Here is a 144,179-nt window from a genome sequence, read left to right as displayed (position 1 = left end):
TGCAGCCACCCTTTCTTTTAATACAAAAAACCCCAGGAGTTACAAACTAGAATCCAGTCACCTCTGCTTGTAAAGCACCAATGGAGAGAAACCAAAACCCCAAATAATGTCTTTTGGTGACACAGAGTACTAGAGCTGCCACTGATTCCCTGGAGATCATTAAGGGATAGAAAGTCCTTCATATTACCATGGGGATTTGATGAGAAATAAGGAGAGCAAGAGACCTCTGAGAAAGCATACACATGTTCAACATGTCAAACAGCTCAAATGCCAGCTTTTCCAGGTGTCACACCTCTGTATGTACCCTTTATCTGACACAGGCTGCATCATTCAGAGAGACTTCAGTACATCCCAAGCAATTCACAGGAGCTAAATCTGCATTAAGCCACTGAATACACATGCAAAACAATGTCCCAAGTTTTTCTTATTGGTAAGCAGGCAGACTATGTGGCTTTAAAGCAGTCACCAGGGAGCTAACACTGTCCTGTGGTATTGCAGAAAAAACTCAGCTGGGGGTTCTAGGCACAGCATGACCCAAAAAAGAGACATTAATTGCTTTAACATGTCAGATGAACCAGAAACTACAGTGTTTCAACAGGAACTACAAAAAAAAAAAAAAAAAAAAAAAAGAAAGTACCAGGTAAGAATTTCACTTAAGCACTTAAGTGTTAGTAAGAACTTCATATTTCACCCCAGAACAGGGATGAATATTCCACTCAGGTAGAATAACTCCACAATACAACAGTAAAAGCAACAGTTAAACTGGTTGGACATGGATCTACTTGAATTCAAAAGAACCTGTAGTTGAAAACAAAGATATTTAGCATCCATATGCTGATACAAGGGAGTCACAGGAGGTTAGGATTTGAAATCAGGGCTCTGCTCTCATCTCTGCTATCAATGTGCAGTCTTGAACAAGTCTGTATCCTTCAGGTGTTTGTGTTCCTGCTACCTTACACTGTCCACACAGCCCTTGGCTTCCCTAAAGCCTCTTCATTTTATTTATTAAATTTTTTTTAGCAGGGAGCACCGTTGATAAGCACCAATCAGAAGTGATTCCAGAAGCTCTCAACCATGAAAAGGGAAGCACTGTGTTCAAGTCATCACCCATCTCAGTGGCTCTAGGTTTTGGTGTGATTTTTAGGTATAACTGTGCTTTCTCACAAGATTTAAAACAGAACACAAGAAAAACATATCAGCTCTGTGAAGGAGAAATTAAAAGAGCCACAACCCCCCTATTTTACAGAATTTTAAGGTCCTTGGAACCATTTTTTATAAAACTGTGGGAACAGAAGAACTTATGCTGGTGATCTAAACTAAATTGGCTAAACTAAATGAACTAAATCCATGGTGATTTAGTTTATCTGGCAGCTGCTTGCAAAAGTTAGAATTGTAAGAAACCCAGTAAAAAATAAACAACTGCTCCGTAAAGGAATATGTCAGGGCATACAGGTGAGAGGAGAAGTTTGGAACAGCCAAACCTGTCATTCACAGCCAACAAAAGGGCAGTACTTGGGGACACCAAAACTAGCCTGAGCCAGTAAAAAGGTCATAGAAATTACCGAACAGAGAGTTATATATTTTGTGTGATAGGCTGATACTTGAGAGAAAAAAAAAAAAAAAATACAACCAGAAAAAAACAAAACAACCCAAACAGATTTGAGTCTGATGTGCAAAAGACTAAAAAAAAAATCAAGTCAAAGGTATAATATCAGTGTACATGGATATGAAGAAAAGTTGGCAGACAAAAGGCAGGATGCAGCCAAGAACTTGGAAGAGAAGCAGAGTTAAGGCAAAGGTGAATTAGAAGTTCCATGAACGTTAAGTCAGTCAGCAGCTGTTATTCTGTGAAGACCAAGGGGTGTGTTGATGCTCTAATAACACAGACTGAAAAACAGGGCATATTTCTTCTCTAGACAACGTTCTTTGCTTCTTTGTATGTTTAAATTATTGAGAAAGATAGCTAGAGAGAAATTGGCAATTTTTTGTCCCTATAGACTTCTAAATAAAGAACAAAACAAATCCAGAATCTCCAGTTCAATTTCCAGATTTTAAGTATCAGCAGCGACCTCCAAGTTGTAATTATTCTCTTGCTTGCTGCTTTGCTTCCTTCTCCCTGCCTGGGCCTGGATCTGTGTGACAGATGGTGAGGAGTTTTTTAGTGCATCCCAGAAAGGTGGAGTTTTTAGCTAATTTGCCCTTAGTGGGTGGCATTTTCCTTCTCCCAAAAAGCCAGCCAAAAACATAGAAACTAATTCATGTTGTGGGACAGACAGCCAGTGTCTCAGTATTGCACAATAGAGTCAAGGCAAGGAAGGCTAGAAAAAGAAAATAATACACCTGGGAAAGATGAAGTAGAATTGCCTGCTCCACTGCAGCAAGAAAAGTAGTGTTTAAATATGAGAGCTAAATTAAGAGTCATGCAGGAAAGCAAACAACTCCTTATTACAGCTAGAGGTGATCTGTGTGACAGAATCAGCTCTAACATGGCCAAGGGACAGATCCAAGCCCTCATGGCTCAGTTAATCCCAGTACTTGAATTCTCAAGAGTTCTCCTTCAGTACTCAGAGGTATGTGTGCACAGAATCATTCAAGCACATCTTTTTTTTTCCTGCCAAAGCCACAAGTGAAATATTTGGTTTTCCATTTGAGGCAACTAGATTAAATTAAATTGATTTGAAAAATGGGTTTTTGCTTTTGGATGTGCCAGTAGAACAGCGTGGTGATTCTGCAAGCATGGACCTGAAGTTAAACAGACCTGAAGTTAAACAGCAAGAGAGGCAAGGATGAAAAATTGGAGTTACAGCAAGGAAAAATGAGATGAGAAATCTGGTAGTTTCTGTATTAGTGACTTTAGAGGGAAACAGGTGGAATTGTTGTGGTCCAAAGTAAACTGGAGTGCCACTGAGGAGGTCAGGAAGGGTTGAGAGAGAGCAGCAACACACAGAGAACATTCCTGTGTTCTCAGCCTGACAGGCAGCTATGCCAAAGCTCAACTGAAAAAGACTGACATTTCTGGATCATCTGGTTTTCCTTCTCTCTGTGAGCCCATCACACTCCTAAAGAGGTATCCAAGACAGAGAAACAAATGCCAAAACAATCACCTTGAGAAAGGAACAGTTTTTTCTTGAGGATACTTCATGGGCCATCTAAGTACAGAAAAAGCATACAATACAAGAATATCTTTCCACTTGCCTTAAATCAAAGCCTAGCACCTTCACATAATCACAGTTTTTCATTCACAGTGAAACAAGTCCTAAAAATCACTATGCCTAGGAAAAGAAAGCAAGGAAATTTAGCAAGTTCTTTATTTTCATGGCATCAGAATGACATGAGAAGTAGAAGTACATGAGTAAAATTCCATGAGAAAAAGGAATGCATCTTCCCACTTCCTTTACACATAAGAGAGTGTGTCCACATGACTTCTGCTTTCCTCAGCTGTGCTCATTACCACACATCTACTCAGAGTTTTTCTGCTCCCTTGTAAATATCTAGTATTAGCCAGGGACATACATCTGCATCAGTAGGGACCTTTCCAATAAAAGTAATCCAATTATTTCAAGTGCATTTATTTAGCATTCCACCAACTTCTGCTTCCCCACTTCAAAACCAATCCTGCATCACCCTGAGGATGATAAAAAAAGGAAAACAGAAAATATGACTGTGTGAAAAAATAATGTAAACATACAAGGAATGACCAGCTATGAGCCTGGTCTGAACTACTTCACTCATGAAAGCCACAGCATTGCAAGAGAGATTCTTTGCTCATTAAATAGCCAGGTTATTCTAACCTGCATTTAGAGAAAGTTCATCACCATTTTTTTGGCAGTTGACTGACCACATCCTTTCCCATCATTTTTTGGAATGGATTTTGCTCAGATTTTATTCTATCATGTTTATAACAAAATTTAAACCTCTCTTGATGCTTGTTTTAATGCTGTTGTTAAAGCAGCTTATGTCTCTAGAGATCCTGGGCATGAAAATTGCACCCTTAAATTTTTGACTCAGGTGAAAATAAGAGGAGGCATGGAGAAGCCTCCTCAGGAATTTAACTGCAGCTTTTGCCTCCCCTTTTCCTCCCACAATTGTGCTTCTACCTCATCCAGCAGGCCAGCTGAGATGCCATGGAAGGCACTGCTGCCTGCAGAGCTGCAGACCATCTCCCATCAAGCCCACTTGCTCACCACTGAAATGAAAAATTAGGAAGATGTAAAGAGGCAGATGAATAGAAAAAGAAAAGGAGTAATACAAGTGCTACTGCCATAATTTGTATTTTTCAAGCAATCTCATTTCTAAGATAATTCTAATAAAAGAGAGGAGCATATTCCATCTCAAGGGGGAAAAAGAGGAGAAAATACTGTTTTCCTAGAGTGCCATTTTCCCTGGTTTTTGCTTTTCTTTAATTAACATCATTCAAAGATCTTTACTTTTGCAGAACAAATAAGGTTAATCCTATGTGAAACACTCCTAGCAAGCTCTGTGTGTTTTCTTTTCTCTACAAGTGCAAACTATGCAGGTAATTAGAGTGTGGTGTTACAACTGGTGGGAGAACCATAAAGGAGGGCTTTAAAAGCCATCCAAGGATGGTTTAAAAGGGTTTAGGTCCCACTCTGTGGCAAAATCTTAGGATTCTGCAGAATTTTTATGCTCTAGTTTTACATGGTGGAGAATGAGGATATCTAAAATGTAGTGTCCATTTGTTTTACTGTAATACCTCTGTGCTGGAAGCTGCAAAAAGGATCATTTCCAGGATCTCTGTCAGCAGCACATGCAACTGTAGGTGCAAGGACAAACGTTGTGGCCATCAACCCAACAGGGAATAAGATTCACATTTTAACACAGCATTCTGGTGTGTATTAGCTGCAGAGATAGGAAATGTCCCCTACATTTATTAAATTGAAACTTTTATATCTATTGGAAAGTCATCTAACAGCTCAGCTGGTTCTTAACCCTCACTTGGCTATGAAAAGTCTTTTGAGACTAAAAGGACACTGCCATCCATAAATCACAGTTACACCAACAGAAATTATTCACTTGCTTCTCAAACACAGCCTTTAAAAGGGACCCTTCGTTTGTTCTTATTATGGCCATCATGTCCCATCTTTTCACAGTCCCCCTTAAAAGATTCAAAAGTAAATTTTATTTCCATGAACTGAGTGCCACCCCAAATTCACCTTGGAAATGCTGTGTTGCACAGCTCTGTACCTAATGCCATCCTAAGAGCACACAGTGACCCCCATCCCTCTGACACCTTCTTCTTCTGTCACTTGCAACAAAAGATCATCTAAGAGCAGTGAAAATTAACGTGAAAAATAACATGAACAGAAAAAAAAATCACATCAAATTGAAGTGTCTTATATAATAGCAAGTGTTCTGTGTTTCAAGCAGTGGGCTGGAGTATGTTGGAACTCTGAACATTATCCTGGGGGTGGAAAAAGAAGGAGACATTACTCCTGTAAAGGCTGTGCTTTGTATCCTGAGAAATTCAATGCAAGGAGGTCAATCTATTTCATATAGTCTGCATATTAAATGCTTCAAGTATCACATAATTTATCAGTTCAGAGGAATCAGAGTATAGCACTTCAAAAAGCACCAGATGGTAAACAGGAGTATACAGATTAAGATAAAATATTCTAATTCTGTCATCTTCTGTTCATCAAATGAGAATGCTAATTTTGCTCTTATTTCTATATTTATGGCCCAAGCTGATAATTTCTGATCAGTTTTTCTGTTCCTGAAATGTGGTCAATTAACACCCTTCTTACTGAGAAGGCTTTGCTAAACACACAAGACAAAGGAATATCCTTAGTCACTTCATTAGTGACTTAATATTTTAAACAGTCAGTGGAAGTAAAGGGCTTTGTCTCACCATCTCCTTTCAGAAAACTTGTTGGATTTTCCCCCTTATTCCAGTTAATGGCAGGCAGATTGCTAGCAGCAGAGGCACATGATGTGAACCCGTTTTTTCAGCTCCCAAATAACCCAGCCCTGCTTTCAAATGAAGCTGAACACTACCAGGACTTTGGGAAAATATGTGGAAAACAGCATAAACAGACTGAACTGTTTAGGCTGAAAATAAGAAACAATCTGTGGATTCTTTCCACAACTCTAGGTGAGATTTTCTGTGTCTTTTGGATCTATTCTGTAGTTTGGGAGTGGGTTTTTTTGCTTCCTAAGTGCCCAATTGTTTCATGTATATTCACAGACACTTTCAGCTACTGGTGACTGAAACAGATATAAGGAGCCTCTCTCTACATAGTTGGTAATTTTCATGTTTCGTGTTAGTTTATCATTGGCATAATCATGGAATCCTAGGACAATTCAAGCTGGAGAGGACCTTGAGAGTCCAAATCAGGCTGAAATCAGGGTAAAATAAGAGATTAAACCAGATTATTTAGGGCTTGACCCACTCAGCTCTTGAAAACCTCTAAGGACAGAGACTACACAGACTGAAATAATACAGCTAATGATGTGCACTACATGCTATTTTCTTTCCTCACTGCTTGACGCCTAAATGGACAGAGGAAAATGTAAAAATCTCCAGTGGGAATCCACAGGTATACATGAGCTCACACATGCACACACAGAGCAAAATATGCTTTCATAAATGGATTAACAATGCTTTCTGTTCCCACAATATATTTTTTGGTTTCTATAAGTATACTACTGTATGAGGTGAATAAGTGGACAAAGGAAAATGTCATATCTCTATGAATGAATATTAATTGATATCTTGACAATTACCATAGAGAAAAATTCCTTAGTGTATGTGTTAGCCCTGGGTCAGTGTGACAGGAAAAAAATCATTTCTGCTCAAAGGCTGGGAAAAGATATTTTGCTGTTTCCATTTTGACAGGTACCTCAGCCTCCTTAGCTACACACTGGCAAGCATGAACACCTGCTGTCCCCCAGCCATAAATTCATCTGAGATTTCATATAAAAAATCCAAGCAATTTTAGGTTAAATGAGTGTAATAGAAAAGACTAAAACTGACTCTTAGTAGCTCTCAAGGGAAACATTCTAGTCAAGCGAGAATGTCATAGGTCAAGTGTGTTTGTACTCAAAAGGGTAGAGAAGCTTTAAGCTGATTTCTTAAGTAGCTTTCTTTACTGTAAAGAATCCTCAGCACAGCCTTCATTATTCATTATTTCATTTATTTCCTGCACATCTTGCATCACATCTCTCAGTGAATTGTCTCAATCCCCACTAAGAGACACAAGTAACCCTCTGGGGTTTCTCCTTGCTCTGTTCCTCTTTCCAGGAGCACTGCCACAAACTCAACCTGGCTAAGAAGAGAGAGGAGAAAAGGAGTCCAAGCACATGTGGTGCTGTTGGTTTTGGCTAGAGAAGAAGCATTTCTGGCTTTTTGAGCAAAAGGTAAGGCAAGCTGCTAACATCCTTTCCTCCCAAGACAGCCTGCTGCACAGATATTGTGCCAATATAAATTTTAGCAGTATTAATCCAGTATTGCTATAATCCTGGAATTATATGGTCATCTATGCTGCTTGCAAAACAACATGCACAGATTTCTAAACTATCGTTTATAAACTTTATTATAATCTATTTGTTTGAATTAAATGAAATCTGCCTCAATATCTTTCAGGGATATAGCTATTTAAGGCCACTAAGCATAATACTCAATTTATACTTTTGTGGTCTCCTTTAGTTAATGTTCTAGGGGTCTTCATTTGTATTACATTGCTATTGCTAGGAGAGGATATGATAGGTCATTAATATGAATAATTATCAGTTATGTACTATTAAATCTTGCATGGGATTATACTTGGATTTTAAGAGTAACCAGCAGTATTCTACTAACATTCTATTGTCTCCTACAGTAAATTTATCCTCTGTATATATTCAAAGAGGACTGATTAACAAAGATAAATTGTTCAACTCACAGTCCTCCCAGATAGTGAAAAACGACTACAACTCTTAAAACCACTTGCAAAACAGTTTTTCAAAGAGATAAAATCAGGTGAACTTACTAAGTCTTTATGGTCATGAAGCTCACCAAACGATAATGCTTCAGGAGCAAAAAATATGAAGGCCTTCCCAAAATAAAAACAAAAGCTATCTGGTCCTAGAAAATTATATTCTTCTTTAAGTCTAAGTAGCAAAGGCAGTAAGATACAAGTTTCAATATATAAATATTTATATTAACATTATTTCTAGTGTTTATATTATTTATATTTATTTTACAGTTACATTATTTATATATTTATATTAATATGTTATTTACAAAAAAACAGACTGGAAGAGACCTTCTGCAAGCCCTTCTTCCACTTGGCAGTACTTAGAGAGTTCCTCAGATTTTCTGACATTTTTAACTCAGCACAATATAACACATGCTTGAAGTGTTTCCTCTTCTTCTATGATTCCATGGTATTTCCAGCTCACTTGCCCAGAAGAGATCTTATTGTCTGTTCTAAGAAGAATTTAGGGAAAATCTTTACATAAGGACCAACTGCTTAAAAATATTTCACCTGCCTCAAAAATAAGCAATAATAGTTAGGAGCAAAAGAACATTTTTAAGAGCAACTGTTTCCAAAAATTTGCACTTGACATTTTGATTTTAAAAATCAAGTAGAGTAATATTAACAGCTGTCATCCTTGAAAAGCAAATCTAATAATTCCTCTGTGAGCAAAAAATTGGGGGCACAACAGATTTTAACTCATATAAACGTATAGAAATTAATATGAAATTAGCTCTGCCTTTTAGGAGCACAAAAATGACTTCTCAAAACTAATTAGCAGAGCCTGAGTTAAAATGGCTCATTAGCTTGAGCACCTGACTAAAATCATGAATTCCTACTGGCAGACATAAAGGAACAATTTCATTTGTTAAAGGAAGCTTCTAGCATGTTTTAGCTAGGGTGGAAACTCCTCCAGCTATCCATGCTTTCCTTGAATGCCCAAGGCATTTAGCAAATTTCTAAGCACAAGCTTTCCATGACAACTGCCAGACAAATTAAAATGCAACATCTGAAAATGGGTCCCTCAATGCTGTCATTGATCAACTCAAAATAGAATGTCATTATCTCCTGTTAGGTTATTCTCCTGTTTATTTGACTCATCACCAACTCAAAACCAAGGCCCAACAGACAAGAAAACAACCTATGTATCCTTGGATAATTTTGGGGGAGGGATGCTAGGCCCTACCAAACCTTCCCAAATGCCAGTTCTTCCCCCAGCTGTGCTTCCAGGAGCAGCCGGCAGAGCTGCTGAAGAGCAGCTGCAGAACAGAACAACCTGCACAGCCTGAGACCTGACAGGAAATGCAGAGTGGTGCACGGGACACAGGGGGCCTGGACTGTGCTTCCCAGCCAAGGCAGATTTCAGGAAAAGAGTTGTAAAGGCAACTCTGTGACCAGCAAAGACAGAGCTCTTTAGCACAGAGATCACTGGACTGATACAACTGGGAAATCTTCATTTGTTTGCTTCCATCCTGTCAAGGGAAGCAGAATTTTGTACCTTTTTCTGGGAATTGACTAAGATTATAGCTCAACTTTTTCATTTGTGTAAACCAACAGAATGTATCATCAAACTTTATCTACTTGAACAAAAATAAAAGTATTATGGTCTCTCCAGATGATCAGAGAAAATAGACAAAAGAGTTACTTATGTGTTCATCCATGAAATTCATGAGCCCATTGCACACATTGATCCCTCAGTTACTAAAGCAAATACCATTTGGTGCTGAAGACCTCAATGTAAAGCCCAGGGAGGAATGGGAAATGGCTGCTAACAGGAGGAGCCAGGCAGAAGGGACAGCTGGAACACACTCACATCTGGGGGCACTGAGTGGCTGCACTGCATGGCAGGGGATATGCAGGCCTCTAAGGAAAAGGAAATCAAACTGATATTTCAGTATTAAGCCAGTTACACAAAGTGATGCCTCCAGTTTAGCTTTTCTATTTTTCAGATTCTGTGCTGCTTTAGTGTGTGGGTCTGGGCTTCACATGAGGGCATGGTGAGCTCTGTGCACAGAGCAGGGAGACAAAACAATTCCTGCTCCAGCTGGGCACCAAGGACAAATGATCCCAATCTCAGCCCAAGAGCACAAACCCCGTGGGCTGCAGAGAGAAAAACAAGCAGGATGGGACTGCAGGGGCTGCAGCTGGAACTGGACACTGAACTGCAATGTGCACATGGAGCAGAGCTGAGCCCAGGGAGAGACCCCGGCAGCGCTCGTGCATTTTGGGACCATTTGGGTTCATCTTGGGTGCAGCCCTGGCTGGGCTCTGGTGCTGCCCAAGGTGCATCCATGGAGGAGATCCTTGGAATGAATCCCCGCTTTATTCTGTAGCTCTGCCCAGCCTCTGCTCTAGGGCAGCCTGCACAAGGCATCAAGAGTTGTGAATAAACAAAATAATGAAAAGAAAATTGATTCAGCTCTTCATCTGGAGAAAAATATCAATTTCTGGCCTAAGCATCCAGCCCTAGTGTTCACTGTTTAACATGGATCTGATATGAAATAAGGGATAGGCAATCACAAGTGAGGCCAAGAACAATTATGCTCCAATAACTCCAATGCACAAAGCTACAGAAAAATGCCAGGGGCCAAATTATCTGATAATGATTTCGTAGTGATGGTCCCCAGCTCTACAGCAGCAGAACACAACCACAACCTTGTCTGCAGTTCCAGACTAAACTGCAGTCTGTGCTCACAAGTAAACTGCTGCCACCTGTCCTGCAGGTTTACTTCTGCTGGAAAAGCCTGCAGGGATCTTCCACACTGGCAGTCAAAGCAAGGGTTTTTACTAGGGACCTGTGAATAATTATTCCTACAGTAAATTGACCAAACTGCAATGTTAAAAAGAAATTCAATCTACCCCAGAATTTTTTTTATATTTGCTGATTAAATTAAACAGGAGGGAATAAAATTTATTTTGAAGTATAGCACCCTCATTCAATATAAAGTTATATTTAAGAGATTCTCATCATTTTCATTATCCTTTTTCCCTCCTGAAAATTATCAGTCTGAGGTGCCCCTCTCCTTTTTCTCCTAGTTTATGGTCTCCACTCTGAAAGGAGTAACTTTTAAACTTACAAAGCCAAACTTGAGTATTCTCCTCCTAAATATTTTCTTCTTTAAAGACTTCTTCACAGGATTGACTTTCCCTCTGAAACTTTTACAAAAAGAAAGCAGCAGAAATTAGCTCTATTAATGTCAGAGAAACTACCCTGCAAGCACATCATGTAAAGCTTATGGAGTATTTAGCTCATCATTATTAAAACCCTGCACTTGTCACAGTTATAGAAGCAAAAAGGCTCCTATTCCAAACGAGTATCCCTATGTGATGTTGTATCCACAAGAATACAAATTAAACTGAGAATGAAACTAGACCATACTTACTGCAGAAACTGCAAGGGTGCCAAATGTGTAAAGGATTCTTCAGAGGTACAATGCTGCAGCTTGTCATGGCAACTCCTCTCACTCCTTCCCACTGGTTTTTGGCAAGCATTTCTATTTTTTTTTAAGCATTCTTACTCTTTCCCTCCTAGCCTTCTTTACTTCTTCACACAGTATGAATGATATGACCAAAAAGTGAAGAGTCTGCCAAAACATCAGCCTGCAGCCACTTCAGACAGAAGACACACCTAGCCCACAAACACTGTAGGGCTGATGTTTTCACAGGCACAGCAGTCCAGCTAGCAATGAAAGCTTATTTTTTCCTGTAGAAGACATGACATGTTGCTGAGCTTTTGATGTTTACTGAAAAGCTTTAGACAAGACCCTGTTTAAAAGGCCTGAGTGTCTATCATCTCCATTACTCCTGCAGGAAAATTTTATGCCAACAGTCTCCAATTATCCTTGCTTTCTCAAGTCCCAGCTTGCTGCCCCTCCACCTTTCTACAGCCAAAGCACACAGGTGCTCTATTAGCAGCAGGAGGATTCCTAAGATTAGGCTCTTCAGTAAAAGGATTTAGGAAAAAGGTAGTCTTCTCCACTTGCACTGCAGCCACAATTTGTTCCACTCATCCTATTTGTTGTTCCTCCACACTCTGCCACACATGGCATGAATGTCCCAGAGTGCCTGACTGCTCACCAGTTCAAGTTCTGAGTCTACAGCCCCTCTGCCTCAGTGTCAGAAATGTCTCTGGGACAAACTATGATGCATTAAATAATGGTACAATCTGCTGGCAGGACTCTAAGTCCCCTTTCTCCCTGCACCTTTGAACCATCTGTGGGTTTGCTGCCCAAGAGCAATTGTCTTGAGTGTTTGACCAAGCAGCTAAAGGCAGCACCAACGTGCCATTTCTCTGGGATCCAAAACAGGGAGTGGGAAAATGGAGGAGTGGAGTTTTCACAGGATCAGCACCTGCCTCTGGCTACTTTGTGAAGCCCGTGAAACACTCCTGTGCATGTAGTGCAAATGGTTGTGGATCTGCCACAGCTGCCCATTCCCACAGGAGGTGGGATTGCTTGCCAGGGATGGCTCTGCTCCTCAGGTCACATGGCAAAGGTACAAGATCTGCAATTCTGACTCAAGCACTCCCAAACATTAAAGGACACACCTGACTACCGCAGAACCAAAAAGGGGAAATTGCACAAGGTCTGTGATCAGAATTTCCTCAGACTAAATATCCTACCAACACCTCTCTACCCTGTACTGTGCACCTTTAGTAGGAGTAACACAGCTGCTGCCTTTGAACAGAGTCAGAGCTCAGACCTTTCCTTTTGTTCCTCCTTTTGTTCTGTTCTGTTTGAAACAGAAGAAAAACCTTAGATGAGCATTTCAGACTGTACAGATCAAAAGCAACACATGGGTGAAAATCCATTCCCGGAGTGCTGGTACAAGGTGCTGCATATGAAGAATTCCTTAGTGAGTCCATGGCTGCCATTCCAAATATTTCCTTACTTCTTCTTATGGAGAAAATGTTACAGAAATCTAAAACCAATAAAAGGGCCAAAAAATATACTGGAGCCTAGGTATGAAGCATAAATTTTCCTCTTTTGTACACTTGCAGTGAATAAAAGACTGTGTGGTCAGGCACAATAGTTGTATATCTTAAGGAGCTGGGGAACACAACCTGCAGTTCCTCAGTAAACACGCAGCAATTGAAAACAGAGAACTGGATGGAGATGAAATTAGACAGAAGTGACCAGAACTGAGTGAAACAAATGCCAGGTGATTACCAATGGCTGGAAAAAAACAGTGAAGACTTCACTTGTTTGTTAGTTCAGGTTTATCAGCATATTTGTCAAAGAACACAGAGTACATTGCCTAAGCTGGCTGCTCTTCACAGCCTCTTCCTGCTGTGAATTAACAGCATCTTTAGAGGTATTAACATTTTCTTTAGAGGTAAATATGGTGCTGGGGAGGAGACTACCAGAGGGATCAGTAAATACTCAATACAAGCAACTCTCATATATATTTGCAGGGAGAAATCTCACTCCTGCTGTTGGGAATTCAAGTTCCTAGTAGCTACAGAGAAAAATTAGGACCTGTGAAACGTTTATTGTTGTAAATTACGGCTTTGTTATTGACCACACGAAAATGGTAAGCATGGGAAAAGTTAAAGTGCTGCACACACAAGGAAAACATAAAGACTAGGCAAGTATGGTTATTTCTATGTCTATAGATGAGAAAGGCAGAGCAAAAATTGGAAAGGGGGTGAATATACTGGCACATAAACAGCATTATTTCAAGGGCCAATGCAGGACCTAAAAGCCATGGAAAACAGATGAAAACCTATTTTATGAAAATCTATTACGGGCTCCAACACCAAACACACTCTCTAAATAAGAGATTGTGTCAAGATTCTGATCATTTTATCCCAAAGGCATTGACTGGACTTGATCAACACTAAAATATGCCATAGACAGAATGGGACATGGAATAGAATTGGAGCTGAAAACTGCATTGCTATCCATCAGCTGCTGAAAGCAGTGCTCAAAACATTGCCTGCAGCTGCCTTGTGCCAGACAGAACCCACAGCCAGCACCAGGAGAGGAGAGGAGAGGAATGCACCAGAGCAGGCACCTTGGGAGAGCTGCTGCATCTACACAAATAAATAAATCAAATCAGCTGGGGATTTTTCTCCACCTCACATCTCTCTGTTGGCAGTAAATCTGGAGGTGCTATTGCACTGGGGAGTTAAAGAGCTGTCATGCTGGGCTGCTTCACTTTTTCACAGACTGTTTAACATAGCAGAGGACAGCACATCGTTGTGTTAACACCAGTGGGGGGGAAAAAACCTCTCCTGCAGATTCAGCACACCTGGGAAATGTGACATCTATATAATGGACAAGGCACTGGCTGTATTTACAGCCCTACCTGTGGTCACATCCAGCCACAAGGAAATTCGGAACACTGCCAGCACAACCCAAAATTTGCAAGGTCCCAGTCTATTTTAGTACAGACTTAATAATCAAATTTGCTATAAAGCGTATTCCTCTGTTGTTTATCTTTTTAACATTGGGAAATAATTTCAGACAGTCACAAAAGATGTAAAAGTGAACTTAAAAAACCATGAAAATAGAAACGGTACATGGAAATAATGTTTTTAGAGAGCAGTACTGTATAACTACTCAGACGTTGGAGCTCTAGATGCTAAAAATTTTACATTTTCTCTACTAAGAAACTCTAACTCCCAAGAAAACACTACATTTAACCTAAAGTTAATTAGAAGTTTACAATATCACTAATTAAAAAACTGAGTTTAGAGTTTTAGAATATAATTTATATAAAACAAAATAAAAGTTTTAAAACAAAGACAAGTTATTCTTCTTTACCTTTTTCTTCCTTCTTCATAGGATTAAGTAGTATTTCATAATTAAACAAAATAATTGGCACTCTTGGTTAATGAAATGATGAGGTCCTGATATTGGAGAGTAAACATGGCATTTTATTGAAAGATGATACAAAAGAATAGTATTGATAAGATATGGCAAAATGAATAAGTACATGATAAAATCTGTAAAAAGATACACTTCCAGACTCCTGCAGTCAATAAAATTGCTGTTGATTCATCATCTGCTGTAAGATAAGTGAACTGATTTCAGTAATTCTTTATTGGAACCTGCTTGTGCTTTCTCAGGCTATTTATAGGAAAGACATGAGTTTCTGCAATTATACTTTGTCATCTGAATAAGACTAGTGAATTTGAACCCTACTTTTTTTTATATATAACTTGAGAAGCCTAACTTGAAAACCATCTAAGTTATTTTCTTGATTACACCTATCATTCAAACTCTAAGGAAAAAAAAAATATAATTTGTCATGATACAAAGATTATTTTAAGGAAAATATTATATTCTTTTACTCAAATGAGGTCTGGTTTTATCTGAGGAGGAAAGACATAATGAAAACCTCACAACCACTTCATGCCTTCATAGTAAAAAAGCACCACCGGATCAAAAAAATGTTAAAGGTTACAAGGAAATGCATCACATGAGTTAACTTGAATTTCCAGGCTACCTACCCTTGAGAAAATACAAATCCTCACCCTTTTGCCTTTAAGGACTGCTAATTGTTAAGTAAACACAGAATATTCTGAGTCCAGCTCTTAAGTGAACCCAGAACCTTGGCAGTATTGGTTCCATGCTTTAAGCTACTGAGCAAATCAGTGGCATAAAACAGCAGTGCCTGGGAGTGTCTCAGTGTCTCTCCTTCAAGAAAAACGGGGAAAATTCTGCTTTTATATCAGTGTTCACATGTCACACATGTACCTGCGGAGCATTTATGCCGTTATCAGCTGAGCACCACAACCACAGCCTGTGTTAATAATTCAGTGTAACATTACATACAATTTCCTGGCACAAACGAGCCCTGATTGTAACTGTTCACATTTAGATTCCCATCTGCTCCTTGGGATTTCTGCTCTGCTCATAATGTTCTTCTTCAGGTACGGTGCTGCATTGTGGCAGCAGATCTGTAATCATCTCCCTTCACAGCAGGCTTTTACCCCCCTCAGGAATCATTTAGTCACATACATTAATAGTGAATTTATGTGCCTACTTACCACCTTGCAAAAATGTAAAACAATGAACATGGAATTGCATGGGTAAAATTGCATCTTCAGGAAAAATAAATCAACAATAACAAAAATGTATTCTAAAGGGAAGGCAGGGAGGTTTTTTGAGAGCATGAAGCTGTCACGACAGGTGACTCATGTTGGGCTGCATTAGTCATATCATGGCACATTATATAACCAGAGGCAATTGACACAACACAAACTGACACATCACAACAGAGCTTGTCAGCAGAGAGATTCAGAAAGCCAGGCTTTTTAAAGAAAACACAGGGAACAAAGTTTTGTGGGTTTTCCAAACACCACTCAGAAGGACCAAAAAAATTGTGTGAAGCGTTCTGTTTGCGAGTTACATTTTTTCGGGAACACTCTCTGCCGCCCTTAGTATTTTGGAGGATTTGAATTGAGCAGACTTTATTGGTCTTGATGGAATTAAGTCAGCTGAAATCCCAAGTAGCTTAATGCTTTTGTTGAGCAGCAAAAAACAGGGGAGCTGCAGGTTCCAGAATCCCATGTGGGGTCTCTCACAGGACTAATAGGGGGGAGAATCTCCTCCCACAGCCCGGCCACGCTCCTTGTGGATAACCCTGCCAGCCCAGGAGCTGCTGGTTTCCCTCTTCTGTGAGCCACAGGTCAACATTTTCTTATTTTCATATGGGGCCGCATTTCAGAAGGTGCAGGCTCAGATGGATGTGGAAATGAGTCTGCAAAACCCCACAAACAGCTCTATGGGCTCTAGGAGAGAAAGGCCACATTTCAGCTGCACCAGGGAGTGACAGAGCCTCTCCTCAGAGTCTCTCTTACAGTTCACTGGGCTCATCTGGGTGCTCAATAAAAAATGTACTGTGACAGCTCCCAAATCCCTGCTCTTAGCGTGATGGACTTGAAATAGTTTATCATTCTACTATTTCTGGCATCACCTCTGAGCTTCATGGACACTTAATTAGCAGGCAGACGTGGGGAGGCCAGATTGCATCACATGCTCACACTCAGAACTTACAAAGGGGTTTTTTGTCTTTCATTAAAAATCTGCCTTCTTACATAGATTATAGTTCAATGCTGCGATACAATTACATAGGAAATAGTTTTGAAATGCAGCTGTTCACATTGCAAACCACAGCACACACACCCCTTAGAGATCCAGCACAAGTCCAGCACCATTTCCCAAACCCAGGAAACCTCAAGCCTCCACATTAACACATCGAGTCACAAGGTACATCTGCCATAAAAAGGGAAAGTGCCAAGCTCAGGATCAGCTGAATGACTTTCCTAACATGCACACAGCCCCACTGTTCAGGCCCTGGCTCTGCAGAAATGTCAGGGAGCACTGGTGGGACAGGGCAGGGAAGCAACACGTGATACGTGAGGCTGAACCTCAGTGCATTTTCCCAATGTCCCACACAGAAATCCATCCACCTGCCCCTGTGGGAACACAAATGCCTCACCACAATCCCAGTCTGGGCGAAGTTTGGAGACAATGTGAAACGAGCCTGGAAGCTGCAGCTGACATTGCTGTTTGCAGTGAGAAATTCTAGTGCAACCACTTCAGAACAGACACCTCCCCACAATCTGCCTGTCCAGGGGGATTTACTAATTTATTTAACTAATAAATTTACTTGTTTATTTACTAATCACGGCACATCCTTCCTGGCACAGGCAAGCATTTGGAAGCCAGGAAAGGCTTAAACCATGGGGTGCTACTGGGAACACAGTTTTAATATGATAAGCAGTGGCAGCCTCTAAGATAGGCAAGATGAACTTTCTGATTTACAGTGCTTGCCACAGGTCCACCTGTGGCTGGTTTTATATGGCCCAGCTCCTCCCTCCTTGCTTGGAACTTTATAAAATTGGTAGCACTCCTATAATGAAAATAAAACTTCTATAATGTAAAGAAAACAATTAATGTGAAAATATATTCATGTGTCTTTACAAATAACATATCTTCTATTTTTCCACTTATACCATATTCAGCGTTAAAAAACCTAGAGATCTTTTCTCTAACTACATAGATTTCTTGTTATTTTTTCACAGAATATTCTGAATTGGAAGGGACCCACATGGACCATCAAGTCCAACTCCTAGCAAATGGTCCTTTATAAAACCTCTTTCAAAATTAAGATAAGAGCACGCCGTGTCTTGAAAATTCTCCAACCCCCAACATGCTGAGAGTGCTGCTCTGCTGTCTTTTGTGGAGTGAATTGCATGGTTAGAAATACCCTTTCTTAAACCATTCCCTTAGAGCCAATCTATCTGAGATGCAGTACACTCATTTCTGTGCACTCCTCCTCCCCTCACCAGGTACACAGCAAACACAGGGCCACTGTAAATAAGTGCATTTGATCATCAGCACAGCACTGAAGTGTGCTCTGTGCACTTCCCATCCAATCACACTGCCAAAGTTGAGCACCAAACTGAGCAAAAATAACCCAAAATAAAACTGTGTCACCCTCACATCAGGATTCATCGTTATTCACGAGAGAAGCCCTCAGAGAAAAAGCCTTGCTTTTATTTGTGTTTTTGTTGTTTGGTTTTTTGGGTTTTTTTTGGTTTTTGGGGTTTTTTAAATTTTATTTTTGGTACTTGAAATGGTAATAGAGAAGAGGAAAAAAGCTGTGGCAATGTGATCAGCCCATCCTAAGGGCAATGTCTTTTCAGTCATCACGCTATATTTAGAACCCTAACTTGCTGAAAACACTGTCACCTAAAATGAATTTACAGAAGAGGCCTTGCATTATACACATGGCCTGAAGCATTTATAATGTAACACCACATCAAGGAAAATCAAAGCGTGCTTGTACAATCTCACATCAGCTAATTTGTACCAGTTTCATACAGATTTCAGCATTTGGCATTCATTTGTTCTTTTGCTCTGGAGCTCCTCCTCCATTTAGTTCTTAAATAATGTGCCTGCTCTTGCTCAAAGGAGCAGCTGTACTTTTGCAGTCGGAAGGATACTCATTTCAAGATATCAACAAATCAAGAATCTCTACAATAAAAACAGTGTAAATAGGAACACTAGGCTTATTCTTTAAGTTCTTGTTTGGGAATTTTTTCCTACAGCCAAAAGTTCAAACCAAAGAAGAAAAAAGAATATTTTTCACTTTCACCTCTTCACATCAGCCTCACATGAACACATATAGAAGACTTTATTTTCAAGGGCAGGGCTCTCCCCCTGTCCCAGAATCATCTATTTTCCTGCATGAACCCTCTGGGTACCTTTCTGCACATCCAAAACTCACTGAGATACAAAGCAATGAAGCTGTATTAGCCACGTGTAATCTCTGATCTTAATAATTTTATAAGTTGCATCTTCTAATCATAAAAGGAAATACAACCTGAAATATTTGCTGTATCCAGTTTTGTCCCCATGTCTCAACATCCTGAGTGCATGGTGCACATTTTGGTTGCTGAAGGCCTTTGAGAGGCCATAAAACAAAAATAGCAAAGTCTGTCATGTATTTTAATTGGGAACAAAAAATATATTTCACGTGGAAAAAAGATATTGCTAGGGAGAAAAGCCAATAGAAACAGGAAAATTAGCTCCCTCAATTTAGTTTAATAGCTTAAATTCACAGAGGGGTTTCCATTTCTTTCTCCAGGCAGCCCTCTCACTGGGATGGAGGGTCTATGGATTTGTTTGGGTTAAAAGAGCAAAGACAGGTACTGTTGTTTCACTTGATGAGGACAGGATAATTGAATGTAACCATGTTTATTATTTGCCAATAGATGTGTTGTTAGGCCTGAGAATCTAACCCTTGTAAAAAAAACCAAAACCTATGAACTACTGAGCTCATTCACCATTTGAAAGCATTGCACTTATCCTCATCTTTGTGCCAAAAAACTAAAGTTCTTATTTTCTGCAGGCACTGTTTATGCAGTATTTCACTTCCAAACTGAAATAATTCACTCGAGATACTGCTCTTCAAGAAGAAATGATGTCATTTGTACCCACTTCTGCATGTCTTTGAAACTACACGGAACAAAGTCAAGAGTTTCACCAGGCCTTAGTCCTATTCCTGATAATATTAGTGGTCAGTATATGAAATCCAAAAGCAATACTTTTTCCTACAGTGACTGCACAAATTTACTTCAACACATACAATACTGCTTAGGCAAGAAGTAGGGCAGACAACTGAAATAGCAAAGTCTGGAGCATATTGAACCAGAAATGGAAGGCTCCTCACTCTTTAAGCCCTTTGCAACTGTGACATAGACCATGGCAGAATTATCCTGGGCATAAGAGCTTGTCATTTATGCAAAGACAGTAAATGCTTCATGGCACAAGTCCAATGTCCTGCAGAAATATCCAAATGAGTGAATTTGATTCAGCTGAAGGGTGGGCAGTTGGAGAGGAAGATCCCCTTCAGTTTGTGTGACCCCAGGAACAAAGCTCTGCCACTTCCCGTGCCCAGCTGAGCTCTTTGAGATCCAGCTGAGATAAGTCAGCATATTGACTTCATTAAAGAAATTAAATTACATAAATTAAAACATAACAATGTCCCAGAATAGCACTTCTGTGTCAGCCACAGCAAGTATATTCCAGATTTTCTCCACGTGCTGCAGCATTTCAGGCCTCAGAATAATGGCCTTTCAGCAAGAGTACATCACAGGGACAGGCACAGGCTCCTGTCACCACCCTTTATGTAACCCAAACACAACTACTCATCCCTTGTTTACAATGAAAATGCTTAATGAAGGAGCACAACTTACAGTCCACAAGTGAGACAGGCTAGGATCACTAAGAGACTGATGATTGTTTCACAATTAATTCTGTATCTCCAGTACCCAACACCTCTATAGAGGTCAGCATCCCCTTTCTCTCTCAAACACAGTAGGACACACAAGGGTCAGCTCAATTCTGGGTCCTGTATTTTCCATACCATACATCAGTCCTGCCTTGAGCCGTGCTGCAAAAACCCCAAAAATAGCTTTCTAAGGGATTTCTCTGCTCTGTTGCAATGAGGACCCTTCCCCTGTGTTTTATTTAGACCCCTCACACGTGCTGACCGTGCTGGAAGCCTGGATTAGAACAACTGTCCCATGACTGCACAGAGAAGTTACAAAGCCTTCCACTTGTTCCAGAAAACACTTTTTTTTTTCTTAGAGCAAACTAAATCAGAATGTGAGGCTCTCCAAAGTGCCAGGGTTTATTTTTTGTCCCAGACTTGTATATCTGGGTCATATAGTCATGTAACATCCTTGGCTGTGATCACAGCTATTGATTGCAGGGCTGAAAGTGGCAGAATAAATGCTATATAATAACAGCAAGAAGGGTAGACCAGGTCAGCCTTTAATTGGGAAGCATGTGCTTGCTGTGAGCAACAACCAGAGCACTGCCCTAAAAAATGAAGAATTTTTTTAATGACAAAGAGGTTAACAACTTCAAAAAAGTGATCTCCTGACTGAAAAGAATTAATAAAAAATAATTAATAAATGTTAATTTTATATGTTATGTCAATATTGTAATTGAAAATATTTTTGTCTTTCATGCACAACCAAGAAAGTTGGTCTAAATTATTTTGTGAAATAGATTATTTAAGCAGTATTAAATTCCTGGCCATCAGATAACTGCCAGTCTGCATTTGACTTTTTAATTTTGTTTTTCAGAAATGAAAAAAATTCTTCATCATTCCATCACAAAATAAATGTTTGACCAGTGTTGGTGATGGAAGAAATGGTCCAGCTTCCAGCTGCCACATGTTTTGTGCTGGTCTCTCCCCCAGAGGTCCCTAGATACTGTGGTGCTTCCCAAACTGATGTTTGCCTCCTTTACATTTGAGATTTGAATTATTGATCACTCTGAAAATGAGGCCCAAGGATCAGAAATAGTATTTTGGGCTAAATGAGATCAAATAATTCAGGATGATGACTTTACAGGCTCAGTGGCCCCTGTCACAAGGGCAGTTTTGTGCAACTGCCATGCATTGGATGATGGCAACAGGGCTGGAAATATTGATAACAGATAGAATCTAATGATAGATATGATGTATATGCTATGATATATAATGGAATACAATTATAGATATTATATTTTATGACAGACTATAATGATTTAAGGATTACAGTAATCTATGGTTTTGAGTAAAGAGTCAAAGTCTACTAGTAACCAGGAAAAATTTGGCATTATCATTTATACAAGCACTTTCAGTTCAGCTGTAATACACCACACAACATGAGCAATTAAAAAAACTACTTTGCCAATTACAAAGTCCTTCAGTTATGCATAATATATTGGACTAGAACTCCCTACTTGTAATATAATGTTGATTCCTTCAGAGATTTATTAACTGAAATATACTTTCCATCAAAATTTTAGTGTCAAGAGTTGTATTATGGAACGGACTACAGCCAGAACTAATATACTGGAATAGATCTCTCTACTTTTAATGTAATGTTGATTTCTTCAGAGCTTTCTTATCAAAAATATAATTTCTGTCAAAATGTTAGTATCAAGGTTGTACAGAATGGACCATAGTCAGAACTAGTATATTGAACAACAACTTCTAATATCATGTTAATTTCTTCAGAGATTTATTATCTAAAATAGAATTTCTGACTATTTTAGTATCAAGGGTTGTACTATGGAATGGACTACAGCCATAGAACTATTATATTGGAATAGAACTCACTACCTGGAATGTAATGTTGGTTTCTTCACAGTTTTATGATCTAAAATATAATTTCTGTCAAAACATTAGCATCAAGGATTGTACTATGGAATGGACTATAGCCAGAAGTATTGTGGTTTAGGGGCATATTTTTATTATATAATAAAATAATCACAAGTGAAAATCGAAGTGTGACTTTAAAATGTAAGATCAACAAATATTCATTAAACTCTGTAATTAAAGTAGCCATCCTTACAGCAAAGGAGCAGAACATGAAAGACAGGCAGCAGCTCAGGCACCTGTTAAATTTGGTTTGCTCAGGACAGTGCTCCCATGTTTCTATTAATTATGCTGCATAAACACAAGCAGCACTGATTAGAGACAATCTGCTGAACAGGCTGCAACAATGGCACAATGGCATCTAAATGCTTTCTTTTATCTTTACTACCTCAGGGTAATGAATTGTAATGTAAAGAGCTGATGAGTAATTAAACTCATCAACTGTGGATTCAGAGGTATTTTTAGTGTCACATGATGGAAAATCCTCTCAAGAGCACCGAGGATGGAGTTTCACAGCATATATTGTATTCCTTAACAGGTCCCATGAGGAACCACTTCATGCTGGCTCTAAATGATGAAATTAGCAATGAGCACTGTATCCACTTTCATTTTTTATTTCTTCCCTGCACAGGTTCAAGAACATGAGAGAACCTCGTGATGAGCTGAAGCCATTTCCTGCTCACTGAGTGCCAACTGGGATACAGCAGCTCTTTTGCCCACAAAAAAAACCCACACATATGTCAGCAGATGATGTTATTAAAATAGCCCGGGTCCATCCTAAACTCTTTTCACTGCTATAATTTCCACTATTCCTTCTAATTTCTACTCCAAATTAATCCAAGACTAGGTTATACATCTCTGTTTCTATACCAGCCCTTAATGCAACAGCAAATTTCCTTCCTTGTTCTGAACTCCTCCAAGCAATCACACAATGCAATCACAGGCCCTTGGGGCTTCCCATCTGCTGAAATAAAAACGTCAAACACTTCTGGATTTCACTTAAATGAAATGCTCTGCGAAATGAAATGCTCCTTGACCCCAGATGGAATTCTCACTACATACTCCCCCTCCTACCTATCGAACAGCACTCCTAATAAAACCTTTCAAATTCTTTACCACAATGAAATTTTAACCACAATTAAATTTTATTCATCTCAGATGAAAATACCTGCTGTTAGGCATTCTTGGATTTTTATAATTTTTTTAAGCTAAAGAAGGTTACAGAGGGCAACTTAACAAGCAATTATTACACTTCAGTCTTTTTCCTAATGAGGAAGCTGGAGCTTTCAAAGAAAAATGCTTGTGATTAGTTCCCAAAAGCTTCTCTATACACCATCTGCTGTACTTTGTCCAAGTTCTCCCAAAAGAATTTCTTAGAGCACCCATATCTGATATTCCAGCCCTCTGCTGTACTGACATTGTTCCACATTTGGGCACTACAGACACAGTTTGGTCAAGGACCCTGAAATGAGTATTTATTACAAACTATAAACACAGGAAATGGAAACAGGAGACTGCAAGGAGACAACAGGAAATTGGGCAAGGTAGACTGACACTACAAAAGGAGATGCATCTACTGTAAGCAGTGATTTATCATAATGGCAAACAAAAGCCAACAATAACCTGCCTCTTTTGGCACCCTCACAGCACGCAGCAATAAATAGAAATAAAAAATAAATAAATGCCAATTAAAAAAATTACATAGAAACCACTTCCTACTTTCTTAAGCAGGAATGTCAGTGCATGTTTGGCTGTATATCCTGACCCTCCTGCTCACTGGAGGTGAGCCAGTTTCAGGTTCACAGGTGAGCCAGGCTCATCCCTGCTGAGCAGCACTGGCAGACAAAACCTGAGAACCAGCAGAGCTGCCCCTGCCAGCCCCTCACCTCCTGCACACACTGAGAGCCACTGCAGAGCACGTGGGGCAGGAGAGTGACAAGCACAGAGCCCAGAGAGGGAGGCTGAAGGGCAGAACCCATCAGTCATACGGGAGCTGGCAGTTCTGTTCACTGCTTCCTCTACCTCATCACTGAATACTTGAGATTCTTCATCCAGCCTGATGCTCCTTCATACTGCTTTGGGGATTTGCCCTTCTCTCAGTTTTATTCAGCCAAATGTCTGCCAGAAGAACTAACAGTGAGAGCTGATGCTCTTTGCTTTCTACACCTGAAAGATTAATTATTTCAGACATTATCCACCTCAGGCTTGGGAATCCTCCTGGAGTTCCAAACATCCCACTAAGCATTCACTTCTTTCATGTTATGTCTGTGCTGCAGATTGCAGCTCAGAGCAGAAATATGCCTGCTTGGTGATTCAGCAGTTTCATTCCATCCTTGAGCTCTGCAGGAATCTGCACTGCCCAACTTTGGTCCATCCCTCACAGCTGTGTCAGCATCCAGGGAAAAACAACCTCTGTCTCAGTGGGGTGGGCACTTTGAGGAGCAGGGGACACCCCCAGGTCAGTGGGTAAGACTGACCAAAGGGCATCTTCCCACTGCAGAGAGCTCTGCATTGTCCTAAACAACTCCCAGGCTGCAGCCAGGTACATCCATCTGCTAACACACAATGTACCTTGCTGCATTTTTGTTACACCTTCATCATTACATCTGCATTCATCTCTCACTGATGGTCTAGATATTGTCCTGTTCCTAACACTGTTCCATTTATCTTGTCTTTTTTTTTGTGTGTGTGTACATTTTTTGGGGTTTCCTGTGGGTTTTTGGGGCAAAGGGGGTGTCTTACTCCAGCTTATTTTGGAGCTGAAAAATGAAATAAAACATGGATCACTCCACAGAAAATCACTAGAAATGTTCTACTGCTGATTGATCCTGGCCAATACATTCAGTCTGTGTTTTGAAATCACCTAACCTGGGAACAGGACCAATATTTCATAGCATAGCTGAGTTCTTAACTGTGTGAGAATAACACCATTTAAAATCAATGCACGATTATTCATTCCTGAGACATTTTTGTGATATTCTATTTAGAGAACTCTCACCAGTGAGATAGTATTTCCATCTGTAATACCTTCACCACGACAGAAGAATAAAACTGACTTTCTGACACTGGGTCTTCCCTGATCAAAGCACTTTTTCCAGTCAGAAAACACATATTTTTTCAGTTCTTCAAGCAGACAGGACTTCACATCACATCTTTGCATGAGACTGAAATAATAACATGCTTTGTTACACTGCAGTATTGGAATAATTACACTTGTGTTACACTGCAGGATTGAGAGATTAAGAGTTAAAAACAAAAGTATGTTTTAGTGCATTTATCAAGAACTATATTGTGGTTCTCCTTCTGCTACATAGAAGAAAAATGTGCTAAACAATGCACATGGGTCACTGCATCCAGTAGATGAAGCATGAGAATAGGAGCTGTGCTCCTCTGCATTCTAGCCCTAGCTTTGACAATCATCATCTTGCTTCAGGCAAATCACTTGGAACTCTTTGGCTGCAGCCTCTCTATCTACAAAATAATTAAAAATATTTTACTGTGCAAAGCTTTCACCATAAATTAAAGGCTAGGGGAACTATTATGTTGGAATTAAAAGGGACTGAAAATAATTTTTAGCTGCAGACTCTGAGCCAAGCTCAGTCCAGTGGTAACCAAATGTAATCCAGATGAAAAACACCAGGATTTCATTAAAAACCTCACAAAGGCTTTTTTTTTTTTTTTTAACTGCATAAATTGACAGAGCAACACCAGGCCCCAAATTCTCAGCTAATTAAGCAGCTTTATAGGGAAATAAGATTATGAATTGATGTGCTGGGTTACAGACTTACAGCTGAAATGACCATCCCTGTGTGTGTGTGAGAGATAAGAGTGGAACATCTCTGCCATTTCACCACAATAGCTGTGCCTCCCCATTGTGCCACAGGGCTCTTCCCTGCTCTGCAATCCCCCCAGCTCCTCACACGTTCACAGACTCCTCATGCCCCCTTTCAAAAGGCAGTGCTGTGCATTCATGACTCGTGGAAAAGCAGAATATTGAGATTTGAGTGGCCAGCTGGTCACACACAACACTGCACCTCAGTCAGACACGGCACCAAAGAGCACACGAGCATGAAAGCGCTTCCAGACTGCACCAGTCTGGGCTTCTACACCCACAGTGCCACTGATTTCTGCTCCATTTTATTTCAGAGAGCTTCCTTCATGCCAGCTAGAATAAGATCTATTTACCTACTTTGGTTTTTAAAAGGTCACCTTTTCCCTGGGATAGAAATCTGAAGTTTCATTCTGTTAGAAAAGCTTCAAAATGGAAGAGTGGCACTGTGCCTCTGCTTGAGTTTTGCCACTACCTATTTTTTTACTTAAAAATGCCTGAACAAAAAAAAAAAAAAATCTAGGAATTCATGTATAAATTGTATTTTTTATATAAATTAGATTTACAGTAAAGGATAATCCCTTTATTGTAAATGTAATTTATATTAAAAATGTGTGATTTACATAAAATCAAGAGGAAGAGCAACATGGACTAGATTTCCCTAAAGAATTCTAATACCTGAAATTCAGCCTTTATCTCCTCTGACACAGCTTAAGTTGGAAAAAAACCTGCGCAAGCTATTACATAAATCCAAGAGATAACTGCATGATAAAAATCTCCAACTGCAACCCACAACTATCTAAACTGCTATGAAAAACATATGTTTGACATAAAAATAACTGGCATTATGTTACCATGCAATGAAATCTCCGCATAAGTCATAGTTAATTATACATTCAGGGGAAAAAAGTGAATAATTTAACCCACATCTCAGAAAAAAACTCAAAAGAGCGAAGCAAAAAACATCCATCAACCCATTGTATCACCACAGCATATTTCTACACAATGTAAAGAGAACGAGCAACAAAAAGTCTTATTCTTTACTAATTGAAGGATACATCAAGACCCTAATTAGGAATGTTCTGAAGTAAAGTGATTACTCACCAAGTTCAGCACTTGGTTACGGCTCTGATGGCGTGCCCTAAGAGCACTCCAGGGCCCAGCAGAGCTGGCACAGTAAGATTGGGGTGCAGCTTTGGGAGCAGGGTGGTGCAGAATGAGCCAACTGCAAGGAAAATGGTCCAGCCATGGACATTTGTGCTGTGGGCAGGGAGAGCAGAACTGCCCTGTCCTTCCTTTCATCACATTTCTGCAGCATCTCACTCATCACTGAAAGTCTAAGTCGGTTTTAGTAAGTTGTTTTTTTTTTGTCTGCGAGGGCAATTCAGACATGCATTGCTACATGAATACCATGACTATCAAGCCACTAAAATTACTTTTTGAGACACAAGGCAGTAATTTTGTTCATCCATCAATTCAGACATGCATTTCTACATGAATACCATAACTATCAAACCACTGAATTTATTTTTTGATATACAAGGCAGTAATTTTGTTCATCCATCCACTCTCTGATTAGGGATTGTATATTAATGGAGTCTGCACATCTGGATTCCTTTTGGTCAATGGTGAAATGGGATCCTGCCAAGGGCTGTTTAGCCATTCCCACAAAGAATTTGGTTTTCTATTTTGTATAACTTTATTAGCAAGCTTCTCATTATTTATGTGATTATAAGTTAGAGGATTTCATGGTTCTTTTGTTTATGTATAGCACAGTGGCTAATTGCTTTTTGTGGCCCTGAGCAAAGTAATTTTATTATCTACATTCATGACAATTTGATCAACTCATGTGTAGGAAAGAAAGGCTTGACTGTCAACTCATGTGGAATGTCTGGGATATTAAATATGAATTTGACCTCAACTAAATTCCAAATTAAAGTATTGTTTCCAGATTGTGGAAACCAGAGGACACAGCCTACTTCAGAGGAAAGTGTAGCTCTTTGCTGCTCAGGAGATCCAATTTAACATTCCTGATGGTTTCCTCTGGCACAAAAATCTACTATTTGCTTAATGTGATTATAGGATTATGGCATTGTTTGTTATATCTGAGAATTTTCTTGGGTTTACAACTTTTAATCTCTGACCTAATTGAACAGAAAGCCATTTCCTCTTCACCAAATTTCCCTCACACTGTCTGCACCACTCATTCTCATTAGTACCATGTTCTAAAACCAGTACTTGTGCTGATCTTACCTATGTAGAAGATTTTAGAAAGGTTTATTTCCTGACCTTTTGCAGCCTGCAGCAATGACAAGTACAAATCACAAACTACAGGGTTGAATTGTGCTAACAACAGGGATTCCCAAGAACACAAGAGAGACAGGTATTATTAACCAGAGACATTATTATTAACCAGGTATTAAAATGTTGAGATAAAATAGTGATTTGAGACAATGAACAGCCAAATATTTTGGTTGACCCTTTAATGTAAAAAAGGTTGCAAAAAAACCTTTTCCTTTCCTTGTTCATCTTTTCTAACATCAGATATCATCCCTTATTATTCTCTCATACCTTGATGAAGTCTAGCTATAATTAATGAATATCATCTGGCATGATATCTAAACAAGATAACTCCCAACTCTTTCTGCTCATTTGAAATATTTTAGTTTAAGCAATTCAGATTAAAAAGAAGTTTAAAAAAATTATCCAATGAACAAGAAGGGTGAAAAAAGAGTCACCACTAAAGTGGATGAAAATCAGGAATGCTTTTAGAAAAAACACCAAAAAAAATGAAAATGTGTGATGAAAAGACACAATCTAGTTCAGGGAAAAAAATGCAGAACAGTGCATGTAGGTCAGCAGCTCCCAGGGTTTATGTGCACCTCTATTCCTTTTGGTGGGTCCTTTTTACATATTGTTTCCATAATTTTGTTCATAATCACTTTGGAAAGGGAATAAATTAAAACATGGATAAGGTTTTGCAAACCAGAACTATTTTTGCAGCTCCTCCAAAGATAGAAGTCAATTCTGAGACGCCACATAGTCACAGGATCTGCTCACCCTTAATGCAGGCACCGAGACCGCAGTGGCTGCTCCATCTTCTGAAAATGCAGCAATTGTTTTTGGTCATTCTGCAATGCCAGCCCAGACAACTTCCAACCCACCTGGATGAGGTACCTGTACTCACACTGGCTTCAAAGATTTGATCAGAGCTCACTGGAATTTGCCAGAGAGTTCCATTTGCATCGTTGGGCTCTCGAGTATCATTGCAATTCTGGATGGATTTTAATGGGACACTACCTGCTGCAGGAACCCAGATTAGGTGGAGATTAAAAACCTACGTGTTTAAAACTTGCCCTCCAAGTGGGGCCTGTTTCATCTTTACTGAGTTTGAATTAACATATAAATAGAGAAAATATGAAACAAAGTATAAAATAATGGGCAGCACAACTGTAAAGAAAAATAGAAGAGCAACAGAGCAATGGCAGCATACTAATAAAAACACATGCAGTATATAATAAAACCACAAACGTGACTCATTTGCAGTGCAGCCCCAGCCCTGGTTTGCCGCACAGAACAGCGAGCAAGCAGCAGTTCTGCTGCCTTGCAAAAATTCTCAGCATAAACACGGTTAATCAAAATACTCTGTAATAATTCTGGAGTTGAACATTCTCCAATAATGTATCAGTCATGGGTGGGAAATCAATTTATGCATCCAAATGCTGACCATCAGCATAGGTTCTCAAAGATTAATAGGGTACTCATGTTTGACAAGAATTTACTTAATCAATTTATGGATTAAAAGTAAGCATCTTGACAGTCCCATAAATCTGCATTTTAGTTTAGAAGTAAGGATCTCAAAAAAACCAGAATAGCTATTTAGGGAAAGATTTTTTTTTAAATAGCAACATTTAGAGATAGGGCAAACACATTTAACATTCGCTTTTCCATTCCACCAAATGGTGATGAGAATATATAACTGACTGTGCTAATGCACTTTGAGATCTCTTAACAAAAGGCACCAATAGAGTTTTTCACTTGAAATGGAGGGCTTGCTTACAGAAACACCTTTCTTCATTTGTCTGTGTTATGTGCACCTCTGAGAGCAGCATCTCAGTGCCCTCTTGGGCATTATGGCAGTGAAAACATTGACATGAAACCCTGGGCTGATCTGGGTCCACATTTACCAGGACATTTGTGCAGTGCCTACAGAAGCCAACAGAAGTGGGCTTACAAAGTGCCTGCTCTGCTTGCAGGACAAGATCACATCCCTCCTGCAAATGAGTAAGTGGTGCCTGGATCTGCCATCCCAAGCGTGCATCACTCAGGAGAGAGAAACAGGATTATTCTGATTTCAGTCACATTTAGGGAAATCCAGACTTGAGGGCAGTTGAAATACAAGAGGGAATGCTGTGAAGGAACAATCTGAACAGTGCAGCATGGAGAGAATTTTCTAGAAGAAAAAGCTAACAAGGGGGAAAGTATTTATAAAGCATAAAATGGGTGAGTAACTTGGGACATCAGTATGGAGGAGAGAAGGGTGCTGTACTTTGGAAAAAGAAGCTTATTTTTCTGATTCTTCCCTACCAAGTCCTCTTGTGGCAGCCCAATGTGAGCGCAAATACAAAACACAAAATAGCCATAGAAATTATTACATTAAATAAATATAGTATATGAGTGCAAACACAAAACACACAATAGCCATAAAAATTACTCAATTATTAAATTCATGTGGAGGGTGAGGGGACATGGTTACAGCTCTATGTACTTCATGATCCCTATTTCAGGCTTCACTGTGCTTTTCTTAGAAGTCCTATGCACCCCCAAATGTGGCTGTTGTTACAGGTGATGCTGACATTCAAGCTCTAAAAGATTCTCCATCTCCTCTCTGCTCACCTGAAGACTCTCAGGAATCTGCTCCTCTAAGTTCATCACTGAATTTCTTCATGAATATGATTTTCATTTAAATGATTTCACTGTTTTTCTTCTACCTATTCATGCACAGCTCTAAAATTATAATTGAAAAAAAAAGTCTGAGCTCGGTACATTTTTTTCCCTGCTGTCTACTTATAGTTATTCTTTTTACTTTCCCTTTGCAGAAGGAAAGTGAATAAAAGTACATGCCACTGTGCCAGGGAGACACACTGGGAATTATGACAAATCTAGGCTATCTGTAGTACAGGAGATTTTCTTGTCACTTCACTCTAACTATGTGCAACAAAGAAAATCAAGCTTTTCAGTGTTCTGCAAGAAAATTACAATGATAGCACCCTGCATTTCAGTTCAAACCACTGTTCTGCATTTTATTCCATTGACTTGCAGAAGAAAATAGAAGCCTTTGCTGAAGACTCTTTGTACCATCTTTCTGAGTTTAAGAATGATGCTCTTTTTAGAATTATAGGGAACAGCTCCAGGAGGGGAAAACTATAACTGGAAAATGTTGTGAACTGCATCCTCCAAAAAGAGTCATTTTTGAAGAACTCTGCTGGTGGATACCATAAAATAAGATGGTACATGAATAATTCCAACAGAACTATGAGAGTGAAGGCATGATTATACTGCTTTTTTTTTTTTTCACCTGAGCAAATTTAATTGTCATTTAGATTCCTCGGATCAAAAAAGATGCAATTAAGCTGCCTTTCCTCTCCCCTCTGTTAACATATATATTGTGGAGAAAATGAGGCATATAGATAGTAACACCAGAGCATTAACACTTGTGGAAAACGTTATACTGACAGAACAGAAGCAAAATTACCTGCAGAGCTGAGAACAGGGATGGTCCCCAATGTCACCTGAGACACGACATCCTGTACTGGGCACATTCCAGTTCAGGATGTTTCGAAGTGTTTATTTGCCCTTTCAGTCCAGTTCTTCAATTCTCCAGGTAAAAATGGCATCTTTTCCTGAGGGAGCCAGAAGCCAAGCCATGTGTCAGGTGCCCAGAAGGACTGACACTGTTAACAGTGATGACATCTCATTATTCCCTCCCAAAGATGCGGTCTCACCATTGTATTCAGTTTTACCATACTCAGATTTCTCATTTAATCACTGAAGGATAACTGAAATAACATGCATTTACTGTACCTTTTGCTTTCATCTTCTGCCTGGCATTTTAACACTGTTATTTTATTATTGTGGTATCTTATTTTTTGAAGTCTTCAGTTTAACTTCTTTCTACCTCTTCAACATCATTTAAAACAGGGCTGCTGAAGTTTAACTGAGAAGCCCATATGAGAAAAATAGGCCTTAATAACTCATTAAATACATTTCTACAGCTGAAAAATTCTCAAGGAAAGCAGAAGCTTCAAATCCAGTTACTTAACATATTGAAAGTCAGCCATAATGGAAGATTTAAAAAGAAGGGTTAATCAAATAAAATTGAGGTGTTTTTTAATTAGCTTGGGCTTAATTGTTGCATTTGCTGCAAGTTATGAGAAACATGACCAGATCCAACCAGCTGCAACCCAGAGCACCCAGTTCCTACCTCATGCTCTGCTTATGACCTTGAGGACATCACCCAATTTTTCCATTCCCCTCTTTCCACTTTCTCTCTTGTTGTGATGGATTTGCAGCTGCCTTGAAATAATCTATTAATGCTTCGTGTCGACCTGCTACAGGGAAGATGAATGCTCTGAATAAATTCAGTGAGCTCCTGTCTGGAGGAGCAGACAGGAAGAAAATGCCTGTTCCAAGACAGGCATCTCCATTCTTAAGGAACACACTGAGGACTCTCATTTAGAGTCTTCCTTTTGTAAAAAGAGCCTCAAGAAAGAAAGAAGCTTCCCAAAGGCCTGAAGCACAGCTTCAAAGTTGGCCACTCTCCAGCCAAGAGAAGCAGCAGCTCTTTCTGGGAATAGGATTCCCATATAGAACCCTAATGAGACCATTAAAAAGCCCCACCTGCCAAAGCCATCATCTGTGCACGGTGAGATTTATGGCTTGCTAGGCCTGCTAGCAAAAAGAGCTTTTTCTAAGTCTCTTTTCCTCACTGAACACTTTGTTTCCAGTGTTAAAAGAAATATTACTTTGATGAAGAAAGGCCCTTGCCACACATTCCACCAACACCAGCATTTAAAGTGCTCCAGCAGTCTAGTCAAGAGAAAATAAAGAGATGTACTTTTATGGACAAAGAAGTCTACAGATTTAAAATGTGGCTATTGAATTGTTTTGGTAGATTGCCTGAATGCATCAGAGCTTTGCAGTAAACAAATTTAAAATAACCAATATATTCTATATTTTTTTTAATTAAGAGGAGGGTGGAGGTGCAGAACAAATTCAGGGACTATCAACCAGCTACTAAAACTTCAGTTGCTGTAAAAATACTGCAGTTTATCAAGCAAACTACCACAAGCAACTGAAAGAAAAGGAAGTAAAGGGAAGCACCTCTGCACAGGTGTGAAAGCCCACTCAGAAAATGGATACCCTGGTAATGGGAAAAAAAAACATTTGCAAGTCATCATGTACAGGAAGAAGTAAAAAAAATCCCTTTCTACCATGTTATCTATCTCAGCTTTAAAACATGACAATGAAATTCTTGGAGCAAGTAAATCTTTTCCTCCACTACTTTTTGAAAGCTGCCTTTTGCAAAGAAGACCCCACCTCATTCTAAGGCAATTCTGTAATCTGCAATTACATAAAGCACAGACTATGCCAACATGCTTGCTTGCTAAATTCATTGTAGTTATATATCTCAAAATTAAAATTAGCTGTGCAATTTAAAGCATTATTTTATTTCTGTACAGAATTTCATTCATGTTTTCTTTTACTTAAATGCCCTGATGTTAACTTGTTATGTTCTCCTTCTCCTCAAGCTACAATACATCTAAACCTTTTTTTTTTTTTTGCAAGGGAAAGCTTAAGGATTAAGGCAAAGATTTTTAAACTGCTGCTATGAAAGAAAAAAAACAGACCTTTAAAATCTTCTTAGCCAAGAAAGGAAATCAGGAACTGAGAGTACTGTGGTAATGATTGCCTGACTGAACCATGGCACAGGATTGCACAAAGTGATGCAGGGCAGCATTTAGACAAAGCAGACTAATCCTACAGCCCCAAAGGTGGGGTTTTTTAAAATGTTTATTTTTAGGGATCTAGCTTCCAGATATCAGAGACTTTGCCAAAACTCAAGTCCTGCAGAGAGAGGAAGAGAGGCTTAGCAGTACCACTACTGCCCACCAATATTCCCTGGTGTGGTGCTCACATCACAGCTCAGGAGAAAGGCTTTAGAGCCACTCATTATCATTTTGCTACTCATTATCATTCTGTCATTATCATTATCACATTCACTGACCTGTACCTTCATTTTCTGAGCCTCTCCGTTTCCAACATAAGAGCTAATTGTTGTGGAAGTGTTAAGGATGACCATAAAAATGATTTTATTACAGCTGTGCCTCTTATACACATTAGCTACCTCATCTTCATAAAAAGAAATTAAAAACCAACAGTAAAAAAATTTTAAAAATTACAACTACTCTATTAAAATGGCAAGTCTGAAAGTAAACTTAGAATTGAAAATAATTCACAGAAAACAAAACAGAAGAAAAAGAACAAGAATGAGAACTTGCAATGCCATTTGAGGATATATAGGCCATAATTAACCAGCTCCACTGTAATATGAAACCAGTATGAGGTGGTTATTTGGAAAATTGTGTTACTTTGGGATATAGCTGCCAATATTCAGGGGGTTTTTTCAGTTTGTATCAACTCCAAATAAAACCCAGAAGACGTAAGTCTTTATTGTACTTAAACACAAACAAATGAATTATAAGTGCACAAAGTACCAGTAAGTACATTAAAAAAGTCATTCATAATTCTGACCTAAAGTGAAGTCTACCCTCTGCCCACACACAAAAGCTTCAGAGATGTTAAATTTTATTGCTCCAAAGAGAAACTAAACCCGCATTTCACATGCTCAGAGTGCAACATTTTTATTCAGTTACCAGCTGAAGAATCCGCTACGCTAAAATGAAATTAAAGGAGCAGTTTCATTAACTGCCACGGGGTGTTTGTAGTGTGGATGCAGGGTAGAACAGAGCCTTCCCCTCTCACTGGCAGATAAAACAGGATCAAGCATTTGAAAGAAACTCAACTAGCTACACTGGTGTAATATCTGCATTTGTCGACACCCAGCATCACTCACCTCAGCATCATTGAGGCCATCTCTGTTGGCCTCAATGTCATTTCTGTACAAATTATGTCGATTTGCACCTTAACTACTTTCTGTAGCTTTGTGTCCACAGCAGAGCAAGTCCAGCCTATCTGCTCCAGCTTCTGTTCCTTTCCTCATTTCATCTCTGAACACTTCTTCCCATCTCCTGTGTTCATCTTTCTCCATCACAAAAGCTTCCTCCTTCCTTTTTTAACTTTTCTTGGACTTGAAACAATCTGCTTCTATTCTCTCTACCTTACAAAACCTCATGTAACTTTTGCAGATTGACATACTTTATCTGGTTTCTATCCAAATTTTTAAGATCTTTATAGCAGAGCAAGTATAGTTTTCATGGTATGTTCAAGTCCTCTGTGAATGTATAAGTGTTACTCGTAATGTATTATTGCAGCTACAGTTCATGTAGAATCCACTCTTCCTCCAGGTCATGTTTCAAATCTTTTATTGTTCCATTTATTTTCAAGATTTTCCTCTCACTGGATATTAATGTGAAGATTTGATTATAAAAATAGAGAACATGAAAGTTTGCTACTGTAATTCTTCTGTGCCAAGCAGCTGCTGCAGTCCTTGGCTCTAAACACTCAATCCTTCAGACACTCAGGTTTTGAAATCCCTGATGTACCAGCTATGACAAAACTATCTTAAGAGCACTATTTATGTCTGCCCTGCTCTTCATACAAACCTTGTGATCAACTTCCTGCACAAACCAAAAAAAACCCGATCACACTCTAACCTGTTCCAGAAAATCCTGTCCTTATTCCAGCATATTATGTTCTTGCAAGTCCTCCAATATTTTTGCAAGATCAAAACAGACATCTTTTCCATGCCACTTTGTTCTATATGCTTCACAACTTCTGCAGCCCCAAATGCCAAGAAATCTTTTTCCATCCATTCTACAAAGACCCTTCTTCTGTAAATTCTGGTGGATATAACTCTTGCCATGAATATTTTCATTCTGCTTATACGGTGATTTCTACAAGAATCTACCCTACACTAGCAACACAACCAAATTTGCAGTGATTTGACTGGATACTCATGGCACAAGCACAATAACTCAATCTAGAGGAGGAGCCCATGCATTCCATGTGTGCACCCACCCACCCTTACACCCTCACTTGGCAGGCTGGAAAATCCTCTGAAAAATCAATATTTTGGCTGCCAAATGTTTCTTCAGCATAAGTAGTACACACAGAGCCCCTGTCAAAACCCTTCAATATTATTCACTATTACCAAAGCTTTTTCATGTAGGATCAAGTAAATTTCAGTCATTCAAGAACTGCAATGACAATCTGCAGAAGGAGGATTGAATTACACAGTCTGAAATTGCAGATTAACAACTTAGAAGATAATGATGACGATAAAAATATAAGGAAAACTGAGACTAAAAAATAAATAAACAAAGCTTGAGATGTTGGATGATAAAGTACTTTAAGTTGACAAAGATGATCAGAGTCAACAAGGTTGCATTTTAACTTTGCACCTGGGGAAACTTTAAAATAAATCATTCGGTAAACACAGGGATGAAGAATTAAGTAAATTAATTCTTAGGAGCTAGGAATCTTGCCAGAAATGCCCTGTGTTTAAGCATGAGCTCAACAACTTACCTGAAAACACAACTGGAATGTGTTCTAAGTACAGAGCCTTCAGCCAGCTTGCATTTATTCCTCCCAAAAACAGGACAGCAGAATACACTGAGAAACAGCAGAAACACTGAGAAAGTGTTTCAACAGGCTCAGTTATTATTATTACCTCTGCCAACATCATCACTAAAAAACTACTGTCTTCCAAAGAAAAATAAAGGGCAAGTTGAATCAAGAAATACAGGTCTTGAGCCAAATCTTACAGAAGTGAAGTCACCAGTCTCACTGACACCAACAACTTCAGTTTTGCTCCATTAACTTCAGTAAAAAGTAACACAACTTATTCATTTGTATCAGTACAGCTATGAAGCTATGTACTTGTTTATTACCATTTAATACATGCTTTGAGATTGACGTAAATTTTTAATGGATATTATTGCAAAAATGAGAAAAACTAAAATTTATTACAGCACAGAAAAGCATGATTAACTAAGAAAGAGTAAAAACTTAGATTTTACACATCTATTATTCCATGTCGTAATACACTTCAAGTATTGTAATTTCTATACTAATACAAGAGATTTAATAACTGTGAGCAGTTTTACAGTGGTAAAAAAGTGGTAAAAAGTTACTCTGAACCAGCCAAAGGGCCAGAGAAAGGCATATATAGACATATGCAGATGGCATATATTAGCTCAATGACTTCTGAATAATTCAAAGAGCATCTTCTAAGACTGAAAGCTCAGTATAGTGGTTTGCTTTAAAAATGATGCCAATAAGATGGAGCTTAAAACACACCAACAAAGCACTGCACTGCGAGCCTCGGAGCAGTAATATTGTCATTGGGATCATCTAGGGATAGAATACATTTCCAGCCAGGTGGAAAAGGTCACTATCCATTCAGGACATGCAGGAAGGTGTCCATTTGTAAGAGAAGATGTAACTATCCACTGCAGTTTGTTAAGAGCTCTGGCAGCTTTTCAGTCTTTGCAGTGGATAAACTTATACCATGCTTTCCTTTAATATAACAAGGTTCCATCTGAGGTGCAAGTCTTGTGGTTTAAAACCCAGCCAGGAATCAAGTACACAGAGCAGCTGAATGCCCCTTGGGTGGGATGGGGAGAAGAAACCTCATTTCTGTTTGGGATACGCAAAGACAGGGTGGACTGAGGAGGTGTTTAAAACATGGTTTATTGCAAAATCAGTCTCATGGAAGGGTGGGACTGGAAGGCTGCTACATACAAAACCATCACATTGGAAGCCTTGCATCAGAAAACCATTATAATTCCAGTTACAATGTCTTCTAGAAATTCTTATCCAATCAGCACCTTCCACAAAGCTCATTAGGATCTTCATAACAAATTGCTACTTGTTACATTTTACACAATTTACCACAGTGCCTCTTTTTCTATCCAATCACATAATTACAGAAACTTATTACTTGATCTTCTAGTTTTTATCAACTCTATAACAAGTTTTAGTGTTCAACTCTAAAATCTTCTATCTTGTTTAACATATTTTTATAATCTACTTGCTTAAAACATATTTCTGCTTAAATAACAAATCTTTATTCATATTTTGTGTCTGTGTCGCTATTCTATTCTAAAGCTCCAAGCCTTCCCCAAGGTCTTGGGTCAAACACTGTATTCATCTCTACCTCTGAGCTTGTATGCTTGAGTCTTTGGGAGCCAGGGCACAGAATATTCTGGGCTGGAAGGGACCCATAAGGATCACCAAGTCCAGCCCTCAAGTGAATGGCCCATGCAGGGATTGAACCCACCACGCTGGTGTTATCAGCATCATGCTCTGACCAGCTCAGCTATTTTCATCAATCAGCTGAGATAAGAACAGTTTCATAATTGAAATACCAAAAAACAGAACAAAAATTGCAAAGAAAATGGAGGCTACAAAAAGAGGAGTAAAAACAAAGCCAAAGGGGGACAGGAAACAAAAAAAAAATTATGCACAGTTCCACTGCTCATCACCAGCTGGCCAGTGCCCAGGCTGTCATCAGCCCCTCCTGGCCCCCAGTTCATGCACTGGGGATGACCTGCCATGGATGGAAATCCCTTTGGCCACCCTGGGTCACCCTGCTCCCTCCCAGCCCCTGGAGCACCTGCCCACGGGCAGGGCTTGGGACACTGACAAGTCCTGGATTTAGGGAAAGCCCTGCTTAGCAACAACCAAATATCAGTGTGGAACCAAGGTGCTATCAGTTATTCCCATAGAGAACCCAAACCACAGCTCTGTACTGCACTTTTACTGTACATAGTTTCTCCTATATTCAATACTACGGGTATTATCTGGTTTTGAGAGAACCTTTATTCACTGTCTCCTAACATAATGAAGAAATTTAATGCCACATAACACAGACATTTCTCATGACAGGCAGATGGTGTTATGCATAATCTGTAAAATGTCCTTGAGAAAATGTGCATGATTTCATATAAACTCAAAAAAACCAATAATGTATAATGGCACTGGTGTTGTTGCAACTGTGTCTTTACAACTCTGCTTTCTGTCGAAGTAAAAGGAGAACCAAATATATTAGTATAATCTTCCTCTTCAGTGTTACAAAATCTGTAACACTGTCTCAGCTATCACAGCAGGAGGATAGGAGTGGAAAAAATGCAAAACATCCTGGGCTAAACCACGTAAGGCTTTGAGGCACTCATTGGTGCTCTGAGTTGCACAAAAAAACCAAACAAGCTGGTGCTGTGTTTTGATACCAATATAAAACCTATCAAAGTTGCTGCTTATGAAAGCCAGTACTTCAAAATCCTTATTGCAGCTGAAGATTTTCTGTAGGCTCACTCTGCGAGGGGAGCAAACATAAGGTTTACTTTCACATACCTCTTCGTGTTGACTCCTCCTCATAATTTGAAACAGTAGGAGTATGTGTCATTATCTGCTCAAAAAAAAAAAAAAAAAACTGATCTGTACAAGTACAATAACACATTCTCCTTTCATTGTCATCACCAGGCACTGTAGGTGTGCACAGAGGTGCGTTGGATAGCAACAGTTGTTTCTCTGAGCAGGGCTGGCATTTGGTGTGGGATGCTCTGAAGGGTAATCTCACAGGAGGAGGCTTTTCTGCTTCAAGTGCTCAGATTTTATATTAAGATAATATTAAGTTATATTAAGTAGGATATTCGTATATAATTAAGATATATTAAGTAGGATATTGGTATCAATACATGTAAGTTAAGCCATTATATTTCCATGGTGGTCCTGTGAAGCTTCACTGTTGTGGAAGAGGTTTTACGGGGATTTCTGTGAGCCAGAGAGAAGTTTGATAAGAGGATCCATGATTACCCCTGAAAGAATTTCCTACCAAGGTCGTTGACATAGAAACCAAGAAAGAAAGAAGGATAAATAAGAGAAATCTGCCACTGCCTATTCCAATAGCACTTTGCTTGTCTCTTGTGACCAATGAGTAAAGTGTAAACTTATGAGTTTTGTAAGAAAGTATAGAAAGCATGCATGCTAGAATAAAAACAGATTTGAAGCCTTCTAAAAATGAAGTGCTGTTTTGTATTCTCTGTCCCAACTACAACACACTGCCTTCTTGAGCTCTAAGAAACTCTTGCAGACGTGTTAGAGGCTTAATGCTTTAATGATTCTAAAGATCACCCTAAATGCCACATATTACTTCTTGTCACTTATTGCATGCATGCAACAGTGACAGGTTTCACTGAAATGCCAACCCTTTTCCTTCATCAGATGCTACTCTAGGTATTAGCTTAACTCACCTTCTACCCAAGCAGGGAAAAATCTCTGCATTAGCTGAAGAGCAAAAGTGAAACCTGATTTTTTTATCTCATGAACAGCAAAACTCAAACCTGAACATTCCTCCTTGACATGGTACAGTGTCTAATGAAGTTCAAAATCCTTCCTAATAGGAAAAATCCTTCCTAAAGAAAGAATACCTTACAATGGAAGCAGCACACACAAATTTGACATAACATGGTCTATGAAAAAGAACTGACAGAAGCACAAAGAGCACACTACTCAAACCCATATCAAGCTCCAAGCCATCACTGGAACCAGTTAGGCATCTGCTGTTTCTGGCATTCAAAACCAGTGAACAGGACACCACAGTGGTTGTTGTGTGCTGTATAATTTTCTAAGTATCTATATACTTGTTATGTTTGATTTAGGATATCTCCATGGCACTAAAATACTTTGTCTGACCTGACTTTTCAGAAAAATGTTTGAAATATTTCACAAATTGGTACCTAACATCACTTTTTACTAAAATAGTTGTATTGTAAATTAATGGTCAATCCATTTCGCTTTTTGCTAAATTATGCAAAATTATGCAAATTATGCACCAAGCTGATTTTGTTGGATTCTTATTGCAGCCTCCAGTGATGTGATGGGGAATTTTGTTAAGCCAAGCTTGAACCTGTGTCCTGTATGTTTACAGAGGCAATCTTCCACACCCAAAACAGACAGAGAGGGACTGAGAATTAATCCTGTTGGTATGGTTCCTGCAGACCCCCACACATCAGCTCATCCCTAATGCAGTGAGGTCTGCCACATGCAACAACAGGGTATATCCCCCTGTGGTCCTAAAATCTCAAAGATTTCTGCCTGACTGACTCCCCTGCTGCTGGACTCCCTCCTGTGCCTCCAGAGCTGAATATCACATCACCTCCAGCCCTGGTGAAGATCTAGTGGGGCACTGACACCAACCTACACACACCGACCTCCTTCTGCTTCTTCCATTCTTCCTCACTCAACATCACCCTTGCACAGCAAGAGCTTTATCTGCTGTCTATAAAAAAAATCTGGTAAAAAAATAATAAAAAAAGCTTCACAATTACAATTTTCCCCAAACAACTACTACACCTAAAAAAAACCACAAGAGAACTAAGTTTTTTTCCTTGTAAAGAAGTCCCTATAAGATTAACAAAAAGAACTTCACTCCCTAGGTAATCTAAGAAAAGACTATCCTAGAAATAGTAAACTAACTAATAAAATTTTATGTTGCTCTTTACATTGTCAGTAAGCAAAAAAAACTGCAAGGACAAGAAAAGTATTCTGAAAGTTTTGTTCCAATTCTTATTACTCTTTCTTTAATTACTATTGATAAACTTTTCTTTATACCCTTTTAAAATTTTAAACCTACTTTACCTTTCTCCTAATCCTACCTCACAACAAAAAGCAAACACAGTAATAATTAACCAACACTAAACCCACCACACTTCCAATTGAGCAACTTATATTTTCCCACCACACTGCCATAAGCCAAGACTTTCTTTAAAAAATGAAACCTTTCATGTAATAAAACTGAAGCTGCTCTTTTTGTTTGGTTTGGGACATTCTCCAAAACACTCACGTATACAGAAAATAATCATAACATTCAAAACAACACTGTAAATATTCAGCTGTTCTCCTAAGGGTACAAGGCACTAAAAAAAAAAAAATAAAATTCAGTTGTATAAATTATTCATCCATTCTGAAGTAAATACTGTAGAGCACATTAAGCTGGGTTGTGCTCAATAGCTGTAGGATTTACAGGCACCAGCGAGAGAGCAGCTTGAAAACCTGCTCTAGGTGCCTACAGCAACCATCAATAATCCAAACCTCCCCAAACCTCCAACACTCCTGCAATCCTTTAGGTATACATGAAATTGGCTTTTAACAAAAGGAGCTGGTGTACTTGGGGGAAAGCCCTACAGCAGAGAGAAAAATACTGAAGAAAAGGAGCTGGAAACAGTCTAAGGCAAAAATACTCAGTGGTAAAAGCATACATATTCCTGGAACAGAATTATTGACATGGATTCCTGGCAGATTATTAACATCAAGTGGTGACAGCGTGATGCCATGTGAGTCAAATTGCCTGTTATTGTTGAGAATGCAATTAATTCTGTAAAATGTTGTGCTAGGCTGACAGACAATTATCAGAAAAGTTTAAGAACTCAGTCAAGTGCCAGAAAATGGCAGTGATTGGAATAGAAAGCGTTGAGCTGCCTGATTTCAGATAGAAAGATTGGCAGGAGAAAAACAAAAACAAGAGAAAAATGGGGAAAAGAGATGCAGGATGAGACTTGCCTTTTTGTGTGACATTTTCTGCAATGCATCTGCCTCTCAATTACTTTTTAGAAGTGAAGCCCGCTCCCAAGGTTGAGTTCCAAACAAATAAATGTGTCTGCTGACACATCTCACTTATTCTGTCTTGCTCAGAAATGGATTGTACAACACTAGCTCTTCTGAGACTTAAACCTTGACTTTGCTCAGGAGTACCACTGAGTCCTTCTTCCAAAAGAGTTTATTTTAAAAATGTTCAGTTATCCTGTCACTGTCTAAATATCAAGCAATTCATCAGTCTCTCTATAGGGCCTCTAGCCCTTAAACTGAGAGCTTATTCCCACACCTACCAGTCCAACCACCCCTAAGTACTTTGGACTAAACTTCCAGTACTTCTTAACCATTCTCAGTAAGAAAATTATTTAAATACAGAACTCCTTCTAATATTAAAAAAAAAAGTCAAAAAAGATAGTTTTTTCCATCGTAGCAGAAGAAAAAAAATTGTATTATTTTGGTTTCTTTCAGTTCATTTTAAAAAAAAAAGTTTGCTTTTATCATAAGATGTCTTGAATGTGATGGTCTGACCTCAAGAGATTTACTGTTTACTAGCTATGATCTGCTTCCCCCTTCTCCCATGATTTTGGAATAATAAAATTTATTAGTAATATATTAATTAAGAATTAACTCCATCTGTACCATTCCACTGTATGATTTGGAGGGGAAACTTTGCAAATATTACAGTAACAAAAAGGATATTAAACTGTCATTGACTTGACATTTTCTTATTACTGAATTGATGTCTTGGTTCAGGACAAATTTGGGAGATCATCTCTAAAGAGGCTCTTCTAGAAAAGCAGATTTAATCAGCCCTTCCCCTCAACCAGTTCAGGAGAAAATATTTCTTTGGAGAAAAGAGGAAAGAAACTTGTTTTTTAAACAATAAAACTTCTTGTTGCACTAAAAAGAGATGACAAATTCAAAGTCCCCTCCCCGGGTTGCAGCTCAGCTCACTCAGTCTCTGATCAGTCCACAGTCCTGGGACCTTCTTTGCCCCACCTAGCTAAAATTAAGTAAAGCAAAGGCGAGATCTGTCCTGCTGTCCGTCCATCTGCAGACAGCACAGTCCAGGAGCAGGAATGGGGAGGAGTGAGTGCAGTGTCTGAAAACAAACTGCGCACTGGAACAAGTCTTAAAGGTGTAAAACTTATCATTCAGTACAAACAGAACAGGATGATTGGGGATAAAAGCATCATACAGCCAACCCAGGGCAATTGCTTAACACATTACATAAGTGTTCTTTCATTGTTGATATCTTTCTTTAAAGCAGGGGTACTTGAGAAAGCGCAGTGATATTTCCTTCTGGTATTTTTGAGACACAGGAAAGTGAAAAAACATCAAACTTTGCAGAAAGGTATCTCTAAGTCCATTTCTTAGAGAAAGGCTGTCTGATCTAACACTGAAGAGAATCACTAAATAACAATTAATTACCCACCAATTGCTCTGTGACTTAAGCTTTACTACAACCATTGATCTTCCTTTTTTAAAGCTTAATACCAAAGCCAAGAAATGACACTTAAACCCAATAAATTATCCACTGGATTGTAAACTGGTTTCTAAAATATTTTTGACTGAAATCTTGTTTTCGTTAGAAATAACTGTTGAACAAAACTGTTGCAGGTCCTGACTTGACAGAGTCTGCTCTGTAAAGCTCAATTCCAGCACAGGCTTCAGAAGTTGGTTTTTTTTGTAAAATCCACACACTGTGTAGCACTTCTAGCACTGCATTTTTCCAGACACAGTCTGGCTCAAATTCACCCAGAGTTTTTTCTGAAAGCTTTTCTCTGTTAGAGCATGCAGAACCAGAGTGGTAAAAACTTACTTCTGCTGGCAGGCTGCTCCAAACATATCCAACTTGTCTAGTGAGGAAGCTTTAACTTCATTGGAAAGCTAAATAGCAAGGCTACAAAAATCCCTTTTACTCCCAAGAGCAGGCTTAAATTGAAAAAGTCACCCTAAATTCAAAAAAGGAGACCAGCTCATCAAAATTTCCAAAGTTTACCTCTATTCTGCCAGCATGAAATGAGTGAAAGGTGAATAAGAATATAAGAATTATGTTCATGAAAACAGCCAGCCAGAATAGTAAAGGTGATGCTGATTTTCACTGTTAAGATACTCTTAACACTAATGACTACTAGGATTTTACACTATAATTATTATTATTATTGTGTAACTAATTATTTAATTATTAAATAATTCATTATTAATTATTCAATTTAGACATTATTAAATAACTATTAATTAGAATGATCAATTAGAATTATTACTTCATTTAGAACATGTATTAATGTCTTTTAGAAAATTTATTAATGAAAACCACAAAACACTGTCCAGGGAGGTGAATTAGTGTTGGTCCACTGAAATAGCAGTTACACAATTTACTTCATCCCTGCCAGCAGACCCAGAGTTAAGAGCTCTCAAGCAAGCAGAATCCAGAGGCACAATTGAGTTCAAGCAGGAGATTATGTTCAGTCCCCTATTTCATTAACTTGATCCTGATCTCTAGAACTGGCTTCTTTCACCAAGTCATTCCAGACCACTGAGCTGCTGAGATACAGAAAGCTTCTGGAAGTGGCAGTTGTAGAGAGAAAAGAACATTTTTCACTCAATGAAATTCATGGACATCCTTAATTTATGCCTCTAACTAAACTGATTTGATTCAAGGGGTTTTTTTTGCATTTTCTTTTAATTAGCCAGGGCAGCTTAAATTAATTTTGTCTTATGTACGGATGCAGGACCAGGATGTTTCATGCAGGAACAAATATTACATTTTTTTAAAAAGAGAAAAAGGGGTTTTTTTTTTAAGGTTTTAAAGGTTTTTTTTTCAAATTTAAGTTACATAGAAAATGCAGCATTGATTTGCCTTCATTGATAAATTGCAATGCCCAGTTTGCCACGTGGCTGTTCGAAAGCTGTGGTGGTCAGTCCTGCATGAAAACCTGCACACCAAATTGTGTCTAATGCTGCTGGGCACTGCACTGAAGGGTGAAATGCTGAGCAGCATCGGCCTGGAGCAGTCATTGCTCTGCTCCTGGTGACAAGGACACAAACCTGGCTCAGGGACAGAGAGACAAAAGCTTCCAGTGATCTGCCTTGATTTGCATAAAGCTAAACACAATCCAGTACACATTTAGATATGGGCATGTTCTGAGTCAATCCATCCCACCAAGCTGTTCTCTGGTGGAAATAAAAGCAAAATCTGGCCTGAATTTTGTATGTATTTTCTCTGCTGCTGCAAAAGACGGGCACTGCCCATGGACAACCAGACTGCTGAAAGCTCTTGGCATGGCATTCCTCATTAAAGCAGTTAAATCTGCTGCCCTAATTTGTCTTTAATGGTTACATCACTTTGAGACAGCTGAGGACAAATCTCCCTTTCCAGTGCTGCTGTTCCAAGCTGCTCAGGAGCAGCAGCAGGTAACGAGCACCATGCTGCATCTCAGATCAGACAAAGAGCTGAACGCCTGCTTCTTAGCCACAGCAAAAATTTGCAAGTTGCCAAAGAAACAGTGGTAAAAATTTAAACCTCCTATTTCTTTAAGAAAAATAGATATATGACAAGGCCATGTTCTCCCTCTTGTTGCACCCACAGTATTTCTTTTCTAGCAGCCATCACTGGTTTATGTCTTTCTGACTGATGAGTCAAAGTTTGAAGGACTGCTTTGTGTTACTTGCCCCTCCATAGCTGCTATCTCTGTTTATGGATTCCTTGCTGGATACAGAAATTCTGCTTTACACTGAGGCAGTCATGCCACATCACATCTCCCAGAGCAGCTTGCTTGCTTTGCCATGGCTGTTGCAGACAGCTAGCTAATACGGTGAGAAGCACTGTGCCCCAAAATAAACTGCACATGAAATTGCCAGGACAGGGGCTGTGTGCAAGCACAGCCTAGAATTAAGCTTGCATACCACACTTGTAAATGAGTGGGAAGAAGAATCATAGCTGGCTATTAAAATATATTGCTTTTTTGTTCTTAAACACTAGGTTTTTTTCCTTTTAGTTTGTATCAAGAGCTTGACATTGCACACTGTGAAGTTTTAAAAAGCTGACCTTGAAAACGCAGTCACATTCATTTTTGAGTGTTAGTTTAGCTTCACACCCTGGAAGTGGCTTCCTGCCTTCCAGACTCTGCTGAGCATTGCAAGACCAGCCATGCCTGAACTCACTGCACAGCTCCCTTCAGGCCACACTAGAACCACTCAGAACCCACCCACTGACAGCTTGAAATACAAAAAGGGTCAGTTTTAGTAACCCATGCCACCATTCCAATCACCTCCACCAAACAGTGACCTCCCCAGTGGCACCCCTGATCATTTTGTCTCAAGTCTCAAGCTGCATCAAAAGAAATTTAGGTTGGATATTAGCAAGTTTTTCACAGAAAGGGTGATGAAGTTCTGGAATGGCTGCCCAGGGAGGTGGTGCAGTCACCATCCCTGGGTGTGTTTAACAAAGCCTGGATGTGGCACTGGGGGCCAGGGTTCAGCTGAGATGCTGGGGCTGGGTTGGACTCAATGGCCTTGAAGGTCTCTTCCAACCCAGTGATTCTGTGAATTTTCAGAGGTGGCAGGCCAGTTCTCCGCAGCCAAACTTTCCTGGGATCTTCCTCAGCAAGGGCTGAAGGGCACTTTTACTCCCTGACAGGCTTCAGGCAGTGCTCCCACACATTTCCCACCCTTCCCTCCAAGGGAGGAGCTTTTCCCAGGGGAGCAGCCTTGCTGAAAGCTTGGCACACCACACCCCACAGAGAGCAAGCCCAGCACAGCTCCCTGGCTGTGAGAACTCTCCTCATCACAGCAATCTGGCAGGCTGGCACTGAGGGTGAAGGGGCTGCCCTGCTGACACCGAGGGTGAAGGGGCTGCCCTGCTGACACCAACCCCTAACATTTCCACGGAAATCCCCCCACAGCACTAGCACTGCTATCTACACTGTCATTTTAGTAGGCAATGCAAGAAGCAAACTGTGAGGAAATGTGTGCAGCGCTCTGCAGGGAAATGTGGGGTCCTGTCGGTGTTGTTGACACAGCTGGGATTGAGCAGTAGGTTCAGCACTCAATTCAGGCACTAAATCACATCCCAGGCTTCCCCAGGCACTGAGGATGTTGGGCTAAAGACTCTGAGATGCAGACAGTTCCCAAAGATGGGTGCTCACACACACACCACTGTCCTGATTCCTGAGATTTCCAGGTAGCTGCAGGCTCTGCACAGTCAAATTTTAGACAGCTGTGAAAAAATCTACAGCACATGACATTTAAGTTGATATTTCTTTCACATGTGGCCCATTTCAGCAAGGCTTGCTTGGAAAGCATTTCTCCACTGTACAAAGTCACTTATTCACCACTCAAATGGACAATACCCACACCTCATGTTTCCCATCTGGCACCACAGTTAATCAGATTTACAACTTCAATCTTTATTAAAATTGCTCCTGAAATGTCCTAATGCAGCAAAACCAGGATAGTTTACCTGTTTATGACTGAGAGATGAGCTGGTATAACTTATTAAATGCACACTCTTGACTTCTCCCAATGGCAACGTAAAACAGGCTAACCTGAGCCTGAACTGAAGAATGAGAAGACGGAAAATAGCTGAAAAATTATTAACATTGGAGGTACTAGCCATTATCTGCTGGTGCTACAGAGGATATTATTAAAATAAACAGCAAGAAATCCCCATTCACCACCAAATTCTCAGGGAACAATTACTGCCTCTCCAATGAGAAGAAAGGAAATAACCATTAATGATTATGTTTCTGTGCTGGACTCAAACACCTGTTGCTGCTTAAGGGATTTTTATTTTTTTTCACTGCACATAATGCTGGAACACATTTTGTGCAATAATACTGTTATGTCAGTGCTCTTGTAGAGCCACAATTTCTTCTTGGACAGCTGCAGCATTTACATGGATTTATTAGATCCAAAAGTCCACATAATCACATCACCTGAATAAAAAATTAGGCATCTGAAAGTTTTACATAACCACAGCATTTGTGGTCAGGCAGGATGGTGCAGAAGCTCATACTGGAGTAAAAAAAAAAAAAAATCAATCTTAAAAATCAAACAGATTTTCAGCAGTGCTGCTGAAGTTTAAACCAGAAGCTGAATCTCTGTGTAACACTATGTTGGTCCCTTCCAAGGAAAAAAGGGTAGAAATCATGGCTCTCAGATTAATTTGTCTTTGGCTCATTATGACACACTCAGTCTTTTCTTGATCCTTACCCCAGGTAGGCCAGTATGAACTCATTTAACTCCACTCAATTAAACAGAGAATTGCAAAATTATGCCAGCTGATATTTCAGGGCTGTGATCCCTTATCAAAAGGGCTCTGCTAAACAGCAATTTATTTGGCTTATTAAAATGGAATGCTGTGCTACCCAGCACATTTTTGCCTGCCAGAATAATGCTTTCAAGCAGGGGATGTAATTCTCCCTAGAAAGACAGGCTGAGAACAGTGAGATTCACAGCAGGTGTGAGAGCTCAGTTCCTCAGCACTGACAGCAAAACATTGCAGAACCTCAGCGTGGCAAACTGCACCCAACAGGCACAGAGCCAGGCTTGTGTCCTTCAGAAATCTGGGAACAGCACAGAGATCTGGGAACGGCACAGAAATCTGGGAACGGCATGTTCTCACTCACCCCAACAAACCCCCTCTGTGGCTGGACATGAACACCAACCACCCCAAAAACCAGCCAAGTTTTTTAGCCATTTTACAGCTCCCATATAAACAACACCAGCACTGCAGACAGCCCAGGAAAAAGAGTTATTGCACCTGGTAGACAACAATAAATAACAATCAGTGGATACCATCAGTCATGATATGATTTAATACTGGGCTGAATGTGCATTCAAAACCAAAAGTATTTATAGATAGCTGGCTAAAAACACTGACAACAAACAGCCATAGAACAAAAAAATGCTAGCATTTTCTGGACAGGATGGCCTTTTTCAAAAGCAAATGTACAGTGATGTGCTTCAAAGCAGCTAGACTAGCTGCTGAAGCTGATGTTTATAAAACCTAAATACAGTTGACACAAATGAAAAAGCTCTGCTTTCAGTTACACATGTAGAGGCTCTGCAAAGAGCAGAATTTGTCCCCAAGGGAACAAACTGTGCCTAAGAAAGGAAGGACAGGACCTTAGAGGCAGACATAAGCTAAGCGGGCCCAGTTCTGTGAGTTCTATGAACTATACCCAGTTCACAGTGCTCCTGCAGCATAAAAAAAACATGGCACTTCTTAAAAACAATCAAGTCAAACAAAAAGGGTATTTTAAAACCGAGTATCAACCTTGTCAGGAAAATCAAGGGGACAAACCATCAAAGACCGCTTAAAGATTCAGGTAAATATTGTAAATATTGGCATTTTTTGGTGGCACATTGCCCCAGCTGTAGCCACGCCCTCGAGACATTCCCAAGGGAGAAACTGCAAGGTGTTTGTAAGGAATAAACTAAAAATTTCATCCCATAAATTACAATCAGATACCTGCCAGATACTGCCTGTGCAGTAAACAGTGTCCATCTCCAAAAAGCCACTGGAGCACACACAGAAAGATGTGAAAGAGGAAGCAGGGGAGGCAAGAGAGGAGCTCAAGGTAGGATGACAAACAATTCACATGCATAGCCTGTAAAACTGGAAAGTCAAAGACTTCACATCTTCCAGCTCCACCTGTGTTTTGTGGCTCCTTCACTGGTACTTTGGTCCAAATTCACCAGTTCTCCATAAATTTATGCTGTACTTTTATTCATTCTTCAATATTGCACACCTTTCTTTATTCTCAAGTTCAGCACTGCTCTTAGCTCTTTTCAATTACTGAAATCTTTGCTCATCAATTTTAAATGAGCTCAGGGAGCTCATATAAATAATTCTAAAATCCATCTTTTTGTTGTAAATTAGTATTGCAAGCATTCATTCATTCTTTCACCCATTCTACTACGTCACTAATCTTCTAGCCAAGAATTTCCTGAGTATTTGCCATTTTTGGTCTAAATTAAGAAGTTGACCTCTGACACTCTTCAACATCCTATTTTTACCACCTTGGACAGGAACACGAGCAGAAGCACATATAACTGGTCTCACCTTAACTTTTACAGAGCTGGCAAGAAATTCTCATTCGCTTTTGGAGTAATTTAGGAATAACAAATCAACACTAACTCTCTGCAGTTTCACAGACTACAACTGTGAGCCTGAAAACATTACCCCGAATTTAAAAGGTTTTGCTGAATCACCAGAGTTCCTTTCAAGACACCTTTGATCTTCAAACCTGAGGGAAACTTTTAAAGTTTAATTTTTCCTGGACTGCCTTTCCTTGCTGCCACAGAGCAGGAACACAGGTTCTATGGTTGTGTTTGAGGGTCCCAGGATGAGGGAAGAGATGAGAATCTTGACTCCATGTTTCAGAAGGCTGAATTATTATATTATGATATTATATTACAATGCTATACTAAAACTATACTAAAAAGAATAGAGAGAAAGGATCCATCAGAAGGCTAGAAAAGAAAGGCAAGGAAAGGAATGAATAACAAAATCTTGTGACTGCTCACAGCCTTGACACAGGTGGCTGTCACTGGTCATCAAGAAAAACAATTTCAAATGCTGGGTAAACAATTCTCCAAACCGGATTCCAAAGCAGCACAACATGGAGAAACTGAAGCTTCCCAGCTTCTCAGGAGAAAAGATCCTGGCAAAAGGATTTTTCATAAAATATGTCTGTGACACAGGTTCCTTTTAGGGACCACCTGGGTGCAGGGCTGGAGTAAACTGGGAGAAGCCACGAATGTGCCTCCTCACGTGGAGCCCAGCCCTGCCAAGCAGCCCTCCAAATGGCATTTTGGAATATCACACAGGGCAAACTTTCATTTTTCAACAGCCCACAGTGCTGTTGAGAGCACTGGAAGCTGCCCAGACACGAGCTGCCAGGGCCCTGAAAAGCCATAACGGGTGTGATTGCTGCAGGAAAGGATGGCAGAGAGAAGCTTGGCAGCCAGTGGTCACTCAGACACAAAGAGCCAAGGGAGAAGCACTGCTTCACCAGGCCAGCACTGGGATGCCAACGAGCTCTGCCTTAGTTTGGGAAGAGCAGCTCACCTCACCAAATGGAATTAAAAAGTGCAGGAAAGAGGAAGACTGCAATTTCCCAGCAACTTCCAGCCCTAAACGAACTAGTCCTCAGCATTAAGTTCTCACTCAAGGAAATGACTGCTAGAGCTCAACAGTGTCATAATAACATAAAGTATATATAATAAAGTCCAGCTCATATAAGGTATAAAATAACATTTCTTACTGTAAATGCAGCGAGTGCCATACTTAAACCAATTGGCAAAAGATGATACAGTTCCATTTAAGAAAAAATGTTTCTGTTGAGCCTGAACTGCCTAACCCAGACTCACCAATAATTTAAGGCAGGTACCCCCACAAAACAAACTTCAAAAAGTGTTTCCAAGCAACCAAGAACCACCAAGAGCCGTTGTGCTCTAGCAGCACTCTGAACTGTCACCCTCTCCAAGCTGCACGCATCCCAGAGCAGAGGTGGCTCTGTGGCTGGCCACAGTGAATTGCTCTTTTAGCACTCCTGCATTTTCTGCCACAAGGGTACTTCAGCAGCACTTTGCAGCAAGTTCACAGCAGTTCCTGAATTTCTTGCTTCTGGGGTCACTTTTCCTTATGCTGACAGCTTCACCCCACAGACAGTCACTGGCATTTCCCACTTTACAAGTGTGCAAAAGTAAAGCCTATTGATGCCTATCACATTCAATACTTTTTTTTTATAAAAAGATGCCACGTAAGAAGGGTTGGAAGACAACCTGCAGTCCACATTTCCATGAATTAATGTTAATGCACAGATTTTTTTTTGGTTTAAATAAAAAGTCTTCCAAAGTGCATGTTATGATAGACAGTGACTAAAGTAATCTCTCTACGATGCATGGAAATACACAAATATATCAGAAAACTATTTTAAAAATATTATATCTTTTACACACACAAACTAACTCAAAATCCAGCATTAAGTACTGCAGCACTACTTCCATTAAATAGAATTAATTTTCCAGAGAGACAAAGAAGTTCTGACAGAGACTGACCAACTGTAAACTATCCCTTATTATGAACTGGTCATTACTGTAACAATTATAAAAATTACTAAGTACTTCAGCTACTAAGTCACAACTTCATTAACAAACTCGTATTTGATTTGTTACTGACTGTTTTATTTTTATTTATTTTTTACTCTTGGTCTCTACATTTTAGGCTATTTAATAGAAAACTGTGTTAACAGCTATTATTCTTATTGGCTTTCTGCTTCGAAACAGCAACTCTTTCCTTGTGCAAGTTATTTTGACATGTAAATTCTTATAACTAGATAAACTTCAGTACAAAACAGTATTATTGGGAATATCATTTTCTATTTTGCAGCACCGGGTGAAGCAATTCAGTAAATTTAGAAACCATCCATAATAATAATGAACTACACATTTAAGCCATCTTGCATCATCAGTTCCCAAGCAGAACACATTAGTGACTGATCACACTAATAGAATGTACTACAGCTTGATAATGTTTTTCATAATTAGAATTATTTTGTCAGTCAATTTAGGCCAAGTGTTTTAAACACAAAATTACAAATATTTCAACAACAAAAATACCAAAACCTCGTGGGATTTTTCCTCACTTCTCATGACTGTAATTTTTCTTGCCTATTTGTATTTCTTTGGAGTCCTCATAAGAATAGCACCATAGCATGAGAACCATAAAAGATTTCACTAAAACAAGAGTAGAAAGAAGCTTTTTAGCTAGAAAAAAATTAGCAAGATACTGAATTCATTTTTATATCACAATCATTCTCCAACTCCAATGTGAGCTATTCATTTTAGATAGCACTTCACAATTGCTCTTGAATCTATTTATATTCTTTGACTAGAGATTTTGCTATGCAGTTAAGTAAAAGACACCTGAATAAAGATTAGTAATGATATTCTCACTGGTTTAAAGTAAAAGAAACTAAATATACCCAATGTAATTTGTTCTCTGCTAAAATTACTCTTCCATGGTTAGTTACTGAGTTTTCTTATTAGGTCACATATACTTAAGAGCAGTGATATCCCACTAATTCCTGTTAGTGACAGTGGAACATGGCCTCTCCCTGTTCCAGGGATCAGAATAAACCCTAACATGTCTCTGCCATGATCACCTCTGAGCTACCAAGGGCAGCTCAGCTAAAAATGCACCATGGTACAGATGGGAACAGAGGCATGCCTCCAGAAACAGGGGTGATTGTAACCAATAATCATTTTGGATTGGGAAGAGAAAGCTCTGGCTGAAGGAAAAGGAGGCTGACAACATCTGGGTCATCATTCATGGAGTCTGTATTTTCATTTTTGCTTCCTTCTCAAGAAAATGCCTGCCAGTTAGATGCTGGAGTCCTTTTAGGATAAATCACATTGTTGCCTCACATTCCTGGCCGTCCCATGACACTGAAAACCCTTTAAAGTCACAGGTAAGAGGAGGCTGGCTGTTCTCAGAGCATTGCCTCTCCCTCAAGCCCTGAGTCTCTGCAGCAGAAAGCAGAAAGAGGATGAGTGGATTTGGGAGCAACAGGCAGAGCTGTTCTGCAGCTCCTGGGGAGCTCCTGCCTGCAGGACTCCCCTGTGCTCCCACAGAAACCCTGCAAAAATGTCCCATAGACTCAGGGAAATAGTTGGGGTTGGAAGAGACCCTAAAGTTCATCTCATTCCAAGCCCTGCCATGGGCAGGGACACCTTGCACCAGAGCCTGCCCAGTGCCCCATCCAGCCTGGGCCACTTGCAGGGATCCAGGGGCAGCCACAGCTGCTCTGGGCACCTCCTGAGTGCCTCAGCAGCTCCTGCACAGCTGCTGCAAGGCTGGCTGCACGAGCACCAGACCCTGCATGGCAGAAATGCATGGCTTTATACTCGCGGCTAGTCTGGGCCCAGGAAATTTAAAAGCAGCTCCACATCCTTTTCAAAGAGCGTACATAATACACACTATTCTTCACATAATAACGAGAGAGATTATGAATGGAGCCTCCTGGGTATGATCTAAATCCCTATTTTTTTCATAATTTGACACACAGCACCATTTAATGTTTTATGTTGGTAAAGGCCAGTCCACCAAGAGGTTCTCAGTGAATTGCAATGTACTGAAACATTGCACTGAAACCCTGAAGTCTCAAAATGAAGATCAGATCACTTACTTGTAGGAAATCAAGCTCAAAAAACAAACTCTGCACTTATAAAATAAATGGAAAATTTCACCATGATTTTAACAAGAGCAAAAGTAGTTAGAAAGTAAGATGAGAAACTGTGGAACCTTAACTGCAGCATTAAAAAGAAGCTCTTTCTTCATTTAATACAATACCTCCTTTGTATAGGCTGAAAACATTAAATATTACTGGTTATATAAATCTCAAGCAGAAGTAGCTGTAGGTGGCTTGGAACAAGTAAATGCTGTATTTATACAAGTGCAGCACTCTGCAAGCAATATTAGTCAGCCATTGAGCAGGTTCCCTGAGCTCCAGTACACTGAATATGTGCATAATTAGGGCTTGTTTGCATGACATCTGGTGGGGAAATAATATCACATCTGATATGAAAGATACAAAAATATTTTCATAAAACAAAACCTCACAGTGGAACAGGACCATGATGTTCCTTTTCATAACAAGCAGCCTCACATCAATAAAACCCAGTCATCCTGCAATATCAACTGTATCAGCTCTCCAGAACACAAAATAAGTCAGGGTGCAATTAGGCACAATTTGCCAAGATTGGCAAAACTCAATTTCCTTCAGCTCCTTGAGTGCACAGCAAAATGGAACTCAGGTAATGTCAAATGCACGCAGATGAATGCTGCTGAATAAATCCACTTATCATTTAAAGACCTGACCAAGCAGCCCAAATCCTTCATTGCTTAGAAGCATTTTATATATGCACGGTCCTAATAAATCTGTCCATGAGCTGTGCTGTACATATTATCCTGCAGAATAACATCTGTGGAGCAAAGCCTGTTCCCTTCTGAGTGCCACTGGATCAGAACTGGGGTACAGAACCTTGTTGTCTGCAACATTCTCCACAACAGTAAGAAAACAAAAAGTGAATCCAAATGAAAATGAATTTAAAGGGGGAGGGTTTGAAGAGAGTTGCACTGGACTATGAAAATAAATCTCTATTCTTTGCTTGTATTAAATCAAGAAGAATGTTCAGTGATCACACAGACACCCTTCCCTGTGTTCTGGGAAGGGCTATTCCAAGTCCTGAGCAAGTTTGTTCAGAACTGGCTCAGATACCAGAGCACTGTGCCACGTCCTGCTCCAGCTGTGCCACACTGACATACCCATTATACCATTAACACACCCACTGTAACCTCTGCGTTACTGACCACCTCTTTCTCCCAAACACAAAGGCTACCAAAATTCAAGTCAGTGGCAGGAACAAAAATGAGGCCAAACTCAAAAGCAAGAATCCTACACATCTCTGGTTCTGATTTTTCAGATCAAGTTCTGCAAAATACTGCAGATTTTGATGCCTTCCTAAACAGGGATCTTCATCCTGCAGAATGTGATGCCCTGCTTGGTGCCTGTGCATATACAATATAATTTAAACAGTTGAATAATTGTTTAGATCTCTTTTTTAGTATGGAAAGCCTGTATGGAGTGGGGATGACAACACCATTTTGAACATTGCTGTCCTAAGTATTTATTTGGGCAACAACATCTAGTAAAAAGAAAGATCATGATCCACCTCAAGTGGTTTCAGGCAAGAGCACTGTCTGTAAATCCAGCAGGAAAAGAGAGATGTCTGAACTTTCAGAAAGAGCAAAGTACAGCTGCTCCATAATCTGAAACACTGTGGGTAATTGCAGAGGCACAGTAATTCCTGTCCAGTTCTCCTTAACCCTGGCATTTAAAAGCATTTTTCCCAAGTGTGTGAAACTCATTATCAATGTGAAAAACTATAGCTGCTGCTACTCACAGACCTGGAGCAGGGCAACAGCACACTGCTCTTTTGAGCCCCAGGCACAGAGAATTAGGAAATGCCTGTCATTTAAATATCAACTTTTTGGTGGCTTTGTTTAGGAGATAATCATTATTTTATAATGCCCTTCACTCTTCTGTGCATTTACCAACATGTTATTTGATTTGAACTTCAGGGTTGAACTGCCTGATAAAAATGCTTTTGGAAGTTATGTTATCAATTAGCAAAGTTCCTAATGCACAAAGTGGTATTAAATCTGTCATCACAGGATGGTTTGGCTTGGAAGGGACATTGAATCTAGTTCCAGCCCCCCATGGTGGGTACAACCACCAGAGCAGAGCCCCATCCCAGCTGTCCTTGAACAGGGATGGAGCACCCACAGCTTCTCTGGACCCCTGCTCCACAGAGCTCCTGGTTTTCCTTCTGCTCAGCTCCAAAGGGCATCCCTGAGCAGCTTTTCCATTCCCTGGAAGTGGGACTTCTCCCAAGGACTGAGCACCACTGACACACAGAGCTCTGCAGCTCCAGATGGGTAAAAAAGCTTTTAAACCTTTCAAATTGAAAGAAATACCAGTCCCTAGAAAGAGGAGGGCTCAAGATACAACAGTTTGAAGGCTGGAGAGGATGAAACAAGGAATCTGCCTTTGGAGGCACTGGTCAACCTCTCTAATTAACATAACATTCTTACCAGCAGTTACTGCAAGTAACAACAAAAACCTCTTAACTTCACTCACTGATTTTATGAAGATTTCTGTCATTTGAATTCAGTTCCTGAATCTGCTTGGACTCATTAACACCAGAGAGCTACAAAAACTAAGTGCTCATCAGAGAAAAAGGCTCCTGAGAATGCTCACAGCACTGCATCAAACACTGGGTGTTCAGAAAAAAAAAAAGAGGCTGAAGGAAGGCATTGCAATATAATGATTGCATTTTTCATTTAAGGCTTTTATTCTACACAGTCTGGGGTGGATGCTCTCCTTCACCTTCACATTTTCATTGCTTATATTTGCTCCTTTCTGGGATTGCCAGTGGGCTGCAGAGGTGGAGAGGGTGGTTGAGGTTGTGGAGAAGCAAGCCCTAGGAAAGAGATGGGGTTTTGCTTTGTGATCCCAAAATATGCTGCTTGGTGCTCTGGAATTTTCCATCATGTTCCAGTCTGCAGGCATGGATGGTCCCATGAAAACTGCTTGGACATTCTGCTTCCCAAATATGTGCCATTTCCCAAATGTGTGCATATATGCTGGGAGAAACCACTCTGGCTTTCTCTGAAACAATGCCATTCCAGGTCCAATCACCGTTTTAACACATTCCACTGTCAGAACTTCAGTACAGGCCTTACCTCCCACCTTCAGCAAACACACCAAGGGAAGGCATCACACCAGCTTTTTTTTTTTCATTAAGTTGGTTCAGGGTAATTTCATTAATTTAATTCAAGCTAATTTTTAGACAACTCCTCAAATATTTCAGCCACTGTAAAATGATGGTACAGAGCTCAGACAGTTTGCAACACATACAAGACACAAATTTAGATATGCAGGCATCTGCTATGGCTGTGTTTACTTAATACCAACATCTGCTCCAGCTCCAACAGTGACACTGCTGCAAGAACAGAAAAAAAATAAAATAAAACCACCAAAAAAAAGAAACCCAAACAAACTAATCATCTCAATGAAAAGATTAAGAAATCCTACACATCATGCTCTAGCACCTTTCTGGATGTCAGTCCAAATCAGAACATCATTACCTGCTTCCCAGCACCTTCTTTGCAACCCATACATCCAAGAGCCAAAAAACTGCCTTGCTTTTGAAAATCCATGACAATGTTCTGACCTATCACCACAAGGAAGCTGTCTAAAAAATGCAAGTAGTATCACAGCTTGGGAGAAATAATTGTAGAAGTATTGGCAGCAGTAAAACACTCAAGAAACAAGACCTAGGCATGATAAAAAAAAAAGGAGCAGCAAATAGCTTAACAATGGGTCAGTACTCACAGCTCTGAAAAATGCACATTTTCAGGTTTGGATGGAGCAACACAAACCTTGAGGTACAACTGCACCTTGGCAGAGCAGACCTGCTGTCTGTGGTTAATGCAAGGCCTTTGTCAGGGCACAAATTGGCTGGAATGGTCCTGCCCAGCCTCACCTGGAGCCATTTCACCTGGAATGGCCCTGCCCAGCCCCACGTGGAGCCTGTTTAACCCTTCCCATGCTGTAGGACAGTGCTGAGGTCCCATCCCCGTGGCTTTGGGATCCCACTCAGCCCCTGCCTTTCCCAGCTCCTGGGAAAGGAGCCAGCCCTGGCTGCTCCCAAACACATTTCTTTCACCACCTCAAATTGCCATTCCTGTTCTGGCATCAGGAGAACCTTTTACAGCATAGAGCAGAGGTCAGAAGTATTAGGAGCACTTCTTTGGGCAATCCTATCATGTAAGATGCCTGACTAATTAGGGGAAACTGCTAAATCACATCTGTTGTTTCATTTGGCAGTGCAACAGAGACTGTGCTTGGAAACCTTGTGGGCTCTCTGCTTGCTTCTATTAGGTATAATTCAAAATACAGAACAGCACAGAAACCAAAAATAGCTGAAATATTATTTGTTCTCTCCTCTCAAAAGACATAAATCAGTCAAACCATCAGAAATTTTCAGAAATTGGTTGTGGCCTCAACATCCTTATTTCTGGGTGCCCAAATATGAGGCAATTTAAAAGGCACTTTTTCTGCATGAATTCAAATGTAAATCTGTTTACAGCCACTGCATTTGGCTTAGGAATTGAGTTGTCCAGTATCACCAATCAATTCTGGCAATATTGTCTCGTAAAAAGGTCAAAGAGCAGCAAAGTAATACAACTTCTACTTTCTAGTCTCCTCACATTTTCTACATATTTCTAAGACATTAAAATGCTTATCCTCTATTAAACTCTGAGAAACAGGAAATATTTTACTAGCCACACAAAACCAGTTTTACCTTCCAAACTATGAAATAATCCTATCATTTATTAGAGATGTTCACAAGTGAAATGCCACCTAAATAACAATTTGTTCTTGCAGATCCTCAGAAGAATTAAATTTTGTTCCTCTCATTTACTTAGACCTTTATAACATTTTTGTCCTTAATTTTGAGATCTAGGAACACATCCTGAATAAATAACACTGTTAATAGCTACAAGTAGCTAACAGAAATAAATATAGACAGAAATAAATGCTGGAGTATAAATTGCTATACAATTCCTCTACTGCACACTCTGCAGTAGGATAGATTATTGCTAAAGTAACATTTATCTGAGCTTGTCATCTGGCACAGAGTAAAACACAATGATGCCCTTTAAACATTGAATTAAAAATATTTTCTATTTTTTCCCTGGTGATCAAACCATATTTTTCTTCTGCGTGTGTATCTGCAGCTAATATTTATGAAAGACTTGAACAGAAAAATATTATTCCTCAGCTTCTTAATCTAAAAATATGCAAGATTTCTGCTTTAACATAATGCCTTGCCATTTTGAATGCAAAGAGGGATCATCTTCCCTCATGCTTGAGAGACGAAATTCTTCAATTAATGAGGAATTCAGGGCAAGTTGAGGACATCTTTAAAATACAGACCCACTAATGAAACAGAAGGTGTTTAATCTGAAATAGGCAGTGTGTGGAATATGTAACTTGTAATACCAACACAGTTTTGGATAGAAAAGCAAGAGATACCTTTGTTGCAGTTAAGACAGCCACAATACCCAGCGACACCAAACAATTCCAGAAAGCTTCAGCCCATGCAGAGCAACACCCTGGCATTTCAGGAAGCCACAAGCTGTGCCCTTCTTGTCCTTCAGCCCCCCTTTGGTGCCCTGCTGTTGGTGCAGTGCCCCTGTGTGCCCTCTGCTCCCTGTGGGGTTGGGCAGCACCCCTGGGCACTCCATGGCTCCTCACCTTCAATAGCATTCACCTGTGCTGCACAGCTGCAGCCCATTAGGGACCAATTAGGGACCAATTAGGGATCACCACAATCACCACAGAGAGGCCACACACCTTCCATCAGCACTCACAGCCCTCTGCAGTTTCCTGCATTCAGGCTGCCTGTGCAAGGAGAAGCTGTCACTGAATGACACCCTGAGTGCATCACAAAGCTGTGCCAGCAGGGAGACAACAACAGGCAGCAATTACAGCTCATTCATACAGTGGGTGATGCACCACAAGGACAGATCTCACGGGCCCTGATGGAAAACCAAACCTGCACTGAGTGGAACAGGAACATGGTTGGATCTACAGTGCAGTGTCCTCTGATTGTGCAAGGCAGAGGGGAATGCAGTCTCCCCGTGCATGTGATTGGATTTCTTTCCAAAGCATGTCATGGGAGCATCCCTCCTCTACTGCAAAATTCTGCACCCAAATCATACCAACATAAACACAAACAGAAAAAACGATTTTCTCCTTGGCTCTCCTACATGGCAGGGCCAGGTACTGCCTAGTACTGACACAAGAAACTCTGCAAGACTTCAGTGCAAGAGCCTTGGAGCCCAAGCCAGCACACCTGAAACCCAAAGAGAAGGACAGGAGTGATACTGAGTATGTATCAGTTGGTTTTCTGAATGGAAAAAATTACCATTTTTTGAATGGAAAAAATGTACCATTCATGTCCAGGATGATAGTTCCAGATTCAGTGTATACCATCCCTTTATAATAAGTGTTAGGACCAAGTAACTAATAACAATAATGTTAAAAAAAAAAAAAAAAAAAAAACCAAAAAAACAAACCCCAAAACAAACAGGAAAAAATTTACACACCCGAACTTAGCTTATTCTGACTTCAAAGAACAGGAAAAAAGCATGTATCTAAAATTAAAGGTGCCTTTGACATACCTCACTGACTCCATGCATCCCCCTCCCTTACTCTGAACACAAATGCCTCAGGAACATTTGAGCAAGAGATTAAACACAGAGACCAAAATCTCTCTTGCATAAGTGCTGCCCCTTCCTATACTTCTTCGTGTAACACCCGGAAACCTTCTCCACCACAGTGTCTTTTTTGACCTTAAGAAAATCACTTGTTCCTCAATTCAGGAAGTATTTCACAGCTTTATGAAATGAATGGAATTCAGGTATTGAAAAGCACATTTTGTGAATGCAAACCTCAGACTCTTTCCAGCTTAGGAACTGGCAGACTGGAGTCTTTGAGGCCTCCCTGTCTGGGAAGGCTGCATGGTATTACCAAGCAAATAATCCACATTTTGCACTCAGCAGGACACTTCTGGTAGGAGTGATGCCTTGTGTGGGCTGTCCTAGAGCAGAGGCTGGACAGAACTCCAGAAGAAAGCAGGGATTCATTCCAAGGATCTCCTCCATGGGTGCACCTTGGGCAGCACCAGAGCCCAGCCAGGGCTGCACCCAAGATGAACCCAAATGGCCCCAAAATGCACGAGCGCTGCCGGGGTCTCTCCCTGGGCTCAGCTCTGCTCCATGTGCACATTGCAGTTCAGTGTCCAGTTCCAGCTGCAGCCCCTGCAGTCCCATCCTGCTTGTTTTTCTCTCTGCAGCCCACGGGGTTTGTGCTCTTGGGGCTGAGATTGGGATCATTTGTCCTTGGTGCCCAGCTGGAGCAGGAATTGTTTTGTCTCCCTGCTCTGTGCACAGAGCTCACCATGCCCTCACGTGAAGCCCAGACCCACACACTAAAGCCGCACAGAATGTGAGAAATAGAAAACCTGAAACGTGAGGCATCATTTCGCCCCATGGATTTGCCAGACAGGCTAAAAGCCTCCAGGAGCCTGTGGCACCCCAGGTGCTGCTGCCCAGCACAGGGAGCATCTTCCCAGGCACACAATGCTCCAGCAGAGCTGAGATCAGGGAAGAGAAACAGGGCATGGAGCACCTCCCTGCAGACCAGTTCACCCAGTGTGCCCCCAGCTTGGTTTTACTGGCAACACCATAAATGCATAAATGGAGGAAATAAAATAAGTTTTTACTTACTTTCCCTCAATTAGTGTATTTTATGAGCTTTTTACATGCGATATAAGTTTTCTCTTCTTGCCTTCTTATATACTTATGTATTTATTTTCCAAAGGGCCTGTTGCAGAAAAAGGGCTCAAGGTACATTATAATTGTACAGAAAAGGATTAAAAATAAGAATTAATTCAACTATCTCAGTACATAAGGCTTTAATGATTTTTCCTTCAGAATTAATGTTCTCGGAATTCTGAACACGCAGGAAGCATGGCAGGGATATGTGGAGTACCTGGGTTTGAGGTACAAAACATTTATGCACTTGAACCCAGAGTTAATGTGCCAATCACTTTGTCCACACCAGATGGCCTCTGTGGAAATTGAAGATGTTAATTTTTACAAAAGTGCCAATTTTTCTCTAAGTATTTGTTTCAAGTGGAGGTGCCAAAATATGATAAATCTGTCAACTAGATCTTTTTCACTGCAAAATCTGAAGCATTTGATCATTCACTTACAGCAAGAGGAAAGTGTATACCCTGCCCCATGTCTACTGAAATTATTCTGTTATTTAGATTATTTAATGACAAAAAAATATGTAACTTACATGCTGGATGCTATAGTTGGGGAGATTTTAATATTTGTTTTTACTTCTTACTGTCTCGTGTCAATTAAAAAATTTAAAATATTTTTATTTAATAAATTTAAATAAATTTTAATATATTTAATACATTTAAAGTATTTATAACTGGGTGCAATGACAGTAAAAAGTAATAAAGAACCAGTAAAAAGTAGAAGCAGCCAGTAACACAATGGACAGATTTAATTTGAGGATTATCTATAAGTTTAAAATTATGCTAAAAATTAATTGGTATTTAGAATTTGTTTTATGCATCCAGGATAGCCAGAAAGACACATTTCATTTTTCACTGCTGTGCAAGAAGGACTTTTCAGCAACTAGCTGCAAATGGAACAGACTTTCTGATATTTAGCTGGTTTTCCATAGCACATTTATCCTACACTTATGCAAATATGAAGTACCTCCTGTTCTTGGGCAGCTCAGCACTGAATTTTCAAATCCCGAGTCAAATGACTCTCAACACCTGACAGCAAACTTGACAGGAATGTTCCATGTCAGGAGTTACACTCTAACACCCTTTCTTCAAGGTTATGGCCTGATCCCAAACTCTTTCCACACTAGTGTTATGAAAACCATTTTCACATTCCGAAGCTTTACGGGCTGAAAACGAGCTCAAATCCCAATTTTTATGACCACAAGGATGCCTGTCAGTATCCCCAACCACCAAGGACACTATTGTAATGAATGAGATATAATCATGATCACACTGGGGATTTTTATCCCCTGGATCTCCCAGATTTATTCTGCACTACATGAACACCATAGAGGTGGATTCTACACATGAAAACCTGTGTAAGCAGAAGAATTTTCCTTCAAATACAAACAAATTATATTCTCCATCAAATGGAATTAGCCTCTTGTGGAATCACTCCAGAAATCTTAAGTGAACACTAAAAACCTTCGCTCTGACTGTGCTACACAACACCTCTTCTGGTACACAGCTCAGCATCCAGGCTGATGTTTTCAAAGAATCAATGTAACATCAAAAATGTAATAAAGAAAAAAAAAATTATGGATCTCTGAAGTCAGCCATTAAATCCAACCCTTCAGCTGGCAAAACTCTCTCCTCATTAGTCTGGCCTTGGCACTTAAGATAACTGTAAAAATGCCTAGGAAATTCTTTAAATAAATGCCAGCACACTGTTAACTATCAGACTATATTTGAAATCAGATTTGGTGCTGCTGTGTTTCCATGAATTCTAATGGAACTCCTCCAAATTTTTTCACTACTGCAAGTGAACCTGAAATATCTCATTTTGCATTATTTTTAGCTGAAATGTATGTCAATGTGAAATCATTTGAACTACATTAGTAGAACTAAAATGATCCCCTGTGTAAATCCATTCACATCAGCTACATCAGGAATGCATTTCACCACTGTAATTTAAAAATGTAAGATGCCCAAATCACAATAAAATTCTTTTTCTGAGAGTTGTCAGTATCACTGGGAAAGGTCTGACAGAAGCAGGAGTGGTAATTTGGAGCCGTAACAGCTCAGTTAGAAGGTTTCTCTGGCACACAATTTCAACCAAAGTAACACTTAACACAAATTTCTATTTCTTAAAGCTTTGGGAGCTTTGGGTTTTAGCATGTTAGTGGTAGGACTTTGGCATGATAGAACTATATTGTGACTGGACCAACAGATATAATAATCAAATAATCAAATTATAAACCCAAGTAGAGCTATTTGCCTCCACTCTGGAATGCACAGTTCTTTCTGTGATTCAGAATGCTGACAGCACAACCTAGCACTGGGCTCTATAGCTCTTATTTATCATGACCAAGTGTTTATACACTGCAGGAGGCTCCAGCATTACCTGAGGATACACCCAGAATTTTGCTCTGGCAACTGCTAGGAGCCCCTACAGTCAGACCTTCTCCTTCTGAGAGCAAGGTACTGCTCTGGAAACAGCCCAGCATGGACACTGCATCCTTGTTTAAATCAACAGCTGAGTCTTTGAAGAAGTTAAGGTAACCTTTTTTTTTTTTTAAACATTAATGTATCAAGGAAACAGAGCAAAAACCAGTTTGAGATTAATAGCGATCACTATTTTGTGTTACCTATAGAAGACAAAACCAGCAGAGACTGTAATGAAGAATGCACCTGTAAATTAAATTGATGATGTAACAAACTGCATCTTCTTGCACCCCTGAACAGGAGTCTGTCAGCATCTGGTCTCAGCTGTTTATTAAAGCACTCCCCTCATGCCGAGCTCCATGGCTACAGCATGAATGCATTTTCAAAGTGTTTCAAAGAGTTTTCTCCTTTCCATTAGAGGTCTGAAATCCCACCTCTCATGAACCACCTCCCCTTTCAACCAGTCAATACTGCAAACACGTACTATTTCTTTTCTCTAAGTTCTTTATTTACCTGGTCAGTGTTTCTTTCACTCCTAGCTCGTTGCCATGGTCCCAGGCACTAAGTGGTCTCTGGTGTCAGACAGAATTGGTACCAAGCCATTCAGCAAGAGAACCCTCGTGCCCTTTAGGCCATTAACTGCTGCCTGTGAAAGAAATACTTCCAGTTACAGGTTTTTGCTGGGTTTTATAGAACACTCATCCTCACTGCTGCTATTGCCCCTGTAGAAAAAAGCATTTAGCATGTTTAACTGGGGTGAGCTGGAGTGAAAGGTAACATTAAATTTTGGCAAAGGTCTATGTATAAAATTACTGAGTCACTTCATTCAAAGCGCAGTTAAAACTGACACCACCACAATAAAAATGAGCTCTTTTTCATGCTTCACATCAAAAATATAGTGAAGCCTGCTCAGTGTTTTTAAATTAGGAATCAGACACTTAAACACACATTTTGAAGCAGGGCTCAGCACAACGCAGTCTTTTGTCCGTTGTCTTTTTTTTTATTTTTCTGCAATGCAAAAGAAGACAAGCAGAGAAACTTTTCGAAGAGACTCACAGAAAAACTATGAAGGCAAAACCCAACCGTTAAAGAGAAGCCTGTGTCTGCAGCTCTGTTTGGTGCCACTGGATTCAGCAAACAAGGCTTGTCATGTATAATATCATGGATGCCCAATTCAGAGTGCTTCTGTTGTTGCTGTAAGTCAGTCACTAACAAGTTCTCCCCTGGCAAAAAAACCCTGCACTCAGCTTTAAATGAACATGGCAAACTTCTGTAATTCTGTGGTGTTGGTAAGTCCTTTTTCCTTCCATAACAGCCTGTCCCAGAACTTAAAGTGCATATGCCAATTTGGTTCAAGTTTTATAATCTGGAATGTTCTGCAGTGCCTCTTCAAAAACAGTGACAGATTAATTGTGCCTTCCCTCGGTAATGGTAAGCCTGAAAAAAATCTTGTTCTGAATCTATTATTTATGTTGTATGCAGCAATATCTTACCTATCTCGTTCTGGACTCTGGAATATACTGCAGGCCAGCTAATCTTTACCCACCTGAACCTCCTAGGAATGGCAGTGGGAGGTTTTGACACATAGCAAAACATAACTGGCCTAAAAATCAGTGAAGAGAAACCATGGAATGCTCTCACAAGGACTCCATGGGACCCAATACGTTCATTTTGAAGCCTAAAATGCCTGGTTTAGATCTTAAATGTTGCTTCAAAGATGCATGGGTGAAAGCTGTAATCAAGGGGAAATGCAGCACCAATAATAGCACATTATTAAAAGTCAGCAATCCTCAATTGTCAGCACTGTAACAACTGAGTATCTTATTACTTCTACCTTCTCCTCCCATACACCAAATTTCCTCAATACTGACAAAGTGCATGTATTAATCATAGACTCTGAATGCTAAATGAAGCAGAAAAAAAAAATATATAAATTAGGTTGGTATTTCTTGAGGGCATCAGTAGAAAACACCGATTTCAAATAATTTTGATTAGAAAATTTTACTTCACAATCCTTTTCCAGATCACAGATATTCATAATTAAAAAGAGTATGGAATTGATGTCATGTCAGCTGTTTTGCCATCAGCATCACAGAGAAAGAGGAAACAATAAAATATGATGCAGAATTCACTCTCCCAATGATTGTCATTGAACTATTACATTAGTAAACATTCACAGTATGAAGTCTCTTTCAATATATCTCCAGCATATAAAGTAGTGCAAAAAAGCATTCCAGTCATTTTGCCTTTGCAGTCAGACCAGGTTTAACAATTCTCTTACTTCATTTCTTTCATTATTAGACAACAAATGCTGCAGTACCTCCAAAGAGAGTTATAAAAATAAACAATTTCTGGAGGGTCAACAGCCTTTTCAAAGTAAATTTCCAGTTAAAAACAAGCATTATAGATTTCAAGAAAAAAAAAATTAGATCTATCTTCTGTAGAATATCGTTTTACAATAAATTTACCGTTTCAAAAACAATGACTATGGTATCCAATGATTTATGGTAGCTGCTATTAAAGCACTGATAAATAGATAAATGACTACCAAACTTCATTGTTTCTTACATAGTAAATACCTCTGAATGCCAACTTTTACCACAGAGCTGTTATTAGTGATGTCGACAGTTCATGCACCCACTTTAAAACTGACTTGGTTTTAATAAATTTTTCAGCCTCATGTGCAAAACACTTGCATTCTAATAAAAATATAAAGTCTGAAAATTTATCAGAGCTAGCAATCCTTTCCTCAAGTTGTACCACTTACTTGATATGTAATACATGTTCAGCAATGCTTTTTATTTGTGTTTAACCATTAAATGGCATACTACTGTATGCTGCAGACTCTTGTTTGCATATTTCATTATTTTCACTGCACTCTTTAATGCATAAATATATTTGGAAACGCTCAAAACTACACATCAGTTTCCACAGAATTTGAATTTACACAGTTTTTCTTCTCTGACTCACTGCTATTCCCCGTGTCCTGACTTTTAGTCTCCTTTACACAAAGAGATTCTTTAACCCCTTCTTCCATCTCCAAATACTCTGATTTATCCTCTGTGGATGAAGATGATGCGCTCCTAAATTTCTTCAGTAAATTTGTTGGGAGGTAAGGGCAACTGACCGCATTTTGCATCATCTGCGTGTGCTCTTCGTTCTCAGTTTCTCTGTGGTAGAAATAGTTAAAATTGGAGACAATCACTGGCACTGGTAAAGCAATGGTTAACACTCCTGCAATGGCACACAGGGACCCAACTATCTTCCCACCCACGGTTATGGGTTTCATGTCCCCATAACCAACCGTAGTCATGGTCACTACGGCCCACCAGAAGGCATCTGGGATGCTTTGAAAATGGGTGGCAGGCTCGTCAGCTTCCGCAAAGTAAACAGCACTGGAAAACAAAATGACTCCGATAAAAAGGAAGAAGATGAGGAGGCCAAGTTCCCTCATGCTGGCCCTGAGCGTGTGACCCAGGATCTGCAAACCCTTGGAGTGCCTGGAGAGCTTGAAGATGCGAAACACCCTGACCAGACGGATGATCCTCAGGATGGCAAAGGACATGGCCTGCTGGCTGCCCTGCTCCTGCGCCAGGTCTGTGCCCAGGGTGATGAAGTAAGGCAAGATGGACACGATGTCTATGATGTTCATGACGTTCTTGAAGAAGTGTGCTTTGCTGGGACATGCAAAGCAGCGCACTGTAAACTCAAAGGAGAACCAGATGATGCACACGGTCTCTACAATGAAAAAAGGGTCATTGAAGATGGTGTGCTCCCCAGCGTCCAGGCGGAGAGACTCGTTGGAAAGCCCCTTCCCTAAGCTCAGGGACATGACGAATTCCTTGTCATCTCTGAACTCTGGTAAAGTCTCCAGACAAAAGATGACGATGGAGATCAAGATGACCAAGACAGATACAATGGCAATGCCTCTGGCTGGACTGGAGCTTTCTGGGTACTCAAACAGCAGCCAAACCTGCCTCTTAAACTCATTCTCCGGCAAAACCTTTTCCTCTTCCTCTTTGACAAAGCCTTCATCCTCCCTGAACTTGAGCATGGCCTCCTCCCCAAGCTGGTAGAACTTCACCTCCTCTGAGAAGATGTCAAAGGGTACATTGACCGGCCTCTTGAGCCGGCCACCGCTCTGGTAGTAGTAGAGGATGGCATCAAAGCTGGGCCGGTTCCTATCGAAGAAGTACTCGTTCCTGAGAGGATCGAAGTATCTCCCCCGCTTGGCCGGGTCCCCCAGCAGCGTCTCCGGGAACTGAGCTAAGGTCTTCAGCTGGGTCTCGAAGCGCAGGCCCGACACGTTGATCACCACGCGCTCACAGCACTCGTACTCGCTGTAGCGGACGGAGCCGTAAGCCCCGGGGCCTCCCCCGTCATCGGGTGGCTGGTCCGAATACGAAAACTCATCCTCCCCATAGTCATCGCTGTAGCAGAGCTTCCCTTCCTCCTCGTCGTCTTCATCCTCGTCTTCATCCTCCTCCTCCTCCTCGCTCAAGTCCTTCAGGATTCTCTCCTCAGAACCACTGAGCGGCAGCAGCTCGGAGCAGGGGAAGGAGGCCCCGCACTCCCTGCTCCCCAGGTGGTGGCTCCTCTTCTTGCCCTTCTTCCTCCTCTTGCCGCTCTGGCGGCGGGGCAGGCCGCCGCGCGAGGAGGAGGAGGCCCCGCGGGCCTGCTCCTGGTGGTAGTGGTGGTAGGGTCCCCCTCCGCCCGCCGCCCCACCTTCCACCGCCGCCGTGGCCGCCGCCACGGCCGCAGCCGCCGCCGCCCTGGACTGGGCCAGCCGCTCCCGCTCCCGGGCCCGCGCCTGGGCCGCGTAGCCATAGGGCATGTGGGTGTTGCAGCCCGAGCTGTCCGCGCTCACCATGGCGACCTCCATCCTGCAACTGCTTGTTTTTGTTTGTAAGTGCCCACCGTGAAGAGGTTCTGCGTTATTTACAGCGTCGTCGTAGCTTTCGACGGGAAGCTCAAAGCCATTTGTGTTTGGAGGACGGTCCCCTGCACGTCGAGCGTGGCAACGTGGCTGTAGCACTGGATCTGTACTTTGGAAAACCACAGAGCCACATTTTCCTGTTCTCCGGAATGTCTGACACAAACTACTGTTTTGCTAATGAGAAAAGATGAAATTCTCAGATTGGACCAGAGAACAGCTGAGACCTTGTTCTTCCATCCACCAAGCCCCTTTATTTTCATTTATCTCCTGCAGCCATCACAGCTGTATCTGATCAGAATCATGACTGCCTCGCAGACTATAAAGACTGCATTCCTCAGGAAAAAAAAAAAGCAAACCAAAGGGTACCTGCTCTCTGCAGATGGTTTTAGCTCATCATTGAAACCAAATGCAAATAGTGTCTTTACTCATTATTTGTGCCTGGTAATGCTTTGGCCTAGCAAACTTACTGTTTCATGTCATTACTTGGAGAGTTAAAGTTAATTCCAGCCATCACTCCATTTACACAGTGAGGAGGTCTTTGCAAATCCTTTCTTCAGCCTGTCAACAATGTCTCAAACCTGGGAGCAGCACCCAGGGCATCAGCAGCAGTGGTAAGAGGAGGAGGAGGCAGTGGAGGAGGAGGAGGAGGAGATGAAGACTGAGAAACTGGCTCTGAGGTCCCCATAGGACACAAGGGAGCGGATGGGTCACCCTTTGGTTATGGTCATGCAGAAGAAGCACTTAACCTGAGGCACATGCACAAACACACAAAAATAAACAAAACAAAAAGGGAAAAGATTGGATTGTTTTCCTAAAAGGTCACACCGATCAAATGAAACTGTGTCATCTATTACCATGGCATTCAAATCTTCTCCTGCCCACACTATTCACACTTCTACATTACACACACACCCACATCACATGCACAGAGATTTTGAACGACTCTGTGGGTAAGGATGTGGGTGGGTATGTCACATATATATAGAGACAGATACAAAATCCCCACCCATATAAGCACTTGCATCCATACACAAACATATGCATGCTTCTGAAACACCAACACTAATAAAAATACTGCAACACGCGATGCATTCAGGTCTTTGAGCACATACGTAAGAGATACATCTACATATATCCACAGGAAACATTAAAGAATAAATTTATCTAGACAAAGAGCTTTTGTTGTATTTTCAGAAACACATTAGATGCGGGAATGTTACATTTTAACCTACAGCAGAATTGTGTTTCGATCACATTGAACATCTCGCTGGATTTAATTTGGAAACGGGCACATACGATGCTCAGCCAAGTGAAAATACCGTGATATGTCAAGAAAACAACTGCAGGTGCACTGAAGCAACATCTACATGCAAGGACACACACAAAAAAATACACAGCCCCTCACACCCCCCTTTGAAACAGAACCTATTGCCACATCTATTAATACACGAGACAAGGTGAGCACTATTAAATGACGTTATTTTTGAAATCGTACCTACGTGTCATGCAGAAAAAGATCCTAAAAACGCCGTTATACTTACTGATCCTAGGCAGAGAAATAGCAGCGCTGCTCCCGCTGGTGTAGGGACCAGGCGACAGCAGCGCTGAGGGGCTGTGCCGGCTGATCCACACTCGCAGGTGGCCGCGGTCAGTGCGCACCACAGGTTGGCGAGTTATTTCTGCCCCTTCCAGCCGGGAGCCGGGCGAGCGAGCCGGGGACGCGGCCGGGGCTGGGGGCACCGGGCACCGCCACAGCCGCTCGCCTCGGCATCGGCCACAGGGCAGCGAGCCAGGGTCTCGTCCCCACGGGGCAAACCGAGGCGGTGTGCGTGTGCTGGTGGTGTGCGAGGCGGAACGCAGGGGCAGGCGCGGTGGCCGGGCTCCGCGAGCGCGGCCCCGGCGGCAGCTCGGGAAGTCAGCGCCGGCTCCCCCGTGCGCGGAGCGCGGCTCCGGCGGCGGCACCGCGGGGCTGCCTGCGAGCGGCGCCTGCCCCCGCCACGTCCGGGGCTCAGCCGGCTGCCGCCCGCTCCATCCACTTGTTGGGCGGTCCTGCTCGGGGGGACGCGGCCGAGGAGCCGCGGGGCGCAGACCGCGGGCGTGCTGGCGGCCGAGGGTGCCGGGAGATAACCGGGAGATGGTCGATGGGAGCCGGGCCAGCCCGCGGCACCGCGCCCCCGGCGCTCCGAGAGCCGGCCCTGTTGCTCCGGAGCCGCCGCCCGCCGCTGCCGCCGCTCCCGGCCCGCCGCCGGCCCCTGGCGGCCGCCGCCCGCACTGCGCCGCGCACGGCTCGGCTCGGCTCGGCACGGCACGGCTGCTGCCCCCGCCTCGCCCCCCGCGTCCTGTTAACGCCGTAATGCTCGCGGTCGATGTGGCCGCGCCGGCGAAGCTGTCCGCCCGCAGCGATGCCGCCAGCACCGGCCTCTGCTCCCCTGGGCGTGCCCTGAAGAGAAACGCCTGCTTGAGGGTCGCTCCGATCCGCGTTCCGACAGGGTCCAACAGAGTCCAAAGCCAAGCCCCGATCAAATTTCCCAGGAGAAGAGGAGAGGCGGCCGCACCTCCTCGCCGCTGCCTCGCCCGGCCCCGAGCCCCCCGGCAGGACGAGCCAACATTGCCTCTGCTCCCGCAGCCATCTCGCACATGGAGCCAAATCAGCTTTCACTCCCAATTCTGAACAGAAAGCCGATCCTAGTTCATGGCTAGAGGGTACCGTGGTGTGTTGGGCAGAGGTAACACCTCAAATGGCTGCAAGAGATTCCCTGTCCCCGCTGCAGCACGGGCAGGGTATAGACTGGCTGCTCCTTTTGCACCTAGAGAATCGCAGTGTGGCACATTCCACTCTCTGTAAATGAGGGCTGTGAAAATGCAGCTTGGCCATATTTGACGCTACACCTCCAACTCTACCCTCTCAGTACAAACTGTGGGCACTCCTGCTTCCCCTCGTGGAGAAAGAAAAGACTGGATCGAGAAGAAATCCAAGGCAGCGCTCGCACCGGATTCTTTGCCTCAAGGTGTTTGCAGCTGGAAACAAATCCAACATGTGCAGCAAGTGGGTTGGGCATTTCTTTCATTGCCTAGGTCCTCCTCCACAGAGAAGCCAAGAGAGCCTGGTGGCTATTTCTCTTTAGATCCCCAGCAGCACTACCCACATTATCCATGCACTTCTGTGTCTCTGCTGCCTACACCAGTTACTTACTGCCCATACCCTTCCATCCCACTCAGGTCAGTGCCTGACCTATTACTATGTAGGGGAGCATGGGGAATCAGCCAGATGAACATGCTGAATGTCAGGCACCAAGTCTTGCCAACAGAACAGTGAAACTTATAAATAGCAGCCAGAGCTAACCGTTTTTTCAACATTCACAATACTTCAGGTTCTATAGTCAATGTAAAGTGGAAAATATAGATTAAATCACTAATGTCATCCCAAACACCATGACAATGCAATGTCTTCTGCCAGCACAAAAGCAGTCCAAAATTTGGGTACTCTTGTATGCATCTAAAAACTCATTTCCAATACCAAAACCCAGATTCTTCTGTAACCTGGCACAGGAGCATACCAAAGTCAGGAGCATATCAAACCCCTGCCATCACTTCAGCACAAGGACATGTATGAAGCCATAAAAATACCAGAGTTATCATAGGTAAACTTATTGAATCATTAGGAGCACCTAGACTCACTCCTTCATCAGTAAAGTTTAATTCTAGGGGCATTTTCCAGAGCTCAGTCCCTTCATTCTCTAACAAGTCTTATGCTGCTTTTTATCAGTAGGATTTGAACACCCTTCTGTTTCTTTTTTGAGATGTTTCAAGGATTTGGGGCAAAAGATAACTGCTTATTTAGCTTTTCCTTCTCTTTCAAAATCTCAGATGCATTGTCTTGTCATCTTTCATTTCTAAAATGAAAAATTCAGGGGACATGTGAGGGAAAAAGACAAGTAGAGACAGACCAATCACTTTGGCAGTCCTTTTTGAGCACTGTTATTCTTTCTGTAAAGCATGTTCTTGAGCAAAGGTAAACAAATTGTGGTCTGTGATTCCATGCACATATGATACACACATAACTGACAATGGGAGAAGCAGAACAGCTTTTTTGTGCTGTTTTAAATCCATTCTAATGTAATAGGGATCACGTAACCACATGCAATTCAATCTAGCTCAGGGGTCTAACTTGATCCAATTTTTAACTGTTTTAAAAGCAAAAAACAAGCTTTGAGTATTTGCAGATAAATACTGTGGCTCATTTCATTCAGCTTTGTATTTTTATAGTGTTCAAAGAATAATTTTTATTTAAGAGCTTTTACACTTCCTCTGCTCCTTCACATTGATAAGGGACAATATTATTGGTAGAACAAAGAGAGAATACCTACACATCACTATCTTTGACAGAAATGTTGTGTCATTGTAAAGGATCTCTAATGTATGCCGCCACACAGATTTGTCCTGTTTTACAGTGATGTAGCTGAGAAACATGCATCACTGCTTAGCTATGAAAAAATGCACAACCATTTAATACATTTCCATGCAAAGAGAACATGAGGTTTACACAGCTTCATTTATGTTTCTATGCCCAATATTAATTTATGCTGCAATTCACACTGGCAGGGTCTGGCCACAGTCCAACCCTCACCTCCCTGCTGTAGTCTCTGCAGTGAATAAGACTGAGCTACAGCTCAGTACTTACTGCACTTCCAGACCATGAATTATTCTACTTCCCTTTCAACTTTCTCTTTTTGCTCTTCTGCTCTTTCCTAGGCTTGCTTCACTGTTATTTCTATTCTCCTCTCAAGGTGAGATTGGGGCCTCCTTTCAAAACAAGCAAAACGTTGCAGCAGTGGGAACTTGGGATGATCAGGCGAAAAGGCTGTGGTCACTACAGCATTTCAGATGTGCTGAAACATGATTCAGAACTTGCATTTCCCCCTCTTCTCAGCTGTTTACAGTGCCAGAGACCCTGAGGTACCAAAGTAGCAGTGAATTCTTACCTCCACAAATAAGTTTTGTCTCCCAGCAGTTGTGTCACTTCAGGAAGTTCATATTTTATTCATATTTTACTAACTAGGCTCTGTAAGACTCCCCTGTCAAAGAATCTGGCTCAAGTACTCTTCTTTTGAATAAGACTGGCAGTGTTTAATGAGACACTTGGCAGACTAAAATACAGCCTCTCCTCAGCCAGTTCTTCCACACAACCTGTATGAAAAGCACATCTGTTCATTCCTTGTGCTTCAGCAGGCTAACCTAAGGAAGCTGATGCTCCAGAGAAAAGCAGCCCTTTCATATTTTTTTCAGGAAAGTTTGCAAAACTGTGGCCACTCACCACTGAGTTTAGGATGAACAGCAGTAAAAACTGATGGTATTTTTACTTGGAGAATGATTTCTTGTAGCAGAGTATGGATTTACTCAGAAAACAGGATAAAAATATCACGTATGTTCTATTTTTGGACCTGAATATTTCTCCATTCATTCTGAGCAGACAGGGGCTCATCTCAAGTCTATTCTGAAAAATTACAATAGTGGGGAAAAAAAAATAATAATAAGGGTAGTCTGGACAGAAAGTTTCTAAATGAGGAACCGGATTTCCAAGATACCCACAGCCACATCAATCATAATGCTGATATCCTTTTCCTATCCAGTGTAACAGGGGTTATTTATCACCCTTTTTTTTTTTTTCTCTCCCCTAATAATTTGGTTTTAGCTGAAATGGAAGAACCTGGATCACGCACTGTGCCTTGTTACAGATATGCCAAGTAGTAGTGAGAAGGGTGGATCTACAGTCTGGAAACTGTTATTTTAATTAAATCATGAAGGAGATGAATTAGTTTCACAGAATTACTTAAATTACCATGTCATTGGATTTGCTCTATTTCTGCATTTAAGAATAAATGTATTATTCTGAATACCCAATTTTCCAACTATGCTGACAGAAAGCATAATGATTACAAAACCTGAAAATATCAGATGCTACTAAAAATCCCTGTTTGCATACATTTTTGTCCAGATCAGAAAACATTATGAGGGCATAGTAGACTTATTTCTCCCTGGGATTTTATAGGGAATATTCTGGAGAAAAATCAGATAGTAGGATAGTAATTAATGTAAATTTGCATTATGAAGTTAACCGTGACTCAAGGAGCAACTGAAAAGAAACATATGTATGACAAGATATTGTCAAAATATCTCAAAAATATTCCTGTTAAAATACATAGGAGTTGTTAGATGGAAGTTCAGGCCTCTCATGCTCCAGGAATGTGCAGTAGCAAGCTGTTATGTGAAGAAGCATGTAAATAAAGGAAATTTAGATGTCAAGTATGGCATCAAACATGGCTCACATATATATTTGTAGGTTAAAAAAATGACATTTCTGTGAAATTCCACAAGATAGATGATGGTAAATTTCTAGTAAATATGTTTTTATGATTCCTGTTTAAGAAATAGCTATGAATGGAAGACATGGATGAGGGAACTGTAGGACCAGACTAAAAGTAGAGATACACCATTGTAGTTGTAGCACTCCAAACCATACTAGAAGGCTCTACTTACACTATTGTTAGACAAATTAGATTATAAAAATAAATTCGCTGGACTAAGATTTCCTGCTGAAGATTCAGGGCTGTAGCTGCAGGAGGTACACAGATGTCTTGGTTCATAAGTTGATGGCAGTCAGATGTAGCTTCCAGATGAATCTCTGGGTCAGAACCAGCTCAGTCTGCCCTGGCATCATTTTGTCACTGCTGACAAATGCAGAACAGCCAGGAGAGACTCCAGATGAGGGTGGTGAGGAGAGAAGCAGCCACCAGACCTCACAGCTTGAAGTAGATCAGCAGAGGGAGGACCACAGGCATTTCCCTTTGATGTTTAAAGGTGTGCGAGAGGTGATGCTTTCATGCCACCCTGGCTCTGAAGGATCATTCTTCTCTTGCTATAATAAGAATGCAGAAAATTGCTCCACGTTTTAAGAGGAAACTCCTTCTGCTGGGTCTGAGTTGGTGACATGGAGCAGAACTGTCAAAATATTCAGAAAACCAGGCAAAAGTCTGATTCCACTTTTTTCCAAAATATGCAAACAAAAATTCTGGAGGAATGTGTGTGGATTTTTAACCAGTCTTGCATATCTGAGAAAATATAAGAAATTTTTAATAAGGAGGACTATGTTGACAAAAACTAGAATCTATTAAATCCTGTTCTTAATGCTTCAGAATGAGATTCACATGGGAGCTGGATGTCTGTAAGTTTAAGTGCCATGTATATTGATCCAAACAAACTGTTGTTCCAATAAATTATACTTCCATGTAGTTTATTAAACCTCTCTATTTTGGAGATATTGTTGTATGATCTCAGGGATGCATTAAGCACAGAGTTAACAGAGAAAAAGATGTTCACAGCTTGAATAAACACATAGGATTAACCAACTTTAGCAGAGTGCAACTACTATACAAAGTTGGAGAAAAAAATGATTTAAGATTATTAAATAAAATAAATATTCTTGTGGCCAATTTTGAACTAGCAAACAGTACAGAAAAAAACCTATAATAGCCTTTATTGTGGTGTGCTACAAGGTAAACAAATAATTGTGGTTCTTTTCAGTGTGACATGTACTGAGGAAAACCTTTCCAGAATGGAAGTGCCCTTTCTAGAGTATTGTCATTGGTCTGGGCTCCAGGGACTAGCTGGGAAAAAAGAAGTTAAAATAGGTAGCACAAAAGCAATATAAAAATTGCTTTAACACTGATGCAGAAATTGAGTTACTAAAAATACTTTTAAAATTACCCTTTTGAAGAAGACCTGCACTTCAGAGCATTGAGGATCATTTACAGTAATGCTTGAGAGGGCTGAGGTGCAGTTGATGCAAGGAAATATTAAACTCTGTATGTTGGATGAAGCCTTTCCTCCAGAGGGAAGAGGAAATGGCGTTCTGGAAATCACAGGCTGCCTTCCCTCACGCTCACACAGAGCTGCCACAGGCAGGGGAGGGACAATTTGTCTGTCTGTCTGTGCACAAGGCAGGTAAAGCTGTGAGATATTTGCTGTCATAGCATCATTAGGCTAAAAAGTCATCCAAATAAATAATTTGCATACGCAGATCAGAAATAACCTGTAGAGAGCTGATTTTTTTTTTTTTTTTTTGTACACTGGTGGCAGAGGAACTCCTGGAAAACCCCTGGTTAATATTAGTTAAGTTCTACCCTGTTCCTGTCCCAGGTCAGTAGAGCTTCCACATCAACCTCTAAATTTAGAGAACTCTTGTGGTTCTCAGCTTCAGAGTACTACAGCAAATTTGCTCCCATCTGCCAGTGTGGCAACTCTCACTGTGTTATTATGTGCCCCTGGGCACTGCTTAACTATTGTTGAACATGAGCAGGGACAAGAGTTTCCATAGGGAGATCAAAAGCCACACCATTTGTAGTTTTTATGAATACAATTATCATTTTTATGAGGTCCTGAGAACTGAATTAAACTTAGCTACTTTAAAAATTGGGCATTATACCTGTCAGAAGCCTGTGTCAGAAATTAGAACGTGGAAATTACAGCCCAAGAGTTCATCTTGGCATGTAAGCCCAAGGTTGAAAGCCTTAGTGAAGTGAGTTGTTAAACTCAGAGTTTTAACTGGACTTAATGGTCCAGGTGCTTCAGATCTTTCAGGCTGACATGGATTAATTCCTTCCCTCAATTGAAGTCAAGAGCTTCAGTGAATTGTTCAAGACTAGGCCTGTGTAGCTAATTAGTTGGAACTGGAGCCTTCAACAGCCTGCTCTGTGTTTAGGAATGGCTCACCACATTCCCCATGGGGCACTCTAGAAAAGGCACATTAAACAACGAGCCACCTACCTCCCACCTAAAGCCAACAGGAATAGAGTTGAACTTTCGTTTTTGTCAGTATTCTTCTCCATACCCATTAACTAACAGAGCCTAATGCCAACGAATTTGGTGAGGTTTCTGGGGAGCTCGAGAAGAACACTAAATCCCCCTCTGCTGGGCTCACAGATCCCCTTACCCAACTCTAAACAGTAAATAATTAATAAATAAAACAGCACTAAACAATGCTCTCCTTATGAGCACAGAGCCTCTCACAGGGGATTGTTGGTGTGTCAGCTGTGAAAGCCTCCTCTGCAGGGGCTGGGAGCTCAAAATTCACCCCACTTCTCTCACCACACCCTGAAATGGAATAAACACTGAATATTGCTCACACTGACAGCACAGCACTTCCTAACCACAAGTAGAAATAACTGGAGAGCGAAACCATTCCCTAAACAGCAACAACAACAAAACCCCACCACACTCACAGGCTGCTGTATCACGGTCCTTCTAATCTGTTGAACACCCGCTCTCAGGTAAAGTAATTTTCGTTATAAATTAATAGTAGTAAATTAATTAATAAATTAGTAGTAAATATTAGTAACACTATCATAATACTACAGTAAATAGTAGTAAATAAATTAGTAATATGTTAATTAATTATAGTTAGAAAATAAATAAATAAATGCTAACAACAGGCACAGACCCCCTTCTGGTTAAAATGGCCCTCACGAGGCAAATTCCTGTTCAGGGATGTTCATTGGGAGCTTTAATAAGGCAAAAGAGAACTAATGTATTATGATATTGTTATATACATATTATAGATGTTAAATATATAATGTATATAATATATATAATGTATAATGTATAATCCAGTACATCTTTTCACCAGGACAGGCTTTTCATCCTTTCTGGCATGCACACTTCAGGAAGTCAGCTTCAGATATTCTTGGGGAGATTTTTAGAAAGTAATAGCTCTTATTTTTTTCCTTTCCTGAAGAACAATGAGGAATGCTAAGTTTTTCCCGACACTTACCTGACCCAGAGAAGGAAAATTTGAGTGTAGTGCTGATGAGGGTGCTCCAGAGGCCAAGGCTCTCTCTTCAGCCATAGTCAAACAATGAAAAAAACATTCAGTTCTATTTCTGGGCACTTCTGTTAGGTGAGAAGGTTCTGCAGTTATTATTTCCTGTATCCTGGATGTGCTTGTACAACTCCCTTACACCTCAGTAAGAGAACTGTATTCACCAATGCTGCCACTGCTCATAGCACTGAAACTAAGCAGAGAAAATGAAGCTACTTTCTTTATAAGCTGATTTTCTTGTGAGTCATTAACATCAGGAGCTCAAAATCTGCCCAGATTCATCCGCTTCAATAAGTTCAACTCCCTTTTAAGCAGAAATTATTTACCAGGTGAAGAAGGACCCAAGTGAATCTCTCTAACACAACAGCTCAGCTCAGTCTTCAGGGTCTCTTCATAAATACAATTTGAACATAAAAATATTCATTATTTATTAAGGCAAACAATTATGAAAACCACAAGGTTTATTAATTTAAGACCACCAAGAATCTTCCAGTGGAAGGTGTTGAGGGTGGTCTACAAAGTTTGTTCTGACAAAATGGATGGTTCAATAAATATAATAATATTGTATAATAATATATAAGATTATATACTTATCCAATATTACATACAATATAATATTATTATACATATATAATATTATATACAATATAATAATATATACTATATATAGTATACATACACTATATAATTGTAGAATAATAAATATAACAATATTGCATAATAAACAATGCTGGCTCAACTGGGGCATCAGAAAAATGTAGATGTGTGTGCATTACACCTGGAGCTGAATTCTAGATTCACACTTTGCTGGTGGAAAATTATTTACATAAATAAAAGTTTAACTATTTCAAGAAATGTCTACCAATATCTTTTGTGCAAAGTGGAATTGGTACATCTCTGCTGCCCATGCATGTGCAGAACACCTCTGCACACATCTGCAGGGGCATAGCCACACAATTCTCAGCTGTCTGAGGGTTTCCTTTGTGCATCCAAAAATTTAGTAAATGACAGAAAATGGGACCTGAATCATCTCTGGAAGAAAAAGCATCTCTCTCAGAAAAATAAACCCATTCTTAAATAATCCTTACTTTATTTTACATGTACATAAAGAAGTGAAAAAGGGTTCCAACTGTGATTTAAAACCAAAACAAGTTCTTTCTGTGAAACATAAATTCTTAATTTGCTCTTTTCTTTGTTGGCAAAGGGAAAGACAAGATTTAACTGAAATATCAATCTAAAGGTGGCCAAAGTAGCCCAGTATACACCTAGAATAATGAAGGTAGGAATCAGCATTTTAATGATGGGAAGGTGAATGAACCCTGGCAAAAGCTTTCTCTGAATACAGTCAAAACAAATTTCCTGTGTTCTCCACAAATAAATAAAAGGACTTTTTGCATTGCTCATTTATGTTAGAGTCCATTACCTACCTTTAGGATCTTCTTTAGGAAGAGAGATAAATGAGCAACTGCAGCTTTCTGGGGTTATTTATAAAGTCTTGGTTCTGCAGAGTAGGAGTTCCAAACATATGTTATTTTACATTTGAGAAAATGCCTGACAGATCAGAGGGTTTCAGGCAGTTCTAGAACCTTCTTTATGTTAATAATGCACCCTATCAAAGCAGTGTAAAAAATTCTGGCATAAGAATGTCCATTATCAAGGGAACTCATAATTGGCTTTCCTATCAGCTTTCCTTCTTAAAATAGCCAAACCAACAAGGCAGATAATTGCAAAGTTCACAGAGTAGTGATTATACTCTGACTATAACAATCAAAATGCCAGCAGACTAAAGACCTATTACCCACATAAAATACTGAATTTTTGTTTACAGGTGACAAGAAAACCATCCTTAAAAATAAATAAAATAATAATTAAATATTAAAATTTAATGAAAATAATAAAATATAAATATTAATAATAAATGAATAAAATTAAATTAATATATTTATGCCACCCCTTAATGCATTCTACTGAGATTTACACATCTTGTTTGTGGCATTTCAGCACTTTCTACACCCTGGTTCAACAAGGTAAACAAAATGCATCTTGCTGAAAGGAAGTGATAAGTTACTGCTAGAATCCAAAATACAAAGAACTCTCAGAAGTTTGAGCCTGTGAGCCAAAACTTAAAATTAAACACAAGATTTGATCAGAAACCTTAGAAAAGGCTTCCAAACTTAAGTGCTGGAAACAAAAATGTAACTTTATCATTTAAAGCAAGAACATGTTAAGCTAAACAAAATTAAGTTTTAGAGTTTAAAGAAAATAAAAGCAGTTACAGAAATACGCAAAAAGATTAAAATACAGTAGTACAGGTTTGTGTGTCTTAAGATAATTAACTAAAAAACTTACACTGTAACAAGTCCATAAAACAAAATATGTAAAAAATTAAGTCAAAAACATAAATATCCTTATTAATATTGTTTTATTAATCCATAACTCCTTTAAAAGTCTTATAACTAAGACCCTTAAGACCTCCTAAACCATACTACAACAATGCAAGCCAAACTCAGCCTTCCTGCCTATGCAAAAAATAAAAAATAAACCACATTATCAAAAACAACTCAAAGTCCCATCTCTAACTCATTCAAGACTCCCCACAAGTAAGTTATCACAAGCTACATTGCCTTTTTTGGACCACTTTTTTGTTCCCCATCACCTCCTGATGCTCCTTTCAGAGGTGTGCTGTAATTAACTCTTAATGTATCTTAATTAATGTGTCCTTTTGTTCTGTCTCACACAACGGGAACTTGTCTGGAATGGTTTGTTGGAACCCTGGATGCTGAGAATTTCAGATTTTCTGTGCTGGCAGGCACTGACCCCCAAGAGAACACTGCATTGACCTGAGGCCATGGAGAAGGCTTCCAAAATGGAATGACAGAACTGGGATTGTGGGTGTGGAGTTTGAATAGAAGTGTGTGATATCACAGGGGGGAAAACTCAGAGTTTGAAGTTTTAGAATACAGTAATATACATAAAGCAAAATGGAGGTTTTAGGGTGGGGGCTGGTTCTTCCTCTCCATCATCTCCTTCTCCATGGATTGGGTGGATTGGTGTAACTGGATAAAAAAGTCCACATTGCAGGCACAGGTGGTTGGTTATTGGGTTAAAAGCAAAAATAGTTTAGGTGTCATTTCTTAATTGGACAGTTTAACCTTAAAAGACCTTGCAGAGAAAGATAGTTAGACATTTTTTAGCTTTTTAGTAGAATGCTGCAGAACTCAAGGCTTGTAAGACTGTGATATGGATAAGAAATAATAAACACCTGAGTCTGAAAACAAACTATCATCTCAAGTGCTTCAATCCTGACCTGGACAGAGACAGAAAAGCCAAGAACCAACAACTGCTCTTCTGGAATTCGATGTAACAGACATCATTCCTACCATGCTTTCCCATAGTTGTGTTTGCACAAGCCTAGCCCAAACAGCAAATTCCCCTGGACCACGAGACCCAAAATGGCATTTGGGGAGGTTTTCTTCCAGCAGGATTCTTCCTTCCAGTCTTGCATTCAACCCAGAGTTCTGCCCCTGGTTTCACCTTGCTGTTTTTTTGATGTTGATGAGGAAAATGTTGATCTTTAAAAGAAATCATTGCTTTGAAAATTCATGAAGGTGGCACAGCAATGATACCTACTTTTTATTTTATATTTAGCATCAAAATATGTCATCAGTCAGCTGCAATCTTCTGTATTCTGCAGCTTCTGCTAAGAAACTAACATTTATTAAATCTTGCCATTGTATTTAAGCAATGAACTTTGTCACTTCTTTTGAAAAGGCCATTATCTGACTTTCAGCAGTTTCCTTCATTTTCAAGGAATTTCTCTTTGGGCCTTTAGTACCTTCTTTCCTATGCTTTTCTGGGGCAGCATAAAGAAACAAAAACATGGAAAATGTAGTATATAATTCCAAATATATCACACAAAAAAAATCAGTAAAAGACACAAAATAATTCTCAGTATTTACATTACCAAGGGCTACTGAACAGCTCTCAGGTGTATTTCTCTGTACCTGACTATTCTGGCACAAGAGAGAAGTGTTTCCCAGGCTGGAGTCCACTGGTTAGAGTCTGTAGAAATAAGTTCTGTGAATTTTATGATAAAGCAATGCCAAACACAGCCCAAAGGGCAGGATTTAGAAACCACCTCTTCCAAATGAGGCACTGAATGCAAACACAAGTGCCCTGTTTTTCTAATGACATGAATCAGAAAGTCCTGGCAAGAAATTCTTCCTTAATACATGTGCTGAGATTTTCACCTTTCAAGTAGGGAAAGAGGCTGCTATACTCCATAATTACACAGTTATTTCAGTAAGAACATTTTTTTTTCCTTTTCTAAAATGACCAGCACTTTACTGTTCTGCCCACTGCCTAATTTTCATAATTGAACTGTCTTTTCATCTCTCTGGGAAAAGGTAATTCCCTAGGGATATGAGTCGTGTAGGGGTTTCTTTCCACACTTACCTGTCATCCTCAAATTCTTCCTCAGTTACAAGAAATTTTTCCTCTCCTGAGGTCAGCCTCCCAAGAAATCTGTTTTCAGTGATAAATCTTCATTCCAGATCTCCCATAACTAGGGTTCTACAGATGCTGTGTTTTATATGTGGGAAATACAGGAAATCTCAAGTTTGGCTCCTGTGGCCTCTTTGATTGCTCTCTTTTGGCCTGAGCAGTCATGGCAAGCACAGGTAACACCTAACTTTTTTATTCAAACCAAAGACCCTGTTACCCTCTTAGCAGTACAACAGCCAAGTATGACACTCAAGCAAAGAGCAACAGCAAATAAATTTTCTTTTTTTTTTTATTAACTCCCTATGGTTCACTTATCTGGAATAAGTCATAGGGAGCTGTTTCAGTTATCTTGGACATTCCAGTGGCCCTCAATGAACAGTAACTATAAATAACTCCATAAAACCAAAGCAGATGAGTACAGAGGAAACCTTGATCTGAAGAAGCTCATGCTCACCCTAAGGATACTCTTGAGATCTCTTATATTTGCAAAATAGATTTACTGCACAAAACCAGCCTATCATCAGGAAGTAAATTCAGGAAATAAAATACAGCTGTACACACTCAAAGAAAAAGATTGAAGTGCCACAGTGAAAATACAATGTGGCGAATCTTTATTTAAAAAAATACATTCATCAAGATGTCACAGAAATGAATTCTGACTGTGGTCATGAACACAAGGAATGAAAATACAGATTGGCTGCAGAGAATGAACCAGTACAAAAAGGAAAAAGAGCAATGATTCCAAAGATGAAGTATTGAGAAATTCAACTGGGAGAAGGGAATTTGCTGGATAACTCTGTATGCATTAAATGAGAGATGTCTGGGCCAAGTATGACTGGAGAAAAAAATGAAATCATCAGAAATTTTGAGTCTTAGCCAAGTACAACAGTAAATGAACAGAAATCTGGTTTTTAGTCATGCACTTAGTGCAACCTGGCAGCAACTGGCAATACAATTATAATCAACACAAGCACAATCATCAGGCACCATGATGACTTAGCTGGGGCCACAAGAAGCACATCTTAGTTCAAATGAACACATTCAAGGATCGTTTTTGCAATATTGATAGTGGAATCTCCAGAATTCTTGTTTGTTTTAGTCTTAGAAAGAACTAAGGAAACATGCTGTAGATAAAAATGGGTTCAGAAGACAGATTGTAGCTTCCTTATGTAGTGGCATAAGGACCAGAGATATTTCTATCCAGATCCTCATTCTGATTTTACAAAAACTCTGAAAGAATCAAATTCAAGTTTTGAAGTCTTTGCATCACTGTAAACTCCCACTGTTGTTTGAAGGACTTTTAATGAATCACAAATGCAAAACTCAGACTTAGACTGAGTAGTTTCAGAAAGAGATGTGTTCTGTAAAATGATTATTACAGAAATTTTCCTTGACTGTTTTTCTGATTACCTAGAATACTGTGCTATAATGGGGAAAAAAATCCACAAAATTTAGAAAAACATAATATCTAAAAATGAAATGCACATTCCTAGAGTTATTCTTCATGATCAAATTAGCTTTTCACAGTAAAGATTTCCTACCAATATTTCTTAAGAAATACAAGACACTCTTTGCAGTGGAGCAGAAGCTGGGGCACACATGAAAACTCTGTGTGTGGGTGGGTGTGTATTTTGCTCACAAAGTACAAAACCATTCCTTGCCCCTCACAGGATGCTCACAAGGCAAGCTTAATTAGAGATTTGCTGGAGATAATCAAGTGCAATGGTTTTCCACTGAGGATGGAGACATCATTACCTTGAACACAAGAACTGTTGGCATCAAAAGGCATTGAAGATAAACCCACGCAACCCCAAAAACCTGCAAATCCTTGCCTTTACAACACTCCTCTGAGGTAAAAGCATCCTGTCAAACCTCACCACATTGTGAGGAAACTCCCTCAGAGAGAAGCCAAGTGGATTTCTGCAGTCCTGAAGGGAGCTGTAACCACCCAGAGCTCACTCAGAACTCTCACCTCCCATCAGTGTGGCACTGCCCCAGCCATGAGCCATTCACTGCTTCAGCTCCTCATGGGGGGGGCCCAAAATGCGGAGTACAACAGGAATATGAACAGCACTGGGCTTTACCCAGTCAGAATTTATGACTGTGAGGAGCAAAACAGGATTAGCAGTTCTCCTCAGCTCCTAATCTCACAAAAGTAAGCTGCTAAAGTCTGAATGCACTGAAATGTTTCTGTGAAATAAAGACCAGACTGAGCTGTGAGGGCATTTACAGCTTCATTAAAATTACAAACTCAGCCTCTGGGTGCTTTCTTTCAAAGGCTGTAGATCAACCCATTTTTGTGTATGTGCCCCATATGGGATAATGCAATGTACTATTTAAAGGACAATAGATTCTTTTTTTTTTTTTCCCTTCAAATCAGAAAACATGAAGAAACCACCTGGGATAGAAGGAGCTCACTGCAGTCATTTCCTCAGACCATTACACTACTCAAACATTTATTCAACTCTGAAGAAAAGTTGTCTGACTTGCACAATTACTTTCTCTAGTCTTGTAATCAGTCAGTGAAGAGAATCTGAATTAAAAACATGCAAAGAGCCATACCTTCTCTTTCCTTGTGAGAAGAGAGACCTGAAGGCTGTTGGTCTTCTTCCCATCCCTCCATGACAGGAATCAGATATGGCAGGAAGCAGAGGGTGTGTAATTAACCACTCCAACACACTTCTAACTTTGTTTAGCAATTAATTTGGCACTAAATGCAGATTCTGAATCATTTATGATTCAAGTAGCAAATAGTTTGTCAGGTTCAAACCTCAGTTTTAGCCAAATTGTACCTTGTTCTTTGCATTGCATTCAGCAGTTATAAAGCTTTTTATTCAGAACCCAAAACCAACAGAGGGCATTTCTGTAGAGAAAAAGTTTCCTGAGTTCAGAACACCCTGCCTGTCAACCAGGTTTTCTATTTGTGAGTATTTTCATTTTTAGAACATAAAAGAGACTCTTGTTGTTGTTATAGGATTCAGCTCAAAAACTGCACTGGAAAAATAAAAGTGCTTACCACCTATGTATTTTTCTGCAGTCACACTAACAGCTCTTCCAGCACAGGGCAAGAAGAAGCCCACAGTGCCACGTGCAGTTTCACCTCCCTGGCAGCTGCATTTGGTGCAGTAGAGTTTGGGATTTTTGTGGAAGTCTGCAATATGCTGGGCATGAGCTTTAATTCCTATTCTTTCTGAATCTGCACTATAAAATCACAGGCTCACATGGCAGTCCAAAGCAAAACACACAGAAGAGAAGCAGCTTATCATGATGTGGATGTGTTGCTACTGATAAGTGGTTGACTAAGTTAGTTTTTATATATTTTTTTTTTATTCTAGTCACTGTTTTTTATATTGATTTGATTCTGTCTTGATCTTAATCCCAAAGTTACCACTGTGCTTACTGTCAGTGACTAACACTGCACAGTCCAAGAGCAAGGCTATTTGGAATCTATTCTATCCAGGATTTTGCTGACATGAGTTCACACAAGACATATAAATTTATGTGTTTGCTCCTAGGAAATTTCTCTTGTTTATGTATTATTTGTTGAGAAGCAGTTCAAGCTTCTTATAGAATTTGATGTTGATGGTTTCTGGAGACTCATATTTATCCCTAGTACCAGGAAACTCCAGGAATTAGTCTGATTCACCAGAGAAAATCTAAAAGTGCCGAAAGAATATAAGGGCTAATCTTCACTCTGTCTACTGAATACAGAACTCTCTTAATGCTTCTTACTCAACTTTTTATCTCCCACAAACATGAGGGACAAGCAGGGAGAATTCAGAACCTGTGGATTGGGATAAAAGAAAGGTTTGCATTCTTGTTCAGAAGCAAAATCTCAGGGGGGAAAAATGAGTGTACAGACGTGTGTGTCATGGAGGAAAGTGTGCATGCAACAACAATGCACCACCAGTCCTAATTCCTGCCATGGCAGCACAGAATCACACCTTGGGTGTGATAACAAGACTCCTGTTATTCCTGTTCGCCCAGGAAGAGCTGTAAAACAAACCAAAATTCACATGGTACCTTGGCAGCAAAATCTTCACTGCATTCAGATTAAGAGAAGCAGAGAAACCTTTGGATTGAGGGGGAACTTCCTCCTCATATGAAAGGGGAAAACACATTCAGAATATTCCAAAGCACTCAAGAGGTGCGTCCTAAGAGAGCAAAAACACATCAAATTGTTCTTGGAGAAAAAAAAAAATGTTTCCATTTCCACATCAACGCTTTGTGAATGTTCCTGCTCTGGGAAAATGCTCCTTTCTCCAATAAAACTTTCTCTGTCTCATCCCACACACGTGTGGGATTTTTCCTGCCATCCTGTGGTAGTGCAGACAGTCCTCATAGAGCCCACCAGACACTAGAAGGCTCATGTAGGACTGGCTTTTTTACGATATATTTGTTTCTAGACTAATATCAGGGTCTGAGTGGGTCCCCCTCCAGGCCCACTGCAATTTACATGAATTGAGATACACATACAAGTATTAAAAAATGAGGAGTTTTCAGAGTTTTTTGTACAGTAACAAAATAAAACATTTTATACTTCACAACCTACTGCGACTATCAGGCACTGGAAGGAAAATGAAAATTGAGGGATCACATAAAGGTATCACAAGGGGAATGGAACACAAAAAAAAAAAAATTCCAGAGGGATGGAACAGAGCTGGAAGAGAAAAGGCACATACCAACAACAATAAGAAAACAAATAATTAGGAAACATTAGAGTATACAAGCTTCCCAGTCACTATCAGATCTCCCGTTAACCTGACAATTGTAAATTTTAATAAAGCATATTAAATGCTATTATAAAGCATTTTATATATATATATTAATAAACCGATATAAAATATAATAAAGCTCTTTTCCTTACTTCTGTTTGAGATTATGTAACACCCCTTCTAGGATGTTAAAAAAGACAACAACAAGTTTTGTCAACTTTTTTTGACAAAAGAACTCAGTTTGTAGCCACAGAAAATGCATATATTACAAATTAATTTGGGAAAATGTATGGTGGCTGAGGCTATGATGTGCTAAAGCTGACCTATTGAACCAGGTTGTACAAATGTGTATTTCCAACACTAAATTTTAAATAAAGTTATTTTGTTAAAGTATAAAGTAATACTTGTTGAAGTGTTTAGTTCATTACTACAGTGACAAATATATCATTATGATATATTTTCTATTATATTACATAAAGTATATTATAATGATTATTTTAATATTTTATAAATTATATATTCTATCATTATTACTGTGATGCTGAATCCACTTTCATAAATGTATCATGAAAGAAATGCAACTACCTGATGTTGACAAGTTATATTTATTGTGTTTTCTACCTACAGAGTAATTACTCCATCAATGCTAGACAGTATGTTTTGGTAATAGACTACACATCATCACAAGAGACACAAGGAAGTGTTCAGACAGAGATTATAATTCAAAGGACACGCATTGTTTTGTTTGTCTGTGAGTGGAATACCAGTTTAGGCTGTTTTCAAGGTGAGACCATTATGTACCTCCAGCAATTCAATAAAGATAAAATCTGATGTATACATCACAAAACCACTTATTTCTGTTTACAACCACAGCTTACTGTTCAGCTCCGGGCCTTTCTTCAGCAGCTTTGCAACACAAACTTGAGAAGCTTTTTGTAAAATACTCCATGATCTCTGAAAAAAGGAAAGGAATGGTGCCTACACTGCCAATAAATGCAGAAACGATCCTGTAAAGGCAAAGATAGCAGCACAGTGCACTCAGGAAAATCTGTGACCATTTCAATCAGCCCAAAAAACCAACAGCAAGATGAGCTGAGGCTGTTTCCAAAGGATTAACTGAAACATTCCAGCTGAACTCTCACATAAAGACACAACTGTTTGAGAGCTAACCAGCAAAAACGGGCACACTCAGTGCTAAATACATCCACAGTTCTTCCCAGCACTCACAACACTGGTAAGGCCTAAATTCAGTCAGCAGAAGCAGGATCCTCACTGGGTTAGCACACAACACATCAAAAATGGATCCAAAAGTGGATCCCAGCTTTGGCTCTGTCTCCTGAGCTGAACTGGGCACTCATTAGTTCCCACAGCAAAGTCAGTGTAGAAAAGATTAACAATTTCAGTGGAGAGGTAGGTAGCAGGGGCGAATCCTCAATAAAACCCAGCATTTAATCTTCTTTTTCAAATAGAAATTGTTTATTTATTACTTAAGAATTGCTTGCTGACTTTGCTTACACTGTGGCACTACAAAGTAATGAATAAATCCAAGTTGTCTCTCTCATTATAGCTCTGTTCCTGTACACCTTAATCCTTTCAATTCAGCCTGTCTGATGTCATAAATGCTTTAAGCTCAAAAAACTGCTTTTTAGTGCTTTGATAGATGCTCATAATGTGCATATATATATATAAAAATATTTCACATTCTTTTAGAGCCACTGTATCCTTTTTTTTTTCCATCACAGTGGCTCAGTGTTTAAGAAAATCTCAAAAACCAACAAGGTTATAAGAAAATGCTGCTAAGAAAGAATCAAGTATATTCACTCTGATATCCACTGGAGTTTTCTGGCCATAGACAAATTCTTTTTGGCTTTTCTTTCTACAAAGATTCAGACATTTCAGTTTTACTGACATGAATCTCTCAGACAATTGAAATTCAAAACCATGGGGCGGGGGGGTTTAATTGCAGATATTTGCATTTATTCACACAAATAAGCTACAAAAGAAGTGATTTCTCCCATACTTAGGTACCTGTGAACTAATCAGAGTTAAAGGATGATTTGTATATTATGAAATCTACCTGAAGAATAAATGTCTGCACAAAGCCTACATAGCTCTTAAACTCCACTACTGCCTATAAAAGGACAGTTTCTTATATAAGGTAATACTATTTTTGTCCTGTATTTTCATTTTACATGAAAGACAACCTAAGAGATGACTAAAGCTGAAACTGGAAAAAAAAACCCCTAATTTTCAAGATAAAGGGCTCCATAGTGTGGATGTATATGACCTATAAACAACTGCTAAAATCATAAATAAAATAAAAAATTATTCCATTCCTAATCTCTCCTTAAAATACATTGAATTTTCAGGTTGTGTATGGAGTGATGAGTTTTCAAGCTATGTTGTGCCAGTCAAGCCTTTTTCAACTTCACTGGTAAAACCTCCCTGGATTTCAGTAATGATACCTTTAAATGAGAAATCCTGTAATACAATAAATATTTCACATAAATTCTGGGGTGTCTGTTTATATTTAGTGCAATCATTTCCAATCAGACTTCTTCCTTTTGAACTCACATAACAAAACATTTTATATTAATCTGATTTATTCCCAGATTGTTGCTTTACTAAAAGTAAGAAAGAAGTAACAAGTTCTGGACACACACCTGATTTTAATCCTGATTATTTATTTCATGCATCCTAAACCAGACATGGTAAATGCTGGCCTCCAAGCATTTCCAAATTCCATTTGTGCTGGATAGCAGTGATGTGGATTCAGAACTGCCAAGAACTTCCAACTTCAATTATTCACTTGATTTACAATTCCTTTTCACTGATATACGTGCAGTGACAGACAAAAAAATTTAAATTTACAAAACTAGGAAATCTTGTAGCTCTTGGAAAGCAAATTCCTACTACAATTTGGCTCAGCAGCTACTGAATTGGCAAAATCTGTGATTTACTCTCCTGCTGACTTACTGGAACCTTTGAAATTCTATTACACAGTATGTGTATATATATATATATATATTTTTTTTTTTTTTTTTTTTACATGTGCCTCTTTTTCCATTTAATATTTGGAAATATAGCCAGATTATTCAGCACTGTGTGGAACGCAGAGCAATTGAAAGCAATGCTCAGTAACAGCAGAATACATTCAGCTCATGGGTTCACACCATTAATGAAAGCTTCCTCTGCCCTCCCTGTCCTGCAATTTTTGTGGTAAACCAAAAAGTGATGGTAAATATGTCTAATGTTTCCATTTTGGTATAGGGCATGTGGCTCTGAAGAGTAAGGCTTGCTTTTAAATCTTCTAATATTGATTTATCAATTAAAAAATGACAATCAGAAGTAATGGAAAGGTTATGGTATCACTTTTGAAGTAAATAATTCAATCCTACATGTTCAAGTAATTAGGTTTCTTCTTTGTAATCCTTGTCTGTTTAGAATCATGCATCTAAGAGTGGTTATAGTAATTTATAAATATTAATAGTATATCCATTAAAATAAAACCATCCAGGAATAATAAATGAGAATAAATCAGATGTATATAGAATGTTTTGTTATGTGGTTGGAGTTCAAAGTAAGAAGCCCGATTATAAATTATTGAATTAAATAAGAACAAACACCTCAAAACCTATGTGAAATATTTATTTTTACTACAGGATTTCTCATTTAAAGGTATTGTCACTGAAATCCAGGGAGGTTTTACCAGTGAAGTGGAAAAAGGCTTTACTGACACAACAGAGCTTGAAAACTCATCACTCCATACACAACTTGAAAATCCAGTGTATTTTGAGGAGAGATCAGGAGTGGTGTTATTCCCAATAATTAATATAATTATGCTAAAAGCAGGGACTCCAATCAGAACTCCTCCAGGATGATGGCCTGACCCACAGCCTGGCAGGAAGTTGCACAGACCACTGGCACTTCTATGTTTGCTCATGTCCCTGCACTTCCTCACCATAACATTTTCTTTTCCAGATCCCTAGGCTAAATATGGGGGAAAAGTTTACGATAAAATATTTTTATCTCTCTCTGTGCTATCTTTCAGGACCTCAGACCTCTTGACAGAATTTCTGTGTTTTGATTACACATTAATCATGGAAGAGTGTGGGTCAGATTAGAGCCTAGAATCCTGCACACATTGCCTGACCTCAACTTATTTGTATGCATTCACATTTTACTATCTAAGTTTCAGTTCTTTTAAACACTAAATGAAATGTTTACTTGAACAGAGTAAAGCTTGTATTTCACACTCCTAATCTGAATAAGGGCACATACCAGTCCTCAATATTTGCATACAAGCTAGGCTTGTTTATACTGATTAATTGGGAAACCTGTTAGAAGGGACTCTTTTATCCCATTCTTTTATTGCCACATTTTTTAAGCAAGAAAGCCTTGGCAATCTTGGGAAATAGCGTGAAAGAACTGTTTTCCAGCTGCACTTCTCCCTTAGATTGCAGCACACTGCCTGTGGAATGACCTGCAAATGATGACGAGTTAATCTCTCCCTTGGTGTCCCAGCAGCCTCCACCACAGGTATTTCTGACTCTGTCCAAATTGATGGAGCTGTTTCAGCTACAGATTTTAGCTAACATGGAGTCAGAGTGCTCTAGAACTGTGTGACTGTGCAGCCAAATTCTCAATCTGCTGACAGCAGCTGCTTCCATAAAATTCCCAATGCCTGGCAATATTAGAACTCACGGGGAAAAAAAAACAAAAAACAAAACAAAAAAAAAAACCCAAAAAAAAAAAAACCACCAAACTGGAGCAAGAGAATGCAATGCAGAAAGCAATAGCAAATAGAACACATTTAATCTTTTCTTCTAGAGAATAAGTACCAGAAAAAAAATATCCTTTGATGCTGAGAGCTCCCCAGAAATAATCTGTACTCAGTGTTGGAGAGTTATATGGGTCATGTCTAACCATTTCTTCTTCCTATTACTATTGAAAAAAAAAAAACCAAAAAAGGTGTCTCACACTGTGTGAAATCATGGTCTAAAGCTTCCCAAGTGGTACAGATGATATACAATCAGTGGACTATCAAACAATGCAAAATAAGAAATCAGGTTATGCTGTAATGGATGCCAGATTGAGCAATCCCATTAAACACGATTCCTTTAACTGTGGGAGGCTGTGTATCCATGAGAATAAACTGCTTTTCAGATATAATACTTCTCATTTTATTCAGAGGTAGAGAAATCCAGCTCTTTCTGACCACTGGGAACAAAACCACATCTCAATATTCTTGTTATTTATTGCTGCTTTTGGAGGTTGAGGAACAGCTCTCTGGGTATAATTTTGAATTAGTACCTCAGAATCAGAAAATGCTCTAGGTATATGCTTCTATTATGTGAAAGATAAGATTTTTCCATTATTTTCCATGGCAAAATTTGGAAATGGCAGCTCCCAAAATCAACTATGACTGCATTGTCTGAGGAAAAAGTTAACAGCTCACCAAGACTCTTGGTTAAACAAGTTGTGCCTTGAAGGGCTGGAGTGCTTCTTGGCTCAAAAATATTAAAAAAAAAAAAGTAGAATTTCTCACCTTGTAGCAAGGAGTGAGCAAAGGGAAAAAAAAAGCATCATGACAGTGATTTACACAGAACTACCCATAGATACACATGCCTGTACAGCAGCAGCCAAATATGACTCTATCAAGAAGGAAATATTACAACACCCTCAAAGGCAACCATTGATGCCTTTTCTAGATCAGATTTCTGCACTGAGATTCTGAAAGGGGTCAATTCACAGCATAACAGAAATAACTGAAACAAGGGATGCCATTTACCAGAATAAATTGTCTCAAAGTCAAGCAGAGAGACTCATTCTTGGAACTCTGACTTGAAGAGGGCACTTTTCTAAACTGACAGAAATTTCATGGAATTCCACTGCTTTGTTACCCACAATGAAATTCAGTCAGGTACTCACCCCCACTTTCCATGGAAAATTCAGAAATATAACTGATTTTATTCTTTGTCTTTCTAATGGAAATAAAAAAAATATATTTAATTCTTCAAAACTATTAGATCAGACAGGCAAGCTGAAAACCCTAAAACTTTTTTATTTTTTTCTGAACCAAATTATTTTATGCCCATATGGAGCCACATTCTTTACTTGCCATATTCAGTCTGATTTTGTATTCTGCAGCATGGAGGAGAACCAGGTTAAACTATTACAGTGAAAATTCCAATCCTACCTCACAGATAATTTGATCAATCATTTTGACTCCTCATTATTTAAGGTAGTTCTTGCAGAATATATTGACATTAAAGTTATTAGGCAGCACAGGGGGTTTGTTAATCAGAGAACCTGATAACGGTAAGGAAGCTGAGGAGTTGATGCAGCTGCCTGCTCTAAGCTAAGTGAGACCAAGCCAGACTGCCTGGGGCTTGAGAATGTCCAAAACTCCCCAGCCTCCCTGGAAAACCTGTTCCAATGATTAATTATCTCCTAACCATGTTTTTTCATATATATCCAATTCAAGACACTCCCATTTCCATGCATGAGCACTCCCCTCTTTCTCCTTCCACTCTGCACCTCAGCTAAGAATTCTCCTTCATTTTCCTGATCATTTTGTAGGTATTGACTTTTGTTTTGTCTGTTAATGGATGTGCAATTTGTATTTGCTCAGACTGCAACAGAATAACTGCCAGTAACTACAAACAGGGCAAATTGCACAGCATTAAATTTTACATTAAGTTTTCTTACTGCATTTAAGTTTTTAAAAAATTTAAAAAATTCTGAGTATTATGTACAATGAGGTTTATATTTTAGAAGTAATTCTTCAAGATACCAAATAAAATAAAAAAAGGATGGGGAGGGAGAACAAAACATTATTTCATTTGAGTGACAGACCACAACTAAAGACTAAGAGTTAAACTACTTTCAGTTTCCCCATTACACATTCCCCTACCTGCTATCAGCATTCCTACTCATACTGCGACACCAGTAGCTGTGGAAAAAAAAGAAAATAGATCTTTAAACCTGGACAGAAGTCAGGACTCTAGCAGAACCTTGCCTTAAATAATATCCCATAATTAACAAGGCAAAAAGACAGAAACTGCACAACAAAGAGCAGGGAGGTGGGTTTCTGAAAGGAACTTTCACAAACATTTTGCATCAGTTATTGGAGAGGATTCATCCTTCAGAATCCATTCCAGGAACACTCCTTTTTCCATGTAATTGTGAAGAACATCTCAGGAGCACTGCTGCTCCTGGAGCCTCCTTTGGTGGCCAATGGAACCTTGGCCAAGCTTTTGCTGCTCTTTTACTTCTTACATGCTTCAAAATTCAGTGCACTCACATCCCCTTGGCAGATATCTTTGATTTTATTAATTATTTCTTCATTAATAGTCCCCTTTTTTTTAATGAGAGAAAAGTATGTTTGAGCCTGCAGGTAAATCTGAATGAATTTTTTCAATTATCAGAGATCTAATAAAGAACTGGTTCTTTATCAGCCATTAAATAATTAAGGGGCTGCAGCAGGAGTTTCAAATGGCCCTTGTCAATGCTTGATAACTTGTTTTCACATCAAAAGTATAAATCTAACTACAAAAAAACCTAAAATAATAATCTAACTATAAAAAACTATGGAAAAACTATTGCATGGACTATATGCATTTCTAGTGATATTTTAGGACAGACTGTAAAGTTCTAAGGCCACTTTGAGGAAGAGAAAGAAAATACTGCATTAACAAAGAAGAAAAGGGAAAAGATTTAGTTTTGGGTTAGATTCTACCGATCTAGACTATGGCCCCCAGGGGCAGAAGCCCAGCGGGGAGGCCGGTTGTCCAGGATAGCTCACGGAGGGTCCAGGATCGCCCAGCGGGGGGTTCAGGCAGCCCAGGCAAGCTATAGTGATTTGCAGCTCAGCTCATTAGTGATTTCAGCTCTTTCAGCTTGCCTGGGGCCGTCACCCTGGGTAGCGCCGCAGCAGACGCAGAGAGAGAGAGAGCAGCGCTGTGTGGGTTCCGCAGGGTTCTTTTATTGGGGTCTCCGCGAAGGTTCCAGTGACAGCTCTCCTCTGCCGAACCGGGCAGAGCTAGGGGTTTTTATACCTTACAGAGGAATTGAAAACTGTCCAATAGTAAGGGTCAGGGGAAAAGTGACCTATGGATATACAGAGAGATAACAGGGTCCGAAAGGCGGAAGAGAGGGGCTTCTAAACCCTTAGTCATACTGACTTTGGTATTTCCTAGCTCAGGCTTCTGACCTCCAGGGCCTTGCAGGCCTTGTGCCTGCTACAACTCCACTTTCTGTATTTAGAAAAAAGGCGTTCCCTATGGTTCTCTTAAAACAATGGACAAGGCATGAGAACATAAGTAACACGATGACAATTACAAGAAAAATCCACAACATTCCCTTAACCAAAGATGCAACCCATCCCGTTAATCCCCATTGACCGAAGAGGTCATTGACCCAGTCTGGGGTCTGTTCTACTTTTAAGTCCTTCACAAGTCCCTTCAGTTTCTGGATGTTGGCGTGGATGGATTCCGAGCGTGAAGAGAGATTGAAGCAGCACATCCCTTCGAAGTCCTCGCAGCCATGTCCGTGGGCAAGCAGCAGGAAGTCAATTGCTGCTCGATTTTGGAGTGAGGCGTGTCTTGTGGTTTCTTCTTCCTTTAAGAGATCACTTAGGGCAGCAGAAGTAGCGTTAGCTTGCTTACTGAGCCAGCACCCAAGGTGATTTATGTCACCCAGGGCCTTAGCTGCAGCTACCCATGGTAGGAATATAGAGACCGCTATCTTTTTAGGTTTGTTCCAATCGTATAATTTGGGATCGCAATTTTCATCAAATGCTGTGTAGGACCTTTTGTGGCGTTTTAACTCGCTCTCTTTTTTCCAATTGTGCAACAAGGTGATATTTGGAGTAAGGGTGGAAAGTTTTCCTAGGGTACAGGGACCTCCCTGGAGTCGTGAGGGGATCCCAGCCCATACTCTGTCACCACAGATGAGAAACGTTCCCTTGGGTAGAACTTTGGGATGGAGAGAGGACACAGAGATCACACGAGCAGTGTAATTACACCAATCGTGAGGGTTGTAGGCTTTGTTAATTGGTGATATGTCTTTTCGGTATGTGTTTTTGTTCAGATCAATTTCAGGCGAATTATTCTTTGGACGTCTAAAGTAAAATTTGACACAGAAGGTGGCCTTAGAGGACCCCAATAGATCCAATTCTTGAGGTTCCTCAAGAGCATTGGGCAGTATTTTTGTCCACTCATCCCAAGTTTCTACCTGGTGGGGTCGCTTACCTGTGGTGCGGAGAAGCTCTGAATTATAGGCGGGCCAGTCATCGGCTACGAAAGGAATTCCTACTAGACATGTGGAAAGTGGGTTATCAACGCTCCCCATGGATAAGCACATGTTATCCTGTTTTAATGTTCTTGCTAAGGTTACCCAGACATTATGGCTCGGCTGTGGGCCGATCCAACCGACGGCACATGGCACGGTGAGGAACATCCAGGCAGCAGTGAGGACAGCGCCAACGGAGATATTTTTCATCTTTGGGCAGGAATGGGGCTTCTGATAGGGAATATAAGCAAAATTTGTTATTTTTATGGTAGGAGGGGAGGGTTAGGGTTCCTTTCTTGTTCCTTTCCTCTGTTCCTTCCACCTCCCCCCTTTTATTTTTAGTTTTTTACTGTTTTTTGTTTTTGTTTTTTTCTATGGTGCTAAGGGTGGGGGAGTGGGTAAAAGTTAGAGGCTTTTGGTAAGGGTTGATAAAAGGGATAATAGGGTTTTTAGGGTAAAAAGGGTAATAACATCTAATTCAAAGAACAGTTTTGTTTTCAGGCTGTGCCTGGTCTAGGGCTTGATGCCACAGAATGTTGTTCAGCTTTCTGGTTTGTCTGCTGCTGTGTGATGGGACAGTCGTCTCCTCCACTTGTGGACGTTTGGCGACGTCTTCGTCTCCAGGCCGAGCTGGTCTGGTTTTGAGGAGGTCTTGTGTTTGACTCAGGAGGATTCTTGTCACTGCTTGTGGAAGTGGTATTTGCAGTGCCTAGGTATGGTTTTATGTTTTTCCCTGGGTACCATCTTGGACCAGATGGTAGCAGAACACACGCGTATCCTCTTCCCCACGTGATGAGTTCGAAAGGTCCAGAGACTTTATGTGTTTCTGGGTCCTTCACCAGCACAGGTGGTTTCTCTGTGAGCTTTGCTTGGGTGGTATTTGCAAAGTGGCGAAGTATGGGTGGATCAGGCTCTGAGGTTGTACAGTTCAGGAAGTTGATGACATAGAGAGCCTTGCAAAGTCTTTCAACTGGAGAGGTGATTTTTGTTCCTCTCTGTTGCTGATTGAGGACTCTTTTGAGAGTTTGGTGTGTCCTTTCCACGATGGATTGTCCTGTGGGGTTTGCAGGTATACCTGTCTTGTGTTGTATTCCCCACTCACTGAAGAACTCTTTTAACTTACGAGAGGTATAGGCAGGTCCATTGTCTGTTTTGATCTCCTTTGGTACTCCCAGGGTTGCAAATGCGAGGAGAAAATGTTTTATGGTGTGCTGCGCAGTTTCTCCTGTATGTGCTGATGCAAATACTGCTCCTGAGAATGTATCGACCGATACATGCACGTACTTTGACCTTCCAAAAGGTGCAAAGTGGGTTACATCTGTCTGCCACAGCTGGCAGCTGTTTAAACCTCGGGGATTGACTCCCGTCCCCATAGATGGTATCTGGTAGTTTTGACAGTTCGGGCATGTGGCAACAATAGCTTTTGCCTGATCTTTTGAAAGCTTGAACATTCTGACAAGGGCAGGCACATTTTGATGAAAAAATGAGTGTGACAACTTTGCCTGGGCAAAGATGTTAGGGACATTAGCAGTCTCTATTGCCATGGCTAAGGTATCTGCTTTCCTGTTCCCTTCTGCAATGAAACCTGGGAGGTCAGTGTGTGACCTCACATGCATTATATAGTAAGGTTGTTTTCTGTGGGAAATTAAGCGTGTTAATGTAGAAATCAATTGGTATAACTTTGGATTGGAAACCTCTTTGAGAAGAGCATGTTCTGCTCTCATAGCTATGCCAGCAACATAAGCTGAATCTGTGACCAGATTAAAAGGTTCGTCTTTGAATTTCTCAAAGGCTCTGACAACAGCTGCTAACTCCGCAATCTGTGGAGATCCCTCCACTATTTTTATGTCAGATTCCCAATTTTGGGTCTTAGGGTCCCTCCATGTCATTACCGACTTGTGGGATGACCCTGAGCCATCTGTAAAGACAGTTAGAGCTTTGAGAGGTGTCCTACTTTGGACTAATTTTGGAGTCAGATGAAATGTCACATCACGATTAAAAAGCTTATGTTTTGGGATATGCACTGAAATTTGGCCTGTATAGCTATCTAAGGCGTACTGGAGACTCTCATTGGTCTGGAGCAAATGTTCCAGATCCCCAGTGGTCATTGGCAAATATATGCATGTGAACTCACACCCTGCAAGGGAACGGAGGCGAGTTCTAGCCTTTTTTATTAAATGTGCCATAATTTCTTGGAAGGTGGTAATTGTTTTTGTGGGTTGGTTATTTGTAAAGATCCACTCCAGGATTAGTAGAGGGTCTCGAAGTTGAGTGTCCCATTGGAAAATCAGTCCATAGAACCGAGGTGCTTTTCCCAGAATGACGAACTGGAAAGGCAGGCTGGGCTCGAAGCGATGGGCTTTGCGTGAAGACAGGGCTTCCTGGACCTTGGTGATGGCATCTCGGGCCTCTGGTGTTAGAGTGCATGGAGAGTCCAGATTCTCCTTGCCCCGGAGAAGGCTGAACAGTGGAGCGAGGTCCTCTGTTGTAATTCCTAGCAGTGGACGTACCCAGTTGATGGATCCGCACAGACTGTGTAAGTCTCTCAGGGTTTTTGGGTCGTCTCGGATGGTGAGCTGCTGGGGTACGATGGTCCGTTCCCGGATCTGGAGTCCAAGATAAGTCCATGGATTGGTGTACTGTATTTTGTCCTCACGGATCTCAAATCCTGCCTTTTCTATGGTTTCAATAGTCCTTTTAACTGCTTTGTCCAAGTACGTTTTTTCTGGTGCACAGACCAGGATATCGTCCATATAGTGATGGATGATCGCACCTGGGAATAGGTTCCGAACAGGAGACAGGATGTGAGCAACATACCACTGGCATATACTTGGACTGCACTTTAGTCCTTGTGGAAGAAAACACCAATGATATCTCTTGAGTGGAGCCTCTCTGTTAAGAGAGGGAACGGAGAAGGCAAACCGTGGAGCGTCCTGGGGATGCAGCGGGATGCTGAAGAAACAGTCTTTAATATCAATGATAGCAAGTGTCCAGTCTCTAGGCAGCATCGATGGTGAGGGCAGGCCAGGCTGGAGGGGACCCATGTCCTCGATGACCTCGTTGATTTTTCGAAGATCGTGGAGGAGCCTCCACCTGTCCGTTCCAGGCTTTTGTAGTACGAAGACTGGAGAATTCCAAGGGCTGGTGGTCTCTACGATGTGGCCTTTGGCGAGCTGTTCATCTACAAGGGCGTGTAGTGCGCGCAGTTTAACTTTAGAGAGGGGCCACTGCTCGATCCAGATCGGGTCATGGCATTTCCAGGTGAGACGAGGAGTGTCTGGCAGTGCGCGCTCCTCAGTGGCCCCAATTAGAAATCCGGACTGGGAATACGTAGGGAGGCTCCCCACTGACATAAAATGTCCCGTCCATACAAGGTGATGGGGGCCCTTACCACAAATGGGCGGATGGTTGCCAACTTGCCTTCAGGCCCTTCGACGAGGATGTTGTTCTTGCTCCGCATGGAAACTGTAGCTCCACCGATCCCTGTGATCATGCCTGCCACAGGTTGTAGTTCCCAGTGTGCTGGCCATTCTGAGCGGGCAATGATGGTCACGTCTGCACCGGTGTCCAGCATCCCTGGTAGGTGGAACTTCTCTCCTCTGCAGGTAAGACCGCACTCGATGACAGGCTTACTGGGTCCCACAACTTGTATCCACATTGCTGTGGGGTTGAGAGGAAGCTGTTCCCTGTGATTCTTAGGGAGTAGAAAGGCCTGTGCGAATGGGGTACCCTTTGGAAGAAAATATGGTAAGTCTGTGCAGTACACCTGGACAAAGATTTCTTGTCCCGGGTGCACTGTTTGTACTTCTGGAACAACAAATATTTCCTTTGGGCTATGGAGAGAATCACCTATAATTAGGATGTTAGAAGGACCTCCTTTTGGCCCACGTTTGCCTGTGGGAACACGATAAACATTGTCATTTTTAAAGTCAATGGACAGTGCAGTTACCAGCTGACGGCGCGTTCCCTTTGGTATTGCTCCGTGTGTTGGATCCTCCTCATGTGGTCTGGAATCTCCTGGGATGGTGCGTGACTGGGTCTGGGTGGCCTTTGATTTGGTGTCCTTGCGTGGGGCCCCACCACGCTCCGATGGAAGTTTCCCGGACGCGGCTGATAGTACTGCTGATTCTGGGGCCTTTGGTGGAAATTGCGAGGGTACCTGGGAGGTGACCTCTCTGGACAGTCCTTTATAAAATGTCCAAAATCTCCGCAGTGGTAGCAGCGGACCTGATCTTTAGAAGCTATTACTGCATATGCACTAGAAACTCCTTCTGCAACACCCTTAGTAACTGCTTGTGCCACTGTATCTTCAGTGGACAGGTGGCGTGTGCAGCTTTCCAGCATTTGCTCTATGGTAGGTTCTGTGTCGAAGGGTAAGGCTCTCAGAATTGTTTTACATTTTTCATTCGCATTACTCATGGCAAGTTTACACAACAGTTCTTTTCTTGCCTCTGTGCTCTCTATCTGTTTTTCCAGAGCATCCTTAATTCTATCCACAAATTTGATAAAGCTTTCATCTATTCCTTGTTTGATAGTAGAAAAATATTGGGTGGGGGTAGAATCATCTGGGGTGAGAAGTAAGGAGGTTTTTGCTGCTATAGCCACGTCTTGTAATGTTGCCTTAGGTAAAGTATCAGCTTGGTCAGAGGGTTTCTGCAAATCCCCTTCACCAGCCAGCTGTTCGAGTGTAAAATGTGACTTATCAGCATCTGCAGCATAGTTATCTGATAATGTTTTTAACTGCTTTTTCCAATGCCTTTCCCAGAGCATGTACTCGGCGGGAGAAAGGAGGCACTGGGCAATATTTTTAATATCGTGGGGTACCAGAACATGTGCTGAGAACGTAGCTTCTAGGAAATTTCTAAAAATATGTGAACTTCTACCATGTTCTGTGGCTGTATTTCTTAATTGCACAAGTTCTTTATTTGTAATAGGTTCCCATGTCTTTCTATTAGTGGCACCTCCTTTTTTTCCCTTCTTATATTCTACTGGAAAGGCAGTAATTCTCTGAGCTAATTGCCAGTCCCCTGCCTGTGTGGCTTCCATTTTTATTTTTGCCCAAGGATCTACATATTCTATTTCCAAATCAGAATCGCTGTCACTGCTGTCATCAGATGACGGCAAGTGAGGGCTAGAAGATCGTGCCTTATGTTTCTTATGGCTGGCTGGAGCTGCATTTGGCAGAGGTGCATGTGGCTGGGCAGGGTATAGGGCAGCACATGGCAGGACGTGGCTACACGTGGCACATGGCGGGGTGGCCGTGCAATGCGTGATACAGCATGCACAGGACTGGGGGGCGTGGGGAGGGGGGGCAGAACTGAAGGAAGTCTGGGGGGTCCCGACCGGGGGCTGGGGAGCGTGGGTATGGGGTTGCGCAGCGAGGGTATGGGGGCAGGGGAGGTGCGGGATGTAGGAGGCGGCGGGACTGAGGGAGGGTGCGGCGGATACGATTCCGGCGGCAGGCAAAAGCGCTGTGGTGGGGGGGGGCGCGGGTACCCAGGCGGGCTGATCCCCTGCTGCAGCACGGATGATGCCGGGGGCAGGGAAAGACGCGATGGTAGCGGGGGGGGCGAGGGCGGGGGAGGGAGTGGGGGCGGGCGCGGCAGGGACAGGAGGGACGGCAAAGGGGATGGGGGGGGCCCCAGTAGGGTCGGGGGGAGCAGGGGGAGGGGTGGGGTTTGGGTCAGTCCCGGCGGGAACTGGCGCAGATGCTCTCGGAGATAACGCAGAGCAGGGAGGCGCGCAGGATGTGGCTCCCGGGGGGCAGGCGGGGGGGAAGAGGGGGTGGGCAGGGGCCGTGGGCGCCCTGGGGTCGGGGGATTGCGGCGCAGATGGCAGGACACTAGGACCCAGCGAAGTGCTGGAATCCAGGGTGGAGGGGGTGTTATCTCCTCCATTAGCATTTGAAATAGGCGCTTCTGTTAAGTGAGATAAGAACTTTTCATTTCGTTTGACAGAAGTTAGCCCTGTAGTTACTATCTTTTTGTTAGTTTTTTCTACAGCTTTAGTGATAGCGTGGAACATAGGTAAAAACTGAGTTACAGAAAAGTCTTGGTTAGTTTGAAACTTATATATCGTGGTCCCAATTGTATCCCAAAAGGAGTCTAAGGTAATAGTCTGTGTATTAGTATCTGGGAAATGGCAGAGAATCCATTTTATAAAACGTTTCAGGTTAGTTTTTGAAAGGTTACCTTTAGAAAAAGAAAAGTTGTTAGAAGATAGGATTTCTAGGATTAGGGAATATAAATCTCTCTCGTTCTGGGATCGTTTACTAAGCTTTGATCCCATTTTTCAGTTCCCGCCAGCAGAAAAAAGAGAAAAAAAAAAGAAAAAACCCAAAAAAAAAAGGACCCAAGGAAAAAATATTTTTGCGCGCAAGAAAGGCTGTGTTAAACTTACACTTTTCAGCCTGTTGTGGGTCAAAGTTCTGCTGGGGGTCGTCTGCTCGTCAGCCTCCACGGACACTCGCGTGCCCAGGTGTCGGGGTGCGGGTCGGCTGACCTCCTGTCCAGAAGAGTCCTTCTAAAACGAAGAGCTTCTCCTTCCAGGATCTCTGGCGAGCGGAGGCAGTGACAATTTCACGAAGAAATGCTGCTCCTCTGAAATGCCAGGTCCGGCATTCAGTTCCGCGGCCAGGCTATCACGGCGGTTCAGATGTCGGCCCAGGGGCCCCCCGCTGTTCGGGCGTCGGCTATGTTCGGGGCGCCAGCTATGGCCCCCAGGGGCAGAAGCCCAGCGGGGAGGCCGGTTGTCCAGGATAGCTCACGGAGGGTCCAGGATCGCCCAGCGGGGGGTTCAGGCAGCCCAGGCAAGCTATAGTGATTTGCAGCTCAGCTCATTAGTGATTTCAGCTCTTTCAGCTTGCCTGGGGCCGTCACCCTGGGTAGCGCCGCAGCAGACGCAGAGAGAGAGAGAGCAGCGCTGTGTGGGTTCCGCAGGGTTCTTTTATTGGGGTCTCCGCGAAGGTTCCAGTGACAGCTCTCCTCTGCCGAACCGGGCAGAGCTAGGGGTTTTTATACCTTACAGAGGAATTGAAAACTGTCCAATAGTAAGGGTCAGGGGAAAAGTGACCTATGGATATACAGAGAGATAACAGGGTCCGAAAGGCGGAAGAGAGGGGCTTCTAAACCCTTAGTCATACTGACTTTGGTATTTCCTAGCTCAGGCTTCTGACCTCCAGGGCCTTGCAGGCCTTGTGCCTGCTACACTAGACTGCATGCAACTTCATGCACCTTCCTTTACATTTACCCATTATATTGAAAATCAAACTATTTTGTTTGCATCAAAACAGAATAGACAGCAGCTCTTGATTTATCAACCCATATCTGTCCAAGCTTTTCCTTACATGCTGCAGCCCACAGCAGCCTGGCTGCTGTGAAACTGGTGAGGAATGTTATCCTTGGAGAATGGATCTCTTTGATACATCTCTGTGAGATGAACCAGCACAGCATTTACAAACACAAGAACACATGATTCTCCCAGAATAATGGGAACTGTTAAACTCTTTGGGGGAATTAATCCTTCCCAATCCTGGTCTCTAAAATAATTCTGTGTTCTGGCTCACTGGCTGAGAAGAGCTTCTTGTGAGGACTTTTTGAATGATTTCAAGAGAGGACTCCGGAGCTACTTTAAATGATGTAATTTATTTTTCTTATTTTTTACATAGGTAGGAAAAAATGGGTTGAGCTCACATTTTCACCACATAGTTTAGAAAGTCACAAGACTTGTAGCAACACAATTTTTTTTTTAAAAGATGTATTGACTAATAAAATACTACCAACAAATATTTATATTTGTGACTTAATCTTTAAAGATTTCATTCTGTAGACTCATGTTACAGGGTAAGTCTTCCTAACTAATCATTTATGACACAAACAGTACTACAACATTCTAAACTTGTTTACTTTTGTAACTATTTTTGGATTTTCTGTGTCTTAAAGTCTAAATGTTCCTTTACTTAATGTGTCTCTACTTTAAACTATACATCTATACTCTCACTTCTAACACCTAAGTAAAAAACCACAGAGCCCAACAACCCCCAAACCAATTTTTGCACTGAAAACCAGCTATAACTACAAAATAACTCCTTTTTCAGTCTTTTCAGATAGAGAAGCTTAAATTATTTTTGAAGTAATCTTAAATAATGCCATAAAGAGAGAACCACAGAGCAAAGCATTTTGGGCTTTATTTGTTTGCTCCTCCCTAAGAGGATGCTGAAAGATTCCCTGGCAAATGTCAGTAAAGCCTCAGCTGAGGCAGAACTCAAGTGGGAGCTCTGGAAACTCAACACCACTTGCTAAGAACCTCCACGAACATGAAGCAAATGCCCTTTCTTCTTTTTACCCTTGAGCAAGCACAGAAAAATCAAGGTCAGGCTTTTGGGTCTGAATGTTTGCTGCTGAAAGTCAAAAATTGCCAACCTCAACACTGGTACCACAGCTGATCTCACTCCAAGACTTAGGAAATGTGCAGGATGAGAAACGTTCAACCCAAGCATTAAAAAAAAAAACCCAAGAAAACATCATTGTTGCCTCCAGGCTTGCTAAGTTATTTTGTGCCCTTGCACAATAATTGGAATTCTCAATAGAGAAGGAGCTGTAGGGGATTACTGTGAGTTATCATAAGAGTACAAGTTGTGCACTGCCCACAAAGCCAGGACATTCTGGTGCTGCAGAAAAACACTGCTGCAGTAAAACAAACTTGCTCAATTTACCACAAAGAACTCCTTGAGAAAAGGAGTTACTCATGTTTCCTCCTAGCTAAAGGAGGTATCAGAGTTGTACATGGAGCACACAGCAGCAAGTGCATTTTACCTCTGTAATTAAAAATTAAAAGAGAAACAAGTCATTGGTTGTAATGCAGGTCTAAGCTAACTTCAAATCCATGTCCTCTGTTTGCTCAAAACAAGTTTTCACAGGAGAACACAATACATCTCCTACAGGGAAAATGACTTTCTGATATCAAAGGATTCTTTTTCATTGCCTCAATTTTTTACTCATAAAAATACCTTGCTTTAGAAAGAAAGAAAAATCCATGTCTATTACATGACTTCCAGGTATGTTCATCACTAAAGATGACCATCAGAATTATCAGAACTCCTATCAGAAACAGCTTATCACAATGTCTTGAGAGAAAAACTGGCAGTGAAGGCAGATCCCACACAACTGAAGAAAAAGTAAATCTCAAAATATAACTAAGTTTGGGTGGCATTATTGATGAGAGGACAACATGAGGAGGCTAGAGACAAAGGAAAATAAAAGAAAATGACAAGAGGTCGGCAGACTTATCACGGGAATCCAAGGGAACAGCACAAGATATCACTGTTGGAAATCAGGAGCAATAACTGTGCAGGAAGAGCAGCAGAAGTATATTTAAGCATAACATCCCAGAAACTACTGAAAGACTCATGCCTATATAGTCCTGTGCACCCAGCCTCAGTGAAGTGTATCCACTGAAATTCCTGAAGCAATGAGTACATTTCTGCTCTAAAGGCTGTGGTGCATAAAACCCCTGCAAACATTCCTTAAATATTGGTCTTCTCACATGAAAAAGCAAAGTGTTAGGTATTAGTCAGAGTAAAAATCCCATCAGAAAACCAAATCTGACTAAACCCTTATTTTTAAGGCAAAGAAAATTACTTCATTTGTCATAATCACAGTAAAAACAAACTAAAAAGTAATAAAACTAGTCCGATTGGGAGACTGCCACTACACAGCTGCAATTAAAGATATGAAGCTGAAGGGACTCTGAGCACTGCTGTGAGAGACTCCCAGCTACAACAATTATTCCTCTTTGTGAAAAATGGGTTTGTAAGGGATTCTCAAAACCTAATAGAAAGCTCACACAGCCCTTTACATCTGTGTGCAAACTCTGAGCTAAGGTGTGCTGCCTTAGGGAGGCCATGGAATGCAGATGGCATTGTTGAGAGAGAGATTGAACTAAAAACAAGTTTCACAATATGGCCTTGCAAAAAGACCAGACATTTTTGGAGAATTAGAACTCTGAAAGATGCATTGCAGCAGGACCAGGTGGGGTAAAAATAATAGTGATTGGTGTTAGAAGTATTAGCAGCATTGTGTGGCAAAAGCTGATAGGCTGAAATACATTTATAAGGTGTTGTAAGAAGGAAATAGGTTGGCTTCTGGTGGAATGGAGTTGAGTTTTACATGTCTAATGTCTCACCCATCAACAAGACTGATAATGGAATAAAATATTTTAAAACAGCTCTCAGTTGCCCATCTCTGAAAAGCTGGGAATAATCCAACAACTCTTGCTGAATGAAAGCCACCTGTACAAGCAGGACCCAAAGCCTGGAAACAAGCAGACATTCTGCCACAACATAGTACAGCCAACAAATGTATCCTGCTGCCTCCTGAGGCCCAATATTATTTCCAGGCTAAAGTTATTCATTAGCAGGTTTGGAGCTGTTTTTTCATGCCAACATTGTAAATTTTCCTGCCTTAATTCAAGCATTTGGCCATCCTGGTATGTGCTTCTGATGCCTTGTGCAGGCTGCCCTAGAGCAGAGGCTGGACAGAGCTACAGAATAAAGCAGGGATTCATTCCAAGGATCTCCTCCATGGATGCACCTTGGGCAGCACCAGAGCCCAGCCAGGGCTGCACCCAAGATGAACCCAAATGGCCCCAAAATGCACGAGCGCTGCCGGGGTCTCTCCCTGGGCTCAGCTCTGCTCCATGTGCACATTGCAGTTCAGTGTCCAGTTCCAGCTGCAGCCCCTGCAGTCCCATCCTGCTTGTTTTTCTCTCTGCAGCCCACGGGGTTTGTGCTCTTGGGCTGAGATTGGGATCATTTGTCCTTGGTGCCCAGCTGGAGCAGGAATTGTTTTGTCTCCCTGCTCTGTGCACAGAGCTCACCATGCCCTCATGTGAAGCCCAGACCCACACACTAAAGCAGCACAGAATGTGAGAAATAGAAAAGCCAAACCTGAGGCATCATTTCCTACCACATTTACACAGACGAGGCTCTTTCAGCATCTGGCTAGGAAGAAGTTTCCTTGGCCAGAGTGTGAAGTTCCTCCTTTCACCTGAGCACTGCACGTGCTGCAGCTTCCCTTACCTGATTTAGCTGACCTGGGTTGTGCACAGTCCAGCTGAGGAGCTCTCAGCAGTACAGCACCCCTTGGTACCTGAGCATCATACTTACCATTTCCACTGCCCTGTCAGTGCTGAAACACAATTATCTTGCAGCTGATTCAGACTCTCATGTGTTGCTTATTGCTCACTGATAGCAGAAATGTCTGCAATTAGTCCCTAAGCACACGACCTTGCAATATCATCCTGTTGTTGTTGCTTCACTTCAAATCCACTTAGCTGATTTCATCTCATGCTCGAGTCAAATTGTTTTCCAGCTTTAAGACATCAGTGAACTCACCTAGTATTTACAACAGGGTAAAAATAAAAATAGATGTATAAGGCTGATACTTAGACTATTCTGGAGTCAGACCACTAGGTCTTATCTCATTAAAATTTTTGTCATTGCATAATATTTTTTATCACTTCATAATTTATCTGCTGTACTGCTGTGTGCCACCTTTTCCAGCTAAACAAAACTTATCATGGCACAATACCAAGGGAATTCCTGGAGGCCTTATAAGAGAGATATGCTGCAATCTCATTGCTGGAAAGAGCTAAAATAAACGAGGCTACCAGGCTCATCTACCACAACAGGTCCTAATTAGCTTGTTGGTTTTCCTGTATTATATTTCTTATGGTCTTACTCACCTTTTCAGGTGATAAATTCACAACCCTTGCACACACAATAATTCAGACTCATGGGAACAGTTGTTTCATCTGTTTTTAGGCTTTGTTCTGGGTTGTTGGTTTGGTTTTTTTTAATATATGCATTATGTACTGTATTCTCCCATTTTAATATAGGACTCCAGTTTTAGTAGATAAGTACAAGATCCTTGCTAGTAGTAATTTCACAGTTATTCCAGTCACATGCCAGTTTTTCCACTGAGCATGTTGGTACAACCACTTTTAAGCTATGTTAAATTCTTTCATCAAGTTTTTTTCCCCGAAGAGAGTTATATTGCAGTTTTCATTCATGGAACTGGGAGATCTTTTCAGTTAATTGTTGAGGTATTGCTTTGTTAGCTGAGAGACCATTCTTTCAAATTTGCTGAAATGTGACATTTTACACAAGAAACACAGCAAGCTTATGGGAGAAGTTTCTGAAGCACAGGAAATATTTACATTTTCTCTCACATGTAAATATACATACTGAAACAAAAAACGCAAAAAAGTGTAGATTTGATTCATTGACAGTAACTCCATTTTGCTGAAATCTACCACAGCAAATTGCAGAGCTATGGATATAATAAATGTTTTCACCTAGAGCTTGCAGCATTTTCTCCCATAATTTATTTCCTGATGATATAAAGTCTGTAATTTTCTTGAGAGAGAGAATCCAATTACTCTCTAATTAAGAAAATTTATGTCCTTTGTTTAACTGGAAGGGATCCAGACTCATACAGTTGAATGTTCTTTTTTGTCACTATTAACAAAAAAAAGTCCTTTATGTTTTCAGGAAATAGCATCAATTATTTCTTCTAGATTTAATTCCTGGAAGAAGATGACTTAACAGATCTGGGTGGATAGAATATCAGGGGTAGTTTTACAACCTTATACTCATCTCAAGCTACAGTCTCTACACACCATAAATACTACAATTTGCATATCTGAGAGTTGCACTTTGTAAAATAAAGCATTGCAGAGAGATCCTTGATCATCACATGAACGCCAGAGTTGCAGATGTCTGAAGAAATTTAACCTGATCTCAGTTTTAATATCAAGTTATGCCTTGATATTAAAAAATATTAGATTTCATAGATATATTAAAATTCTGACCTGCACATGCCTACTGGAATCCCTGTATTTTGTGTCATTTGCACCTAAAAGTTCATGTATGCTTTTGAAATTCTGAGACTGAACTGCTACCTGCTGGGGGATGTAGAATTCCTTCCTAAAGCTTGTTTCCATCCCCATGGACTGGGACATGAGAATATCTGATAGACATTATTATTATTATTATTTATAAGGCTTAAAAAATCAAGGACTCCTCCTTTCCCCAGTCTTTTAATAGCCATGATGAATTTCACTTTAGCTTTCTTATAAAGGATTCAGAGATTATATAGGGATGAATGTCTTCTAAAACTACCTAAGAATCTTTCACATTTTCTGTTTTATGCTAAAAGGGGAAAGAAATTCAGCTGATAAGGGAGGGGGGGAAAAAAATCACCATTCAAAATTCAGAACAGCTAAATAGGTCATTCAAGTCTTATAATAATCTCCAGTATCCAGGAGCAGGTGATGACATTGGCAGTCAGGAACAGAAATTAAGAATACAGAAGGCTGGCATTTTTTGCAGAGCTGATAGGTCTCAAACACTGGATTGTCCCTAGCACAGCTGATGCTCTATGGGGTAACCATTCAATGCATTATCACTTGTGTGAAGGCAAAAATATATATGAGAATGTGAAGAACAGCTCTAGAATCTCAAAATATCCGCATTTTAAGCCACTCAAGTGCAGTGGCTTAAATACTGCTTAGAATCCTTTAAATAGCACTGGAGGTAATGAAATAGCACTGAAGTCCTCTGATTGAGCACTGGCTAATGAATTATGATCACTGGAATCTGCCAGCCCAGGAATTGATTAAAAGCCTCCTTCCCCTCCAGCCCTGAAAAGGAACTGACCAGCCGACTTCATCCCAGCTTTGTTCTGCCCACAGGAGGATGGCAGCACACTCCCTGGAACCTATCCCAAAGCCAGTAAAAGGTTTTCTACAGAGGGAGAACAGCTGTGAACAAACAGCAGTTTTATCAGCTCTTCCCAAAAGTGACTTCTGGTTTTTCAGACCTATTGATGATAACCAAGGCCTGAGATGCAATTCCTTCACCTTTCCTGTACTCAGTGCTCCAGAAAGATCCTATTGTCCACAGCCACTGAGAGATCTGCCTTAAGCTTTCTACAAGTCTGCCAAATTATTAAATTACCTAGCAGGATTCCATGGGCTGCAATGATTCATAGTATTCACAGTATTCTGTACTTCGCATAAATTTTATCAGAGACACGGACATATCAACAGTTTCCTTCTGAAGTATCATTACCTAAATGTCATTCAAACAGAATTCAGGAAGAGAAAAATACCACAAACATTTGGCAGAAGGTGCTTGCCAATCTGCTGGTCGCCATAAAAAGAGGCAATATGTTACAGCAGAAGGAAATGGCAAAGAATGGACAGCACCAAGAAACAGGAGGCATTAAAATTAGAACAGGAGCATTGAAATTAGAGCCATTGCAATGGGACTGGAAGTTTTCTAGTTTTTGAGGACTTGTGGCAAAAGTAAAGACTTCTAAAAAAACTACATAGCTGCAAACATTACATTGGAATACAAGGAGGACAAGTTGGAGCAAACATCATTATTTTTCAAGGCTGGGAGCACAAAGAAAGGCTGCTCAGATTTAGGAGGAAGTCCCCTCTGTGCACAAGTTCTGTGACAAACACGTGGCAATGAGATGGAGAGGACTGCTGTGGATATTTTCTGTAAATTTTCTCTTCTTACTCCAAACCAGACTCACTAGAAGCAAAAGGGCTGCACACTCCCTATGCACTCTCAGAGCAATTCTATGTTTAAGACACCAGCAGGACCAATTATGGCCAATGTTCCAGGGCTTAGAAAAAAGAAATGCCTGTTTTCGTGAGCACAGTTCTCCACGTCTCTCATACACAGGGCCAAGCAAAACAGCCTGGAGTAATTAATTATCATTGCATTTCAGCACAGCTGCATTAGCCCCACTTGCAGGCAGAGCTCTGACACCTATTTTTGCCCAAAGGCTTTGCCACGGTGTGAGAAATGTGTATTTTATGATTGGCTTTTCACAAATATTAAAATGAATATTATTTATGTTATGTTAGAAAGTTATGCTGTATTAATTCTCTTAAGTAGTGTGTTAAATATAGTTTCAGGTTACAACAGTGTTAAAATAGAAACTATGCTATTTAAGATACTTTTTTTTTAAAGAGAGGAATAAGGTACTTCCACCAAGATACAGCCACAGGACACCTAAATCTTTCATAGAAAAAGAATTTATTGCCCGATTATCCAAAGAAACCAACTTCTTCCTGCCTTGCTCAGCCCTGAAGATGCCATCAGGATTCAGAGGAAGAAGTTGACAGTGACCAGACAGAATCCTGGTTTGAATGGAATTTATGCATCAGGTGTATGAATATGCAACAGGCTGTTGTTTTTAAGGGTTAATCCTCTGTTAATGGGTGTCCTTTTTTGGGCTTATTTTGCCCAGAAAGAGGTACCTGGACCGCCCTAACTCTTTGTTTTTATTGTCCTAAATCCAAATTGTCCAAATTTTTATTACTATAATTACATTACTATTTTTATAATCCTTTTATTACTATTAAACTTTTGAAATTTTCAAAGCAAGTGATTGGCGTTTATCACCCAGGGTGAGGAAGGAGAGAGCAGGGCAGGGACCTGGCCCACAGCCAGGAGGGTGAGGTGCTGCTTCAGTCCCAAATCTCACTTTGCTTGCCGCAGTGCTGTAAAATCTGCTTCAGCTGGGAAGGCACTTCCAGCAACGTGGGAACTTAACCCAGGAGCCACGAGATGGCACCAGAACAAGCCAGAAAACCCGCTCACTTATCTGCAGCTCTGATCTTGCTGTTTATATAATTAATAAAGCTATTGAGTAGCACTGTTTCTTTTTCAGAGATTACCAATGGATCTCTGCTAAGTGACTTTTCCATTCCTCTAAGCTGAGCAGACAGTGTTTAGGCTGATCCATTTCACACAGCCGTGCTGAAACAGACACAACATAAATCAATATTTAAAAAGGCAATCCTTGCCCAATTTCAAGGTAATTTTAATCACATTTAGGCACACACATTTGGCAGGCTGGCTCATTGAGCTTGTCCTGCAATGATGCCTGTTTTTCCCTCACTGTTCAACCCCTCTCCCTATCCTCTTGCAGAAGTGCCTCCCAAGGCATGCCAGCCATGACAGGGTCTCAAACCCTTAAAGAGGGAGAAAAAATGAATTTCTACGCAAGGAAATAGGTAAGGTTCATCCTAAAGAGAGTGATGGCCAGAAAATGACTTTCTAGGCGAGGAAAGAGGCAAGATGCATCCTAAAGGGAATGATGAGCAGTATTTTCTGATGTCAGGCTGGCCAAGACTCTGGCTCAGGGTTCCAGCCATCAAATACCTGTCTTGTCCTGCATTTCCACCTGCTGGCAGTGTGGCAGGCACAGGGGTGTCTGTCTGGCAGGCTGGGCAGCCCAAACCTCCAGCACAGCACAGCCTGTGCAGTGCCTGCTCTCAGTCCCACAGCATGGAATTCCAGCAGACCCTCCTAGAAAGTTTTTTATGCCCCTAAGTGATAGAATCATTCACATCCCTCAGGCTGTAGTGGTGTTTCACCCTTCTGCCAGCAAGAACATTCCTAGGTTTGCCCTGTGGATTGGAAAGTCATGATGGCATGGCATGGCACAAACTGCTTTGTGTACTTCTCAGGCTGGAATGATCACCAAGGAAAAAAACTTCAAATTCAGAGCCCTTTAATAAAATCCCTTAAAAAACACAGTTCCAAATGAGATTTCTAAACATATATTTGTCTGAACAAATATGGTGCCCATGCATCACTCCCCAAACTATGCTGTTCTCAGACAGCAAGAAGTTCTCAATACTATGATTTAAATGAAACTGATCTGCTGATCTCTCTTCTATCATGTTCTAGTTTAAGAACAAGGCCTTTGGTTTAGTTATTGCAATTTTTTTAACAAATACACATTCATTGGTAATTCAGCCAAATACAAAATTTGTTTTCTTATGTCATCATTCTTCTTCTTCAACCTAACTAATCAGATTTTGTTTTCATATTAAGCTATGTACTGGGCTGATACCTTAAAAATATTTTTTTAAGCTTTAAACTTCTTCCCTCGTTAAAATTCTGCCATACTGATTCCTGCTGCTGTTTCATAAAATTTCTTTGTGAATTTGATAACACTCAAATTCCTGTAGTTCACAGGGCAACTCCATCACCCTATAACTGCTCAAAAATGGCTCCATGCCCCAGAATAAAAGGTCCATATGACTGCTTAGGAAAAAAAAAGAATTTAAAAGAAATCATTCAGAACCCCTAAAAGCAGCTAATATTTTAGCTAAAGTTGGTCAGACAAAGTGTTAAAATTGCAGCCAAAGGTGGCTAGGGCTGAATGCATTCTGCCCAACCTATTTTTCTTAAGCAATTTGACCTAAAATTACTGCACTTACAAAAACAATATGGGTCAGGCATCTTCAGCCCAGCACTTTATTTAGCAAGCCAAGTAAGGTGGGCTTTTCATCCATCCTCCAAGAGTGTCAAATCATTCTGCACCAACTTTGTTGTGTTCTCAGTGCAGACTGCCAGCATGATTCACACCAGCCTCGTGTTGCATATCATAGCTGCAGTTTGGAAACAATTAGCAGCTGCTGGTTTTTGTGGATGAATAAGGTTCAGTCCTGCCAAATTTACTGTTTTAGAAGAAGAAAGCATCAGAAAATGGATCATAGAAGCTTGCCCAGCTTCTTAACATAGAGCATAACAAACAGTGATGAAACATGAAAGTGTCTGAAATATTGGTTTTTATAATTATTATTTCTAGGTTTAACAAAATATGAACATGGCAGGTCAGGGAAACAACCTACCTAGAAAATAAATGCAAACATTCCTTACGCAAACTAATGGCAGCTTTTGTCCTTTGGACTCCAATCATTCTATCATATTTGAGCCTTGAAATATTATTAACATAATTAAATAATAATAAATAAGCATAATTAAAATGTAAAATTAAATTAAATTATTAAATAATATCAAATTGGATTTCACTTTTCAAGTGAACACTTAGATTATGTTTGTTTTGCTCTTTGATTATCTTTCTGATGTTCTCAACAGCATAATGACAACTCCATACAGACCCAAGAACTGCTCAGGTAACAAAAAGGAAACCCTAGCTGATCATGCATGGAATAACTCTGTATATTGCCCATCATGTCTTTCCCTTGCTTTGTCTCTTTTCTAACTGATCTATTTTTAATCCATGACAATGCTCTTTTGTTGAAAAACACTGCAACACCCAGAAAAACTTAAAATAAAACATTAGTACTCCAGGGCAGTGACAGAAACAAAATTTGTACTTACAAAAGGAAAAAAGAATACTTTACATTAAAAAATTAAAATACTCAGATACTACATGATAAGTAAAGATGCAAAAAAGACAAAGAAATAAAAAGACAGCATTTTTAGCAAACATATATTTTTTATCCTTGGTTTACTGCTGAACAATCTCAACACACATTTTCTAACAGATACCAATGGAGTTAGCAAATTATCTTTATATAAGGAGCCAGGACCACACTGTGGTTCTGCAAAAGAGATCAAGATTATAATAATGCCATCTCTAAAAAGGATAAGAAAATGCAGCTAGTGTATATATTTAGAAAAGTGGCATAAGAACCAGCCATGAATGAATTTATGTCATGTGAGACAAGAGCTACAGGAGATGACTGAATGGCAGCAAAGCACCTGGACTGCTGCTTGCACTGCCCTGTGTTTATTAAACACTTCTCAGAATCTTTAGTTAGCTGCAAGCAGGATTTCCACAAGGCTTAGAAAGACTAACAGCTTGTGTAGGTATTTGAAAATATGGGGTATAGAACCTCAGCTCCAAGTAATGGGAACTTGTATCTCCAGAGATTTCTAAAGCCCTGTGCTACTAAAAGCACAGTCAATCCATTCTGGCATTTTCTTTAGTCTCCTGAGGATCAAATATTCTGCTTTCATATGAATGCATATACAAATTCATCATCAATGATTAAGTCTTTAGCTGACACTAATTAGTTTCAACTATCTGTGTGCTCAGCAGGCCCGACCTACTTCACAGTTCTGCTTCATTAGTGCTGGAAACTTAAAACATCATCAGTAAAAATTATATTGACCAGCAGGGACCAGCCCCTCAATGCAGGCACCACTGAAGGAAGGCAGTGTGATTTTAATAAGAATCACAGTAAACCCCCCCCAAAGGCACAGAGAAAGGTAAAGCAGTGGCCAAAGTCATCAACAACAAACAACAGCAACAAAAGGGAAAACCAAAACTCCAGTCCATTTATTCAGCTCAGGCCTGTGCTGTGAAATTCCAACCCCACAGAGGGGGCTCAGACTACAGCACAGAAGCAATTTGCAAGCTTGGTACTTCAAGGATATCCATTTAGTCCCTGGGGAGCAGCAGTAAACCTCAGGGTAAACTTGGAGCTGTGCAGAAGAACATTTGGGCAGGCACAGACAGGGGAAAGGGAGAGTGCTTGGTCAAGACAGGCAGTGGCCAAAGAAACCTGGAAGGGCACACACTCAGCAGGGTGGCACTGAATGCACTGCTCCACTTCTTCATGGGGTGGAACCACACACAAAGGGAATTAAACCATTGGTTTAAGCACCTTGGACACTTCCACTGCAAATCAGCTTTCTGTGCAGAAGCTGTTATCCTCACTAACATATCTGTTCATCAACAGCTAAAACATGTAACCACAACCATGAACATCAGCTTAAAACCACATCCCCTGACACCTTTAAGTTTAAAAACATGTAAGTATTTAAGGTTACATGAGAAGCTAAAGCTAGGCTGCAGCTGGAATAGCCACAGGTATTTTATACCGAATGTTATTTTCCCACTAAAAGGTTGAATACATTTTCTATCAGGACAGAGTCAGATTTATTACTTGTGGTGGACGTGTTGCACACATATAAACAAGTCTTACAATAGCATAGATGCTGAAGCTATCTTAGATATCTAAACTACCTTCTTTCAAGCAAGACAGACTTAAAACTTGTAGCAACAATAACTTTAGTCTTAGCACCACCACACTTAAAAAAAAAAATCCGTTTTTTTAGGACATATAAAGAACATAAAAGCTTCCAGTTCTGTATTAGATGCTTTTGCAGAAAAAAAAATCCAAACAAAATCAAAAAACAAAATCCCACATACACACACAACCCCCCCAAAACAAACAAATCAACCAACCAGCATAGCACAAGCAGAAGAAAACAAGCATTTGCTGCTAGAAGGGAAATAAGAGCAAAATGTGTCACAGCACTTCTGTATTTGAAGTGATTTAAAAAGCACAGCTAAAGCTCCCTTGTGACAGTGGTGGTGACAATGACTTGCTAGCTTACAGCAGTAAACAGTGCGAGGGAAAGAGCCACAGAACACCAAAAAAAACCCCAAAAAACCAGCAATACAAGAAGCCACTAAGGCATCACACAGCCATGTGAATCCCATGTCAATCTCATGTCCTTTGTGACTTGCACTAAATTTGGCGAGTCCTCACCCCCAGCAGCACCTGTGTTTGATGAACCAGCCCCTGCTCAAGCTGAGGATCTCCCTTGGCAGCATTTCCCAGATTCCTGCACTCACTCCAGCAGAGTGCAGAGGTCTTGGCCACCAACTGCTCCCTTAGGGGCCCTTGAAATCAGGACAAACCTTCCATTCAAGTGTTTGTGTTGTGTTTTTGAACTTCATGAACTCTTCAGGAGAACCCCTTCTGCTAATCCCAGCCCTCATTCACACTCTCCAGTCAATCCCATCACTTACACTGCCACACCTCTTTGTCTCACTGTGGAACAAACATGGATTTACAACAGTGCTGTAAAAGACAGATTTTCCTTTTAGTAGAATAACTTGTGTTTTTTAACTTGTGTTCCCACACGTGAGGAGACTGAGAGCTGGGACAGTGAAGATACAACATGGCTAAACTGGCACTGTCTGCTTGTGAAACTATTTTTTTAGTCAATGCGTATGACTTCTTCAAAACATGAAACAGATCAGATATTTTCTGTACTGCCCTCTGCAAATGAAACTTATTTCCTCTCATTTAATTTGTATAAATTAGTACTTGGAAAAGATCAGATCCTCAGCAGGGATATAACAAAAATAATCAGCTTTTGTCTGGCCTCTCTGGAATTAAAGATTTGTAGCAGCTATGAACCTCCTCTGAGAAGACAGACTGTGTTGGCACTAAATGACACAAAAGACCTTTATCAAACAGTCACAGGGTTTATATCAGTTCAGAGGAAGATGTCTAATTTTTTTTACTTCTTTATAGATTTAACTGAACTGTCTTCTCATTCAAACAAAATTTTTATTACAGAAGATGCCCAGGGAAAATTTTCAGCTCACTTCATAACTTTGGTGCAACGCAACATTCATTTAGAAATGCAGGTACTGCGGGGAAAGTGGAACAGATGGCCAGTCTGCAGGACCCCAGGAAGGTATGACACACTTAAAGGGCTCATTTGTAAAAGCCACTTGGAAAAACACCCCGTCTGCAGGAACCTAATGGGCCAGTGAGAATTGATTTTCATGATAAAATGCTTTTAAACTATATGTCCTTGTCTAGTTTTCTTTCAGGGATGGATTTCTGTAAAAGTCAGACTGACCATAATAGAACAGTCATAACAAAGCAAGGCTGGCTGTTCTGAGCAGGTAATAGTAAACACTGTGCTGCTGTGAGTCATCCTCCCCAAAACTGGTGTGTGGAGCTCGGGGATCTTCCTCTGTTGTTATTCTGGTGAAGAGGCACACACATCCCTAACTTGTATATGCAGGAAATGCCCAAACACCATCCCCAGACTCTCTTATTCCCATGGAAAACCAGGGAATACATTCAAGTTGAGTTTGCATGGTTGTCAGTTAAAAACATTAGGATTTTCCCTGGAACATGAAAACATTTCATCTGAGACCACAGACATAAAAACACAAATCTGGAGCCTCATTATGACATCCTAACAGCCCTTTTCCACAACACAGATATCCCTCACATAAGTTAAAAAATGTGATCATGACAGGAACCAGGGCTGCATACACTGGGCTAGAAAAGAATGGCAAAGAAAAGAGGAGTTCTTCATGGTTTAACAAAATTCACATTACTAGCTTTATTGGATCAATGAATAAATACATATGCTGCTCACTGGGCAAGACCTAACTCAGAGACAACCAACTAAAATTGAAAATTTTCTTGAAAAAAACAAGAAAACAATCATTAGCTAAGAAACACTAGAGCACTGTAAGGGTTCCTCCACTGCCAGAGGACCAGCTTCCACCCCAAGACATCACTTTGAGGGCTGACAGGGCAGTTTAAACACCTGAACATTTCATTTCCAAAAATAGGCTTCTCAACCTTTTTTCAAACTGTGAAATGGCTCAGCTATTTCTAAATGCCACTGAATCAAATCCAGTGGCGTGGGGAGAGACACTGTCACAGTAACCTTCACCATCTCTTCCTGAGTGTGTTTGGCTTTTCTTTTTTCCCCTGAACAAGGCTTAATCTCACTGTCTGGCTGAACATTAATCCTCTTTCACCAAGTCCCAAACTAATGCTTGCTGCATTAAGACACTGCAAATCCTCAAGGTATTAATTACACCCAATTCAGTATAAAAGGAAAGCACAGAGCTTTCTTCTCACTACAGCTGGTACTTCTAGAAAGGCAACTAGAATACAGGTAAGTTATCATCAGATCCTGATGAAGAAATCTCTTTTTTTTCACATTGCAAACTCTTAAAGTAATTAATTGTTTCTGAAAGAGCAAAGTGTAATGTATTTTTCTCTCTTGCCTTTTTCTTTTCCCTTTGTCCTTACAGACAGGATACATTCTCTCTCCAGAAACTTAGATCAAAATATTTCACTGGCAGTGGTATGGTATTCTGTTATTATTACCACTCTGCAGAGATTGCTGCCATGCCATTTCCATTGCTTAAGAAAACCAAACTCCTTGAGTAGTAAATATAAGGAAGCTCTATCTCATATCTCTGTTCTCACTAATGATTCTGAACTCTTGCTGTTACAGACCCACTTGAGGAAAAAGCAGAGACTCAGTTTCTCTCTGCTTCTCTAGCTATTTCCTGTTGCAAATAACCAGGCATGTTTCTCCAGCTGAGTTGTACTTTTTGCTTCACAGAGAGGATGAAGACGCTTTACTGCTGTGTGCTGCTGCTTTGCTGGAAAGCAATTTGCTGCAACAGCTGCCAGCTCACCAACATCACCATTGCAGTGGAAAGAGAGGAATGTGAATTCTGCATTACAGTGAATGCCACGTGGTGCTCAGGGTACTGCTTCACCAAGGTGAGACTCAACCTTTCAGGCACCAGAATTGAATGTTTCAAGTGATGGATGGATACCCCATTCCTGCAGTCTGTAGCAAAGACACAGACAGGGTGAGCCTTGTGAAAAACAGGCTGACTGAGCAACACAAGAGTAGATGCACAGCCAATCTGAAGCACAGACAGAAGGGTGAAATACCATAGTAAAAATTCAGGTAATTAACTGGCTGCGTATATTAAGTTCATAGTGTATGACCACAGTTAGAAGAATTACAGTCTGGATCTCTGCCTTGTGCTCAACTTGTGGTTGCAAGCAGATACAATAAAGCAGCCATTCCCATGTAGACTCTTCTGCTCTTTCAAATAATTTAAAGAATCAAGCAATTTGATTGTCTGGTGCTGGTATGACACAAATTTGCTGTTTCAGTCATCCCGAAGGAGGAAATTTAAAAATCTAAATGAAAATAGATGAGTCAGACCCAAATGCTTTTGATCTCAGTGGGCTTTTCCCATTTTATAAAAATTTTGAAATCTAGCCCATAACAAATTTTAAAACTGTTATTTCCTTCTAATTTCAGGATCCAGTATATAAATATCCTCCAGTATCAACTGCTCAGCAGACCTGTACCTTCAAGGAGGTTGTGTATGAAACAGTGAAGATCCCTGGCTGTGGTGACCACCCTGAATCCTTTTACTCGTACCCAGTAGCTACAGAGTGCCACTGTGACAGCTGTGACACTGACACCACTGACTGCACTGTCAGGGGACTGGGGCCATCCTACTGCTCCTTCAGTCAGAATGGAAGTAACCAGTGAGGGGCACTGGGGACAGCAGTTGGGCTTTAAATGTTCACTGCTAGGTGAAGGTACTGTTCAGGTTCCAGTGGAAGGTAACAGGCTAGGTATTCAGAAACTGCCAAGACTGAAACAAAGATTTTTAAGGCCAAATTAAGAGCTACTGACTGAACTCCTCTTCATGCCTTCCTCTACTTAACCTATCAGCTGCCTTAAAATTGTTTTCATAGGTCTATAAAAAATGCTGCTTCCAATTTCTTCTGCCTTTCCCCCCTCTTCCTCTTTAGCACAACTTAGTTATTTATATTGCTGTATTTCCACTGCCTGGTTCACAGAGATTATTCTATGTGATTCAGTGCTTTCAAGAAGCTCCCAAGTTCCAAGTCTTTATCATCTCCTGCTTTTCATCTCTCCTAAGAACACACTTACTTTTCAAAACCTTGCTTCTGGTTGTGGTTGTATTAGCTGGACTGTAAACCTCCCTCAGCTGAGATCCTGACTGATTTTTCTTTGCATTGTGTTTCACATAGTCATTATGCTCTGCCAATAATGCATATTTAAGAGCCAAAAATCTATGTTCAAATCTTGAATGCCACCTGAATTCTTGTACTTTCTCAGTAAGGCTTGTTAGCTCAGCCTCACTGTCACAGCAACACAAGGAACATCAACTCTGCTTTGTACCTGGCTAACTTGAAGAAATCATCAGCTCTCTATTTTCACCTGAGTGCAGAATGTAGTAAAGAGAAATGCTGAGTGTTAACACGGGAGTCTCAAAAAAAGTTTAGGGATGGATCCAGAGGCACCTGACCCCAGTAGTGCAAACATGGTGTGGTAATGTGCCTTGAGAGCCGTTCACAGGAGTCCCTTCAGAGAATGAAAAGTCACAGAACTCTGCAGCAACCTAACTCTGGATGAAGCTGGGGTGGTCTGGAAGTGAGCTGGAGGACTGACAATCAGCATGGGAAATTACCTCACATTATTGAGAAAATTATACCAAGCCTACAGAATGAGATCCTACGGGGAAAATGAAAATGTTCACCAGAACAATCCCCTGCACAGGCACAGGATGGACAGAGTGGATTCTGCAGCAGCTGGGCACTGCAGGCTTGGTGGTGTCAACAGCATCCAGAGGTGCAGGAAAAGTGGGAGTGCAAGGAGCAGAGCCTACAAGACACAAGCTACCTCCACCACTCAGCTCTGCAGGGCAGGGCCTTGGCTGAGTGGTTATTTCTGACAGAACTTCAGAGTGCTGAAAAAACAGAGAAAATCCACACAAACAGAATAAGAATGGAGAGAGGCCTAAAAAAAGACAAACAATCCTAGGAGAAAAATATTGATTTAAATGTGGTTGTTTTGCTTAGGGGAGGGACATCAGCAGAGTATGTCACATGCTTGAAGAGTGTTACACAGAGCAGAGCAGTGATCCCTCCGTGCCCAAAGAGAGCAGAACAACTTAGGAAAGGTTCAGAGCGGGCACCAGCAAATCCTCTGCAAGCCACAGACACTGCAGTAAGCTGTCAGGGGCTGGCAGGAGGAGGGAGGGATGGATGAAGGAAGGCTGTGGGATCTGGAAGTCAGTGGGCATCACAGGTCTCCCAGAACACCTGGAACCTGCTAGGAATGGCAGGCAAAGCTAACTCAGCACCAGGCAGGGCAAGGAAGGAGGAGTTACCTGGCAGGTCTGCTTTTGAGACCCTTGCAGACGGGTTTATTCAAAGAGGATTTGCCTGTCACGCTGAATCTGCCTTGTAATAGATAATAGATATTTTACCTCATGTAGTTTTTAGCTTTTTTTACTAAAAGGTATTAATTCTCTTGTTTTTATTTATAAGATTTATATGCATGATTTTTTTTTTTGGTCTAGTGAAGCCTTAAAAGTGGTGAAGTAATGGGTAAATCACATTAAGTCTCACTCAAATAAGCATGTTAATATCAGCAATTATTCCATTCTAAATGTGAGAATTTTGAATTACAATTGCAAAAAAAGTAGCTTGCAATAAGAAAAAGTATGTAAAAAGTATGTTTCCAAAATAGATCTGTATTGTCTCTTGTGTACTTTCAAAGAATAAAAATAATTTTATTCCACTTCTGTTGCGAGACTTAATAAGCCAATTTTAAAACTTGAGTCCACCTGCCAACTTCATTATGCTTTAAATTGCATGTTTTTTTCTTCCTCTCATAATTTTTTTCCACATAACTTGTACAGCCACCAGAGTCATATATGCATTATATGGCCAAATCACATCAAATAAGACAACATTTTAGCCTGATCCAGTAATATCATAATGAAATATTACATAGTTGCAATATAAGAGTAGTGTAGATAAGAATAATGACAATCATTAATATCTTATTTAGATTATAGACATTAGAACCTGTCCAGAGCTGTGTCCACATCTGTCACAAATTAGATTGCATGCAACAAAAATCCTACTGGTCCCATTTCATCCATCAGACAAAGGCACCACACATTTTCCTTTTGCAAACAAAACCATTAATGACCTCTTAAATAAGGCTGGTCGGACTTGAAGATATCTTAGTCTACATTTGATAGTTTGGAAGACAGACTACCTTTTTAAATGTTAAGTTTCCATGGAACGCCCAAGAATTTCATTAAACTTACTTTTACATCAGTGTTTCTGCAGAGCTTCAGTGAAGGTACACACGAGCCATGAATACCAGTACAGTCTGACATCCAGATCTGCTTATTATTATTTAAGAAAAATATTTAGGAGGTGATTTTTGTGCCTGTTGTCTACATCTGTCAAGATTAATAAATAGAACTCTGCCAAAAGGTGAAAGTCTCATTGTGACATGCTACTTGAAAAAGAAAATTGGTGGATAAGCTTTTAGAAATGTTTCTAATATAGTCAGAATTAGATTTTGAAGAACTGCCACCATGGGCCTAACACTTTTCATTGAAATCAATAGGTAAAATATTTTCCAACACAAAGAGAGCCACTCTGCCAACAGACAAGTTTTTCAAAGCTGCATATTAATTCTATTTTTAATGTCACACTCTGCAAAAAGACCTTGGAATATGCCAGACTTCAGCCACCAGCCTAAATCTTGTGTTAGAACTGGTAAAAATTGAGATGGCCTGATTTACTTCCATTTAGACAAAACTGTTTTCTTGCATGAGCTTGGAAAACTTGAATTTATACCCCGTGGTGAAGGCCAACAGCACAGAGGCAATGCACAGCGCTGGAGCGAGGGCCACTTGATGCAGGATTCTGGGTGCTGCCATTAATGAATCCCAGGTGAACGGTTAAACTGCAGGGAGGTTTTTCAGCTGGGGGTAAATTAATGCTCTCTGTCATTCCTGATGCACACAGCCTGGCCTTGATCTTAGGGGGGTGTGCCAGCTGCACCTGGAGCCCCCCAGATGTCAGGGGGGGAACACAGAGTGCAGCAGAGTCCTCCCAAGGAAATGACCACTTAATCCCCATGGCTTTGGGTGTGCCAAGCACAGCCTGACTTCACAGACAGGCAAGGAAACACACACTCCTCACCCTTGAAGCCATTAATAAAGCATCAACGTAATTAGCATCGCTGCGCTCTTGGCAGTGCTCAGCTGTTATTCCCAGCCTAAATAAATCATTCTTCCTAGCTTAAAACAGGCTTGTGCTTCCTTTTTAAATTTATATTATATATACACATAAAATACATATTACAAATATTTAATATAAAAAAATATAAATTTAATATATGTTATCTACATTATATATTTGTATAATATACAAAATATATAAAATATATTACATATAACAGACTTGCACTTGATTTTATATTTCTATATACACTATATATTAGATATCAAATATGTAGATTTACACATGTAGATTATATATTAAATATATTTACACATATGTAAAATAGATAATATATATTTCTATATATTATATATAAGACATATGTTATATATTATATATAATATATATTATCTACATTATATATTTGTATTATATACATAATATGGTACATTACATTATATATAATCCTATATATTAGAGAAAAAATCTTATATAAAATATTATACATTATGTATATATAACATGTATAATATATATAATATACATATTAACTTCTACTATAGATATAAATACAGCCCATATAACTGGGCTGTATATTTTTGCCCTTTTTTTTTTTTGCTTATTTAATCAGACTGCATTTTTTTACCACAAGCAAGCAATGTAAACATCCTCTCCCTGTATTAACCCAGCTGGTGAATAAGAACTCACCAGCCATTCACAAATCCTCAGACAAATGCAGCCTGAAGCAGAGGTAATTACAAATGGTGGGAAACAGGAAGGTTTTGGACCAGAAAGCCGGTCAAAAAGAAGAATCAGCAGCACTCCTGGCTTGCAAATGTCAGCTTGGGGCTGCACTTAACTGGGACTATTTCAATGGCAAGGGGAAAGGCACTTCAGCCTGGTGTTCACATGCTGAGCTCCTCTTCCACCCTCCCAACTCGGCAAGGTCATTCAGTTTTGTCAGTGTGCAGAATTTAGCCACATACTTTATTTTCATTTTAAAAATACAGCTGGAAGCTTAGTTGAAACTACCAAAAAACTTGAAAAAAACCAGCTGAACAGCTGATCTGAAAAATTCATTTGCAGAGGGCAGCCTTGAGAGGAGTGGCTCTCCTCCACTCAGGCAATGGGATCTGTGAAATTTTTCTGGGTTTCTCATGTTTCTCTTCAATTTGTGTTATTAACATGGGCTATCCGAGCCTTGGTCTGTCAGCATGACTTATGCTGACAGACACTACAGCAGCTCACAAGGCTACAGTCTGGGAAATAGAGCAGACGAGACTGCAGCAGGGCTAGAGAAAGGACACAGTCTCAGAAAACCAAATGTCAGTGTTGCATTCTGTGTGGGCAGGGAAGGCAAAGAATTAACCTCCTATGCTTCACAGCCATTAACCATCAGACCTCTAAATTCACTGAGAAAATAGGGCAGGCAGGTCAGATATACTTATTGTATATAGTGTTATTCTGTGTGAAAGTGACATTATCTATAAATATTACACTGTGTGAAGAAGTAAAGCTAATTATGGATCTAATAGGTTTCGACTGCATTCAGCTGCAGTCACATTCATTAAAGAATCCTATAGACAGGTGTATTATTCAGTCCAAGCCTTAAACTATGTCCTTCTTAAAATGACAATATTCGAGACATGTAAAATAATCTACCGTTAGATTATATGAATCCATTAATAACAAATAAAATCAATTAAATAAACCATTAGACACATAAATTAATCTACCATCCAATGGCTTGTAGACAAGCCTTTGAAAAACTTAACCAATCCACTTTTCCTTCATGTGTTTACATTTAAAGATTCATTCAAAAATTATCCTCTTTGTCAAGATCTCCTTCTTTCATTACACAATATTGGCATGACTTGGTGCTTTTGTGAAGGCTGTGGAAAACCCCAGTCAAAATAATAAGATAACAAAGAAAAGTCTTCAGGAGGTAGAAAGAAAATTTTTGGATCAGACACTGTCAAAATTTATATCACAGTGAGGCAAGGAGTTATGCCCCAACCAGGAATTTAGAGTCACCAAAAGCCAGGTAACACAAATTGGGGTATGCACCTCATGCAGCTCAGTGATCTAGAAATAACACAGACAACTTGAAATTAATTCTGCTCCCAGCCCCAAAAAGTACCCAAGACAGCCCTGCCCAGCATGGCTGTGGCCCAATAAATTAAATTTCTTTCCTAAATGATTTGTCCTTTTGGAGAAATCCCTTGATCTTGATTAGAATTCTAAAGTGAGCTAATGCTTTAGAGATGGGAGACTGATTTGCACCGTGGGTGTGCACAGACACAAACTTCACCTCCCAGGCTTTGATTACACAATCTAGCCTTAAGACAAGCAGAGTCTGATCTACAAGTACCTAGATGTAACATATACTTGGATTATTCTGTCTGGAACTCAAAAACCCCTTTACACTGTGATGCTTAGTTCAGGGACAATGTAAAAGCTTAACCAAATCACTGTCTGGTTAGTCACTATTTGTTATTCAGCAAGTACAACATGTGGGCTGCCGTTTTACCAAACATTTCTCTAAACAGAGTGTGGAAATCACCTTGCCAAATTCCAATATCCAGCTAATAAATTCATAGAGATAATGAAGCTGTGGTACCTGGACAAAGATTCAGTGCACCCCCACACAAGCCCCAGACACCACCCCCAACAACAAGCACTGCAATTAATGGAAAGTGTGTTTCTCTGTACTGGTATTACAGACTCATAAGAACCACTCAAAGAATATTTATTTTCATCTATTTAACACAGTATTTATTTTAAGATTAGGATCACCATTTAATTTTGCTTGCACTGTGTAGACCAATGTTGCTTTAATAATAAAATATTTTTTTTTAAATAGCAAAAGAGGAATTCTGGAAATGAACATTATATCATAATTAGCAACCTCTAAATGTGAATTTCAATGCTTCAGGGGCTAAATATTCAAGGGCTTGTGATGTCCTTAAATAATTCAGTCTACATCTTTCCAGTAGATATCTGATCCATTAAATATTCACAAACACTTTGAAGACTGGAATAGTGTCAGAGCTCAAATTAGAAAATTTCCCTTTAATGTCACCCTCACCTTAATTTTTGCCATCTTATTTCAGGTTATTTCCCACATCTCTAACTAGGTAATACTGATACTACAAAAAAAAAAAGGATCTTCTCTTTAGAACTCAGTATGTCATATGAAAGAAACAAGCAACTCTGCTTTTGACTTACAACCCATTGCCTTCCAAACAGGAAAAGTGACCTGCCCAAGGATATGGCATGGGTAACAGATTTCAGGGCCTCCCAGCTTCCCACTCTAGCAAAACCTTAAAACACTATTTGAAATTGTTATTATACTACACCAGTCAGACAAATTCCACTGCCCTTTCACTCTCTTAACTCATGCTCAGGATTTCAGGCTGTGTAACTCTCTTTAAGACTTCTGACCAGCAACAACAAAAAAAGAAACCCAAAAAAACAAATCAAAACAACAACCCAAATGAAAACATTTTACTGGGGTATTTTAAATTTCTATATAAGTTTTAACAAACCAGCTGCTTTCATTTTCCTTTTCCTTTCCTTATCACATTTTTTGGATAACTGACCAGCAGAAAGAGAGGCATTCTTGCACTTTTTGACCTTGGCATTGCTAGCAACTCCCATCTGCTTCACATGAAGTCTTCTGAAGAGCAATTCTGGTCAGTTTTGAATTCTGTTCTCATTCTTTTCACACTGCAAGCACCTAAATCATGCCTGCATTTCCAAACTGCATAGATAGCATTTTTCAAATCTGAAAATGAAATGTATCTATAAACATATATGCAGTAGTTTTGCACTAATTGGACATATTCTCACTTTTGGGAACTCATAATGCCACATATAAGCTGGAAATTCAAGTTTTCAGTAATTGATAAATGGCAGTGACATTCAGTACCAGGAACCATCATCAGTCATCTTCTGCTTAAGATGGTGAGTGGATGTTTTTGAAAATACCTTGGACCTAACTGCACAACAGCACATGTCCTTTTCAAAACCCTAAGCTGAAGGACATACACCAAAAGCTAGTTACTACACCACACAATTATGAAATGCTCATATTCTGTGTAGTGAGGAAGATGGCAGAAATATCTCCTGAACAACCCACAACTCTGGCTCTCTTTGGAAAAATCTGTGTTATAAGAGTAAGTCCCTCTCACTCAGAAAAAGGTACAGTAAAGTCTGTAAAATGCTGTCAGTGATATTTTTAAGTGTTGCTATAGCTGAGCACAAAACTGAGTCTATTTTATTACTGTTTGATCAAAAACCATTTAAAAAATAGAATTAAATTGATATTGTGAACTCATAATAATTGAACATGTGAGTAATGACACCCACAAAGTTTGTTTTCAATACAGAACAAAAGACTATTTCCCCTTTCACCTCTTCAACTCAGTCAGCGTTAATTGTTTATTGAGCTCAGTGTTTTGATTTCCAATAATATTTTTCTTTCCCTGAATGAGAAGGTCCTCTATGTAGCACTTAGGTAAAATTCATAGGGAAACCAAGGCCAGACAGATTTTCCTGGTGAACACTTGCATTTCCAAAACAAATTACATGTAATTCATTGTGAGCAATACTTTCAGGAATGCAACTTCAGTTATCTAAATTAAAATCTCCACGAGTCAGGTTCCCTAAATCTCATTTAGCCTTTAGTACACAAATGTGTCCCTGGTAGCAGAATAAGCCAGAGTCCAAGTAAGAGTTGTCTGAATTCAGCTCTGAAATTCCATGTAAGACTTCCTGCATTTGAACAGTCCTTCCTAAATGCAGAATCCTTTTACAAAACAAACTCTAAATCCCAAACAGGCCTCTCAGCATAAGAGCCCATTGTCATTTGCCTACAGGGCATTAAGAGTGGCTATGAATTCATGCAAACCAAAGGGTTTATATTTAGATTTGTGGTGGTACATCCCCTCTCCTTCCCCTTTCTTCAGGCTTCTCAACATGCTCAAGAATCCTTGTCAGGCCCCAGCCTTGAGTAATGGTTTCTGGGCAATTAATCTCCCTTGAGCTCATCAGTCTGTTCCCAGAAAGTTCCATTGCCCAAGGAACGCCTGTTGTCTAACAGAACAAGGCCTTGAAACATTATTTGCCAGAACCACAGCCAGAGTGAATCAATATTAATGTAACAGGACTTCTGAGGAAAATCCCAGTAACTGCCAGCTCAGATTGCGGCCAGGACAGGGACTGGCAGGGGACTGAAGCCAAGGGACTGGCAAACCATGAGAGCAGCCCTGTGACACCCTCTCAGCTCTCCTGGAGCCCCATGGGCTGCACCAGCAGCTGGGCTGAAGGAGAAGCTCCCAGAATTTGCCAGCCCTCAAACTTGGGATGCTCAGAGGACCATCAACACAAGGTGACAACAGGGCTGACACCCAGCTCTGATGCCTTGAGAAGGCTGCCCTACAGCAGAGGCTGGGCAGAGCTACAGAATAAAGCAGGGATTCATTCCAAGGATCTCCTCCACGGATGCACCTTGGGCAGCACCAGAGCCCAGCCAGGGCTGCACCCAAGATGAACCCAAATGGCCCCAAAATGCACGAGCGCTGCCGGGGTCTCTCCCTGGGCTCAGCTCTGCTCCATGTGCACATTGCAGTTCAGTGTCCAGTTCCAGCTGCAGCCCCTGCAGTCCCATCCTGCTTGTTTTTCTCTCTGCAGCCCACGGGGTTTGTGCTCCTGGGGCTGAGATTGGGATCATTTGTCCTTGGTGCCCAGCTGGAGCAGGAATTGTTTTGTCTCCCTGCTCTGTGCACAGAGCTCACTATGCCCTAATGAGAAGCTCAGAAGTGCACACTAAGGCAGCACAGAATCTGAAAAATATAAAAGCTAAAAGTTAAGCCATCACCTCCTCGAGGCTGAACCCTTTTCCCAGTGAGGCAAAAGCAACCAACATATTTCGCTGAACTCCAGGGGAACTGAACACCTTTGCACACAGTCCTCTGCATCTGGTGCGCACATAACAAGTGCAGAGCAAACTTTGTATTCCCAGCTCCACAGTTAAAGTTACTCTTGATCTCATATAAATCCCAATGAATTGTTTTGCAAATATTAAATTAGTCAATGATTAAGTGCTGCTAAATCCTTCAGAAACAAATTACTCTAAACTGATTCCAAGCAGGTTTCCCTTTGTGAGCCTCAGCTCTCTAGTAAGTAATCAAGTGAGCCTTGAACTGAACTTTGTTAACAAAATTCCTTCTGCATATTTATATTCAATCTGGATTTCTAGTATCTTTGATTCTTTTAAGTGACCTACACCACTTATTTGCACTAAAGTTCAAAACTCACTTATGGGTGGCTTCCCATCATCTTTTTAAGTATGTCTTCCACTCCAATGTAATTTAAGAACACCTCTGGGCTATGTCCCTTCCAGGAATTTGACAAGAGATTAAGTGAAGCCAGCTACTCTTTAATTGGGGATGGCAAGAGTTTGTTTCATATGGTACAGAAGTCCTCTTAGACTGTAAAATGTACCCTGACAGTAAGGAGTTCATTTCCTTTTATTTCTGTAGATTGGGATCTTACCTTAGCCATCTACCACTGATCTTTTTTATCCTGTCAAAGACACAAAGACTGAAATTCCATGTAATTTTGGAGCAGAGGGAGTTTTCCTTTTAATTCCCATAGACCTTATCTAGAAGCATTATTACTCTCTGGATCAATACTTACAGATACAGCATTCAGAAAATAATCTTAGAGTTGTGTTTGGAACAGCACAAAAAGATTAGGATATTAATAAATTTAAAAAAACCTCTTTCTCAGCTCACAGAATTCTAGAAAACAAATTAACTGATTTATCTGGTGACTATACCCACAGATTAATTCAGAGTATTTCTGAAGAAAGTGGTAAAAATGCAGTATTTCAAATTCTATCAGTCTTCAGTTATGGTGAGTCACATAAACCCAGGCAGCAGCATCCTTCTTCAGCTGAAGAATGTCAGCTCTTTACAAATCATGCTTGGCATACCACCAAGCAGGGGTATAGATGTGGAGTTTCCCAGGTATGATAATTCCCATATGTAAAACAAACTCAGTCTCCTTGAAAAATTTGCAGTAATAATTCCTCGAAGGTGTTTTAAAAGATGCTAAAGCCAGCAGAGCTTTGCTGAAGCACATGAAATGGGGGGGGGGGGGAATCAAACCAACAAAAAACCAGATCTAATATACAGAGAGATGTTGATTCTCCTCTTCTGTAAGCATAAAATAATGGCCAAATAGCATGCACTGACAAACACATGCCAGGCACCCACACCACCTCTGCTAAGAGGGCATTTCAGACCCTCAGAAACCACATGGGTTCACCCACTTTCACTCCAGTGAGTGATGCAGTTGTGGTTTGCCAGGAAAGCAGCAGAAAGCCAATGAAGAATTAAGCATTTTTGTTTCAGATATGCTACAGCTAACAAGTACTTCAAGCATCTGTATCACATAAGTGTCTCACTAATTTAGCTGCAAAATGAAGAACGTGCCATACCCCATGTGATGTTGTGCTCCAGTGACACATTTGACAGAAGGAAAAATTGAAGATAACATTTGTCAGAGATGATGTTAACATCAAATAGTAAAAACCATAGAAAATTAAAAACATTTTGCACTTTTTATAGATGATAGGTTTAGAATGCTGCTGCACAAATCATCAGCCTTGCTTGCTAATCCAAATAGATCTTTGCAACCTTCTGCTGACCAGCCCTTCTCCACTGCATTAACCATAAGGTATTTGCCATCCCATTTCAAGCTCATTATGACTGATTCTTCCTAGCCATCACCTCTCATCAAGTATTCAAAGGCCTCCAATCAAGCTGCAGTGACAGCTCCCATCATCTTTGTGTTCATCTTTTAGACAGGCACCTCTAAAACTTCTGTCAAGAGCTGACACATCCAGAAAAGCAATTTCTGGTTCTCTTTCACATCTTGCTTAAAATTCTCCTTTCCTATGATGTCAATAAGGAGAACATTCTGCTGTATGAAAAGAGATAACATGCTGATCAAGAATATTAAATTGCCTCCCTCAACCTACCTGTAAGTACCTTTGTGTTATTCTGAAGCCATGAATTATTTACTCTTCTTGATAAAGCTTTAGAGCTCTGTGGTTTATTAAAGATAAATTCTGTTACCTCTCTCTGAGGTAACAGAAAAGCATTCACCAAACTCCCAGAATTTGTTACTCATTTTCTTCTGGGTGAATGTAGCACAGTTCCACAAGATGGCATTACACATTATTCCCAGGTAAGGAATACAGGCACATTCCCTCTCCTGCCTGCTTTGGTCTGGGAGGATGCAAGCCTCAGCAAACCCTCTGCAAACAGCACTCAGAAAACTTGGCATCCTTATCCAGAAAACTGACATCTTTATCACTGTTCTTAGAAGCACCCTGAGAAAACACATACAGGCAATAAAAATGCATTAAAAACTACAATTTTTCCTTTTAGAAAATACAGAGTACTCACTTCATAGGTGATATTTTATAGAGAAACAAACTTCAGGTGAGACTGTATAGGATACTCCAAGCTCTAGGCTCACTGGCACTGTAATTAATTCAATTACATCCTGACCACTGCTGCTTATTTAATTCCTACCAAATACAGCTCTAGCTGAAGAAATGTTTTGCACACAAACTGACTGGCCCAAAAAGAGTATAATTTAAATACAGTGAAAAATGGCATAGGACCAAAAGGGAGACTCAGCCTCTCTGTGCAATTAAAAAACTGATCTGATTAGCTATTTTTCCCATTTTGAAAAACAACTGTACCTAGACTGCCAGAAGGATCAAAGCCAGATTTCTCATATATTATAATTTTATCAAGTGAAATTAACTGGAGGGGGAAAAAATGCAGTATCTTCAGAGCTTTTGACTCCTCCATTACTTCCATTTATTTTGCTTCTTTTAATCTTTCTCCTTCAATCCTTTCTTTCCCAGTCCTTGATTCTTGCTAACTTGCATTCCCAGTTCACCTCTAAGTTAGGTTCTCAGTCAGTCCTCAATGGCCCTCCATTTATTCTATTCCCAGTCCCCCAGTCTCTCATTTTGTTTTCCTCTGGCACCTTTTCCCCTTCTGTTCATCCCACTAAATTCTGGCACAAATTCTTTCTGCACTAACATCTGCTTTGGCTTCTCAGAGCTAAACATTTTGCAAAGCTCGAGAACTTGTCCCACAGGGCTGCACTGTACAGGCATCAGCCTGCTTGTGCTACTGCTTGAAAAATGATAATTCAGCCATCACTTGGTGCTTGGGGAGACAAGAGTCTGGAAAGGGTTGGATGGTTGTGCAGTTTTTCCATGCAAATGACTGTAACAGAGCACATTGCCTCTTTTCTGTTAGTCATGGTACTATCTGGAGAGTAAAGACAAGTCAAAACAATTCATACCCATCCTGCTTGGCACCGTAAATAATCCATTCTCCAGCACCAAATCTTTATTCTGCTTTTTTATGTGTTGGCCATTATTTTCTGATGCTTTCCATTGTTACAAAGCAAGCAAACAAACTAGCAGTGCACAGCCCATGGAATCCAAGTGTGACCTAACTGCAGAGCCCTCCCCCGATCCAAGCACAGCACACAGGGACCATATTTCACTGCACAAAATGAGCTCTCCCTCCTTCAGCTGAAGAATGTTCCACTGTGCAGAGCACAAGTTGCCTCATGGGAACAAACCCAGCACAAAGCAGATGCTTCTGAGCACTTCACTGTGTCTGTGCCACTCCAGAGAGTGAAAGAAAAAGCACTTACAATCTGAGAAACCTGATAAATACACAAAACAATAATTTATGAGAGCATTTCTCCTGAGACTGAAAGTTCTGAAAAGTTCTCTAGTGCCTCTCACTTGAAAAGCCACTGATCTTGGGATGAGCCTGCACATCAGGATCTTTCAGGTGTCTCTGTATTGTGAGAGGATCCAGGTAAAAATCCAGAATTAAAACATCTCCCCAGCCAGATCCATACATAACAAAACTGTAATGATTCCAGCTGAGAATTTCTAAGAGTCTATAAAATATTAACAATATGAAGTAGTCCTTTGGGGGGAGAAATTTTCTCAGCCTACATCCTCAGAATTTATTTGCTGAACCATTTTGCGGACAGGTTTCTTAATAAAAGAATCCAAAAACAGAAGAATTCAATTCTTCGCTTTGCTGTATTTTTTTTTTTATGCAACACTTGACACATGCAATTTGCAGCCATAAATGTGGCTCCTGGCTGCCAAAACAGGACAATCAGACACTTAGACCAAGCTAATGAATTTTTGGACACTAAGGACTTCCTAACATTACAAAATCCATAGACAGTGAAAGAATGTTTATCATCAACAGTAAGAGTCATGGAGACTCTAAAATTTTACAGTTCTTCCACTCACTATAGCATCATACTGCAAAGAGGCTGGATGAACATAATATGCATAGGCTTCAAAATAAAGGGGAAAAAAACCAATAAAAACCATCATAAACACTGAGATTACAGAAAAGAAAAGTATTACACAGAAAGAAAACATTTTGACCACAGTCTGTTAAAGGAAATAATCAAGGAACTGTTCCAGTGGTATGTTTATGTTTTTAAAATAACATGAATTCAACATAAAAAATGGTCAAAATATTTGTCTCCTACAGCTGGAGGGCAATAAAGCCATAAAAACAAAACAAAACATGTTCTGAAAGGATTATAGGCATTGCAAATATCTGAAAGTGTCACTACACAATTATGACTATTGTAAAGCTAAAATTAAAATACTAAAATTGTGAGAGAAAAAGGCAGTTTCTCCTTTGAAAATAAAAACTGAAAAAGTACATGGAGATATGGTCAAAGCAATTAGTAATTGTCTTACAACTGGAAACATGAAATGATGTCCACATGTCTAGACATCAGCTGGACAAGCAGGTCATGGGCATCTTTTTGTTCCTGCTAAGCAATGAGCATCTGGATAAAATGGTATTACCACCAATAACAGAATGGTTCTTTGCACTTCAGAACTGCTTGAAGAAAATTTCAGAACCAAAATTAACCCTACAACCTGGTGCAACAGTGATTTCTCTGGGATTTCAGTCACCACTGAGAACATTTTTATCAGCCGTGCACAAGTGTGTGATGCCTCCTAACATAAGCAGATTGGGAGGAGGCTGGAGGGCTCAGCAGCTACAAAAACATCTCAATGAATTTTTAAAAAGTCTCAACCACAAGAAAAAAAAAAGACATTAAACATCTTGCTAGTGATTAAAAGAAATAAAAGTATATTCTATTCTTAGTCACACAGCAACACTGATTGTCCTGCTTAAACAGAAAATCACAGTCCCCTGACAATGAAAAATTGGTACTGACAAAGCAATTCAATTATCTGAGAATTACACCAAGCTGATCCAAAGCAAAAACCCCCAACAATTTGCTAACTATCAAGAAACCAAGTTTTTCTGAACAAAAAAAAAAATTAAATGGTGAATAATTTATTTTTCCATTCTAAGAGTGGTTCTAGATCATAGCAAATTCACATTACTGACACAAGAAACAAAACCTTTGACATATCATACAACAACAATTTCTTAGAGGACAAGGAATGCCTATATCAGAAATATTACTGGGGAAATGTGGAATTCTGTCAGAATCAAACCAGCAGACTAACGTGCTGTGACTGCCTCAGCCAGGGGAAAACCATGGCAGATAAAATGAGAGCACGCCGTCATGGTGAAGCTGTACTCAACTTACCTAGGGAAAAAACTTAAAAGGAACATTTGAGGCTGGCTGGGAAGAGAGGAATGTTATGCCATGGATGAGTAAAGCCAGCTGATAGAATGAGCTGCCTCAAGAAGCTGTTTGAAGATAATTCTAGAGGGTGTTCAGATACAGAATGAAACGGACCCTGGGCTCTCAAAGCAGCTCACTGCTGAGCCTGGAGCAGGCTCCAGCTGCTCCTGGGAGCCTGGGACTGGACACACACATGGGGCCACCCCTCAGCACTTTGGGGACACACTCAGAGGACACACAGGACATGCCCCTTGCCCTCAGGCACCATGCTGGCACTTGAACAGCACTAAAACCCAGACAAACAAGAAGTCTCAATGAAGTATACAATTCACTGCCTCCACAAAGAAATTTTCATTGCATGTTGTATGGTATCACCTTTCAGTAAAGGCATAAGATGAAAATTCTTCATTTGAAAAACCAAAGCTTATAATTACTGTCAAAACTAAAACTTTTTCTAGGTCGCCTTTAGGATTAGTTACACTTCCTTTTGTCTGCACACCTGCTGGTATTAACTTACATTAATTTCCTCTGGAAGCTGAGGTGTCCTCTTATGTCACTTGGATTCAATAAAATCTATAAAGAAAACTGTTGCTATAATCCCTAATATACTGTACAACACTAGATAAATTGTAGACTGACTCATACATTGCTCAGCTCAACCATAACATACATAATAACCTTGGTTTGGCTTTGCTGTCCAAAGTACACCCACAAAGTGGGCTCAGGTTCAACAGGTTAAATGTGGTTTTATGGGGGGTGGGAAACACTTGATTTCCCTTCCATCACTTGTCAGAGTCTTTCCCTGTTTGTCTTTTACAACAACAACGACAGACAGAGGACAAGCATCCAAAATCTCACTGTTTGAACACTTTTTAAAAGCGCAGCCTCCTGCAATATTAGTAGTGGGTTTACATTCATTTCTGCAAGTCCAAAACTGCTAGGATTAGACTGGGACTATTCCCAGTAGCTGTTAGTACCTGCTAACAAGCCTAACAACTGCACACAAATGGAGCATTTTCTCTCCAAATACCTAATGAGGCATGAAATCAGGGGGCAAACACCGTGGGTTTAGGTCAGTGATTTGTCAGAAAGCCATAAAACTGATGGACAATGTAACTGTCTCCCGTGCCTTAGGAAAAAAAAATCACTCTCAAATGTAAAAATAGAAAAGATATAAATAAACTTGATTTTAGTAAAGGTTTCATGGGATAACTGTCTTATTTCTAAAAGGATTTCAAGGAACCATGGTAATTCCCATAGCTACAGCTGACAAATTTTTGATGTACAGTGAGTCATGGAGCAGAGCAGGCAATGAATTTCTTGCAGAACCCAACCCTTGCAGCAGAAGAGGACTGAAAAAAAAAATAACTTAAGCTCACAGAAACATTTCTTGTTTCGTTTGTGCATATCTCCAGTTCCAGTGACCTTTTAAATATCAAGAAAAGAATATGTGCAACTTACTTCATAATCAAATGTCAGAGCCAGTTTCTGACATTCCCTGCCACAAACATTTCAGGACTAGCTGCTCCACAAGTGGAACTGGGGAAGTGGGGTAGAACCCATGAGCTGGCAATAGAAAATTTAGCAAGCAAAGATCCTCTTGCAGTAAAACATTCTAGAAAATATGTCCCATGTGAATCACACCAGCACAACTGCAGCAACAAAACCTCACACAGGAGACCTCAGGTCCACACTGAGGCTTGTGAGGAGCTATTTTTACTTTGCTACTGGTCTGCTCAGGATTTCAGCAAGCCATTGAACTTCTCTAAGTAATATTGCTGAGGATCTTCTTAATGTGATAACCAACTGGTGATAGTTAAGATAGATGTTATTTGCCCTGGAAAATATCCTTTTCACATATACCCATAGTAGCAGTGCTACACCAGTATAGCCATGTCAACAGAGTACATGTTTGCCTTGATTAAAAATATCACAGGAAAATTTCTCCCTCTATAGACAGTATCATACACAAGAATTTCCAGAAAAGGGCTAATAATCACTGCTAGCTATTTTGCTGGATGGGTTTCCCAAAATTTGGACTTAGAGTGCTTTGCACGGGCTGCTGGCAGCTACAGAACTGACAATTCTTAACCTAAATGCTGATCTGTTCCTTTCTTCTCCTCAGCTTTGGTGTTCCATGAAGGCAACTTTAATTGAAGGCAAACAGCATGAAAGAAATGCTGAGTAACCATGAATCAAGCCCTACTATTTAATAGGCAAAAACTGTGGAAGGGTTCCTGGAGTGCTGTGTGATCCATAAACCCACGCTCACAGTGACAAAGCCCACTCACAGATCATTTATTCATGACCTCTTTGCTTCCTGGGACATCAGGGTGCACTGGGGAGAAGTAACACCCAGACAAATGATTTAGCATGCACCAAGTAAAAAAAAAAAAAGTACTTCTCCCTATTTGATTCTTCACCAGCTGTCAGATTAACAACCTTCATTTTCCAGCAAGCCAAGCATGGAGAGGAGGTTTTTCTTAGGAAAGGACAAACCCTAAATTCCTCAAGCACCCTAACCTGTTACCAGTGAGTAAGCATTGACTGTCTTAGGTCTGTGCAAGGATGAGATGCTCTGGAAGTGACTAGAAGGAGGCTGAATGAGATTGCTTTTAGTAATGTTCCTGCTTTTTGAATCAGAAATAAATTCAATATCTTTGGAGACGGGTAAAGGAAATGCCCAAACATTGGATTTGTGTCCCAAATGAGATCCAAACTGGCAGAGAGTGGCTGCACCAAATCCAAGTTTCTGAGCACATTCCCTTCAGCCCCAAAGCAGGGAACCCAGAATGGCACCAGGGTGATGCTGCATCGTCTGTGAAGCTGCTCAGACAAGAGGAGCAGGCTGCAAGCAGCAGCCAAAATCCTCCTCAACACAAAGACCTCGCCAAGCAGAGAATGTTCCAGGCAATAAATTTATAAGGACCTGTCACGAAATCAGCCTGGAAAGGGCAGAAGATTCCCAAAGAGGCATCCCAAGGTCAATGCCAGTAAAGCAGAGGATTCTCTTTGTGAGACAGCAACACTCAAAGTGTGGAGGGGGATTTTAATTTTTTTTTCAGCCTGATAGAATTTCTATTATTTCTAGATACCTCAAAAACTCCCCATAATATGAATCCACATATTCAACAGTTGTGTGCCAAAACATAAATGCCAATTTTTTAAATAACCAGAAGTCTTTATAACACTGCTAAATTAAAACTAAAAAATCAGAACAACTAGGCCACAGGGCAATTTAAGTCACTACATACATGCTATTATATCCATATCTAACAAAATAAAAGTTATTAGCATCCTACAAAATACGCCAAGGTCACTTTTAAGATTTTTTAAAATTAGTTTTATGGTGTTACCCAGACTTTCCATGATTTAAAGATTTGGTGTGAAATAAACAGTTATGTTTGTGACATTACTTGATGACTTTTAGATACAATAGAGCACTTGGCATCAGATTTTCCACAAGGAAAAGCTCATGTAGGCACTTATTTTCCTTTTTCCATTTATGTCCAAATGCTCCTTACCAAAGCTACCAGCGTTTTTCTGCCTTTTTCCCTGCAACAATTGCTCTCTACATCTCTGACTTCATGGTTTCAAAAGAGTTGATGACAATATTTTTTAAGAAAAATAATAGAGAAACGCAAAGCAGACAGCATCTATACCTACTCAGTGTTCCGGAACATTTTGTAGGAGCTAGACAGAGATGTTTGCCTTAAAGAAAAGTAATAGGATCCCTGGTGGTAGCAAAAATATATAACCACATTCTGTATTTTGCTTTGTTTGGTGTTTTGTTTTTTTTTTTTTTATCAAATAAGCCAAATATAATAATAGGGATATTTTATTGCCATTTGATGCTAAAGTTTAAAAAAACCCACTTCATGAGATAGGGCTTCTACACTAGTAGAGTATTTTAGCCTGTTTCATTTTAATGAATAACTAATTTAACAGCATCCTTAATCTTGCTTAGACTGGAAAAGAAATTAAATTTGACACTTTCCAGTGTTTTGCTGATTTTTAGACCAGACTAACTGGATATCATACAGGTGAACAGAATCGCTGGGAGATTTTTTGGATAAGGTGTTAGATCTTAAAATAATGATGAACAATGTTCAAATGATAGGCAAAGTTATGAACAATTTTTGCTCGATTACCTTATGTTTATACTATATTGAATACACTTTATACTACATTGAATACAGTTACAAATATCTTTTTTGTCAGTCTATCACAAAGCTTTCTGCAGGTCAGTAACAAATCTGTCACTGCTTTAAGCTGTGGAAATCAGCACAATGGAAACCCAGCAACTCTTAAGCAATTATATATGTCAACACTGCTTTTTTTCAGTTTTTACATGTGAGGAAACTGAGGGACACACAAATCACTGACTCTTAGTGAGCAGACACAAACCAGAGAGAGTAGGACTTCTGCTGCTGCTCAAGCAAAAATCCATTAAAAATAACCTCAACGTACATATTTCTTTGCAGCACGAGCTTTGATATTTTTCAGACACCTTTATGAGTGAAAATGACAAATGGAGCCAACCCGCACTGGCAAAGAAACAAATGTAAATTCCCACCTCTCACAGTTGAGATGGCCACGACCCAGAGAGCATCACCAACCAACTGCAGAAAGCTTCAGCCCATCCGCAACATCAGTGCACCCCTTCAGGAGGCTGGGAGGGGCTGCTCTGGCTCTCCTTCAGCCTTTCATACCCCTCAGGCAGTGCCCCTGCGTGCCCTCTGCTCCCTGCCGGACTGGGCAGCACCCCTGGGCTGCTCATTAGCCTTAATTGTAATCACCTGTGCTGCACAGCTGGAGCCAATTAGCGGTCAATTAGCGATCAGCTTCTCTCCCAGTCACCACCAACTGTGTGCCTACACCCACCCAGTATCACCAGTAAACACCAATATTTCCACCACACCCAGTGCAGTTCCAGTTCCCCTTCATCCTTATCTAGAATCCTTTTACTCTAAACTCCGAAGCACCTCATTAAATTCCTCATTAAAGCACCACTCCATTTACACAGAGGACAGCTAATGTGATCAACCAAAACCAGTCTAAGTCCATGGCAGATTTATTAATTCCCAAATAACCTGGAAGCAGCCCCATACAGTCAGCCTCACATACTGACACCAGCAGTGAAAAAGTGAACACACCTCACTGCTCCTTCTATATTTATGTAATACAAATTGATGTCACAACCTGTAGCTCAAATATCTCCTCTCATGAATTATTCCCCTTCATTAACTCCACATATTTCATCCTAAGCCACACAAGCCAGCAGAAGCAGCCTCACTGTTTCTTGAATGACAGCGCTTCACAGTCTCTCTGTCACTGCTGAGCCACTGCATGACTTAATACATGGAATTTACAATGGTTTTCTTTGGTGGTCACACGGAGAAGCAGCAAATGGCACAACCTACGTGCTGTTAATCCCACATATTAAAGCTTTACATTCCTATGCTTTAGAACCCTGGGTATCTCCTGAAGCAGGGATAAAATAATTTCTCGTGGGCTTTTAATTATTTTCAGACCACAATCCCACCAATTCTCCAACACTTTTCAAAAGGTTAGGTGAAAAGGTATCCTGATTTGTAGCCTTGCATTCTAAAGGCAATGTCAGTGTCATATTTCTATATGAAAATACCCTCTCCCTAATATCCTTCCTAGTACTGACACAGGCTACTGGAAATAACAGACCAAAAATCTCTTTGCTGCTTTGGGTCTTTTGTGATGTTTCTACTCCATGTGCCCAGTTGGCTTCAGTACTTCATTTTCTAATATATAAAAACGCAGCAAAAATATACCAAAGCGATAAAAACCTACTGCTAGGTCTCAGGAGAGCACCTAGCTCTATACCCAAATATTTATGGGTAAATAAAGCTGC

General features: G+C 40.4%; 2 protein-coding genes and 1 long non-coding RNA gene across 8 annotated transcripts; 1 reads left to right on the top strand and 2 right to left on the bottom strand.

Moving 5' to 3' along the window:
* Nucleotides 1-67,700: 67,700 nt before the first annotated feature.
* On the bottom strand, nt 67,701-71,400 carry KCNA4 (potassium voltage-gated channel subfamily A member 4). Its single transcript, XM_064426036.1, has one exon. It carries the CDS (start codon nt 70,598-70,600, stop codon nt 68,633-68,635), a length of 1,968 nt encoding a protein of 655 aa, XP_064282106.1. The 5' UTR covers nt 70,601-71,400; the 3' UTR covers nt 67,701-68,632.
* A 1,841-nt stretch (nt 71,401-73,241) lies between these two features.
* Nucleotides 73,242-143,025, bottom strand: LOC135303846 (uncharacterized). 6 transcript variants are annotated; one of them, XR_010365237.1, is made up of 6 exons: nt 142,869-143,025; nt 84,493-84,590; nt 81,956-82,029; nt 80,855-80,917; nt 80,481-80,721; nt 73,242-77,763 (listed from the first exon to the last, which is right to left on the bottom strand). It is a non-coding gene; the product is annotated as an uncharacterized LOC135303846 (long non-coding RNA). The 6 variants fall into 6 exon arrangements; XR_010365239.1 differs by having other exon boundaries at nt 84,533-84,590; XR_010365238.1 differs by lacking the exon at nt 80,855-80,917.
* FSHB (follicle stimulating hormone subunit beta) lies at nt 122,072-123,023 on the top strand. Its single transcript, XM_064422642.1, has 2 exons — nt 122,072-122,230; nt 122,787-123,023. Exons 1-2 carry the CDS (start codon nt 122,072-122,074, stop codon nt 123,021-123,023), a joined length of 396 nt encoding a protein of 131 aa, XP_064278712.1.
* Nucleotides 143,026-144,179: the final 1,154 nt, after the last annotated feature.

Source organism: Passer domesticus, chromosome 6 (genome assembly GCF_036417665.1).
Source record: "Passer domesticus isolate bPasDom1 chromosome 6, bPasDom1.hap1, whole genome shotgun sequence".
Taxonomy (NCBI): domain Eukaryota; kingdom Metazoa; phylum Chordata; class Aves; order Passeriformes; family Passeridae; genus Passer; species Passer domesticus.
This window is presented reverse-complemented; position numbering and strand designations above follow the sequence as displayed.

Bases quoted from the DNA above. Each gene is read 5' to 3' on its own strand.
- KCNA4 (XM_064426036.1), bottom strand. From the start codon at position 70,600: ATGGAGGTCGCCATGGTGAGCGCGGACAGCTCGGGCTGCAACACCCAC.
- FSHB (XM_064422642.1), top strand. From the start codon at position 122,072: ATGAAGACGCTTTACTGCTGTGTGCTGCTGCTTTGCTGGAAAGCAATT. The intron at 122,231-122,786 runs GTGAGACTCAAC...TTCTAATTTCAG, and splicing joins CAGGGTACTGCTTCACCAAG to GATCCAGTATATAAATATCC.